The sequence below is a fragment of the Danio rerio genome, chromosome 6, assembly GCF_052040795.2.
Source record: "Danio rerio strain M-AB ecotype USA chromosome 6, GRCz13ab, whole genome shotgun sequence".
Classification (NCBI taxonomy): domain Eukaryota; kingdom Metazoa; phylum Chordata; class Actinopteri; order Cypriniformes; family Danionidae; genus Danio; species Danio rerio.
The window spans coordinates 9,059,008-9,176,612 of NC_141026.1; the positions used below are offsets into that span (position 1 = coordinate 9,059,008).

Genomic DNA, 117,605 nt, shown 5'->3' on the forward strand with positions numbered 1-117,605 from the left:
GCATGAATTAGCATGTTACTAGCATGATTCTAGCATGAATTAGCATGATTCTAGCATAAATTAGCATGTAACTAGCATGATTCTAGCATGAATTAGCATGTGACTAGCATGATTCTAGCATGAATTAGCATGTAACTAGCATGAATTAGCATGTTAGCATGATGGATAGATAGATAGAGGTAGATAGATAGATAGATAGATAGATAGATAGATAGATAGATAGATAGATAGATAGATAGATAGATAGATAGATAGATAGATAGATAGATAGATATTTAGTGATAGATAGATAGATAGATAGATAGATAGATAGATAGATAGATAGATAGATAGATAGATAGATAGATAGATAGATAGATAGATAGATAGATAGATATTTAGTGATAGATAGATAGATAGATAGATAGATAGATAGATAGATAGATAGATAGATAGATAGATATTTAGTGATAGATAGATAGATAGATAGATAGATAGATAGATAGATAGATAGATAGATAGATAGATAGATAGATAGATAGATAGATTAGATAGATAGATAGATAGAGGATGATAGATAGATAGATAGATAGATAGATAGATAGATAGATAGATAGATAGATAGATAGATAGATAGAGATAGATAGATAGATAGATAGATAGATAGATAGATAGATAGATAGATAGAGGTAGATAGATAGATAGATGGTGTAAGAGCATGAGTCAAACAAGCCAACCCCCGCCTCTCTACGATGTTCTGATGCTGAGATATAGCTGCTGTTATATCGTTGCTAGGTTAGTCTGTTTTGTTGCTATGGAGTTGATTGACAGCTTAGACTGATGATGTATCAAAGCTTCTTGCCAGTATGAACAGTTAAAAACAACCCCCATGTCTCTATCACACTGCAGCATGACAATATCAGTCTGAACCTCTTTAATGGCAGTCTATGGGACAGTTGCTAGGGTGCAGTATCTGGTTGTTAGGGTGTGGCTAGAAAGTTAAAAGGCCATCAGTGATTGGCTGCTGGCTAGACTGAGTTAAATGAGCTCAGCCATTAGTCTGTAGGACAGTTTGATGCAGAGTTATGAGCTCACAAAGTTTGATCCCATGTAAAGTCAATGAGAGTCTTTTGCAATGGAAGTCTATGGGACGGTTTCTAGGGTCCAAAAGTGGTTGCTAGGGCGTGGCCTGAAAGTTTAAAGGTGATCAGTCATTGGCAGTTTGATAGTCTGAGTTAAATGAGCCCAGTTAGAAGTCTGTGTGACATTCTGATGCGGAGTTATGAAGTCCCAAAGTTTGATCCAATGTTACGTCTATGGGATTTTTCCGACGGTCCCGGGACGTTTTTCGGGAAACCGAAAGTCGGATCAGTCGGAAAGGATATAGCAACTCGAGTCAGAATAGTTCGGAGGTCTGACCCGAGTTTGATGGTCATAGCTTGAAAGGTCTAGGTGGAGATAGAGTTTAATTTTTAGTCTCAGAAGAAGAATAATAATATAAATAACTAGACAGTAAAGTTCGTCGAGACAAACTTTGAGGCTGGCTTGACAAAGCCTGTTGGTAATAGTTTGTTTAGTTTAAAAACAGTTTGAAAAAGTATAAGTAGCATGTTATTAGCATGATTCTAGCATGCATTAGCATGTTTCTAGCATGGATTAGCATGGATTAGCATGTTATTAGCATGAGTGTAGTACAAATTAGCATTTTATTAGCATGATTCTAGTATAAATTAGCATGTTTGAAAAAGTTTTTTTAAAGTTTGAAAAAGTATAAGTAGCATGTTATTAGCATGATTCTAGCATGCATTAGCATGTTTCTAGCATGGATTAGCATGGATTAGCATGTTATTAGCATGAGTGTAGTACAAATTAGCATTTTATTAGCATGATTTTAGTATAAATTAGCATGTTTGAAAAAGTTTTTTCAAAGTTTGAAAAAGTATAAGTAGCATGTTATTAGCATGATTCTAGCATGCATTAGCATGATTCTAGCATGGATTAGCATGTTATTAGCATGAGTGTAGTATAAATTAGCATTTTATTAGCATGATTCTAGTATAAATTAGCATGTTATTAGCATGCTTCTAGCATGAATTAGCATGTTACTAGCATGATTCTAGAATAAATTAGCATGTCACTAGCATGATTCTAGTATGAATTAGCATACTGCTAGCATGATTCTAGTATGAATTAGCAGGTTATTAGCATGATTTTAGCATGATTCTAGTATGAATTAGCATGTTACTAGAATGATTCTAGCATGAATTAGCATGTTACTCGCATGATTCTAGCATGAATTAGCATGTTATTAGCATGATTATAGTATGAATTAGCATGTTACTAGCATGATTCTAGCGTGAATTAGCATGTTATTAGCATGATTCTGGCATGCATTAGCATGTTACTAGCATGATTCTAGTATGGATTAGCATGTTATTAGCATGATTCTAGTATGAATTAGCATGTTACTAGCATGATTCTAGTATGAATTAGCATGTCACATAGCATGCTTAGGTGGTTGCTAGGGTATTCTGAGTGGTTGCTAAGTCGTTGCTAGGCAGTTGCTAGGGTGTCCTGAGTGGTTGCTAGGTGGTTGCTAAGATGTTGCTAGGCGGTTGCTAGGCTGTTGCTAGGTGGTTGCTATGGTGTTCTGAGTGGTTGCTAGGTGGTTGCTAAGGCGTTGCTAGGCGGTTGCTAGGGTGTTCTGAGTGGTTGCTAAGATGTTGCTAGGTGGTTGCTAGGGTGTTCTGAGTGGTTGCTAAGGTGTTGCTAGGCGGTTGCTAGGGTGTTCTAAGTGGTTGCTAGGTTGTTGCTAAGGTGTTGCTAGGTGGTTGCTAGGGTGTTCTGAGTGGTTGCTAGGTGGTTGCTAAAGTGTTGCTAGGTGGTTGCTAAGGAGTCCTAAGTGGTTGCTAAGCGGTTGCTAAGGTGTTGCTAGGTGGTTGCTAGGGTATTCTGAGTGGTTGCTAAGGCGTTGCTAGGCGGTTGCTAGGGTGTCCTGAGTGGTTGCTAGGTGGTTGCTAAGGTGTTGCTAGGTGGTTGCTAGGGTGTCCTGAGTGGTTGCTTGGTGGTTGCTAAGGCGTTGCTAGGCGGTTGCTAGGGTGTTCTGACTGGTTGCTAGGTGGTTGCTAAGGTGTTGCTAGGCGGTTGCTAAGGTGTCCCAAGTGGTTGCTTGGTGGTTGCTAAGGTGTTGCTAGGTGGTTGCTAAGGTATTCTGAGTGGTTGCTAAGGCGTTGCTAGGTGGTTGCTAGGGTGTCCTGAGTGGTCACTAGGCCCTTATTAAGGCATTACTAGGCCGTTGCTAGGTGGTTGCTAGGCGATTGCTAGGGTAATTTGGATGGTTGCTAGGCAGTTGCTAGGGTACCCTGGTTGGTTACTAGGCAAGCCTCACATACATGCCTGATAAAACATTTATACTTAGTAAGCATTTCTAGCAAGTTACAGTACTTGGCTAGTCAATATTAGCATGTAGCTAATCACTGCTAGCATGTGTAGCATTTAGGAAGTTCCGTTTGCTAGCATGAGTCAAACGAGCCAATCTCTAAGTCTCTACGATGTTCTGATGCTGAGATATAGCTGTTGATGAATGGTTGCTAGGGTACTCTGTTTTGTTGCTATGGGCGAGGTTACAGAGTGCACTTGATTGTGGTTTGCTGTCTAAGTCAAATGATCCAACCCCCATGTCTCTATGACACTGCTATGCAAAGATATGCATCTTGGCCTATTTTAATGGAAGTCTATGGAATCAATTTGGGGGCGTGGCTTGTGAGCTTCATTATCATATTGAGATGCTCATTGGTTGTCTGAGTCAGATGAGCCATCCCCCAAGTCAATAGGACACTGCTAAGCAAAGGTATGCATGTAGGCCAGTTATTAACATGAGTTAGTATGAATGAGTTGAATGAATGAGTTAGTATTATTAGTATGAATTAGCATGTTACTAGCATGATTCTTGTACAAATTAGCATGTCATTAGCATGTTTCCAGTATGAGTTAGCATGTCATTAGCATGATTAGCATATGAGTAGCATGTTGCTAGCATGATTGGCATGTCATTAGCATGTTAGAATTATAAGCATTTGAAAGCACAGCTAATTACAGTCTATAGGACAGTTGCTAGGGTGCAGTATGTGGTAGTTAGGGGTGTGGCTAGAAAGTTAAAAGGCCATCAGTGATTGGCTGCTGGCAAGACTGAGTTAAATGAGCTTAGCCATTAGTCTGTATGACAGTCTGATGCAGAGTTATGAGCTCACAAAGTTTGATCCCATGTTAAGTCAATGAGAGTCTTTTGAATGGAAGTCTACGGGACAGTTGCTAGGGTGCAGTATGTGGTAGTTAGGGGTGTGGCTAGAAAGTTAAAAGCTCATCAGTTATTGGCAGTTTGGTAGTCTGAGTTAAATGAGCTCAGCCATTAGTCTGTATGACAGTCTGATGCAGAGTTATGAGCTCACAAAGTTTGATCCCATGTAAAGTCAATGAGAGTCTTTTGTAATGGAAGTCTACGGGACAGTTGCTAGGGTGCAGTATGTGGTAGTTAGGGGTGTGGCTAGAAAGTTAAAAGCTCACCAGTTATTGGCAGTTTGGTAGTCGTAGTTAAATGAGCTCAGCCATTAGTCTGTAGGACAGTCTGATCCAGAGTTATGAGCTCACAAAGTTTGATCCCATGTTAAGTCAATGAGAGTCTTTTGAATGGAAGTCTATGGGACAGTTTCTAGGGTCCAAAAGTGGTTGCTAGGGCGTGGCTAGAAAGTTTAAAGGTGATCAGTCATTGGCAGTTTGATAGTCTGAGTTAAATGAGCCCAGTTAGAGTTCTGTGCGACAGTCTGACGCAGAGTTACGAGGTCACAAAGTTTGGTCCAATGTTAAGTCTATGGGATTTTTCCGACAGTCCCGGGACGTTTTTCGGAAAACCGAAAGTTGGATCAGTCTGAGGAGATATGGCATACCGAGTCAGACCAGTTTGGAGGTCTGGTGTGAGTTTGGTGGTAATAGCTTGAAAGTTCAAGGAGTAGATAGAGTTTGAATTTTAGTCTCAGAAGAAGAATAATAATAAAATTAATAATAATAAGTTTAAATAGTAGAACAGTAGTCTGGCTTTGACAAGCCAGCCTAATAATAATAACTAGATTCTTAAAGTTTGAGAACAAACTTTGAGGCTGGCTTGTGAAAGCCTGACGGTAATAGTTTATTTAAACAGTTTTAAAAAGTATGAAAAGATAGATAGATAGATAGATAGATAGATAGATAGATAGATAGATAGATAGATAGATAGATAGATAGATAGATGTTGTTAGCATGATTCTAGCATGAATTAGCATAATGTTAGCATGATTCTAGCATGAATTAGCATGTTGTTAGCATGATTCTAGCATGAATTAGCATGTTGTTAGCATGATTCTAGCATGATTTAGCATGTTATTAGCATGATTCTAGGATGATTTAGCATGTTGTTAGCACGATTCTAGCATGAATTAGCATGTTACTAGCATGATTCTAGCATGAATTAGCATGTTGTTAACATAATTCTAGCATGAATTAGCATGTTACTAGCATGATTCTAGTATGAATTAGCATGTTACTAGCACGATTCTAGCATGAATTAGCATGTTACTAGCATGATTCTAGCATGAGTTAGCATGTACCTAGCATGATTTTAACATGAATTAGCATGTTACTAGCATGATTTTAGCTTGTTGTTAGCATGATTCTAGCATGAATTAGCATGTTGTTAGCATGATTCTAACAAGAATTGGCATGTTACTAGCATGATTCTAGCATGAATTAGCATGTTCTTAGCATGATTCTAGCATGAATTAGCATTTGACTAGCATGATTCTAGCATGAATTAGCATGTTGTTAGCATGATTCTAGCATGAATTAGCATGTTGTTAGCATGATTCTAGCATGATTTAGCATGTTATTAGCATGATTCTAGCATGATTTAGCATGTTGTTAGCACGATTCTAGCATGAATTAGCATGTTACTAGCATGATTCTAGCATGAATTAGCATGTTGTTAACATAATTCTAGCATGAATTAGCATGTTACTAGCATGATTCTAGTATGAATTAGCATGTTACTAGCACGATTCTAGCATGAATTAGCATGTTACTAGCATGATTCTAACATGAGTTAGCATGTACCTAGCATGATTTTAACATGAATTAGCATGTTACTAGCATGATTTTAGCATGTTGTTAGCATGATTCTAGCATGAATTAGCATGTTGTTAGCATGATTCTAACAAGAATTGGCATGTTACTAGCATGATTCTAGCATGAATTAGCATGTTCTTAGCATGATTCTAGCATGAATTAGCATTTGACTAGCATGATTCTAGCATGAATTAGCATGTTGTTAGCATGATTCTAGCATGAATTAGCATGTTGTTAGCATGATTCTAGCATGAATTAGCATGTTGTTAGCATGATTCTAGCATGAATTAGCATGTTACTAGCATGATTCTAGCATGAATTAGCATGTTGTTAGCATGCTTCTAGCATGAATTAGCATGTTACTAGCATGATTCTAGCATGAATTAGCATGTTGTTAGCATGATTCTAACAAGAATTAGCATGTTACTAGCATGATTCTAGCATGAATTAGCATGTTGTTAGCATGATTCTAGCATGAATTAGCATTTGACTAGCATGATTCTAGCATGAATTAGCATGTGACTAGCATGATTCTAGCATGAATTAGCATGTAACTAGCATGATTCTAGCATGAATTAGCATGTCCTTAGCATGATGGATGGATAGATAGATAGATAGATAGATAGATAGATAGATAGATAGATAGATAGATAGATAGATAGATAGATAGATAGATAGATAGATAGATAGATAGATAGATGGTGTATGAGCATGAGTCAAACAAGCCAACCCCCGCTTCTCTACGATGTTCTGATGCTGAGATATAGCTGCTGTTATATCGTTGCTAGGTTAGTCTGTTTTGTTGCTATGGAGTTGATTGACAGCTTAGACTGATGATGTATCAAAGCTTCTTGCCAGTATGAACAGTTAAAAACAACCCCCATGTCTCTATCACACTGCAGCATGACAATATCAGTCTGAACCTCTTTAATGGCAGTCTATGGGACAGTTGCTAGGGAGCAGTATCTGGTTGTTAGGGTGTGGCTAGAAAGTTAAAAGGCCATCAGTGATTGGCTGCTGGCTTGACTGAGTTAAATGAGCTCAGCCATTAGTCTGTAGGACAGTTTGATGCAGAGTTATGAGCTCACAAAGTTTGATCCCATGTTAAGTCAATGAGAGTCTTTTGCAATGGAAGTCTATGGGACGGTTTCTAGGGTCCAAAAGTGGTTGCTAGGGCGTGGCCAGAAAGTTTAAAGGTGATCAGTCATTGGCAGTTTGATAGTCTGAGTTAAATGAGCCCAGTTAGAAGTCTGTGTGACATTCTGATGCGGAGTTATGAGGTCACAAAGTTTGATCCAATGTTACGTCTATGGGATTTTTCCGACGGTCCCGGGACGTTTTTCGGGAAACCGAAAGTCGGATCAGTCGGAAAGGATATAGCAACTCGAGTCAGAATAGTTCGGAGGTCTGACCCAAGTTTGATGGTCATAGCTTGAATGGCCTAGGAGGAGATAGAGTTTAATTTTTAGTCTCAGAAGAAGAATAATATAGAAAAATAATAATAAGTTTAATAGGATAACAGTAGTCTGGCTTGCTACACAAGCCAGCCTAATAATAATAAGTTTAATAGGATAACAGTAGTCTGGCTTGCTACACAAGCCAGCCTAATAATAATAAGTTTAATAGGATAACAGTAGTCTGGCTTGCTACACAAGCCAGCCTAATAAAACGAACTTAATGGCAGCCATAGGATGACATCATGTCCCTGTCTTATCAGCGATTCAACACCGCTATCAGCTCTTGCACGTAATGTTAAATCATTAGAGGTGCTTGTTTAAACACTGCAGGCCAAAGTGCGGCACAAATGATGGACGTTTGGAGGGAATTGATATTTTTTATTCAGGAAGGACGCATTAAATTGATGTTATAATACTAGTATATTACAAATGATTCTCGTTTTAAATCAATGCTGTGTTTTTAAATATATGGATTATAAATGAATCACCGTGCCCACAAAAATATTCCTTCAACTACATTAATAATAATAATAATATTAATAAATGTTTCTTGTGTTGAAAATCAATTAAAAATAATAATAATGTGTCACTGAAGCCATGCATTTAAGATTGTATTTAAAATTGTACAAATATTTGATAGTTTTACAGTTTTGACTGTATTATGATCAAATAAATCCAGCCTTAATGAACTTAACACATTTAAAGTTAAACTAAAGGCATTTAAAAATGACTTCAACTCTTACTGACCACAAAACTTTGAAGATTACAGTGTGGAAGAAAAATCTTTTTTTACTGCTCTTAAATGCTTATTAAATATCATATACACATTTTTTTGGACTTAAAAGTGGACGATAACTGCACATCCTAGACTTAGAAGTCATAGTCTTGAGGATATTACTGGAATGTGCAAAACCAACTCTAGTGTTATCAAAACTCTAGTAAGAGAAAAACCTTTATTTAATCTAAATTAGAATTTAGTTTTTTGAAAGATTATGGGTGAAAATTATATTTTATAATTAGTTGGAAGGGAAAGTCATACTAGCAGTATATGTGGTCAAGGCAATGGAGATATTTTCAACAGGAAAATTGTCATTATTTGTGCAGTACGATCAAGACATTTCCATAAGGAAAATTGAGGTCATTTGTGCAAAGTGTTCAAGACATTTTCAGAGTGAAAATGGAGATTAGTCGAGGGCAGTCATTAAGTAATTCTCGGAAGGAAAATTGAGATCAGGCGACATGATGGCTCAGTGGTTAGCACTGTCACCTCACAGCAAGAAGGTTGCTGGTTTGAGTCCCGGCTGGGTCAGTTGGCATTTCTGTGTTGAGTTTGCATGTTCTCACCGTGTTGGCATGGGTTTCCTCCGGGTGATTTGGGGAATTAGATGAACTAAATTGGCCGTAGTGTATGAGTGTGCAAGTGAGAGTGTATAGGTGTTTCCCAGTACTGGGTTGCAGCTGGAAGGGCATCCACTGCTTAAAACATATGGTGGATAAGTTCATTCCGCTGTGGCTACCTCTGATGAACAATGGGACTAAGTCGAAGCAAAATGAATGAATGAAATTGAGATCAATAGTGAAGACAGCACAGTTTATTTGCAGGAGGGAATTTAAAATGGTGTGGGTATTAAAAAGGAAAGGGCTCCACCTGAATGATCGGATCTGTTGAAGACCTCCAGCAGATCATATGTTGCCGGAAACAAATCCACAGAGAAAACAAATAGACAAAAAATTGCTTTGCTACTTATTCTAACTACTTTAATTTAAAGTCGGCTGAAACAGCACAATTTTTTAGTTTTTTTGTGAGACAGCTGAAGTGTTTTATGTCTAATCAACTTTGAATTGTAAAAAAAATAAAAATTAAGTTAACTTGATCGATTTGCGTTGGGGTGACATGAAGTGATTGTGTGGAACTTAACATTTTCAACATTTTATTATAGGGAAGTTCTAATCCTAGAGCAAGCTCACTAATTAAAATACATTGATGTTTTATCAAATAAAAAAACAAATATATGGGTAAAAATGCTTGCAAGATAAAGAGAAATTAATTAAGTCTAGTGATTTATCGCAAACGACAGAAAGGAGGTTGTATGAGACGTGTGTAAGCAGACAGTGAATTGTTGGATGAAGAAGGAAAGAAGGATTATGCAGAAAAAACTGGCATGTAGAAATGAGTGACTAATTAGGAAATGTGATAAGTCTTTGGAGCGACACGGTGGCTCAGTGGGTAGCACTGTCGCCTCACAGCAAGAAGGTTGCTGGTTTGAGTCCCGACTGAGTCTGTTGGTATTTCTGTGTGGAGTTTGCATGTTCTTCCCATGTGGGGTGGGTTTCCTCCGGGTGCTCCGGTTTCCCCCACAGTCGAAAGACATGTGCTATAGGTGAACTGTATAAACTAAATTGGCCGTAGTGTATGTGTGTTTCCCAGGGTGTTTTCCAGTACTGGGTTGCAGCTGGAAGGGCGTTTACTGTGTAAAATATATGCTGGATAAGTTGACGGTTCATTCTGCTGTGGCGACCCCTGACGAATAAAGTTACTAAGCCGAAAGAAAATGAATGAATGATAAGTCTTGGTAGAATGAATGAAACAAACGAGCAAATGTGGTAAACAGCTTGGCTACGAAGCTCTCCCCTTATGGGTGTTTTTAAAACTCAGTGAAAGAAAATCATCAATCTAGCCTGTGTTTCTGACTGGAAAGTTACAACAACCTTAACAGGCTACAAACAGACACAGAAACTTGCAGTGGCATTTTGGGAAACTTGGGAAGCTATTGTTTTGCATTTGCATTTGACTGCAGTGAAACAGCTGATTTTATCTCGTGACTGGCCGACACCATGACTCTGGTTTAAACTGTACAAGGACAAAGAAATTTGTAAGTTCTGTCCGTGCAAAAGAATAACCTCTTTCTTAGATTGATTTTAATTGTAAATAAGTAACACAAATTCAAAGATTAATCTGATGTAAGCAGGTAACCCCAGACAGATATAAAACCATTGCTGAAATTTTTAAGCCATGGCCAAAATTAAGTAAATGGATAAGTGAGAAATGTGAAATAACTAACTCTGAAGAAAGACAGGTAGCATCTTGAGTGTCTTAATTCACCATAAAGATGGAGGCCTTAGTGTAGAAGATGTGATGTATTACAATATTTAGTTAATTTCCTTGTCTTGAGTGGAACAAAAAGGTAAGCGGGAGAAAGCCCTCCATTACTCTGCAGTGACCTGTGTTTCTGCATAACTGTCTGACCTTCTCTTATAAGAGAATAAAATCATCTTTAAATATAATTTTATTTGTTTGTCTCAATCTTGAAATTGCCAAATCAACAGTAAAGTGTTAAAAAATTGGCAAACCAGTAAAAACTTGCCTCTACTAAGATCTCTCGGTTGATCAGCACACAGTTCTCATCAGGAAAGGTGTCGCAGAGGTGTTCAAAGACAGCCATACTCTCCCTGAAATCACATTTTAAGCACTTAATTCTACAATTTGGGGTGCAAATTAAATATGAGCAGAAAACATTGCAGTACTGGTTTAACAAACACATGTGGTGTGGATCAGAAAGCATTACCTGCTGATCACAGCCCAGGTTTTCTTCAGCCGGTAGACAGCATTTGACTGAAGAGCAGACAGGATGGCTCTTAGAGAGGAGAAGTTTCTGAGCTGATGGCACTCCTGTAATGTTGTAAATAAAATAACAAATCAGTGTAAAATAATCATAATAAAAAGACTTGGGCTTATGATTTTTTTGCATGCACAAACATTCGGATACATGCACAATCGAATGATTCATCTTTGTCCTTACATTTGTTCTCCAAAATTTATAAGTGATTACATTTCTGCATCTTTAAACTAAAGGTTGGTGGTACACACATGTCGCCATCTGTTTTTGTTGTTCCGTCTCCAGCGTTTCTGTTCAGACTGTTAATCAACGTCAGGTTCAGTGCTGACACTTTGTGGACAAAAAGACTGAAATGATATGTGCAAGCTGAGTGTGCGATTAGATTTTTCTAGATTTTTTTTTTCAACTATTGCTGTTCATCTTCAATTTAATGCTACATCCCAATTTGTATACTATCCATCCTAAATAGTATATGAAAATAGAATTACTATACTATATCTTAAACAGTAGTATGTACTAGCAATACCTCTACTGTCACTATTATACTATGGAAAGAGTAGGCCAATGGTTCCTGGATGGTCTACTATTTCTGATAGAAATTCAGACGGTAGACCCGCCCATAGTCTAACCGCTAATATTATCCACTAGCTCAGGGGTCACCAAACTTGTTACAGGAGGGCCGGTGTCCTGCAGATTTTGGCTTCAACCCTAATCAAACACACCTGAACAAGCTAATCAAGGTCTTACTAGGTATACTTAAAACATCCAGGCAGGTGTGTTGTAGTTGGAGCTAAACCCTACAGGGACACCGGCCCTTCAGGACTGAGATTGGTGACCCCTGCACTAGCTTAACACAGTTTACCAGTATTATGGTAGTTCTGTGATATTCTGGCTCCAAAATACTGGCAGTGCCACTGTAGTTAAATGGTAGTATCATCATTAACCGTTCTACAATAGTTAATGTTGCATGTGGAAAAGTCCCTAAAATGCTCACACATTTGAGCCGGCTCATAAACAATACAACACAATTTTTGATGTGTATATACAACTTATTATATGTATATACGACAATATATATTATAAACTTTATTTTATTTTCATTTTATCAGTCTGTGGAGCCTTTTAAAGCATGGTTTAAACTTAATGTGTTCGCTTGAGTGCACACGGCGAATGTGACGTCATTGTGGTGTTTGCGGAAGTTCGCTTTTGGCGTGCACGACATGATTTCGGCTGGCAAAGTGCACATAATTTTTTGAGACCCGAGCGAACATTTCACTGCCGTTTTTTATTTGATTTGAATATGAATCGCTTTGAAGAGATTCTGTCTGAACTGGTAGGCCTTTATGATTCGTCCATGCGTGATCATAGGGATAACCAGATGGCCAATAAATATTGGCTTGTAACTGCAACAGTGGGAAAGGGGGAAGCGTTTGTTAAAAAGTTTGGAAAAACCTGAGGGATAAGTTTGTTAAAAACAAAAAGAGAGGCCATGGCAGAAGGGGAGGCCCAGATAGTTTTTATAAACAATTAAATAATATGTTTTTCCACCATTTATAGGTTTTATACTGATGTATACATTACAATTTTGAATTTAAAACTATTTAATAGTTACAAAACTAAAAGTAACAAATTATTTCTTTATTTGAACCTATCAGTTTACAATATACTGATGGCCTGTTTTTCTATTCTATATTGGTGATAATGGTCAGGAATGTTGGACCATTATTGCCTTTTTAGCATATAAGGAAGACACAAACTAGCCAGACAGTAATGTGTCAATTGTGGAGTGGGCTTAATAAAAAAACGTCAGTATTTTGTAGTAAGTATACCTTTTTTGCTTTTATTATTTCCATAATTAAAATATATATTTGTACAGCAACCCATGTTCTGTTGTCATTAATATTTTATTAAACTATAATAGAACTGTTCGAGACATGAACAAAAGCAAGTGATGCATTAAGTTTGATTTTAAAAAAAAAATCTTGAATGGTTATTTAAATCTTTATAATCATTAAAATTATTTATAAAAATACTTAAGTTTAAAAATCGTCAATAATATTAATGATATGACGAAGTTCCGTAAACTTCCTACTTCTGTGTTTATCCGTCTGATTTTGCGGTCAGTTTCCTTTGAGCGCCCCCTGTTATTTTAAAGAATATCACAACGGTGAACGAGTCAAGTACAACAGCCTTGTCTATTTCGTGAGGTGCACATGCAGTCATCGGAGGTCCGCGACACGGTGCCAGGTGAAAGTATAAATCAGGCTACAGGCAGCAAAACTGTGTAAAATTTTAAAAAGATCAATAATAAGGGAATCATGAATTAAATTGAAGTATTATTCCATAAAATATAGTATTTCTGACAGCTGACTTCATATTACAAATGTGAATTATTAATTAATACAGTACAGCGATACAACTTGGTAGCTTGATACTTCCGCTGGGATAGTATCGCGACATGAATTTATGTTATCGTATTAGCCCTATTGCCCACAATAGACTGTGTGTTAAATGAGAATTTGATTAGAACTACAAATGCGGGTAAAACGTTTTAAACTACAAATATGGCAGATGCATAAGACCAAACATCAAGTAGTGAGGCTTTGGTAAAAATGTTTGCATGACTGATAATTAATATCTAATTCATATTTTCTGTATTATATTTTTAATGTGCTTGGACATTAACCACTAAATGCACAATTATCTAAAGACCTGAGGAAATATCTCTGCATGAAAGACTCGTGAACGGCAGATTAACCTGCTACTGCTTCTTCGATAAGGTAGGAAATTAAATATGAAAGAAATGTGGAAAATCAATATGATTTACAGGGCATGTAAGCAACGTAACGGTTTGTTCATAAGAAAGTAGTGTATGCCAAAGCTTGCATACTCATCTGTTACTCAATCTTTCTTCACAAAAGTGTGCAGGGCGTAGTACAAGTAGGCGAATTGGGACGCAACATTAAAGTGCATTGCACATATTAATATATAGTACTGGTAACAAAGTTTATGTCACAAGTTCATGTATGCTACTCTAGTACATGCTTAAAAACTGATTATGTGCTTAATTATGTGTTCACAAAACAATATTCGCCTATATTGATTCATCTTCATACACACCTGAGCCACAGAGATCCACTTCTCGATAATCTTTGCTCTGTATGTAGGGCTGCTGCGATGGCATGGCGGGGATCCAGGAGGGGAGGTGGCAGGAGGACACAACAGCGAGGTGATAACGCAGTTAGTGACCACATTAAACTGAGCAATGGTGGCACGGACTGTGGACACTAGATTCTGGTTTTCCTTCTTGTCCCTTTGAGACCAAATGCAGCCAAGGCAGTGAAATGGGACCACTTTGCTGAAAAGTTCCTGAGGAAGAAATAAAAACAGACAAATGAATGCAGGCATTTAATTAAAACTAGCTTGATTGTGTAAATCTTGACACCTACTGCGTCTAATATTGTAAGCTGCTCGGCAATGTCCTGTGCAGGGAAGTCCAGTACATCACCAATTTCTTGTACTTCCTGTCCGTCCAAGTTGTCTTCAGTTGCAGGATTCTCAACAGCAGAGGCACTGACTTCTGCTGATGTACATATTTGCTTGTCTGTTGATTCATAAGGAGTATTTAGAGCTGTTTGTGTGTGTAAAAGCTGAACAAGACATATTTATTGCTTGGTGTTTGTGACTCTGGACCACATAACCTTGTGCTGCATAAACATATTATAAATATATTATATGGGTCAAAATTATTGTTTTTTTTTTCAGCTAAAAATCATTAGAATATTAAGATCATGCTCCATAAAGATAATTTGTAAATTTATTAAGATCATGCTCCATAAAGATATTTTGTAAATTTACTACAGTCTCATTTATTTTTAGATTAGTAATGTGCATTAGGCACGTAATTTAGGCAATTTTAAAGGTGATTTTCTCAGTGTTTAGATTGAACATATTTTGAAATAGTTGTATCTTTACAAAATATTGTCCCATCCTAAAAAAAATATATGTCAATGGAAAGTTTTTATTCAGATTTAAAGGAACACTCCACTTTTTTTCTGCAGTTACATCATGTTCTAAGATGAAAAATGGAAAGCTATTTTCTAGGCCAATATAGCTTGGAACTTCTTTCATTCTGGCATAATAATCAAGGAATTTTGCTGCTGCCTCATGACTGCAGCAGTATCGATATTATTACGCAGCACCTGAAAATAGTCCCCAGCTAAGTAACATTCATTAATTTTTCTTCCACCTAAGTCTCTTATTTATCGCAGGTCACAACAGCGGAATGAACGACCAACTATTCCAGCTTATGTTTAAAGTGAACGCCCTTCCAGCCGCAACCCAGTACTAGGAAACACACATGCACTCATACACTACGGCCAATTTTGTTTACCCAATTCCCTTATACCGCATGTCTTTGGACTGTGGGGGAAACCAGTGCACCCGGAGTAAACCCACATGAACATAGGACTCGAACCAGCAACCTTCTTGCTGTGAGGCGACAGTGCTAACCACTAAGTCACCATGCCACCCAGCTAGGTAACAGCGCTGTGTAGTGATAATTGGATTTATCATAAACACTAACATTGATATTTTGGTATTAATATTAATATTGATATTTTAGCCTCACACGAGGGCACCAATTAATGTAGCGATATTTCAATTTATCACAAAATTTTGGTATTGATATTTATTTAGATATTTTAGCCTCTCGAAGGGCACCAAATAATGAAGAAATAACAGATAAATAACTCCTATTAAGTGAGGCACCAGACACTTTGACTGTCAAAATACATTGGATTTATCACAGCTGCATAATATCATTGTTGAGTATTTCTTTAAAGCAGACGTGCCCAAACTCAGTCCTGGAGGGCCGGTGTCCTGCATATTTTAGTTCCAACCCCAATTAAGCACACCTGAACCAGCTAATTAAGCTTTTTCTAGGTAATGCTACAACCAAAAAGTTTGAGCTAAACTATGCAGGACACCGGCCCTCCAGGACTGAGTTTGGACTACCCTGCTTTAAGGAGACGTACTGTATAAATCCAATTTTTTTTTTTAATGTACACTTATGACTGGTTTTAAGGTCTAGGATCACACTTGGTAAGACTTGCCTTCAGTCTGAAACTTTCTAAGAAGAGCATCGGCTTGGTTAACCAGACGTCTGCAACAGAGGCGATGACGCAGATGAACGCAGAGCAGCCGAAGAGCCTGGTGATCCGGAGAGTCCCGAAGGTCCTCGTGAAACTCGTCTAACCAGAGTCTGATCAGACGAGGTAGAGAGCTGCACACACACACACACACACACACACACACACATTGTTAGCGCTTCATTGTTCTGTCCTAATTAAACAAGCTCTTGGAATTAAGATGAATAACAGCTCTTGGAATTATTATGAATCAATTAGGTTGAGTTAGCAGATACAAAACTATATTAGTAGAAGATGAGGATTGGATTGTGCATCAATTTACATACTATAATATGGCTTTCTAAAATGCTTAATATTAATCGGCCAGTTGCAGCAACCCAGCACTGGTTGGGAAAGCATTTATCCATTAATATTATCATTGAAGGTTTTTCTTAAAGCATTGCTAACCATTAACCAAACCATCCAGCTGTAAGGTGATTTACCCACTATGTACTTTGATTTGACGTTAGATTGACCTGATTTTCATTATTTCTGCTAGAAAATTCTTCGATTTTAAAAATAAGGTAACAAATTATATAAAATCAATGAACAGGTCTGTCTAAAAGGTTTATCTGTCATTGTTAAAAACCCGTTTCCTATGGAGAAAATATACATCTAGATTTTACTTTCAGTAAAACTAATAAGTTTTAGTCAATGACCCTCAATGGACAAACATGTATAATGCTAATATACCGGCATTTCTGATTTTACATAATAGACATTAATGGAGCCAGTGATAGCCTGTGCCTCAGTTAACAATAATACTAACTGCAAATTGAATTCAGTCTAGCAAATTACTGATTAAGTGTTTGTCTTGTTGCTAGAATGATTGTTTTGTAATGGATTATAAAACATTCATTCATTTTCCTTTGGCTTAGTCTCTATTTAATAGGTCGCCACAGCGGAATGAACCGAAAACTATTTCAGCATATGTTTTACGCAGCGAATGCCCTTCCAGCCACAACCCAATACTAGGAAACACCCATACTCTGTCACATTCACACACACACTTACACGACTGACAATTTAGTTCTTTGAATTCACCTATAGGGCACATCTTTCTTAAGCACCGGAGCACCCGAAGGAAACCCACATTAACATGGGGAAAACATGCAAACTCCACACAGAAATGCCAACGGACCCAACGTGACTCGAATTAGCAACCTTCTTGCTTTGAGGCGACAGTTCTAACCACTGATCCACCGTGCCGGCCCTTATTTTATACAAAGTGCATAATCTTCTAACAAATTACAACTCTTAAAATATGTTGGTTTCTAAAGTCGTATATAGACAAAACCCAAATTATAATTTACAAATAACAACCCAGTGGTTTGGTTTGTCCACATTTAGCTTAAACTTGGATTAAAACAACCCAAACTGATGAATAACGTGAAATAAAAAAGTAACTTATTGACTTGTCTAGCCTCAAAACTACTTTCTAAGAACAATTTTATTTGTGAAATCTTCGTGTTTATTTAATCTTTATACTTATCGAGCTTTTATAATGCAGATTGTGACAAAGCAGCTTAACATAGAAGTTCTAGTAAATTGAAACTATGTCAGTCCAGTTTTCAGAGTTGAAGTTCAGTTTAGTTCAGTTCAGTGTGGTTTAATTTTCACTGCTGAAAGTCCAAATACTGAAGAGCAAATCCATTGATGCGTAATGAGCTTAATGAGCTAGCTTATGCAATGTTTCAACTCAGGACGCACTGTATCTCAGTCTTGATCAATTATTAATTTGCTTTGATAGATACAGTTGAAGACTAAGCCATCCTTTTAAATTTAAAAACTTTTTCAAATATTTCCCCAGTGCTAGAAAAATAATAATTGTAATAGTAATAGTTTTAATACCTAATGTCTAATCGCTTTATTTGCCATTATGACAATACATAATATTCAACTAGTTATTTTGCAAGACACTAATATTCAGCTTAAAGTGCATTTTATAGGCTTAACTAGGTTAATTAGGCAAGTTATTTGAAAATAGTAGTTTGTTCTGTAGGGAATAAAATACTTAAGGGGGCTAATAAAATCGACCTTCGCATTTTTTACATTTATGTATTCATTTATTTTTGTTCCAGGCAAATTAAAAGAATATAAGGATGTAAAAATGATATTATAAAAAGCTGTTCTTGCTCTGATATACATCAATTGCAAAATATGTAAAAAAATAAGGGCTAATCTTTGGGTCTTCAGCTATCAGTGATGGAAATAACAGCGCTATAAAAAAAAGTCATTCCCCACGGCGATACTTTCTTCAGTAATGTGTAATCAATTGAATGGTGATGGTATGCAGGTGATGACGTGAGCTTTGCTATCAATGGTGGAGACGAAGCCATGACGTCAAAGCAAATAAAACTTAATTTTTCTCCAGCGGAAACCCTTATTACTCAGAATATATAGTTGAGGACATGCTGCCGTTGTCTCTCACAATGTCCCACAACAACAATAAAATAGTGTAGATTAGTGTACAATGTTTTATTTTTATTTTATAGTCATTTGACAATTTTTTTTAAAGTAACGCAGCAGTTACTTTCACTGGTAATTAGTTACTTTTATAATCATGTTACTATTAGATCTGTAAATAATTACTTTCTTAAAGAAATGTGCCCAACACTGTCAGCTGTACATTATCCTTTACACATCTAAGCACAGAATATCATGACTGACCAATCAGAATTAAGCATTTCAGACTGTGATTAAACTCACCTCTTGACACAGACACTGTTGTTCAGATTGGTGACCATGTCCTCTCTATAGAGAAATAAATAAGTCAAAGGTTTATTTTTAAAGCATTTCTACAGATGAAGCTTCAGGATATTGAACATGACAACAATTTCTGTTCATGTTTGTGACACAGTGTGTCAAAAAGTGTTCTGTCAAGGCCTATTAAGTTTATTTATGCTTCAACAGAACACAAAAACGCTCTCAAACAAAGCGCTTCTGACGTCTCTGACTATTCAAGTGAAACCTGTTCTGCGGTTCACGGTGTTCTCCGCATTTCACTGCGTCACTGCATGCATTGTGTGACTGTCATACTGCCACAGCCATTAAAAGGTTTTCTAGGTTACATCAACACTAAATTTAGAAATTTGGGCTTTCCCATTCATTTGATTGTTTTTGTCATTGTCAGTGAGCCTGACTTCTCCAGAAAATGTCCTATTAAAATACATGAGGGATGTTTCTGAACTGAAGTCTGCTAATAGCGTGAGAAAGGCTTCTTCAAAGGAAACTGATAGGCATCCAAGGCACCATAATGTCATAATTATAGTGTTTATCTTTCAGTGTTAATGTAATTGAAAGTTAAAAAACATTAACACACTTTGCAGACACCCGAAGTTGACTTATTTTTTATATTTTGAGATTCGCATTCACAATACATAAAGTAACAAAGTAATTAAATATAAAAATTCACTCTATTTGGACATAGGTATACTATATTGTCAAACGTTTTGGGACACATCTCAAATTCATTGAATTCAGGGGTGTCAAGCACTTCCATGGAAACAGGTGTATAAAATTAATGACCCAGACATGCAGACTGCTACCTGAGCTATATGTTCATTTGTAAAATTTCCTCACTACTAATTGTAGCATGGTCAACTGTTAGAGAAATTATAACAAAGTAGAAGCAACTGGGAACAACAGCAACTCAAAAATGAAGTGGTAAACCAAGTAAAATCATAGAGAAGGGTCAGCGAATGTGTAGAAGCTGACAATATGTTGCAGAGTCAATGGCTACAGACCTCTAAACTTCACATGGCCTTCAGATCAGCACAAGAACAGCGTGTAGAGAGTTTCATGGAAAGATTTTTCATTAGGGATCGATCTTCTGGAGATCAGTATCAGCCGATAATCACATTTCATGACTCGATTGGTGCTCGCTCATCTGGCCGATCTCATGACCAAATCGCGAGAGTTTGTTTACGAGTTTACAAGGAGAGAAAGTAGCATTTTAACTCCTTTTGCATCAAATATGCACTCCAAACTTTTTCTTGATTGAGACACGTAAAATAATTTTTCCATCATTTGCAATGTTTCCTAATTTCATCGTTAGTCATTTTTCTTAAAAATTTTTTAAATCTGTTTAATCTATTTTTGTCTGTAAAGCTGCCTCTGACATGTCCACAGTAAATGGTTATAAAGGATGTGTTCAAGGGGTTACATGCATCATCCTTCATTTATTCTCTTAGGTAAGGTAAGGATCTCCACTTAAGTAACATACTTAGAGAGAAAAATGTGCTTTATGCAATGGCAAAGTTATAGCTTGAAGCATCAGAATCGGTACTCGGTATTGGCCGATCAACATGACCATGAATCAATACTCCGCATCTCCTGCAAAAATCCTAATCGGAGCATCCCTAGTTTTTATGGCCAAACAACTGCATCCAAGCCTTACATAACTGAGTGAATGCAAAGTGTCGGATGTAGTGAAAGCATTCTGCTTTACAAGTTTAACGTTTGATGGAGGGGAATTATGTTGTGGGGTTGTTTTTCAGAGGTTGGTCTTGGTCCCTTAGTTCCAGTGAAAGGAACACTTAATGATTCAGCATACCAAGACGTTCTGGACAATGTCATGCTCCCAACTTTGTGGGAGTTTGGGGATGACCGTTTTCTGGTCCAGCATTACTGATTTATAAAGACATGGATGAATGAAGTTTGTGTGGAGAAACTTGACTGGCCTGCACAGAGCCCTGACCTTAACCTGACAGAAGATCTTTAGGATGAAATAGGCCTTACAAATGTGTTTCTAGAAGAATGGTGAAAATTTCCATAAAGAGCTGAAACAGTAATAGCTGCAAAGGATGAGTCAACTCCGTATCATACTCCACAGATACGGACTGGGATGTCATTAAAATATTTGTGCATGTAAAGACAGATATCCCAAAACTTTTGTCAATATAGTGTATTAATAAAATATTTATGTGTGTGATGCAATGCTGGATTTTTAGCATTAACCCCTAAAGAATTCATTCTAATGTGCTGATTTGGGTCTCATAAAATATGTTTTTTTTATTAATGCTGCTTTCAGGACTCTCTATTTAAAAGAAGTTTCATAAGAAGAGCGTTTATTTGAAATCGAACTGTTGTGCAACACTGAAAGTCTTTGTCCCTTTTGATTAATATTATTAATTAATCCGAATGGACAAAGATCATCTCAGTTTTGACATTCACAGTGTTATTAATTTGTAATAAAGTCCAGGCTAAACAAAAGCATTAATTTCTTTCAAAAATAATTGAACTGACCCTCTGAGGCAGCAATTAAGCTCTCTAATTGAGCATTTAGCCTCACCTTTGAAAAAGGAGCTCAATGAGAGCATTTGTGCAGGTAAAGGCTCTGTAAGTAGAGAGGAAGATATGCATGTAGTCTGGGTCAGGGCACTCCGGGTTCACTAATTCTGTGACAAGGCGATCCAGAGTGGCTGCTTTCAGCCTGCGGACCTTCAGTGTGCGGTACTGCATGAAGCCAAAGGCGGCATCGCTCTCAGTAGCGTCAGGTGGAGGTTGGATAGGCTCTCGGTGAAGGGTGACCCCATAAATTGCCCCGTCTTCCACCTCCTCTCCCCACTCCTGCACCGGGTCCTGAACAAACAGATCAGAGGATAAACATTAGGGTTGCATGATATTAGTTAAATCTGATACTGAAATGTTTTGTTTTTCAGCAAGATATACTGGGATAAGGATACAATTTCACCAGATGGCTTGAATGGTTCTATTTATTTTATTTATTTTTTTTTTTTTTACATTTTCTGAGAAGTCTACCAGTGTTTAGGTAGAGAAATTTAATAGCCACACTGCAAAAAATGCTTTTCTTTCTTGTCTAGTTTCTAGTCCAAATATCTTAAAATGATTAAATCAAGAAAGATTTTCTAAACAAGTCAAAAATATAGTTTTATTTTAAAACGATTAAGTCAAAATTAATTTAGTTTTTCCTTAAAACAAGCAGAATCATCTGTTGCTGGGGTAAGTAAAATAATCTTGTTTTTGAAATTTAGATATCTGGACAAGAAGATATGAAGTATGAAGCAAGAGAATATTTTTTGCAGTGCAAATGTAAAATAACAGTATATTCTTCAACGTATTAATTAATAAATGCAATTAATTTGTTACATCTCCAAATGTTATAATTTCTTGTGACTGTTTGAATGCTTATTCTGAACCACACAAATATTTAATAAGAGCACTGATGTTAAATTTTACAAACAGCACTATCAGAAATTAGGGCTTGCCAATTTGGCCAAAAATCTAAATGCCTGTCACCGCTATAAAACCCACCAATCACAAAGCCTGCGATACACGACATCGCAACATGTAGTTACACATTTTGAGAGGTGCGCGGGTATACAATCGCGCAAAGGCTGTGCCGGACCAAACGCGAGCGCTTAAACACAGAAGCAGGGTCACGTGATTCCACACACAGTAGGGAAAGTAAATGAAAAAAATTGACCAGGAAAACTTGAACCATTATTGATTATTAATTTTGATTTTTTATTACTTTTCGATCAATCGCCCAGCCCCTTTAAAAAACGTTTAATTTTGCAGTCCTGGTAGTATGGCAACATCATGAGACTTTAGAAAAACAAAAAAGCAACATCATGACAAACAACTTCAGGCTCACATTGAAGTCAACAGCATTTTCTAGAGTCAATAGCAAATCTTCAACTACATGAACTTCCAAAAGAGCAATGACCTAACATTACACACATCCAGGATGAAACATACAAAATGTGGAGTTCTTACAATAACGAAGACAATTTACATGTCAGGAGGAGTGAATACAGTAAAAGAAATGTTGGTTTCTACCAAAAACAAAGTCTTATATAGACAAAACCCAACTGTTGGGTTAAAACTAGCTTAAAAATAATTCAAAAAATGGACCCTGTGGTTTGGTTTGTCCACATTTTACTTAAATTTGGGTTAAAACAACCCAAACTGAAGAATAATGTAAAATAAAAAGTAATCATGAGTATCTGAATCATGTTATAAGAGAACTCACAAACATCTTACAGCATTAACAATAACACCATTGTTCAGTGAAGCATACACACACAAGAAGGCCTGCTGTTTTACAAATATCTTTACAGTATTATTAACAAAAACATCATTGTTCAGTGATGCACACATAAAGTGATCCACCATTTTCATTTTAAGGAAGGAAGATGAATTATTATTATTATTATTATTATTATTATTATTATTATATGGTGGAAGCAAATATTACACCAATAATAGTACTTTCGTTATAAAAATCCTCCTTGGTGGTTAAATGAAACTGAATTTATTTGAATAGCAAATACGATATACCAGAATGCATAACAGCTGTGGGCGAATAGAAAAACAAGGAATGGGTTTAAACAAAGACGAACTGTGTGAAACACTGGAGTAAATTAATTCCAGTGTTTTCCAATGCAAAACAGGGTTGTTGTTGGACTGGTCGCTGACTGATTCAGAAGTGACCAGATGACCTCATAAGAACCGGCTTGAGAACATATTAGCATAATGGCATCAACTGTCACTGATTCTTACACGGGATGTCCCAAGATTTACATGCCATTGGTTAAAAACAAAAACAGACACACACATTTCCTTTTTTCTAGAATGTTCCAAATGTAAGTTTGTTAGGTTGATTTTGTTTTAATAAAATTCCTAATTGATGTTGTTGGGTATAAATTCACATGTCATTAAACATGCTCAATACATCATGTGAGACAAAATAAATAAAAAAATGTAATGATGTCATTTTATTTGTTAAAATTATGTTTATAACATTCATAAAGTCGCAATAAACACTTATTTTTTATAAGTCTTATTCTGTTCCATCAGAGAAACCTAAACGAAAAAATGCTGCCGGGTTTTCACAAAATGTTTTTTTTTAGCATCGATTGTAATCAGGAATGTTTCTTTAGCAGCAAATCACCATATCAGAATGACTTCTGAAGGATTATATATCCCTGCATAATCAAGGAAGCAATTTCTGTGTTGACAAAAGAGGAACAAATTATATTTTGAAATACACTCACCGGCCATTTTATTAAGTACAGCTTACTAGTACCGTGCTGGACGCCCTTTTGCCTTCAGAACTGCCTTAATCCGTCGTAGCATAAATTCAAAAAAGTACTGGAAATACTCCTTAGAGATTTTGGTCCATATTGACATGATAGCATCACACAGTTGCTCGATTGGATTGAGCTCTGGTGACTGTGGAGGCCATTTGAGTACAGTGAACTTGTCATGTTAAAGAAACAAGTCTGAGATGATTCAAGCTTTATGACATGGCGCGTTATCCTGCTGGAAGTAGCCGTCAGAAGATGGTTACATTGTGGTCATAAAGGGATGGACATGGTCAGCAACAATACCCAGGTGGGCTGTGGCATTTACACAATGCTCAATTGGTACTAATGGGCCCAAAGTGTGCCAAGAAAATATTGTCCACACCATTACACCACCGCCAGCCGCCTGAACCATTGATACAAGGCAGGATGGATCTATGCTTTCATGTTGTTGATGGCAAATTCTGACCGTACCATCCGAAAATCGCAGCAGAAATCGAGACTCATCAGACCAGGCAACATTTCTCCAATTTTTTATTGTCCAATTTTGGTGAGCCTGTGTGAATTGTGCCTCAGTTTCCTGTTCTTAGCTGACAGGAGCGACACCCGGTGTGGTCTTCTGCTGCTGTAGCCCATCAGCCTGAAGGTTGGACGTGTTGTACGTTCAGAGATGCTCTTCTGCATACCTATACGTACAAGTGGTTATTTGAGTTACTGTTGCCTTTCTATGAGCTCCAACCAGTCTGGCCATTGTCCTTTGAGCTCTGGCATCAACAAGACATTTGTGCCCACAGAACTGCCGGACACTGGATATTTTTCTTTTCTGGACCATTCTCTGTAAACCCTAGAGATGGTTGTGCGTGAAAACCCCATTAGATCAGCAGTTTCTGAAATACTCAGGCCAGCCCGTCTTGCACCAACAACCATGCCACGTTAAAAGTCACTTAAATCAGCTTTCTTCCCCATTCAGATGCTCAGTTTGAACTGCAGCAGATCGTCTTGACCATGTCTACATGCCTAAATGCATTGAGTTGCTGCCATGTGATGGGCTGATTAGAAATTTGCGTTAACGAGCAGGTGTAGCTAATAAAGTAGCCAGTGAGTGTATATTAAACTGTTTTTCAGCACTGGTGTAGAATAATAATTATGAGTCTTAAAAATATGACAACCATGATTTGTTAAATGTATTAAATTAAGACATTAAAGACTTTTTTTATTTTAAAGTTAAAATCATCAGTAAAAAAATGTTGTTAAATGCAATGCATTGGTGTTATGTAATAAGTGTAAGCTCATATCTTAAATTATCCCAGTCAAGAATCACTGTTCTGCTCCAATAGCTAGTTTAATATTAAATAACATGCATAACATGCAAACTACATATTTTGCTTCCAAGTAAACCAAGGACAGTTTTAACATGTCAGCTACAGTGAAAAGTCACAAGTGCTTCCCAGAAACTCCAGTCAAGCAGAACAGAGAGCTTTCCAGACCAAAGCCCCGGGTCTCCTTTAAAACAATGGAAATGGACACAGGGAATGACGGGGGAAGGAACGCTGAAACTATCACATGGACATCGCCAGAACACGAAAAACTTCTTCATTGTACAGGTGGCTCTGTCTGAGAACAAACACAAATCTCTATTGTCAGACTCGCGGGGGGACTGAAGAGACGCGCGCCACACCTTCCCATGAGCGCGCATTGCATCCACCCCTCCGGCAAACTGAGGACAAACGCTTTTCACGTGTAATTAAAAACCCATACATCTTTTGTGAATAACAGTACAGACATGAAATAACTGGAAAAACTGCTTTTTCTTAGTGAAGAGACGTGCCGTTTGGTTTAGACTACCTGGAGCGCTGCACGTCGCACAACAAACCGCCCCCAGATAGCAGGCAGTAATCGGCCCGAGCTCTTTCCAAATGTGATTAGACATTCCACATAACTATAGACCCGTACACATAAACATTATAAAACTACTACAACTAATTATATATACTATACTATATATAATAATAATAATATATATACTAATTATTAATAGTCTGAATGTCTGTGGTAATACAGCCTGATTATGAAAGTGTCTTACCATCGTCAGCTCCCATTTCCCCATGTTTGCGGCTCTGTATCCTTCAGTGGTATGATCGAGAAATGTAAGCGTCTCGACTTTCCATTAACACAGCAAAAAATAAACAAGGTTTAGAGAAAATATTCCTTAGTCAGCTCGTGTTAAACCTGACTGTGATGTCAACAGTGAATGGATAACCCCGCGAAGTGCGCTTTATTCAAGAGCTCCAGTTAAGCTTTTCATAATGTGCTACCTTTGTTTTCACCAAAGATAATAACACTGGAAACTTAGTGAAATCCGTCATACGAGAAAATTATTATCTTTATGATTATGTCTGTGTTTTAACAGTCCTAAGAGCATCCAGCGTACCTGTCAAGCGCTTTAAACTAACGTGGGCGGGTCACAATTACGTCTACTGTGACGTACAGCGAGCGCTCATTAATATTTATTACCTACTTGAAGTTCGGCGAATCAAATAGGGAAGGCTTGAATAATGAATATTAACTATGCCGAGTGTTGAGACGCCTCTGCAAGACTTCCATGTACATTTGCAATGTCTAATTAATATTATAAAATGAGAATTGTCATTTTGTAAGATTGCTTAAAGTGTGAATTCATCCAACACGGAGAATTAAAAAACATTTATATAAAGTTATATTAGCAACATTTTAATTTTTATTAATTCACAGCCTAATATGCAAATAGTTTTATTTAAACATGCACAGTCACACTCCAGAACTAAAGGTGTGTGTGTGTGAAATCAAAACTGACGTTCACTTTGTTAGCGCATATTGTTATTTCAGGTGAACAATTAATCCACTGAAGTTTTGGTAATCTTCAATCAAAGTTTGTAGTGTCAGTTTGACGGCTTCAACCCCAATATTCTAACCACTCCCCTCTCACCATTAGTTTGCCATCAGAGAATATGATCCCCCATATGATTTTTCTACACTTACTTGCTAAAAACATCTTCAAAACTGGTTTATTTAGCTATAATACTTTAATAAAGTTTTGTTTTTTAAGACAGATTGATTTAGAAGTTGCTCAGACTTTTATTTCAGTATGTTGATGTACTGCCAGCTGAAATTGAATATTGAGTAGGGAACAGATCCATTGGTAAATGGTTGGAAATGGTTAAGAATATTGTGACTGACGCCATCAGTTTGACGTCAACAGAAGAACTGCCACTTTAAACGCAGGAACAATTAGTCAAACTTTAATTGAAGATTACCAAAACTTTAACTAAAAAAATTACCAATTTTTTTTTTCACCTGCATGGATTAACTATTTAGAGCTAGCAAAATAAACATTGTAAATTTTAATTTCACAAAGACTTTAAACTCTTACGGGGGAATAAATGGGAAAAGCACCTGGTCAGATACCAATGCACTTTATTATCAGTTTTAAAACAAGTGGAATAATCTGAATGTTAACAAAGGTGTACTAGAGGCCATGGTGCTCCACCATTCACACAGGGCTTCAGTGTCAACGCTTGACAGAGGGCATGTCTGAAGTTGAGGCTGTCGTGATCATCATAGCAGCATCATCCAATGAAATTAGTCAGCAATGGGGCACTGTCTGAGCTGGTGTATTTGCATACAGCAATCTGATTGGCTGACGCTTCCATCGTCGCTTGAAAAGTTGAAAAAGTCCCAACTTCTGCAGCGAGCAACGCCACTGAATCAGCGCCAACGGATCCACAATGCAGTTCGACAACGCCTGACATCACCCATTTAAAGTGAATGGGAAGCATTGAAGCTGACGCCCCGTGTAAATGGGTCATTATAGATAGGGTGAGGAGCTCGGTCATCCAGGAGGAGATTGAAGTAGAGCTGCGGCTCCTCCACATTGAGAGAAGTCAGCTGAGGTGGCTCGGGCATCTGTTTCAGATGCCTCCTGGACGCCTACCTAGGGAGGTGTTCAAGGCATGTCCCACCAGGAGGAGGCCTTGAAAAGACTCAGGACACGCTGGAGGGACTACGTCTCTGGGCTGGCCTGGGAAAGCCTCAAGATCACCCCGAAAGAGCTGGAGGAAGTGTCTGGGAAGAGGGAAGACTGGGATTCTCTCCTAAGACTGCTGCCCCCGTGATCAGGCCCCAGAAGAAAATATATGAATGAATAAATGAATGAATGAATGAATGAAGGAATGAATGACAAAGGTGTGTTCTCGACTTGAGTTAGTAAATTGTTTTACAACTTTTTTTTTGAGCAATTTTAAATGTTATCTTTTATTTATAATCATACTTTCTCATTGTTTATGCCAAGGTTTAAATTAAACCTTGAATACTAATGTAGTGATGAACCACCAGCAAACACAACTGCTCATTATCCTGGAAAAATACAAATGACTCAGACATCACAATGCAGATGAATAATGGTGAAAACTGAAGGAGATGTCCATTTCCGAACCCCATACGCACAAACTCTAAATAAGACAACAAGCAGTTTGTTGTTTGTGTATAATGAGTTCATTAATGTGTTTCTCTCCTCTCTGACGCAGATCTGTGAATGTACAAACCCACTCTCACAGAGACACAATAGAGAGAAACTCTTATTCACAAGACCACAATGGTTATGGTGAAAATAGTTATGCATATAAAAAAAATCAGACCTTGCTCTGAGAGGGTAGGCATGATGTTTTTGTGTGCATTTCTCCACTTATTTATTTATAGGACTTTCTACAAATTACAAATATCAAATATTTGGAAAGGGCCCTCTCATACACTCGGCGCAATAAGGTGCAAGTTGTGTTTGTCCCGATTTGTTGCTATTTTCAGACAAACACAACCTTAATTTTCCCCGCTTTCCACCACGTTGTTTAAATAGCAAATCCACTTGCGCCACTGTGTGGACTCGGTTTAGAAAAGAGGTGGGTAAGGCGCATTGTTGGCACGTTGCTGTTTTGAGGAACCAAAATACACTGTGCACCAGCTGAAAGCAGGTCTAAAGTCCAGCACAGAGCGCGTTAGTTGTGCACCTCGCTTAAACATTGCTTAAAACACACAGGATGTACAGCAATACGCAAATATCTTTACAAATGACAAAGAATTAAAGGATTAAAATATTACAAAAAATATTACTTTCTACATAAATGTAAAAACCACTGCCTCCATGCCTTCTTCATCTCAGGGGGCTTTTTTTTAGTTTATTCATGACAGTTTGCTTTTGTATAATGTTATTATTATTAGCAGTATTATTTATAATATGCAGATTTATATTTGTTTTATTTAAAAAAAAAAAATTGTCAGGATTTAGACCATATGGGGCATAGCATGTGTGTTTGGATATAACTCAGGTTTTTGACCACACTTCGTAATTATTGTTCATTTATTTGCTTTCTGGAAATGAGAACTGATTTATAAATATTGTTAAAACAATTTTTTGTGCTTAACTAACAAAATTCCTTATGTAGGTTATTGGATGTCTGTGCCTACAACACCATTTCCTTATCCACGAAAGAAAAAGAAAGTGAAAGTAAAGGCCAAATGGAGGAGGCTCATTCTTTATCCTCACGCTGCAGATGTGTTTAACTGTTTTCTGCTTGTAAAGCGTTCAGTTTTTCCACTTACAGAGTCCACATCTGACTTTTAAAGGGAATGGGAGATAAGACTCTGACTGGTTTATTCTCAAAACACCACTATAACTCATTAGGAGAATAAGCACAACTCTGTTAGACCATGTGCTGCAGCGCAGAGCATATTTTTCCATCCTTAAAATAGCAAAAGTAGACTTGGATACCCCTCTAGTGCTTTTGCACCCTGCACTTTAGACTTTGCGCCATATTGTTAAAATAGAGCCTTACATATAAGAAAGCATATTAAATGCTTTAAATAACTTTTGTTGAACATTTAAAAAAATAAATATTTAAAAATAAAAATAAAGTATAAAATAAATTCAAAAGTTCTTTGAAACATTGCATTCAATGTGCTTTCTTATCTTTGGTCATTTCATTGTTGTTGCACTGAAGAACTGGGTGGTAAAACAAAACAACCATTGAATTATTCATATAAATATTTTCACCATGACAAATAAATGTTAAGTGAATAAATATGTATGAGTGTCTGCATCAAAGTGATCATATATACAGAGAAAGCATATTAAATGCAATATCTATTTAAATATCTTTTGTAAAAAAAAGTCAAAATATGGGTAAAACACAATGCTTGACCATTAATCGGTGTAACAGATATATAAGTGTAAAATAAAGTCATAAAATAAAGTAAAAATAAAAATAATAAAAATAACAATAAAGTAAAGTAAAATGTGTGTGGCACGTGTGTTGTCAAACGGATAAAGATATTTTCTTAATTTGCTGGCTTTTTTGTAATTGCACATGATTTCTTAAATTGCAGCATGTTAAGCTCTCTCGCCACCGTACTTATTTTTTATACAGCACATTTAAAAACAACCAACGTGAACACAGTTATTTAGTCTAAATTAATTAGATCGGATAAATATCTTTTATTTTAATATCATTACAAAAATAAATAATTTTAAAAACAGAGCTAATAAAAATGGCATTTTTCCAAAGAAATGTTTTATCACAATTAATATCGTTATTGCAATAATCGTCAACAATGTTGCATATTGTTCCCTCAGTATCATGCAGCCTTAATCTGTTTACAGCAGCAGCATAAATTCTATGTGCATCCCTCATTTCTAAGCACGAACTCAGTGTTTCCAAACCCTGTTCTTGAAGGCACACCAATAACACACATTTTAACCTCTTCCTATTCAAACACACCTGAATCAAATCATCAGAACATAAGAAGAGACTCCAAAATCTCAATTGAAAGGGTCGCATAAGGAAGACATCCAAAATATGTACTGTTGGTGTGCCTCCAGAAACAGGGTTGGGAAACAATGCACTAAATGTATAAATGTGAATGTACTGTAAACATGAGTGCATTATGATGCGCTCTGACCTCAGTGTGTTCCTGCAGATCCAGCAGATGGAAGCTTCTAAGCCAAACGCCGGGCTCCTCGTCCACCTGAATCTCCACATGATCCGTCTGGCACAGCAGCTGCCGCATTCGCCCCAGTCGCGCCCGCAGACCCTTCTCTCCTCCAGACACCAGCAGACAAGATCGCATCCTCCTCCAGCCCAAACACACGATGACTTTATCAAGAGCAGAGCACACACACATACACACGCAAACATCAGGTGTACAGTATCACAGCAACATGCAATCTACTTCTTTAGTGCAAAAAAGTGAGAAAAAAAAGGTTGTTACATTCCAGCAATGCTAAAATACTTTACATGGTTGACATTGCTTTGCAATATTACTGTTTAGGTAGTAACTTGTGTTTAATTTATGAAGAGCAGCACACACACACACACACACACACGTCAGGCTAGGGCTGCACAATAAACCACTTCAGCATTAATATCACAATGCGATCATTCGCAATAGTCACATCGCAGGATATATGCAATGTTGATTCTGTATTAGAATACATAATTTGCATGTTTTTGATACCTGTGATTGTATAATGACTTTAAAACTATTCAGGTATAAGAAATAGTACCATTTGTGACCTTAAAAGCATATATTTATTTTATTTTTATAATTTATTTTATTGAATTATTTTTAATTTGATCATTCAGTTACTGTACTTGAATACTGTTAGACTTTATTTCAATTGTACCTATTTCTTGATTGTATTTATAGATTGTTATGCATGAAAATGCTCACAACACATCGCCACCTTAGAATTATAAGGTTCTGTCGGACATTTTTGTCAAAATTGAGTAACAACAACAACTTAATTACATCATGGGATGCTTTTTTATAAGTTGTTTACATTTGAAGACTTTTTATTTAAAAAAACAAATGTTACACACACATACTGTTTGCTATGGAATGCAAAAACTTTGAAGCTCAATATCTCAAAAACATTCAGAATGTAGATAGAACTTTATAATTCCAAGGTGGCGACATGCAAATGGAGAAATGCACTGCAAATAGCACAGACCACGAAGAAAATGTGTTGGGGGACCACTTAAAAGTTTATAGATTGTTTATGGAGATGCAAATAGTAAACATCAATAAATCAATCATTGGCAAAACACGTGCATGAAAATACAACACGTGCAAATATAAAAATGCACTGTAAATAGCACAGATCACAATGAAGTTAAATATTTTGAGAGGCGTGAGTCAGCGTTGGCGTCAGTACAATATTGTGCAGCCATAATTCAAAGCAAAAGTGATCCAAAGTAAGGTAAAAACATTCAAATTATTAAATAGCTGTATTATTTAAAATAACTGTTTACAATTTCAATATTTTCAAATGTCTTTTATTCCTGTTATTTTAATTTTGTTTTTCCATTATTACTCCAGTCACATGACCCTTAAGAGATTATTCCAATATGCCGATTTGCTGTACAAGAAATGTTAATTATTATTACTAATATTTATTTACAGTCGTTGTTTTCAGGATTATTTGATGAATATGAATATCCAAAGGTTAGTAAATATAATGCTTTTGTAACATAACACATTTAAGTCTATAAATCATAAAATATTTTTTGTGAAGGAAATATGAAAATTATTACTTTTATTTAGCAAGGACACTTTAAATAGATCAGCAGTGATCATAAAGGCATATTAATCCAGTATAAGGATTTGTATTTTGTCTTACTCTTTTCAATTTTTAGTCCTAAAAGTTTTGATTCTTATAGTACAACAATGGCAATTAATGTTGAACTATTTGTATATATTTGTTACATGATTGTTCTAATATATTGAATTAAATTATAATGCATTTTAATGTTATATAAAATGAATTATCTTTTAAAGATTTCATTAACTTCATTTATACAATAAAGAAAAGAAAAATGTCACTTACTGTGTAACCTGCTGCTTATCCAGAATCTGTTGGTTGTAGATCAGCTCCTTTAAAAAATGTTTGTAATCTGCAGAATTAGCCAGAAGAGAAGACACCATGACCGTCCAGAAAGACCCCTTATGATCTGTCAGTCTCTTTCGTGGCTATAAAGCGAGGAGCTCATCTAAACTGAAGTAACCCTGTGTTTCTCATCCTTCCATCTCTGGCTCTCTCCAAGCTGACTAATAACACAATAATCTGATTGTCTGCACAGGCTAATGGGGCTGTCAGTTCGGTTTATTCCGCCTACTGCCTCCTTTCCTTTCACACAATCTCTCATTTTACTGACAGGCTTTTGTTGTGCGTATTAATTAGCAGTAATAGTACAGTTCTGTAGAAAATATTAAGTAATTTAACTGTCGAAAGTGCAGAATGTGAAACAAATGTCAACGATCACGACAAGTATTGAAAGAAGTAGATGGGTGGTATCACAACACAATATGTATGATGTTTAGATTCAATTAAAACTTTTTTAACACTCAGTTATACATTTAATAACCTTCTAAATACTATAAATAATCAAATATTAATCTAGAAAACCTGCATCACATTAAACAAGATTCATTTGTACGTTACCTGAAGGTCTCACCGATGTAAACAAAGAAACAGGCCTCCGTTTTCCGTTTTACAAGCCGCGCCGCCATCTTCTTTTTGTAAACTCATTACACGCAAAACTCTTCGTTAAATATTTCGCGTTAAAACGAAAACTTTGACGGTCAGAAGAAAGAAATCACACCATCGTGTGTTTACCTGAAGCTCGAGCAAACTGACAGTGCGCAAAGGTGTGAGGTGTTGTTTTGAAAGAAAAAAATGTCATAGTTGCTCATAAGCTGACAGACTACATTGCAGAACTACTGAGTCACAACCATAGCCCACAACAACCATGATAATATTTAATGTACACTTTCATACATGAGTATTATGATTTAATATATTTGTATATAGGAAATTAATTTTGATTCTTTAGGATGGATAAGTAGTTTGTATCTATCTTGACCTACTTTTTATGATGCTTTACGTGAAATATGGGAGTCATTTCCGTTGTGAAAAGATAGGGAAGTGCTTTTAAAAACTGGTTATCATTATTATCCTCAAAGTTCATCTAGCAAATATTTAAAATATTTAGGCCCAACAATATACACCAAAATACATCACAGCACAAAAATTACTGTCTTTCCCATGACATTTCCCATAGACTGTAAAAAAAAACGTCTTTCTACAGCAATATTGCAGACATATTGAATATTACTTTACTGTAGAGCAGTGTTTCTCAGCCACATTCCTGGAGGCCCACCAACACTGCATGTTTTGGATGTCTCCTTAGTATTTCACACCCTGTATAAGTCTTGCAGTCACTGCTAATGAGCTGATGATCTGAATCAGATGCGTTTAAGGAGACTTGTAAAATGTGCAGAGCTGGTTGTCCTCTAGGAACATGGTTGAGAAACACTGCTGTAGGGAATACAAACGCAAAAATTATTCAAAGGAACAAAATAAAAAGGCGACACGGTGGCTTAGTGGGTAGCACTGTTGCCTCACAGCAAGAGAAGGTCGCTGGTTTCAGTCCCGGCTGGGTCAGTTGGCATTTCTATATGGAGTTTGTATGTTCTCCCCATGTTGGTGTGAATTTCCTCCAGTTTCCCTCACAGTCCAAAGACGAATGAATTGGATGAGATGAATTGAATAAACTAAATTGGCTGTAGTTTACGTGTGTACGTGAGAGTGTATGGATGTTTCCCAGTACTGGGTTGCAGCAGAAAAACATCAGCTGGGTAAAACATATGCTGGATAAGTTAGCGGTTCATTCCTCTGTGGTGACCCCAGATTAATAAAGCAACTAGGCCAAAAAGAAAATGAATGTATGAATGAAGGAACAAAACTTTTTGGTACTTCAGAAATAAATAAAATAAAGTAATAATTTGTTTACAGACTTTCATATACAATTTAGGAAGTAAAGGAAGGTCTTTTTCATTTTGTTACAAAGCAGTTTTGTTGTATTAGTTATAAATAAACATGATTAATACACACAATTTGTACATAATGCCCCTCTAATAGTCCTCTTAGCCATGCTAGAACAGTTGATCTAACAATAACATGTTTCTTTAATGAAGTCATGGGCAACACCAGTGTGTTGTATAATATAATTAAAAGCTTTGTTTAAATCCATTGGAGGCTCATGCGCAAGTATATATGCTCGAGACATATGCAGAATATCTGAACATCACCAATGACTGCATCAAAGTTTCATAATTTACACCGTTTATGTAAGTCAAAATATAAGCCTGTTTTCTCAGCTATGGCTGTGAATAAAGATACATTAATACTGTTAAGGGCGACAGTGAGTAGCACAATTGCCTCACAGCAAGAAGGTCATTGGTTCGAGCCTCGGCTGGGTCAGTTGGCATTCCTGTGTGGAGTTTGCATCTTCTCCCCGTGTTCGTGTGGGTTTCCTTTGGGTGCTCCGGTTTCCCCCACAAGTCTAAAGACATGTGGAACAGGTGAATTGGGTAAGCTAAAATGTCCATTTGTGTGTGATTGAGTGTGTATGGGTGTTTCCCAGAGATGGGTTGCAGCTGGAAGGGCATCCGCTGCGTAAAACAGATGCTGGAAAAGTTGGCGGTTCATTCCACTGTGGCAACCCCTGATTATTAAAGGGACTAAGCCGAAAATGAATGAAAGAATACTGTTAATTAGCTTAAAGCAATGGTCTCAAACTCAACTCCTGAAGAGCCGCACTCTGCATAGTTTATCTCCTACCACCTCCAACTCACAACAATAGTTTCTAGTAGTCTTGAACACATTGATTAGTTGGATGAGCTGTGTTTGATTAAGGTTGGACAAAAACTGTGCAGTGCTGCGACCGTCCAGGAATCAAGTTTGAGACCTATAACCTATAATGACAAAGCATTGCATGCACAGAAAGCTATCTTAGATTATAAGTTTATTATCTGTAAGCACATGCCTCGGTCAATGGTAGTGAGGCCTGAAGGATTGCTCTCACACCCTGATGCACAGCTCAGATCAGCTCCAGCGCCTCCACCAGACTCTTATATAACAAAGTCAGGAAGGACAAAAAATAGGACAAGCACACCTGTACATGGAAATGCCATTCTGCTTAATATCTAGAAGCAGTATTAAAGGGACAGTTCACACAAAAATGTCAATTCTGTCATTTACTCACTTGTTCCAAACTCGTTTGATTTCATTTCTTCTGTTGAATACAAAAGAAGATACTTTGAAGAATGCTGGAAACGTGTAACCATTGACTTCAATTGCATTTGTTTTTAAAGTCAATGGTTACAGGTTTTTAGATCTATTCTTTAGTGTTCAGCAGAAGAAAAAAACTCAAATTTTTTTTTTAACCACTTGAGGGTCAGTAAATTTGTATTTTTGGGTAAGCTATCTCTTTATAAGAATCCCATTCATACTACAGTAGTAATATAGTCTGTGATTGAGCTTGGTTATGAATTAGTTCTCATAAAGCATGTGTTTATATGAGAAAGAAAAAAATGTTATGGCAATAAAGGATGAATTCCCTGAATATTTCTGTTATGAAAACACATGGCAGAGATTTGGGGCTGTTTACATGACAATTTTACTAAACATTAAACCTTTTATGCTGTTTGACAGTTCATTTACACATCACAGTGCCATGAAAACACAAATTTTTGAAAGCAGTTAAAATTATATTGGAATCATCTAGTTTTAACTTAAAAATGTACTGACATTGTGTGTGTAGCAAATTATGTGTGTAGGTATGCAGGTTCTTTACAAACTTGACTAAAAAGCAGCACTGTCCTTGTGCAAGTGCATTTTTTCTAACTGGCCTGACATGAAAATTACAGGGTGTTTAGGCATGTATGCAAACCATTTCAAAGTCACACTATGTTGTTATGTAAATATAATGTACAATAGAGAATTTATAAATTTGATGGTCCAGGATCAACATTAGTGAATTTGTATATTGGTGGTCCAGGATCAACATTAGTGTATTTATATATTGATGGTCCAGGATCAACATTAGTGAATTTATATATTGATCAACATATAAATTCACATAAATTCATTGATGGTCCAGGAGCAACATGTGTGAATTTATATGTTGATGGTCCAGGATCAACATGTGTGAATTTATATATTGATGGTCCAGGATCAATATTAGTGAATTTATAAATTGATGGTCCAGGATCAACATTAGTGAATTTATATATTGATGGTCCAGGATCAACATTAGTGAATTTATATATTGATGGTCCAGGATCAACATTAGTGAATTTATATATTGATGGTCCAGGATCAACATTAGTGAATTTATATATTGATGGTCCAGGATCAACATTAGTGAATTTATATATTGATGGTCCAGGATCAACATTAGTGAATTTATATATTGATGGTCCAGGATCAACATTAGTGAATTTATATATTGATGGTCCAGGATCAACATTAGTGAATTTATAAATTGATGGTCCAGGATCAACATTAGTGAATTTATATATTGAGGGTCCAGGATCAACATTAGTGAATTTATATATTGATGGTCCAGGATCAACAGTAGTGAATTTATATATTGAGGGTCCAGGATCAACATTAGTGAATTTATATATTGATGGTCCAGGATCAACATTACTGAATGTATAAATTGATGGTCCAGGATCAACATGTGTGAATTTATAAATTGATGGTCCAAGATCAGCATTAGTGAATTTATATATTGATGGTCCAGGATCAACATTAGTGAATTTATATATTGATGGTCCAGGATCAACATTAGTGAATTTATATATTGATGGTCCAGGATCAACATTAGTGAATTTATATATTGATGGTCCAGGATCAACATTAGTGAATTTATATATTGATGGTCCAGGATCAACATTAGTGAATTTATATATTGATGGTCCAGGATCAACATTAGTGAATTTATATATTGATGGTCCAGGATCAACAGTAGTGAATTTATATTTTGATGGTCCAGGATCAACAGTAGTGAATTTATATTTTGATGGTCCAGGATCAACATGTGTGAATTTATATATTGATGGTCCAGGATCAACATGTGTGAATTTATATATTGATGGTCCAGGATCAACATTAGTGAATTTATATATTGATGGTCCAGGATCAACATGTGTGAATTTATATATTGATGGTCCAGGATCAACATTAGTGAATTTATAAATTGATGGTCCAGGATCAACATTAGTGAATTTATATATTGATGGTCCAGGATCAACATTAGTGAATTTATATATTGATGGTCCAGGATCAACATTAATGAATTTGTATATTGATCGTCCAGGATCAACATTAGTGAATTTATATATTGGTGGTCCAGGATCAACATTAGTGAATTTATAAATTGATGGTCCAGGATCAACATTAGTGAATTTATATATTGGTGGTCCAGGATCAACATTAGTGAATTTATATATTGGTGGTCCAGGATCAACATTAGTGAATTTATATATTGATGGTCCAGGATCAACATTAGTGAATTTATATATTGATGGTCCAGGATCAACATTAGTGAATTTATATATTGGTGGTCCAGGATCAACATTAGTGAATTTATATATTGATGGTCCAGGATCAACATTAGTGAATTTATATTTTGATGGTCCAGGATCAACATTAGTGAATTAAAAAATGTAATGGTCCAGAATTTATATGCAAACAAGAAACACTGCATTAATTTGTATTTTTTTTGTATTAATTTGTCCAACCATGTCTTTAAAATATGGCAATTCATGTCACGGCAGTATTTTTAATGGAGTTTTGCGCTAGCTTGCTGCTAATGACAGCGCCTGCTTTTAAAGTTTTTCATCTCTTTTTTCACTTTAACAACCAAATGGATGCTTAAGTCTATTTAACTGATCCTATTTAAATTACATTACAACATCAACACTGTATGAGGAACCTTATAATATTGAAGGTAGTCACCGGAAGTTCATCATTGGGTGCAAAACCCTAGCTGTGCATAGAACCCATTGTTCAGCATTAATTTAATCTCCGGTGTCACATGGTCCTTTAGTAATTATTCAAATAAGCTAATTTAAACCTTATTAAACATTTCTTATTATCATCACCATTGAATAAAACTTGCAGCTGGAAGGGCATCCAGTATTTAAAACATATGCTAGATAAGTGGTTCATTCCACTGTGGCGACCACTGATGAATAAAGGGACTAAGCCAAAAGAAAATTAATGAATGTTGTATACGTGACAGATATTGTATGCTTGAGAACTTGTATGTCATATATGAAATTTGCATTTACTGCCATGTATGTAAAGTTCTATATGGGTAATACTTTACATTTTTGTTTTTGACATTATGACTGACAGTGTACACGTGCACATATTTCAGATTCTGTGCTGTGACGGTATCTCTGCCTCATCTTCATCACAGGTGTCATGTGAGAAGAAAATCTTCAACAGGTGTCACATTAGACTGACGAGTCGTCTGACATGCAAATAATCATGTGCACAAAATAACTGTCTCTTGAAATCAAACTACATCATGTTCAATCTCTTTATTTTTCTTAAGCATGAATGTCCAGAATTCTAGAATGATTATGTTTTAAAGTGGATCAGATGCTGACGAACCCTCATCATGGGGCTGGATCAGATCAGAGTTTACCCTTCCTCTTTTTGATGCGAGTCTTCCTCTTGGTATTTGCGTCAATGATTGCCTGCGACTGATGCTTCAGGCTGAATCGGGTGATGATATCGCCCTCATCATCGCCGCTGTCCTCCTCATCTGTTGACAGAAAACACATGCAGGTGTGTGATACCTTTTTTCTAATAAATATGTCAGTTCTGGTATATTATGGGGCAGTTGTGGTTAGGGAATTAGACTTGTAATTAGACAGGTTGCAGGTTCAATTCCTCGTCAAGGAAAATAGGGGGAGTGAATAAAGCACACTCTTACCACATTTGATACCTAGCTGAGGTGCCCTTGAGCGAGACACCTTACCCCTAATTGTTCCACGGGCGCTGGAAGCAAAAAATACCCACTACTCACTTCACTTCCCTCCAATATAGATCCACAGTATATACATACTGTACACTCATATTATATTATTCATTCATTCATTCATTTTCTTTTCGGCTTAGTCCCTTTATTAATCAGGGGTCACCACAGCAGAATGAACCGTCAACTTATCCAGCACATGTTTAACGCAGCGGATGCCCTTCCAGCTGCAACCCATCTCTGGGAAACATCCATACACACTCATACACTATGGACATTTAGCCTACCCAATTCACCTGTACCGCATGTCTTTGGACTGTGGGGAAAACCAGAGCACCCGGAGGAAACCCACATGAACATGGGGAGAACATGCAAACTCCACACAGAAACGCCAACTGAGCCAGCCAAGGTTCGAACCAGCGACCTTCTTGCTGTGAGGTGACAGCACTACCTACTGCTCCACTGTGTCGCCATATTATATTATATTATATTATATTATATTATATTATATTATATTATATTATATTATATTATATTATATTATATTATATTATTTTACATTATATTATATTATTTTATATTATATTATTTTATATTATATTATATTATATTATTTTACATTATATTATATTATATTATTTTATATTATTTTATATTATTTTATATTATATTATATTATATTATATTATATTATTTTATATTATTTTATATTATATTATATTATATTATATTATATTATATTATATTATATTATATTATATTATATTATATTATTTTATTTTATATTATATTATTTTATATTATATTATTTTATATTATATTATATTATATTATTTTATGTTATGTTATGTTATTTTATATTATATTATATTATATTGTTTTATGTTATGTTATGTTATGTTATGTTATGTTATGTTATGTTATGTTATGTTATGTTATATTATATTATATTATATTATATTATATTATATTAAATTATATTAGATTATTTTATATTATATTATGTTATATTATATTATCTAATATTATATTATATTATATTATATTATATTATATTATTTTATGTTATGTTATGTTATGTTATGTTATGTTATGTTATGTTATGTTATATTATATTATATTTTATTATATTATATTATATTATATTATATAGAATTCAGAAGGTCATGATTCCCACCTGATAAATAATTACTTTATATAAATTTATTTTACATTCTAAGGAGATACAAAACACAATCGTTTCAGCAAAATGGCTTCCTGAGTGTGTGGCACAATCTTCTCGCTTCACTCTATTATTCCAGTCAATCACTTTACATCATTAGTTAGACGACTATTCAATAGTTAAAAACAATCTCATTTTTGTTTCAATGTAGCTAACAACACTAGAATTATTTCCTTCACCTGTAAAAACATTATCTCCATTGTACAGGAAAAAGCCATTTCATTTATCATCATTAATACATTTCATGTATTCATCAACTGATACAATGAAATTCCGACAATCCAAAACATTAAAAATACATTTTTATATCATTATTTGTTTCATTATTCACTCAAAATCCATGATTCACAATGCTTTAAATCAGTGGTCACCAAACTTGTTCCTGGAGGGCTGGTGTCCTGCAGATTTTCGCTCCAACCCTAATCAAACACACCTGAACAAGCTAATCAAGGTCTTACTAGGTATACTTGAAACACCCAGGCAGGTGTGTTGAGGCAAGTTGGAGTTAAACCCTGCAGGGACACCGGCCCTCCAGGACCTAGATTGGTGACCCCTGCTTTAAATAAACGATAATACATTAAAGAAATGTAACCCTTTTGGTGTTACTGATTTTAATTTATCAATCCAGAACACTGCTCTTTGTAATCATTTTTATTTAGATTATTATATATAGAGTTGAAGTCAGAATTATTAGCCCCCCTTTTCTTTTTTTAAATATTTCCCAAATGATGTTTAACAGAGCAAGGACATTTTCACAGTATGTCTGATAATATTTTTTTCTTCTGGAGAAAGTCTTATTTGTTTTTAATTCAGCTAGAATTAAATCAGTTTTAAATTTTTTGAACACTGTTTTAAAGACAAAATTATTATAGCTATATAATATGATGTATAGCTATTTTTTTTCGATAGTCTACAGAACAAACCATCATTATGCAATAACTTGCCTAATTACCCTGCCTAGTTAACCTAATTAACCTAGTTAAGCCTTTAAATGTCACTTTAAGCTGTATAGAAGTGTCTTTAAAATATCTAGTCAAGTATTATTTAGTCATCATGGCAAAGATAAAATAAATCAGTTATTAGAAATTAGCTATTAAAACCATAATGCTTCGAAAGCTGTTGAACAAATAAGGGACTCATGAATAACCATAACAAAGCAAAAAAAAAAAAAAACAGTCATAGATCATCCACAAATCAAGGGTTCACAAAGTTTTGCATGGGTTAATTAATAAATTTAGGTTGTTTTTTTTACTATATGCAGATATATTTTATGTAAAATGAATGGTACTAAATAAAAAATAGCATGCATTTATATAAAAAGATTTTCACATTTTCACAGATATTGTCAGAGGTTGATAAACTTTCAATTGCCACATACAGTTGAAGTCAGAATTATTAGCCCCCTTCGATTTTTTTTCTTCTTTTTTAAATATTTCCCAAATGATGTTTAACAGAGCAAGGCAATTTTCACAGTATGTCTGATAATATTTTTTTTCTTCTGGAGAAAGTCTTATTTGTTTTATTTCGGCTAGAATAAAAGCAGCTTTTAATTTTAGGGACAAAATTATTAGCCCCTTTAAGCTATATATTTTTTTCGATAGTCTACAGAACAAACCATCGTTATCCAATAACTTGCCTAATTACCCTAACCTGCCTAGTTAACCTAATTAACCTAGTTAAGCCTTTAAATGTCACTTTAAGCTGTATAGAAGTGTCTTGAATAATATCTAGTAAAATATTATTTACTGTCATGATGGTAAAGATAAAACAAATCCATTATTATAAATGAGTTATCAAAACTATTATGTTTAGAAATGTGTTGAAAAAATCTGCTCTCTGTTAAACAGAAATTGGGGAAAAAATAAACAAGCGGTCTAATAATTCAAGGGGGCTAATAATTCTGACTTCAACTGTATATATGGGCTTTATATGGCAAGTATACAGTATGTATCCCCATTCAAAATACATTTGACACTTCATGCCTCCAAAAATAATTAATATCAATTAAAAAACTAGATTTGGAAGAAATCATTGAGATAAAATAATATGTGATCATGTGATAAAAATATGATATTATGAGTCAAAGTTATGTCTAAGCACTGCAATAAATATAAGCTTTCTGCCTTTGTAATCATTTTCAGCATTTAATTAGTTTTTATTATTTAGATTCTGATATTTTCAGCTTAGCTCATGCTGTACTTTTAATCTGAATTTTATAACTTAGTATTTCAAAATTTGTACTTTTTAAATCATAACTATGACTTTGTATTAGGCATCTCATGTTATGTAACAGATATGTGATTTCATGTGGAAGGAGTGTCTCACCGTCAAAAGGATCCTGTTTGTGGGCCTCATGCAGCTGAATGCGAGTGTTGTACTGGGGTATTTTTCTCGCTATAGTGGCATGGAACTGCAGGGAAGCAGAAAAAATATGAGCAAGGGCTATTTTACAGCTTTAAATAAAACCAAACAAAGATAGCACATGTTCTTAAATTAAACAAAACTCTTCATAAGGCCAAAATATAAAAACACTAATGGCGTCCCTAACCTCTTCCTCCTCCATCTCCTTCATGATGGTTGCCAGATCATTGCCCTGCAGTTCCTCTTTCAGCAGCATGAGTTTCTCCTCAGCCTCAGACATCAGCTCCAGTATGTGCTCGTCTGAGTCTGGAGACAGCTGGGGTTCCGGACCCTTCATCTGCCAGAGACACAGAAAAATATTTATATTACAGGGTTTACAAATACACTCGCCGGCCACTTTATTAGGTACACCTTACTAGTACCGGGTTGGACCCGCTTTTGCCTTCAGAACTGCCTTAATCCTTTGTGACATAGGTTCTACAAGGTATTGCAAATATTCATCAGAAATGTTGGTCCATATTGACATGATAGCATCATGCAGTTGCTGCAGATTTGTCGGCTGTAGAACTATGATGCGAATCTCCAGTTCCCCCACATCCCAAAGGTGCTCTGTTGGATTGAGATCTGGTGACTGTGGAGACCATTTGAGTACAGTGAACTCATAGTCATGTTCAAGAAACCAGTCTGAGAGGATTCACGCTTTATGACATGGCATGTAATCCTGCTGGAGGTAGCTATCAGAAGATGGGTACACAGTGGTCATGAAGTGATGGACATGGTTAGCAACATACTCAGGTAGGCTGTGGCGTTTACACGATGCTCAGTTTGTACTAATGGGCCCAAAGTGTGCCAAGAAAATATCCCTCACACCATTACACTACCACCACCAGCCTAAACTACTGATACAAGGCAGGATGGATCCATGCTCTCATGTTGTTGACACCAAATTCTGAGCCTACCATCTGAATGTCGCAGCAGAAATAGAGACTCATCAGATCAGGCAGCGTTTTTATAATCTTCTATTCTTCAATTTTGGTGAGCGAATTATAGCCTCAGTTTCCTGTTCTTATCTGACCAGTGACACCCAGTGTGGTCTTCTGCTGCAGTAGTCCATCAGCCTCAAGGTTTGACGTGTCATGCATTTAGAGATGCTCTTCTGCATACCTCAGTTGTAACAAGTGGTTATTTGAGTTACTGTTGCCTATCAGCTCGAACCAGTCTGGCCATTCTCCTCTGACCTCTGGCATCAACAAGGCATTTGCGCCCACAGAACTGCCGCTCACTGGATATTTTCTCTTTTTCAGACCATTCTCTGTAAACCCTAGAGATGGTTGTGCAAGAAACTCCAAGTAGATCAGCAGTTTCTGAAATACTCAGACCAGCCCGTCTAGCACCAACAACCATGCCATGTTCAAAGTCACTTAAATCACCTTTCTTCCCCATTCTGATGCTCAGTTTGATCTACCGAAGGTTGTCTTGACCATGTCTACATGCCTAAATGCATTGAGCTGCTGCCATGTGTTTGTCTGTTTAGAAAGTTGCATTAACGAGCAGGTGGGCAGATGTACCTAAAAAAGTGGCTGATGAGTATAGATTAGTCAACACAACAGAGGGTTTTTACATATATGTCTTAAATGTACTACAAAAAATGCTTATTTTAAGGGTCAGGGAGAGGGAGAAAAAGGTCAAATAAATTACAAACAATTGAAAGTTTTATTGGTGCAATAAACCTTTAAGGGAAAGTACATTTTCAGATATTAAAATTGACAAAACCCTTTGGTCATTTGTTTTTTTTTCTTGTTGAACACATAAGAAGATATCTTCCTGTGCATTCTGCATAAGAAAAACACCCAAATAGTTTTAACCAAATGAAAGGTGAGTAAATAATGACAGAACTTTCTTTTTTGGGTGATCTATCGCTTTATCATTTTGAAAAGATTTCAGGCAAGAAAACCCATGACCTCTTGAAGCTTCAGGAAGGCTGAAGTTCCTAGAAGCCTATTTGTAGAAAACATGTCTATTATTAGCCAGGGTTATAAAGGGGCATGTTTTGTGGAGCATGTTTGATGTGTTTGGCTGGACTGATTAGTACCGATGGGATGTGCTGTAGTTTGTCGCTGAGCTGCTGCACTCCTGCTCTGACAGTGTTTAGTATGTGTGTGAGTCTGTCCAGATGATCTTTAGCTGCATCACGACGCTGCTGCTCCTGCTGTAGACGAAGCTCACACTCCTGCAGCATCTGCTCCGCGCTGAACAACGAAACAAGAGAATTACAAAGCTCACCAATGAGAATAATTGTATTATATAATGCCTTTCAGAAAATGTCACCACTAAGGTTGCATGTCTACTGAAGCGTTCTTGCACAGCTGAAAACACAAGGTAAGGGTTGCACCAGCTGTGAGTTCATAAGTCCATGCTTGAGGTTTCTTAAAGGTACAGTTCACCCAAAAAAATTCTTATTTTACTATTTACTTTCCCTTAATGGTTATAAACATTCACATGTTCCTTTATTTTAACACAATCAAAGATATTTTGAAGAAAGCTGAAAATCTTTAACCATTGACTTCCATAGTAGAAAAAACAAATCGTATGGAAGTCAATGGTTACAGGTTTTCAGCATTCTTCAAAATATCTTCATTTGTTCAACAGAAGAAAGAAACTTATTGAAACTCATTGAAAAGTATTGAAACAAGTTACAAATGATGACATAACTTTCATTTTGGTGTGAACTATCCTTTTAAGTATGTTAGCCAAATGTAATGGTGTAACGTAAAAATATATAGTAGTGCATTAGTTTTAATTTAGTGTTCCTTTAAATTCTATCTAGGCTGCACTGTAACCTGCACACAGCTCATTAAAACCCCCCAAAAATACACTTGCTTTGGTGGACACATGGCCTAAGGTCCCGCTTCCACCTTGCATGGGTTTTCCCGATTTTTGACCCCACATGACTAGCAGAGACACAATTTTATTTTACTTGCTATAAACAGGCGTTCAAATATGTTATTGTGACTCGCTTTTGGATTTAAATGAGACCATCACCTCTTATGCCATTACATTTTACATGACTTTTGTGCTACTGAATAAACAAACCCACACTACACAGCTTCTGTGAAAGCAGAGAGCAAGCGGATGAAAAGAGCAAAGATGACAAGTAAAATTTATATCGTAATTTGTGTTTTAAGATACACTGCAAAAACAAACTAATCAAATTTGTTTTTAACTACTTGCACAAACCATTTCAGATCATGTTTACAATTCTGTGTTCTCTAGTAAACAGAATAACGAAAATGCATATTAATACCAGGTATGCAGGTGTAAACGGTAGTGATGGTAACACTGATGCTACTCGAATTTTTCCACGTTAAAAGTAGTTTTTGTTCTAACCGCCCATAATGGCTATGAGTGAAGCTTTTATTTTAGAAACGGCTTCTATTTCTGCGTCATGGCTAAACAACAGCACAAACTACTATGACAGTTATCATCTAAGGTGCTGTGTGATAATGTATGTGAATGTATGTGAATGTGAGAGTATATGGATGTTTCCCAGTACAAGGTTGCAGCTGGAAGGGCATCCGCTGTGTCAAACATATGCTGGTAACATGGATCCCAAGGTTTCCATATCCTGGATCAGGCCGTATCCTGAGCAGCTGCTGTGGTGGTCATGGAGGAGTGGAGAGCGTGAGACTGATTCCTGTGACGCTCCAGAGACAGACAAGTCTTCGCTGAGGCCAGCTTCCAGCCTCCGCCGCTGAAACTGCAGCTCTGCACAAGACGTTTGGCCAGCGGAAAAATGGAAATGGCCGTGCCCAATTGAGTCTGGTTTCTCTCGAGTTTTTTTTTCTTCACTTTTGCCAATTGGTGAAGTTTTTTTTTTCTTTGCCGCTGTCGCCACTAGCTTGCATGGTTCGGGATCTGTAGAGCTACGCATCGAGGGATTTGCTCTTCAGTGTTTGGACTCTCAGTAGTGATTATTAAACCACACTGAACTAAGCTGGACTGAACTTAAACTCTGAAAATTGAACTGACACTGTTTCAATTTACTATGATCTTTTATGTGAAGCTGCTTTAACACAATCTACATTGTAAAAGCGCTTATATTCATAAGGTGAATTGAATTTAATTGAATATGTTGGCGGTTCATTCCACTGTGGCGACCCCTGATAAATAAAGGGACTAAGCTGAAGGAAAATGAATGAATAATGGTTATTAATGTTACTAACGGTACAATGTCTTATGCATGAATGCTTTTAAAATTCTCATTCAGTCACAGGCCGCAAAAACACATGCAAATGATAAATTACAATACAAATCCTGCGATTTGTCTATTGCAAATGATCACATTGTGATATCGATGCTGAAAAGATATTGTAGTTTTCAGCTCTCACCTTGAGAGTTCCGTCTCTCGTGAGTATTTCATATCCTGAAGCTGAGTCTGTAGTGTGTTTCTCTCTTCTTTCAGTTCCTGCAGCATTCTCTCGTTTTCTGCTTTCATCTTCTCCAAATGACCATGAGTTTCTCCCTGAGAGACAAACCTGTCCACTATTTCCTATTATAAGAGACACCATGAATAAACAATCCTAACCTGAACATAAAGAAGTAGTCTATATGCACTGAAATATATATACACTGTCCTCACCTGTGAGTCTGTGACTCCAGTGGCTTCTTTGATGCGCTGGAAAGCTTCTTCAAACGTAGATGTGGTTTCTGCTTCTTCTCCTACTATGATGGCGCTGCGCTGGGCCTCGCTGCTCAGCTCATCGGGGTGCATGGTGGCCCATTGAGGCTGGATAAGAGACATGCAGAAGAAGAAAAGAGATATACTAAACAAAACCATACTAAAACACTTTGGCACTGTCACCTCACAGCATGAAGCTTGCTGGTCCGAACCCCGGCTGGACCAATTGCCACTTGTGTATGGAGTTTGCATGTTCTCCCTGTTCATGTGGGTTTACTCTGGGTGTTCCGGTTTCCCCCACAGTCCAAAGGCATGCGCTATAGGTGAATTTGGTAAACAAAATCGGCTGTAGTGTATGACTGTGTGAATGTGAAAGTGTATGTGTGTTTCCCAGTACTGAGTTGTGGCTGGAAGGGCATCCTCTGCGTAAAAACAATGCTGGAATAGTTGGTGGTTCATATGGCAACCTCTGATAAATCAGACTGAATGAATGAATGAATGAATAATTGATGGTATGAATGATCTAAGAAATTTTAAGTGGAAACATACAGAAAGATACACACAATAAAAGTTGTTTCTAATACTTAATATTTGTTAAGTTTTAGAATGATTCATTTTTAAACTGTTTTTCCGGTCTACTGATTTGAAACGGAGTAACTGAACGTTAATTTTGGAGCTTATTAGCCATGAAGAAAGCGCGTGTTTTTACTGTATGAAATTTGTGGAAACTGATGTGTTCTTTCAGGATTCTTTAATAAACTGAAATCAATGATCAATATTTAATGAAAATTTGAATATTTTGTGGTAAAATTTTAAATATCTTTCTGCCTTTGTCAACTTCATGTGGCTTAGTAAACTTAATTATTAATTTGTTTTTCTTAATTATCCCTCACATTTGAAAATAATGTCTAAACCAAAATGTTCATTCAATCATTTTCCTTCGGCTTAGTCTCTTTTTTAGAGGTTGCCACAGCGGAATGAACCACCAACTATTCCAGCATATGTTGTAAGCAGCGGATGCCCTTCCAGCCGCAACCCAGTATTGGAAAACACCCATACACACTCATTCACACACACTCATACACTACAGCCAATTTAGTTTATTCAATTCACCTATAGCGTAGGTCTTTGGATTGTGGGGGCAAGCGGATCACCTGCAGGAACACGCAAACATGGGGACAACATGCAAACTCCAAACAGAAATTCCAACTGGCCCAGTGGGGACTTGAACCTGCGACCTTCTTGCTGTGAGTGCTAAAATATTAGGCAGTAAAATTAAATAATCCAAAATGTTACTTGAACATTATAGAATGACATCTGAAGAATGGAGTAACTACTTCTCATATTCAGCTTTGCCATAACAAGAATAAATTATTTTAAATTACTATATATATATATATATATATATATATATATATATATATATATATATATATATATATATATATATATATTATACAGTTATTTTTAATATATATTTTGAATTAAATAAATATTGAGAATAACAGACATTTAAAAATGTAAACATTCCAAACCTTTGATTAGTAGTGTATCTACTTTTAACTAAATTAATTGCCTATTTTAACCAACACTGTTGTGTTTTGAGTTTTAATTGCAGCAGGTGTGTTGTGAATGATTCTTACTCTTCTCTTCATTCTCTCTGCCTGATTCATTCTCTCCACCGTCTGCTTTTTGTAGCGGGAGAGGATTTTCTCTCTCTCTTTGCGCTCTCTGTACACCTGCTCCTCCTGAAGCTGCAGCTCAGCCTAGAGACACACAAACATTACTCTAAGCATTTACATTGCCACACTTAAAAATGTGCTTACTTCATTATCTCATTACATTTTTTAATAATTCATTAAACATGTCTTTACCTTGGCAGCATCCTTAGACAGATGAGCGTCACTGTTCATGACCTGCAGGTCTTTAAACACTTGTGTCTGTCTGTGAATCTCTGTCTCCATCCTGTCTAGCTGTGGCTGAAATGTAAGACTCTCTTCCTGAAGAAACAAATCATAAATGATGCTCATTTACAATATCATACACTACCATCCAATCATTCTAATATGCAGATTTGGTATTATTATCAATGATGAAAACTACCTAATAGTTTAACAGGGCTCAACAATAAGGGGCCAGTGTGCAAGACGCTCGGGACAGTATACAGAATGGTTACTGGCCCGATAGGGGCCAGTGCTGCTTTGTCACTAAAGTTTAATTTGGCTGCGATTGTTTGTCAATTGCGAGCTTTCATGCCCAAACGTTTGTTTCAGAACTTGTTTGCCCATTAAGCGCGATTTGTGCGGCTAATATGATTATTATGTTGATGGATCAAGCAAGAACAAGAAGTGAAATGCATTTTAAATTAAGATTGACAAATAAATGAATAATAAAAATACTGACAGTATTATAGACTGATGTAATGAGCCGGCTTATAAAATTAGGAATTTTGGTGGATTTTAAACAAATAAAAAACATAAAATTGTCAACTAAATAGTTAAACTAAACCACACATTAAACAATTCACTTTAATTAATCTAATCAGTATTGTATTTAAATTAAATCATTTTTAAATTGTCAGTTGTATTTAAAGAAAAGTTATGCTGAATAACTAAATGGCTAACTTCTTTTTTTGGAGGGGCCAGAGAAAATGTTGGCAGGGCAAGTAAAAATCTGAACCACTTGCCCGATCGGGCCAGTAGAAAAAAATCCCTAGCGATGAACCCTGTTTAATATACACTGAACCATTGTTTTCAAGATTCTATTATGTGGCAGTCAAAATGTGCAGTTTTATTATACACAGCTCTTTGGATTTACTGTGTGTATGTGAATTTGCTGTGATACCTGCAGATGTTCCTTCAGTTTCAGGTATCCTCGCATTATGTGCTCCGCTTCATGGCATTTCAGCTGCGTTTTCTCCAAACGGTTCTCAAGAATACGCAATTTCTTTACAAAAAAAAAAAAAAAAAACACACAAGTTCATTCTTCTTTATTTTGCTTGCATAGAGTTTAAACAGTCCACGTAGGTCAAATCATGACACAAAAGAGCCAAAGATACATTTAGGAGGATTAAGATGAGAATCTAAAAGGCAGAGACCCACTTCTGATTCACCAGTGTTTATCCGATATGCCCATAAAAAAAAAGTTCTACCTTTTCCTCGTCCTCCTGTTTCTGGGTGTCAGGCAGAGGGCTTTTGTTGTGTGGCTTCATGCTCTGGTACTGCAGCTTCAGGTCCTCTAAACGCTGCCTCTGTTTCTGAGTGGCGTGTTTCATAGCATTCAACTTCTTCATTTTATCACGCACCTGCTTCTCCAGCACTGTCCGAGCTGCCTGCATGACAAAAAATGTCTGTCAACTGCAATTTAAATCCATGTGATTCAGTAATCACAAACAGTTTGCTTAGTTAGAACCAGAAATGACTGAAACAGAAAAAAGTTTAATTTTATAATGAGTAACTGAAATAAAGATACTGTTAAAAAAGCATCCGCAAGTCAATGTTATATATAAATTTGTCATAGTTGTGTATTACATTTACATACTTATTTCATGAAAAATGTTTAACTTCACTTTTAATTCAATTCAAGTTAATACAATATTGACCATTCCAGATTTAAAAGGGGTGTGTTATTAGATTACAATTAAAATTTTTTGAGAGTTTGGCTATCGTGGACTATATTTATACAGAGTTAACCTACAGGTATATAATCTACTTTACAAAAAGATGATGTTCAGGGTCTGACACAATCTGTGAACCTTTTTTGGCAATTTATTTAAAAATCTAAATGATTTTGGGAGTGTCGTAACTGAAAACGACATAAAAAATTATATATTTTTAATTTAAAGAATGTAAATATTTACATTTTTCTTTACATTTAAAGAACATTTTTCTTTAAAATGTAAATCCAGTTAGATCTACTATTTTTTAGTAAACAAAACAAGTTTCTCATAAAATATATCTACCAAAAAACTAAAAATATTACTTTACACCCTGTATTTCAAATAAATCATATAAACATTTGCATATTAGTTTACGATATACCTTAAATTAATATATGTTCATTCATTCATCTATTTTCTTTTCGGCTTAGTGCCTTTATTAATCTTAGGTCGCCACAGCGGAATGAACCGCCAACTTATCCAGCATATGTTTTACACAGCAGATGCACTTCCAGCTGTAACCCATCTCTGGGAAACATCCACACACACTCATTCACACTACGGACAATTTAGCCTACCCAATTCTGCATTTCCTTGGACTGTGGGGGAAACCGGAGCACCCAGAGGACACCCACGCGAATGCAGGGAGAACATGCAAACTCCACACAGAAATGCCAACTGCCCAGCTAAGGCTTGATTAAGCAACCTTCTTGCTGTGAGACGACAGTGCTATTATATATATATATATATATATATATATATATATATATATATATATATATATATATATATATATATGGCTGATTCCAGCGTTATGGACGTGACATTTGCAGTAAAAAAATGAAACGTATATTCTCAGAGAAGGTATATGTTAACAGTATATTGAAATATATGTTTATATTTTTCTTACCCCTTAACCATGGAGTTCAGGCATCAAAAAATATCAGTCTATGCAGGTGTTTTATATTTAAAATGACGGCAAAATGAATGCGTTACGGACGTGACAAAAAAAAGACATGAGTTTTGTGAGTTGACATACTTTGTGAAAATTCTGTGAATGAAAATGCAGAAGCCAAAAAAATATATAACAGTCAAAAGGATAAGGGTTGGCTCTGCATGGGACATATATAATTAATTTTATTTAGTTTTTCATTTTTGCATTAATGAGGAAAAACTATCGTTACGGACGTGACTTGTCTTCGTTACGGACGTGACTGCTCTGAAATTCACAGTTGACACATTATGAAAATCAGATAAATGCTTTCAAAACTTGACCAAAGACCTATTTGTGGATATCTGTTGGGTGTGTAAACCAATAAACTTTAACCTCTGAGACATCTGAATGGTAAGGTTGCACAATTAATCAAACTTAAATAGATATCACCTTGTTATATTTAATTCGTATTATGGCATGTGTGTTGTTAAAGGTTAACGCACGTTCGAATGTTCAAAACTCAATTCGGTAACAATGTTGCATGCTAACATGTTGCTTTTATACTCTGAATAATATAGAATTTATAATAAACATAATCAGCTATAATGGGCCTATGTTTAGCAGGCTCCTAAAGTTAGTGTTTCAGACAAACTTGAATTAAATCATTGCCCGACTGTTGCGCAAGACCTTGTCTACGTGGAGAATATTATATTTGACAAAGTTTATTTTAGTTTATTCTAGTTAACGTGTTAGTTGATGGAATAAATAATTTAATTTCTCCACTCGCGCTTGCTTTCTTTTTCTCGTCGGCAGTCACTTCAGGACAGGTTGCAAAAAGTTCATACGCACCAGGGTGAGAGAGAAAACTTTATAACTTAAGAAAGGTTTTGTGTAGGCTATGTTAAACAAGCAGAAAAATAGTCATTGGTTGTAGGCATGTACGATGGATGACTATAATGTTTATATTTTTAGGCTATAGTTCATAACCGATTGTGTAAAATATTGAATTAAATATTTACAGCTGCAGGTCCTATCGATTTTCTAACAAATTTATTACTCTTATAATGTAGTTAAAGCTTAGATCAATATCAAGATTTTATTCTTATTCTTATTAAAATAATTTTAATAAGCACTCAAGCGCATTTGCCGGGTGCTGGAAATCTTTGAAAATGTTTCAATTTTAATGTAGGCTATAGCCAATTTTCAAGCTTTGAAAGTGCTTAGATTTTGGATAAAGGGCTTGGAAAATGAATTGTGTCGCTTTGATAATTTATCTTTATAAATAGTTATTTAATTAATGAAATAAAAAACATATTTATGCTCTGCATGAAACGAAAACTCCGCTGTGGCCTGACCCGCGGCGTGCGCATTTTGAGCAGTGGGAAAAGACCAAATGCATGGAGGTTATTGATTATGCGCCTTGCACGCCTCGCGTTTTGTCATTGCGCGCTTTGTGCGCTCCAGAAGAAAAGCATGTTACCTCAGTGGCGTCTTTCATTCTTCAATCAAACGAAAGCAGAGGCGGGGTTTCCTTGGAGGTGACAGCAGTGTCAAGATGACTACGGCGAACTTTTTGATGACGGAGAGACTTGTGGTCGTTGTTTTAAGTCATCCAAAGTTGTATGACTTTACAAATCTTGAATTTCATAATGTTATTTAAAAATTTAAATTATGAAAACATTGACAGCAACACTCGCGCACAATAGACCAGCTGATTCAGTTGTTATCTATAGTGACATTCAAAAGAGCACCGTGCTCCTTTTCTTCTTGTCAACATAAAATGCATTGCGGAGCGCCTCACGTCTCTGGAATGAAGAAGCGCGTTCGTTGTGATCGGCTTTTATGAGCAACACATATTTGTTAACTCGCATGACAGTAACACGTGCAAACACACGTGCTTACATATGTTTTTTGCCAAAAAAGGAAAATGAAAGAAGGATATTCTGGCCACAGTTTGACACAGGAGTTGACGAACCAGCGCTGATCCTGGTCGTCTGTGCTGCCTGGAGCCGCGTCATAAACTCAACTAGGCATATTTCATGATTTAGTGCAGACTACAATCAACAAACCACCCTTTTTTCCATTTGGAAAAAACAGCTATTAATAGTTATTATATACATTTTAAATAGCCTAATCTACAAATCAAACAAAGACAAATATTTTATAACTTCGCACCAAACTGATGCTTTCATTTTACAGCTTATAAAACATGTATGCAAATTAATGCAGTATCACATGTAAATAACAAAATTGTTATATGCTTAGCCTATACTTTACAAAATGTATAGGTTCAAAGCCTTATGGTTCATTGTCATTATCTTTCACTATAGGCAGCGCGTGCGCACATGAACCGCAAGTAAGACGGAGGAAATAGGTTAAGTCATTATGGCAATATGTAAAATGTTGTTTTCTTATTAAACATTTATTTCTGAAATGTTACTAAAGTGGTTTATAGTTAAATGAAATGTTCAGTTCTTGATATAACATATGGATGTTATGTAATGTAAGTCAGTAATTGTAATGCAGCATCATAATGAACAAATATGCGCTAGTCATTGGCTTATATTAATAAGGAGTTCAAAAATGGTCACGTCCGTAACGCAAAATCGTGGTTGTTTAGAGCAAAGACCTGAGATGAATTGGCGATCATAATTAGTATGGACATATTTTGGCTTTGTATACAAAGTTTCATTTTATTTGTTATAATATTTATTCCACAGTATAAACTTTTTCATTAAATCGTTACGGACGTGACACGTGACCGAAGCTGCGTGATGTCTTAAATATGTAGCTCATAAATCAAAAGGGCAGTAATGTTATGAAAAAGTAAGGGTAATTATTTATACTACAGACTCCAATCCTTCTGCAGAATGATTACTGTTAACATAAAACATGGAAAAGGGGAGTCTTTAATCCCTTATTCTAAAGCACGAAATGTGGTTGGATTATAATGAAATTTACCATTGGCACAATCCTCATATTTCATGGATAAACAAACCAATTTCATTAAAAATTTAACAAGAGCACATCATTACAATTAAATATAGACCTTAATGAGCAAATTTAAATAGGTTTTGTTATTTTGGTCAAAAGTTTATTTTTTCATGATAAGGTTGACATTTTCATGGAATTGCTCATATATATATATATATATATATATATATATATATATATATATATATATATATATATATATATATATATATATATATATATATATATATATATATATACATATACAGTATATATATATATATATATATATATATATATATATATATATATATATATATATATATATATATATATACATATACAGTATATATATATATATATATATATATATATATATATATATATATATATATATATATATATATATATATATATATATATATATATATATATATATACAGTTGAAGTCAGAATTATTAGCCCGCCTTTGATTTTTTTTTCTTTTTTAAATTTTTCCTAAATATGCTTATCAGAGCAAGGAAATTTTCACAGCATGTCTGATAATATTTATTATTTAATAGAAAGCCTTATTTGTTTTATTTCGGCAAGAATAAAAGCACTTATGATTTTTTTAAAAACCCATTTTAAGGTCAAAATTATTAGTCCCTTTAAGTTTTTTTTTTTCAGCTGTCTACAGAACAGTAGACAGTTGTATATATATTATATATAATATGGTGGGCCTACTAGTGATGTGTTTATAATAAATTTTCAATCACGTGATCTGATCATAACAATAATACCTTCACAGGCATGTTCCTGAATGGTGCTTTCTCCACACCATGGCCTTGAAAAACATCCTTGATAACTTGTTCATCGCTCTGGACAACATAAAAAAAAACTGTCAAACCATGCTCAACCTATACTTTAAATTATATATATTTTTAAGATTCATAATGTCTGACCTCAGCCAGTTTCTTGTGCAGGTTTTTGTTTTCTTGTCTCAGCTGCAGGATGCTCTCTCTGTTCTTCTTAATGGCAGACTGAGAGCTTTCGAAATACGCGCTTCTGTCTCCCTCTAGTGGACAGAATAGCAATTCATTAGCAATAACAATTTAAAAAGCTAGTGTAATGCCATTTAATATTTAAATAACATTACAGTTTAACGTTTTTTTTTATTTTTGACTATAACGTTGGTTTGAAATTGATATGCTTGCTTTAAACAGCAAACTAACGTTATCGTTACAGCAGCCAGTTTGCTTTTCATTAACTTTACATATTCTCGAATAATTCTTGTTACATATTCTCGAATAATTTAATGTAATAACGTTATAACAATGAATTATTCGAGAATAAAGTAAAAGGTAATAATTAAATAATAATAAGACGGCAGAAAGTCAATTGTACGTTAACGTTACCTCCTGAATATTTACAAGGTTTTAAGTAAACAGTTTTAGCAGAACTTACCAAGAAGTTGGATTTTTCTTTGGAGCTCCGAAATTTTATCATGAATAGGGACCTTAAGGCCACCAGAGACCGACGTGCCGGGCATTATATATGAATATGTTGAGGTTTAAAGTTGAATTTTCGTCTCCTCTGCAGCCGAGCCACAACCGTATCCTGTGCGTCTTTAACTGGTTGCCAAGCAACTCAACCAAGTTGACTCATGAATATTCAGTTACGTACCATTGCGGAAAGCAATACCACGTGCTTGGCCAGGTTAATATTTATTTCACATCATTGAATTATTTACACTTAATATAACGGCTTTGCTTCAGCCTTGATGTAATAACACTTCAGAAACATCAAAAACATATCAAATACATAAAAAAGTTGTCATTACTGTGAGCAAATACCACAGTATCAAACAGAAACACTGTCAGCAGGAGAATAAAATAATTCAGTAACATTAATACAGTCAGATAGTCTTTTCTACATTATATACATATTATAATATTATAACACCAAATACACAAAAAAGTAATTAGCAAGAACAAAATGAACAAAGGTTTAACACTTGGCTAATGACGTAGCATGAGGGTGCCTGGGCTATAAAAACAGTGCAAGTCAGCTCTCACTCATATTTTTTTTTTTGTCCAGAATGCCTACAATTCTGTTTGTTTGCTCCACTATTCAGCTCCTCATATACTCAATTCGTTTCACCCCCAAACCCCTAAATTTTAGCCGTCTTGGGAGCTACACGAGTGACTCCAGGAGATTGATTTGACTTCTTGAGGGTGGCCATCAGTCTTTCTGGCATGAAGTATGGTCTGTCCACTGTGCCATCGTTGCGTTCAAGATCCTCCACTGTTGAAAAAGTTTGGGTTAAGACAACCAATAGCATAATATATAATAACAGAAGCTGCACATTCAATAAATCCCTGAGATGTCAACATAGAGAGAGTTCAGTTTATTAAAGCGCTGGGAGATCACATTAACAACATGCAAAGATTGAGAAAAGTGAAGCACAGAGGTAGAAAAAGAGGCAATAGAGCGGCAAACAGCGACAAATATCAGGCATTGAAAAGTTGCAATCTGTTGATACAATAGCCCATCACAGCAGACCAAAAGATATGGGCAACAGCTTTTTCTTTCTTTGCTCTGTTTTTAAGTTGCCATATTTTCCATATCACGTTAGGCATAAATTTAACACAGCAATTTTTACAAAATGGCATTGGTCTTGGCTGGTATCACTGTAAACAGATGTGGGGGGTTTTCTGTTGTTGTTGCTGCTGTAAACATAGCAATACTGCAAACTTTTTTTTTTTTTTGCATTCTTCAATATGCTTAAGACATTGATAATTAACGATAATTAGGCACAAGTCGAGCACCTACATTACACTTCTACAAGTCCTTAGTTTGAAAACGTTCCACAAAAATCACACAAACACAGTCACATTCTACAAGTGCTATGTAGGCATATCTAATAGGGTTTTAGGTCCACGTAACCAACTGTCGTCCATTTAATAAGCTTCTACTTTAAAGTCTGTGTGAACCGGAGGTTGCTGAGACTTTTATTTCAGTATGGTGACGTACTTTCAACTGAAACTGAATATTGAGTAGGGGGCAGGGCTTTTGATTGCGCATCCTTCCCTAGTTCCCTCATAGATAACAAATGTTAGAGGAGCGTGGTTAAGAATATCGCTATGCAGTTGCCGAGTTGACGTCAACAGAAGAACCTCTACTCCAAACATGGGTTGTTGCTAGATCAGATACAGTTGCGGCCGTAAGTAACCAAAAATATGTATTGTATTTTATTAATGCCTACCGCCTCCACAACTCTAAACCCAACCATCACAGTAACGTAAAAACAGTTGTTGTCCCGAGTATTCTTTATGCTATCTATTAAATTACCCAATAAATTGTATTTTTTAACGCCTACCCCCACCCTAACCCTAAACCCAACCGTCACGGTACTGTAAAAATAATAATTATTGTTATACAGTGTCATAAAAAATGCTGCTATTTTGATGTGCATAATCGCACTTCCGGCCAGCCGCATATCCGATCTAGACTTTACCCCAAACATGAAAGCAAACGGTCAGACTTTGATTTAAAATTACTAAAACAAAAACTTTTTTGTTTAGTGGATTAACTTCCAACAATTTAATTTAATTATTTACCTCAAGAATAACAATGCGAGCTAGCAAAATAAACAGTAAATTTGATTTCATGCGAACTTAAATTAAAATAGCGTTTTTTTATAAGTTCGTATCAGTAGCCCTACTCACACAGTGATACTGGTAAATATCCGGACAATTTCCAGAACGACTTTACGAATTTATTCAAATATGTGCTGTTCACACAGGTAAGGACATTAACCTGAATTTCTTAGGTAAGGACTGATCCGGGAAAGGACCATTCACACATCCACACCAAAATACCGGTAAATTCTGGCATCATTAACTAAAAACGAGTTATAATCAGCCGCGCTTGTATTAAACATAAAGGAGGTCCATCTTTTTCTTGATGGTTTCACTTTTAGAAGAGGGTAGCCAGAGGTACATATGGGTGCAATTTATCTTTGAAATGAATGCTTCAGGGTGGTATGAAGCCGTGGAAGGCTTCTGTTTTTTTTTTTTTTTTGCGCTACCAGCTGACCACATACCTTCATGTGGACGGCTTTTCTGATGTTACCAGTTTGCATGTTGGCTCACCGCGTACAAGGTGGAGCGGAGTTAACCGCGACAACGAGGTCAGAGTCTGGTGAACAATACTTTTAAAAAAAAGCAGGTAAAACAAGAATAAAATAAACAAGTAAATTCCAGGGTGAGAAGGTGGTAAGCTGTGAAAACATGGTAAAAATCAGGCGACCGTGAGGTTTTTTTTCCTGGATTGCTTTTGAAAACGCTGTAGGTTGGGTTTAGGAAAGGGGGTGGGCGGGTCAATCAGGGCTTTTGAAAACACTATCGGTTGGGTTTAGGGAAGGAAAAAAAATTACCTACTGGGATGAATTTTGCACTCTCCAGATACTTATACAGGGGTACATATCCACAATGAGCCTGGGCTGTCAGTTTGTCATCAAATCTTGACCAATCAAATGCTCTCTAGCAAAGGACATGTTCTGCCCCCTTTAAGATGCTTCTCATTTGCTTTTCATTTGATGTGCTCAACCACTCTCACTAGCCGATCTGTGAAAAAAAAGGCTATTGGCTGCTTTTTAAAAAGGGGAGGAGCTACCTACCGTCTTCATGTTTCAGTTGAAATTATGTCAAACGCTGAACAAAAATAAACATTTCAAAGCACTTCACAAGACCTTTCTGTACAAGCCTGCTTCTCTCTTACTTAGTATCAAGCCGTCCATTTTGACAAGTGATTATTACAGTTCTCAAAGCTGATTGATTGAGTAAACATTATGACTCAAATGAAGGAGGTTCTTTTCAGTATCTACTAATGGCTTCCCAAAGCCACCAAAGTGCACCATTTCCCAAATCAGTAGGCATCTTTGAAACATTGTATGAGCATTCTTACGCAGCTACTCCTGAGGGGTGAGCAGAGTATCGCTCTCCTGAGGTCCGTTTTCTTGAGGCTTGGGTTCCTCTGGTTCTGGTGCTTGCAGGTTCTCAGCCTGTGGTGGTTCTGCTTGAGCGCCTGGCTCCTCTTTGTCTTCTGCGTCAACCTCTTGTGGTCCATTTTGCTGTGGCGTTGCTTGTGTTGGTTCATGTTCTTGAGCAGTCACCTGCTCTTCAGGTTTCTCCTCAGCGACTGCAGAAGCTTCTGGAGCTTGTGTTTGTGTTTCTTGAGGAGCTTCTTCAATGTGCGTCTCTTGATTGAGTGGTGTCTCTTCTTCTTGATCCTGTTTCAGAACAGTCTGTTGCTTGAGCTGCACCTCTCCATTCTCCTGGAGAGGGATTTCTTCTTCGGCTTGCACCTGTATGACAGGCACCTCCGCATGGTCTGTTTCTTCTATGCTTTTTTCGATAGATAAAATCTGGTGCAGCTCAGGAGACATGAAAAAGGGTTTGTCGGAAGAGCCGTCATTTCTCTCCAGGTCTTCGCCTTGAGTTTGCGTTTGTATGGGATGTTTTTTTAAGTGTTAGTGTTTTAGAGCGCACGTTGCAGAAAAAAGCACAAGGACGCATGATTGGACACAATCATGTAGCAGGTAGAAAAAAAAGAGAGGGAGAGAGAGAGAAAGAGAGGAAATGGTTAGACATAAAGCAAGCCAAGTGCCCCAAAAGCATTTGTGATTTGCAGGTACGTCAACAGTGGGTGCTGGAAGTCAAAATGCCATCATTTTCTCCATACAGAAATATGCCTTCAAAACAAACCATGAGCTCTGAAGCTGAGAAACAACATGTGATAATGTAGTATAAATGTGATTTCTGATAATATAGCATAAATGTATGTTTTGTGTTGTTTATTTACAAAAGTTTAATGGTCAAATTGGAATATATGAATTAATCAACCCATGATCCTTAAGAAAGCTCAATGCTGTTTAAGTCTCTTTAAGGCAAGTCATTTCACTCAGCGACCATCTTTGAAACGCCATTTGGGCCAGTATGCTCGAGCATTCAGTTTGAATGGGGAAACATCATATTCTTCAAAATTGCTTGCCAAGCTTACAATTAAATTTTATAATAGGAATTACCAATAAAATAAAACAACAACTGTCTATTTAGTTTCATTTCTAAACAATTGAATTACGCAAAATCTGCAGAAACTCACGTCTGGTCCAAGCCTCTCCCGGAGGATCGTCAGTTTATAGCAAACGATGATTAGCTTCTGTACTAGAAGCCGGGGCTTGATTCGCTATGCTGACTGTTACACTTTTCCCTATTCAAAACTATGCAAGTGACATGTCTTGTGTACTCAACAGTCTTTGGTTTTAACCAGTTAATATACTAAACTTTGTGTTCTTATATCCCTCTTATACTGTTGATGCATGAATAAACCTCAACTAGACTATATAGCACAACTCCTGTATCTTAACTGCAAGAAGCTTTGTGCTTTGTTTCTTTTGATATGAAACTTTTTATATGCTTTATATGATCTGTTTGTGTTGTCTTAATTATTCAATGTATGTTTAGATATATCTGTCATGATAACAAGCAATGAAACTAAGTGTGTAAATGAAAATATTTTCACAATGAATTGGAGTACATTAAATTAAAGGTGTGCATTTATGTAAAAGCTACCTTATTAGTTTTTTACATTGGAATTTGCATACTTTTATATTGTAAGAGTTGGTTATTATATCTAAAAATAAATAATAACTGTATCCAGTAGTTCAGTCTCTATTAATAGTAATAATAATAATTCCTTACATTTATACAATGCTTTTCTCGACTCTCAAAGTGCTTTACACATTGGAGGGAATCTCCTTATCCACCACCAGTGTTCAGTGTCGAACTCGATAACACAACAGCAGCCATATTGCCCAGACCGCACACCACACACCAGCTGATTGGTGGAGAGGAAACAGAGTGATGAAGCCAATTATGATATATGGATGGTTAGGAGGCCATGATGGACAGAGCCCAGCGGGCAAATTTGGTCAGGATACCAGGGTTAAACCACTACTCTTTTAAGAAGGACATCCTGGAATTTTTAACGACTGCAGAGAGTAAGGACCTCGGTTTAACGTCTTATCCGAAAGATTTCGCTCACTGAGTAGTAGAGAGTCCCTTTCACTATACTGGGGCGTTAGGACCCACATAGACTGCAGGTTGAGTGCCCCCTGCTGGCCTCATCAACACCACTTTCGGCAGCAACTTAGCTTCCCAATGTGGTCTCCCATAAAGGTACTGACCAGGCGCAGCCCTGCTTTGCTTCAGTGGGCGACTATGTGAGAGCTGCAGAGAGCTAGCTGCCAGAGATTAAATAGTATTTAATAGTTATTAATAGTTTAATAGTTATTAATAGTCGCCTTTGTTATGTACTCCTATATAGTTTACAGCTTTAGCCAAAAAATATTTGTTTTATCCAAAAGAAAATTGTAAACATGAAATTTATTTAAAGACATGGAGCTACAATTTATTTCAGTAAACCATTGTTTAATAATGAAATTGTCAATGAAACAAGCTTTTAATGTTTAGTTTTGCCCTCGTTTGGCTTACAAACGTTTGTGAATGAATTCTAACATATAATTTTAAATCACTTGCAACTTTTGTAAAGCTGAATATGACCGAAAGTTAATGAAAATAAAAACACAGTTACATTTTTGGTGCACTTAATTTAGTTTTAAATTAAAGTTTGTAAATCTGGAATTAAATGTTGTGATTCACCTCAGAGCTGACCGGTTTGGTTTAAGCTTTGAAACTTTACTGAATGACATGTAAAGTAAATGTAGAGAAAATGAAGGAGGAATCTAGCAGATGGTCACTGTTCCCATTATAGGAAAGAACAACCGTTAAAAGACAAGAAAGATGGCAGTTTGAGAGCTGAAAATGTGTTTAGCTGTTGATAACGATAAAATTCAGTATCAAGAAAACTCATCAATAAAAACAGCTGCTATTCATCAGAAACCATTGCTCTGTTAAGCAACCAATACATTGAAAACTTGTTAAATGTGTTCATTATGTATTATCTTGTGAAATAATTAAAGCTGCTTTGCACTTACAGAAGCAGAGGAAGAGTGTGTCCACGCACATGGCATATACGCTAAAAAAGCCATGAGCGATCAGATAGGCTCCAAACACCACAGTCTGCAAATGAAGGGGATGTAATTATAACAGAAATGGGACTTGTCATATTGCAAATGAAGTATCTAGAATGTATTACTCACCAATATAGGCACCCAGTAGTAATTAAGAGCTGGCGTAACGTCCTGCGCTATCTTAATCTTGCCCGTGAAAAAGAAGAAGGAACAAATTCCTGCGAATAAGAGGAAGAAATTGCTAGTGTATGCATTGCTAGTTGTAGATTACAGAACCGGAATGTTAATGTCAGGTCTATCCAAATAACATCTGGATTCAAACAACATCTGTGACCAAATCACTCACCCACAATACCAACGATTAGGAGTTTGCCCAAAAATAAGAGGAAGTCAGTCACTTTGTCGAGAACTGCCACACTAGAAAACAAACAAGCAAAGAGATTTCACTTTACACTATTTATTTACAGTCACACAAGACACTGACTAATGATTTAACACTCACACTTGTGCTTACCCACATTAAAAAAAACAATATAGTTGGATAGTAAATAGTCGGTTAAAATAATAAGGTAATTTATACTAAATACTGGGCGGCACGGTGGCTCAGTGATTAGCACTGTCGCCTCACAGCAAGAAGGTCACTGGTTCGAGTCTGAGTTGATTTCTGCATGGAGTTTGCCTATTCTCCCATTGATGGTGTGGGTTTCCTCCAGGTGCTCCGGTTTACCCCACAGTCCAAACACAAGCGGTATAGGTGATTCGGGTAAGCCAGGGGTGTCAAACTCAGTTGCTGGAGGGCCGAAGCCCTGCACAGTTTAGTTCCAACCCTGCTCCAACACACTTACCTGTAAGTTTCAAACAAGCCTGAAGGACTCAATTAGTTGGATCAGGTGTGTTTAATTAGGGTTGGAACTAAACTGTGCAGAGCTGCGGCCCTTTTGGAACTGAGTTTGACACCTGTAGGGTAAACAAAATTAGCCATAGTGAATGCCGGTGTGTGTGAATGAGTGTGTATTGGTGTTTCCCAGTACTGCATTGTGGCTGGAAGGGCATCTGCTATGTAAAACATATGCTGGAATAGTTGGCGGTTCATTCCACTGTGGCGACCCCTATGAAATAAGGGACTGAGCCGAAGGAAAATGAATGAACGATCCTAAATACTACAATACTTTTGAATGATACTATGGTAAGGTGTTTTATACTATACATATATTACAGTATTTAGAATTTTTGTTAATGAATGCTTCACCATACAGTAGTTTTAACTATAGTGAACTGATAAACTTCTTAAATACTACTGCATACTTTAGTTTTTACAACAGTAAACTGTGGTGTATCGTAGTATAATAAACCCTATAGTTGTAGGAAACTACTGTATTGGGTAATATGTTTTTATTACAGTTGTTGTGTTACCATGGAAACTATAAAATTACCCAACATATTAATTCAAGTACTCTATCATGTATCAAAAACACTGCAGTATTTTTTTATGTGGGTGGGTTGTCTTGGATAAACAGCTCCAGATCAAAAAACATAAATAAAACATTAATCTTAGCGTTCACCCTGTCAACTGTATTGGGCAACATTGTTACAATAATAAATAAGAAAAGGTTGTTAAAGAATTGTTTTCTTTTATTGCTTCATCTTGTGACATCATGACATGTTTTTGCTTCGATTATTGATTATGGTTTGTGCTACATTCATATTTCACTCAAACTGCATCAGAGTGTGTTTGACAGCAGAATGAGTGCCATATTTTCCCATCACTTTTTGATGATTTTTGAGGTACCTATAATCAAGTCAATCTTATCAAATGTGAACGTACCCTTAAATTTAATTCACACTCACCGGACTATGTTCCTCATTAGGAGGAAAAATGCATCCCTGGCAGATGTGCAGAAATTTTTGCCGTAAATTGCCACCTGAAAAGACCAGTAAGTTACTTGACTGTAAATAATTTCAGTATAGAATAGCAACACAGGTTCATTGGAAATATGTGGCTCAGCCTACAGTTGTGCAAAATGTATTTTATTGCAGATTTCAGATGACAAATCCACTAAAGGGTGAATTGCAAATTGCAAATCTGAAATACGTTAAATAGGGGATGCTTTGTTGTACATTTCAGAAACACATCCTTCTTGTACACAGTCATGAATAGGTGGTGCTTGTCGTACAGATAATTTAGTGAACCACTGACCTAATCCCTTTCTTAAACCCAACCTATAGTGTTTTTAAAAGCGACAGTAAGAGAAAAGTTCACTGCGACTATGTAGTTTTACTTTGATTTTACATTGCTTTGATCTGTTTGGTGGAACTATGCTTCACTGGATTCAACCCCGAGCACTCACAACACCTTACAAGGTGAGCTACTGAGCAAACTGACCACAACTAAAAAGTTGTCCATATGGAGATAGAGAGGTGAGGTAAACATATTCAAATAAAATCATAGACACTGTTAAGTTGTTTTGAGTTATTTATTCAGTGTTGTGCAAAGAACTACATGTAAATAATCCTTTATTTGTCGATATTATGTCCCTTTATATATCATTAATGTGAAAAGGAACAAAAGATGTTGGCGAAACACTGCTCGGTAGTGTTCATTTTACCTATAAACTGCAGTTAAACATATGTTGAAGTATGTTTTTGTGGTTTCACAAAAAAATTGTAGGCTAAAGCACGTATTTCAAATAAACCTGTGTTAATGAAATATTGTTATCAAGCACTATAACATGCACTACTGATGCTCCCTAGCCAGAAACAAAGCCCAGGAGTTCAAACATTATCAAGATGGGAATAAAAATGTACCATGATGTAGGCGTTCCTGTTTATAAACTTGATGAATTTCTCCAGACACCAGAAGCAGCACTTCAGGCAGCTCAGCAGGAATTTAGCAAATTTATTCTGGGCACCTGAGAGAAGCAAATGACACAATCAAGACTCAGATTCATATAAAAGACAATGGGTCTGTTCTCTAATCACATCCCACACATATTTCTTGAGACTTTTTTTGGCCGGTGGAAAAGTGGGACAGAATCAAGCTGTCTGAGCACATTATTTCTATAGATTTTAATAATAACTTTACTTATAGTATCTAATATATAGTTTAAAATGGTGACTTTCATGTAAAACACATAAAAAATAGCTATTTTCTATACATTAAAATGATGAAATGGCCATTGACTGCCAAGCACCAAAACACAGTTTCTTTAAGTTTTATGAAACTAATGTATTTGATGGGTTGCGGCTAAAAGGGCATCAGTAGCGTAAAAACGTGCCGGATAAGTTGGCGGTTCATTCTGCTGTGGTGACCCCGGATTAAAAAACAAAAAGCCGAAAAGAAAATGAAATGAATAAATGAATAAATGACACTACAGTAGATTTAAGACTTTTTAAGACAAAAACAATGTTTGAGGACCCTTTAACCCTCTACCGCATGGTGTTGCCATCAGGCTACATGATATTTATGTTAATTTCCCTGCCACTGTTTCTTTAAAACCAATATTCAAATTTTTTGTTGGAAAGAGGAGACCTTAGAGTAGCCAATGATGTACTTTAGTTAAGTCACATGACGTGTTTTTCTGTAGCGCGATTCTTGGTGTATATGTGAGTAATTGCTGAATGCAAAATGTAAACGTTAATAAAAACAAAGGATCAAATGATGTCAGATCCACAAATAAAATCTGAAACATCACCTTCTGTAAGTTATGATCACATATTCACAACTCAATTATTTTTATCAAATTAGATCTTGTAAAACGATCAAATGTGTGTGTTACCAAATGGCAATACTGCAAGTGGAATAGTGGAAGGTGCAATATTGCAATGGGTTAGCTAGCTAGCTAGCAAGGTCAGCTGTGAACTTTTAAGTTGTAACAATAACAACATGAAAGCTAGTAGAATAATGTTCAGTAGTTGTGTGTTAATGGCATTTGCATTATGGATAAAATCTAGTTTTAATGGCAATACTACTTTTGATTAGATATGAATACAGGGAACAGTGTATTAGCGAACACCATGTTCTATGGTTACTGGTTCTTCCTGCAGATGAAAGTGAGTATGAGATGGGTTTTAGGTACCATGAGAAGGATGCAGACTGGACATTGGATAAGAGCAGTGATGGAGACAGTTCACGTAAGTTAGCTCAGAGGCAGATAAGACAGGCGTAGTATAGTATATAGTACAATATATAAACATTGTCAGCTAGTAGCTACATTATTCTGATGCATCTGGATATACCAGACTTGTTATTTATTTGTTATAATATTTACTGGAGAAAATATTTATATTTACTGTATGTTGTGTACATGATATTACAATATTAGAATTGTTTTCAATGATGTTCAGCAAAAAAATGGAATAAATGAAAGTTGCTGGAATATAAATTGTTGGAAAGTATGTATAAGGTGTCATTTATAAGTTCTGTGTTAAAGCTTATAATGCTGCAACACCAATTAAATCATTTCAAACAACAAAATTATTAATCATAAGGAAAATTCTAAAAATTCTAAAAAGTTAGATCCACTGTTGGACATTGTTGCCATATGGCAACATATCATACACTGTAAATTCTAACATGTTCAGTTTACTTAAAAAAAGTTTGGAAACCGATTGCCTTATTTTTGCAATATAAACTTACAAGGAAATCTTAAGTTAAGTTTAATTATTGCCTTGAAGTAAGAAAACTAAAACTTATAAAGTAAACTAACTGTTAAAAATTAAGTAAGTTTAATAGAAAATTCTAGTTAACATACTTGTCATTATTTAGTAATCTTACTTAGGGTTTTATAGTAAGATTACTTTAATAACTCTATTTAACTAATACTGTTCTACCATGTTCAGTTAACATCTTGAATGCTAGTAGTCTCAACATTGTTTTAATCCACCATTTTAAGTAATGTCAACTAAAGAAACTACGTGCAATCGGTTTCCACATTTTCTTCAATTAAACTGAACATAAAATATGTAGTTCAACCTACAAGTAATGACATTATACAGGTCTTAAATGTAAACATTTTATTTGACAAAATTAGCAGAATTTCACAATACACTTGTGATATTTTAGTATCACAATACACTTGTACACAATACAGTTTTGTAAAAACCTGTTGTAAAGTGCTGTAATATACTGTAAACAGCAATACAGACAAAAAATATAATAAACATGTTCAACCCTAAAACACAAGTTTTCGAAAAGGTTTGAAAATCTATCAAAAAAACTTTAAATACTTGACACTTGGAAAAAAGATACTTGAATTAGTGTAATTAAACATGCCATTGCACCAGCACCTTAAACATGGCAGCATAGACACTCACAGAGGAACAGATATTAAGCTTTAAAGCTAATTTGTTAGACTGTGTAGTTTAGATTTTCCTACAGAAAATATCACATTAGTGTGGTCAAAAGTATTGAGTTTGGTATCAATCAATACTGAAATATTAAAAATATCCATTTTCCACCAGCATTTGAGTGCTACTGAGCTCGTTCTTAAACACCATTGATTGGCCACTGTGTTCACATGCTCAACAGAAATGACTGTGATTGGCTGTGACTGTCATAGGTTTACCATTTTTCACTGAGTCCAAACAAAGTTACACAGACACTGAAGTGTTTCAAAGCCATGTCGATAGCTGATTTGTTTAGAAGCTAACATATAAGCTATCTGGTGATGAATCGACTGATCGACAGTGCTTTGAAGTTATCCAGTGTCTTTGTATCTTTGCACCTGGTGAACAGTGGTGAAGTGTGGTAAAAATAATGACCTTCAAAGCCAATCAGTCATATCTACTGAGCATGTGAACACAATGGCCAATCAGTTCTTGCAATGTTAGTGGGAAATGGATGGACTTTTTTTTTTTTTTTCAGTACCGATTGGTACCAAACTCAATACTTTTGACAACCCTATAAATCACAATACACTTTTTTGGTAAAAAAAAAGAAAAAGTGTTTTAAACACCAAAATGCTGCAGTCCTAAATGTAACACTGCAAACAGCAACATGTTAAAAAGCAACACTTTGTAATTAAACATGCCATTATACCTGAACCTTTAAACATAAAGCACAGCAGTATATAGGCGCTCGCCGAATAAAACACATTACGCTTCCCTCCCAGCAAAAGCAACACACGTTGAACAAATTCAAATGCATTGCTCAAAGTCTTTGGGTAGTCCGAATTCAGTGTGTAAATCAAAGCAAAAAAAGAGACATACTGCATGTGCAAAGTCCATAACCACTTTTCCTTCCAGTATAAAGGCCCACATTGCATCCATAATGAGGTTCTTTAGACATCTTCACACACGACAGTCAGCAGGCCAACATCTTCTTCACTGAAGTCCGACTCTACAATTACATCCTATGAATAGAGAAAGAAAAATAAGTAAAGTTTGATATTCTAAATGGCACTAATAAAGCCTGTAGTGGTACTGCTTCTACTAGGCTTGTCATGATAGTGGAATTTATTACCAATCCATATAGTAATTTTAAAAACATCCATTTCCTGCTAACATTTGAGCATAGTTGAGTGTCATTTCTGTTAAGCATGTGAACAGAATGGCAAAACAGTGCTGTTTAAAAATGTGCTCAAAAGTGCTTAAAATGTTAGCAGGAAATTTGCTGCTTAAAATTGCAGCAGAGATTGGTACTAAATTCCAGTATCTTGAACATGATACTATTCTAAAGGAACAATAAATTTTTTTAATTAAAGAAACACTGTAATGTAATAAAAAAAACTGCAGTAAAAGTATTTTTAAAACATTTTCAAGAAATTAAATGCAAATGTGTGAGAGACCAATTAGTGCTACATAATCAATATAAATATTTTGTAGGGAAAACTTAATAAATTGGGAACCGATTCATGAATGCATTTGGTTTTGCTAGATTAAAGCAGTGAGTCAAGTTTGCATTATTTAGCACACTTTTTAAAAATGTATTAATAACTATTTTTTAATAAGAAAATTGATGTTTTAGTATGGCTTTTAGAACAAGGGTGCAGCCATCTACAATCCCACAGCAGGTGACTTCACAGGGTCGGTTATAATACGGAGCATCTTTGACTTTGTGGCTTTTAACACTATCTTTTTACATCTTAATCCAGCAGGTTCTTTCAACTGAAATTATATTCCTCTCAACATATTACATAGGTATTACACTTATTAAGATTTTTTTTCAAGCTAATCTTCCTCCTTTTCAAAACAAAAGTGTTTAAAAATTAAAGAAATGCATTCATTACTTCACTGGCCTATGAAGCTAACTGACCCTGTGACGGCACAAGCTGCTGTATTTGCAACATAGCAATGCTCTTGCTCCAAAGGCCATAATATAACATCCCTCTTACTTTCAAATACTTACATTAAATGCATTTGTTTTATTTTTATAAAATTGAAAATTTTATTAATAAGTGAAGTAAACTGGAATGACTGCTTCATTTCCAGTCTAAGAAAGCAGAAACAATAATACTACTTACAAAACACATCCTGAAAATTTCTTTAGACTCATCCCTCTAAAGGACTGAAAGACCCCGGAGAACTGCTGCCAGATGACCTTGAAAAAGTAAAGACAGGTAGACATGCATTATAGCCCAATGAAAACATCAAATGCAATTTATTGCAATCAAATGCAAATTATGATTCAAAGATGATGTCACAAAAATACCTTTGAATTAACATGTTGAAAATTTCTTCTAGTTTTCTTCTGCAATTTTCTCCTCTTTTTTTTTTTTATTTCAATCAAACGAGCAGTGTGTGTCCAATGCAGCGTAGAACTTGGATCTCACATTTCTTCCTGATATTCGATTGAATTCTGCAAAGATCCAATCAAAACATTATTAGTCATTAATAACATTCAAAAACACAAATTCACAAAATCACACAAAGTTTTGAAAAGAAAACAAACCTTCTGCAGCACTTGCATCAGCTGGTGTTTCCTCTATGACTTCCTTCTGGATGTCACTGTTGTGCACAAAAACGTAAAGTGTTATTGACATGGCTAAGCGAAATTCTAAAACAAAAAACAGAAATCAGAAACACATGCAATGATACAATGCAATGCCATTTAACAACAGATGTTACACTTTAACATGACATAGTTAAATGTTCTTGAATAATAAAAGCTGCCAAATACTCCCGGCGCCTGTCATCAAAAGCATGAGCTATACTTGTCACCAAACAGTAATAAACACAACCATCGATTAAATATAATCATGGCATTGTTGCTGGTGTGCCTTACTTTTATGCGCATTAAAAGTGGAATAAATATTTGTCTCAATTGATGTCTTTAAAAGGACACTGAACTTTCTGACTAGGGTTGCACGGTTTACCGGTACTATGGTAGTATCGTGATACTATGGCTCCAAGATACTGGCGGTGCCACTGTAGTTTGTAAACGGTAGTATTGTCATTAACAGTCTGCCTACAATACATAATGCTGCATGTGAAAAAGTCACTAAAATACTTACACGATTCAGCAACAATAGATCATTGTATTTTAATAGTCTATGGAGCCTTCTAAGGTTGTAAAACTGTAGAATTTGCGCCTTTTATAGTAGCCTATTGCATATTTTGTGATGGTTCATTTTGAATCGGAATTCGTTTATTTCTGTTCCTGTCAATATGATATAATAGCTACAACAACCTTGACAATCTATTAAAAAGAATGACTCATAAAGTGAAATTTTGAATTACTTTGGATTCTTATCCGATAATAAGTGTGAAAAAAGTATGATAGATGAAAAACCCAAAATAGCAACAGGAAACAATTTTTGACCACTTCATATAGCCTAGGTTTGTTGGAAAAATGCTCTTTTCTTTATGTATCTTTATTTTAATGTATTTTTTTTGCTGGAATGAATACATTTTAGGTGAAGAGATGTGCAAATACTTTTTTCAACAATAAGGGAATTATTTAAATTCAAGTAGGCCTATAATAACATATACAATATATTATTTCTGACAGTTTTCTTTATTTCATGGATTTAAGTTATGAATTACAGTATTGCAATACTACTTGGTATCACCATACTTCAGCTGGTATAGTATTGTAACATAAATTAATGGTATCACAACACAACAACCCTATTTCTAACTAGTCCTCAGATGATTATTCAAATGGACAAAATATTCGGACTATTCTTGATCATGCAGTTCTTTGCTGAGAATTTTGTTAAATGTACTTTTAATGCATTAAACGATTTAAAATTACCCTGACACTCAGTATGGAGACAAGGTAACGTTAATAGAACAATTCATGAATATGTTCTATGGCTTGTGCGGTATTGTTCAAAAAGTTTTCTTTGATGTGTAAGTGCAAAACTTACATTTCCACTGCATATCAGCTCACAAACTGGTAGTCTGAAATAAAAAAATAAATAAAGGGTATAATGATATTACAAACCAAATATGCCACTCACAATACTCTAATGGTGTGCTACATTTTAAACAACCTTGTAATTGTTCAAATTTATTTGCCCTAAATTGTTAAAAATTAGTGAAACCTCCTTTAAAAATGCAAACTAACAGGTTTGGCAAAGCCTGTTTCTTTACAGAAAGTTTGCTTATAACAAAGGCTTGTTGATGCCTTTGTGTGATATTGAGCAAACAAAGGGATGTTTCTGTGCTTGGTTGTACGAGTTATACCACTTCATCATTAACGTTATCCATCACACATATTCAGTCGCGTCTGGTCAGATTTATTTGTCATTACAGCAATACAAAACACTCAATCACGTAACGGCAACACTGGAATAAACCTTCAAAACGGCATAAAGAAAAGACAAATAGCATATAAAACAAATAAATGAGTTAATTAAATATCTCTCGCATTTTCATAAGTTTAACTTTAAGTTTCATAGGGATTGTTAGCATAAGCACACTTTAGCATCATGTGTAAATATGTATCTGCCTCATACAGTGACACGAATCGTAATCCCATCGAAATCCTAAATTACCTACGACACTCACGGGTCCATTTTGAGCTGAAACTGCTTTATAATGTTCTAAAAGCCTCGGCGGGTTAAAACTGCTGCTGCCCCGGCGATCATGAAGAAAAAAACGACTGGTCTGGTCATGAGCCGCTCGCTGACGCCGGACCGAATCACAGCTGATCTCCTCACCTGCTTCCTGCAGGTGATCTCATAAAAGTAAATCTTAAAAAAAAAAAAACACGCATATTTTCGTCACAACAAGCGCCACTAAAGTTCAGCGATAACTAACGTTACTGTATTTGTAATGCGGATAAATAGGTTTCGTTTTCTTTTTTAAAAATGTAGACCTACAGCTATGTGTTAACTTTACATCTAATTGAACGGATCATTGCGCGCGCTCTTGCTCTCTCAGTGCATCATTTAAAATGGCGCGGCCCGCTCTTTTAGAGCATAACGCCCACTTTACAAACTACTACTAACTTTACAAATTATTAATAGTTATTAAAAAGGACTAAGCAGCTAAAAATAGCTTATCTAGTAAAGTAGACAGTATTGCAAATAACGTGCAGTGGTCAAAACGTTTAGTCACAACATCATGGGCTATTAATTAGTTCAAAAAACAGCAAACAATTTCACAAAGTGCAGGAAATAAACAGATTACTGATACTATACAAATAAAATCAAAGTAGTAATTAAAACGAAAAGTTTACCTTGATTTACAGCAGTACATCTTCTCAATATGAAATCCTGTCCTTCAATGGCGGTGCTGGGTGGCGGTTGGTTGTGACTCGGGATGGGGGATGGGAAATCACCACCCAGTACGCATGCGTAACAGCATGGCTTAGCCCTTATAAGCAATTTTACTCAAATTACATTAGTTATGGGAACTTTATACCTTACTATGTCAGCAACACTAATGCATTTCTAGTAAACTCAACAATTAGCTTAAAATTAAGTAAACACACTAGAATTTTGATAGTAAGGAATACTATTCGCATTTACAGTGTATCAAGAATTTTTCCATTATTTTTTCCATTACTTTAAATTAAGCCAATTTAAGAAAAGAAAAACAGTCAAATATATAATTTTTTTATAGATGTATCATAATGCGTGCAGTAGAGGACTAAGATAAACAAAGGGAAAACAATAGATTAAAAGTATTGGTCTCACTTTATATTAAGTGTCCCTAACTACTATGTACTTACATCAAAAAATAAATACAACGTACTTACTGTGCTTATAATGTATTTGAGAACACTTGTGGTGCTTTTGAGTTGGGATAGAGGTTGGGTTATGGACAGGTTTGGTGGCATGGGTAGGTTTAAGGGTGGGTTAAGGTGTAAGGGATGGTCAACAGTGTATTTACAAATGTAATTACAAAAGTTAATTACAGATGTAATTACATACATGTATTTAATCAAGCATAAGTACACAGTAAACACATGTATTTACACAATAAGTACATTATAACAAACTATTAATTCCTAAGTACATATTAGTTAAGGCCACTTAATTTAAAGTGGGACCAAAGTATGAAACATTAATTTATAGGCAGAAAAGTCAAAGTTTTTAAAAAATTACTTAAAAAATGATCACATTGAAAAAAAATAATAATAATTTCCAAGCACAAATGTCTAAAAGATTATTAAATCAAGATACACACATGACATATTATTATTATATATTGTCTTATTAGCTAATGATCCTTCAAAAACAATCACAAAAAATGAAATAAAAATCTTTCATTGAGCTTTTATGATCCTGCTAAATACTATATAAACTTTCCTTTTTTAATCTTCAATACACCAAAACTTTGTACTAAGAAAAAAAGTGTATGTTTCCTATTAAAAACATGTTTTTCTAATACAAAACAAGTCTGTCTAGTCTTCATATACAGTCTCTGAAACCTAATTATAGAAAAAACACTAAAACACTGAGACCTTTAAGCTTCTGATCCAGATACTCCAGTACGACCCTGATGACTTGAACGATAGCAAGAATGAGGGAGCCAAACGCCAGAGTGCCAGTGTGATACCTGCAAAATAAGTGGCCAATATACATCATCAAATTCCACATATACGTTAAAATAAAAGCTGAAAACGTTTTTTTTAATTCACACACCTGAGGGCTCGTCCTAAAGAGTTGAAGATAGGGAAAGCAGGCATGTCGTCGGGCTTTTTGAACGCCCAGTAATAAGAGGCAAAGGCCCCCGCCAGTGTGACCTGACCCAGCGCTATCACAAAATTCACGCACCAGAAGAAGAGGAACAAATTGTAGAACTGGAAGACAATCAGCCACTTGTGGTATAACGTCTCTCCTCCATAAAACGCAAACAGACACTCGGCATCAGGACATTCAGTGGTGACGTTTGAGGTGTTGAAAGTCTGAGGAGGGAATCAAATCAATGCAACATTATCTAAAAAAATACTGCAAATGCATCCTGCGTATTGCTGCTCATTTACTTTTCATCAAACCTGACACAATGGACACTAGTCTGTATTTGTGGTAAGCAAAGCATGGTTGTGCTATGCATAGCAAACGCTGCCGGTGTGAAACCAAAACAAATGCATGCTACTTCTGCTCTATATACACACTGCTTCTGCACTAAATCAGGCGTAAGTGTGAGACTGTATCTTAAGAAGGTTTTCCTTTTCCTGTTTTGAACAGTGTTATTGTAACATCCCGGTGTCTGTTTCTGTGCGTTTCAGTTCTGCGTTTTTATTTTACTTCCTGCTCACCGTAGTTTACCCCTAATCTTGTTAGCCTGAGTTAATTGTCTCCACCCTCTTGTCAGCTTGTTTAGTTGATTGTTTCCTTGTGTATTTATACCCTGTCCTGTTAGCACTTCGGGGTCATTAGTTTTCGTCACTCCTATGATGTCTGCGTTTCTCTTTTGCTTTGCTTTGTTTTAGTTTGTTTAAATAAATGTTTTGTTTGGCTGCATCTGGATCCGGACCTTTAATTATTCCTTCCTTTACGCCAGACGTGACAGTTATGTTTATTAAAACACTTAAAAAAAGACATCCAAATACAACTGAAGGCAAACTACAGTATTATTAGTCCCTGTAAAAGTAATTTTTTAATAAAGCAAGGAAATTTACACAGTATTTTTTTTTCTTCTGAATAAAGTTTTTTTTTTTTAGTTTGGTTGGAATAAAAGCAGTGTTTTTTTTATTTTTTTTATTTATGTTTTACAATTTTTTAAATATTTTTTAAGGTTAAAATTATGAAGGAATTATTTTATTCTTTCCCTACAAAAGAAACCACTGTTGTTCAATGACTTATCTAATTAAACTTATCATCATGGTTAACCTAGTTAAGCTTTTAAATTGTGCTTTAAACTGAATACTAGTATCCTGCAGAATAACTAGTCAAATACATGCACTGCCTTCATGCAAAAACCAAACTTAAAAGATGGGATTTATTAAAATAAGAGTTATTAAAACTATTATGTTTAAAAATGTTGAAAAAATATTCCCTCTATTAAACAACACTTGGTTTTTTTATTATTATTAATAATTTTCGACTGTATTTAATTTGTCAGAGACATTTTATTTCATAACTTATTAAGAGATGTGAATTTTCAGCAGTCATAACTATGGTCTTTAGTGTCACATATTTTATCAGAAATCCTAATATCATATAGTGCTCAAAAACATTTCCTATTATCAATGGAGAAAATGTTTGTCCTGCTTAATTTTGTTTTTGTGAAAACCATGTTAATATTATTATTTTTAGAATGGTTTGATTAACAGAAATAGCTTAAAATGAATTACTTTTTATGGTATCCATTGATTATATATATTTTCTTTCCTCAAGTGGATGTCAATGATTACCACCAATAACTGTTGGCATCAGTTACCATTTTTCTCACTTTTGTCTTCATTCATTCATTCATTTTCCTTTGGCTTAGTCCATTAATTATCAGGGGTCGCCACAGCGTAATGAACCGACAACTATTCCAGCATATGTTTTATGCAGCGGATGCCCTTCCAGCTGCAACACAGTACTTGGAAAGCCACCATACTGCCTCACTTTTTCCTTAGTACATTTTTTTTTCTTTTGAGTTTAGAAAATCAGAAGTTAATCAGGTTTCAACTATATATATATATATATATATATATATATATATATATATATATATATATATATATATATATATATATATATATATATATATAGTTGAAGTCAGAATTATTAGCCCCCGTTTATTTTTTTCCCCAATTTCTATTAAACGGAGAAAATATTTTTTTCAACACATTTCTAAACATAATAGTTTTTAATAGCTCATCTCTAATAACTGATTTATTTTATCTTTGCCATGATGACAGTAAATAATATTTTACTAGATATTTTTAAGATACTTTTAAGTTTAAATTTTTACTTTTAAGTTTGTTCAGTTTGTTCAGAAGGAAATTCTACAAAATGCTTATTATTTGAAAATAAACATATATACATAGAGTTGAAGTCAGAATTATTAGCCCCCTTTGAATTTTTTTTCTTTTTTAAATATTTCCCAAATGATGTTTAACAGAGCAAGAAAATTTTCACAGTATGTCTGATAATATTTTTTCTGCTGGAGAAAGTCTTATTTGTTTTATTTTGGCTGTAATAAAAGCAGTTTTTAATTTTTTAATAAACATTTTAAGGTAAACAATTATTAGCCCTCTTAAGCTATATTTTTTCGATAGTCTACAGAACAAACCATCATTATACAATAACTTGCCTAATTACCCTAACCTGCCTAGTTAACCTAGTTAGTTCCTTTAAATGTCACTTTAAGCTGTATAGAAGTGTCTTAAAAATATCTAGTAAAATATTATTTACTGTCATCATGGCAAAGATAAAATAAATCAGTTATTAGAGATGAGTTATTAAAACTATTATGTTTAGAAATGTGTTGAAAAAAAAATCTTCTCTCCGTTAAACAGAAATTGGGGGAAAATAAATAAACGGGGGCTAATAATTCTGACTTCAACTATATATATATATATATATAAACATAAATTTATCATTTTAAAATCATATTCTGAAATGCTTCATTTATGTTAGGAGCGACAAACATTCAACCAACACAATAGTAATAAAGCATAATAAAGTACTAACCGCAGGATTACAGGTGGCCCTGGAATATGAACAATTGCTTGTATTGAAAACCTTGTATATTGGCTCATTGGAGGTGGACAAAAACCTGCATCGAAGTCAAGGAGATTACATCTGCATGGAAACAATGTTACCTTACATTACCAAGATTACTAACAATATAGCATTTTTGTAGTAAGTAATCAAATAAATCCATTATGCCTGTGTCTATTTGTGTAATGTGTATTATGTGTAATGGCATCATTTCTGGCATCATTGTGACTTTTGTAGGATACACAGCGGTGATGGCCCAGTATGCGATGACCAATGACATCAGGGCGTAGGTCAGCAGTGGGTAGAACAGCGATGACATCACATGACCGATGGCCCTGAAAAATAGATGGGATCATTAGGGCTTCCTGTCTAACACTCCTCCTAGTTAACCTAATTATTATTTCATGACTTTAAGCCTCTGTTAATCCATCACACCCGAGGAAAACGCTGCTAAAGTACTAATGCTATTAGAGAGTATCTAAAGAAAGCAGTGATATGGAACATGAGACCAAACAATGTCAGCAACACATCTGAAAACATGGTTTGTTCTACTGTTAAAAAGATTTCTGGAGGTTTTATCAAGATATTTTAAGACCTTTCTGTGAATTAAATTTCAGACTTATACAGGTCTTGTATGTTTCGGTTGGGCCAGCAAAAAAGATTCTTACTTGTCTCATTAAAAAATATATATTATTTTGTTATTTCTTAGCTACATATTTTAAATAACTTCAGACCAAGCAAGTTGTATGCAAGCACCTTTTTCAACATAATGTTTCTTTCTTAATTGACAAGTTTTAAAAACTATAATAAAGTAAATTCATGCACAACAGTCTGTCCAGGTCAGAGTCCCCACCAGGTAGCTATAAATACTTGGAGAACTTTGAAACAAATGTTATTGTAAGGAAAATAATTACTTTATATTGATAAATAGAGTTAAAAATGTAACTTTCGTTAAAATGTCTATTGAGACAAAAGATATGGTGATAGATTACAGGAAGGCTTCTCCAACCAGAACATAACTAATATTAAAGGCTTGGACATTGAAATTGTTGACACGCATAAATATATAGGGGTTGTTATTGATAATATGTTGACATTTCAACCTAACACCCAGGCTGTATATAAAAAGTCCAACAAAGACTGAGGAAACTTAGATCATTTCAGGTCTGTACCTCGATGATGACGCTGTTTTATAAACAATTTATCGAATCTGTTTTATCTTTTTGCATTGTAGCTTGGTACGGCAATCTGAGTGTGTCAAGCAAGAACAGGTTGAGCAGCCTGGTGAAGGTGGCAGGCAAGATCATTGGTTTTAATCAGACTGGTCTAATGGTAATCTACCATAATTATGTTCTAATGAGAGCTCAGGGTATCCTATGCACCACGGATCACCCACTGTACTCTGTATTTCAGCTGTTGCCATCAGGACGTCGTTTTAGGGTTCCTATTTGCAGGACAAATAGAACCAGAAATTCTTTTATAATGGTGGCCATTAGGTCATTAATTGAGTCCAGGGGGGAGGGGGATGTTTCTATATACTGATGTATGGATGTTGTGTTGTAATATATATATACATATTTTTTTAATGTGTACATGGAACTTCGCCTGTGTTATGGTATCTTGTTGCAATTTTAGTTTCCCTAACGGGATAATAAAGCTGAGTCTAAGTCTGAGTCTGAGATGTCTTGTTGATGATTGTATGGGTGTTAGCCCGTCTGGGTAACTTACATGGACAAAAATTAAGACCTATTTAAAATTAAGGGGATTTAATTACAAGATGCAAGTCTCTGATGTCCCTAGAGTGTGTATGTAAAGTGTCAACTCAAAATAAAACACAAATACTGTTTTATAACTCTTTAAAACTGCCCAGTTTGGGCATTGATCCTAATTGTGCCTTTTCGGCGTCTGTTGCATTAAATTCAAATAAGATTTTGCTCTTTTAAAAAGAGGGCGGAGCTACAAATGCCTGTATATCAGCATAGTGGCAGATTCAAAAACTAAACTAACGTCTTATGCTAATGAGTGAGAGATTGTCAATAATGGGTGGGGCTTTCCCCCCTCTGATGACATGTACAAAGGGTAAATGTCAATCAAAGTGTTTCTGCAAAAGAAGTATGATTACAAACAATAAAATTAATACATTTTTACCATTAGAAGCTGGTTATATTCACACACTGTTGCTACACAACTGTGTTTAACGCATTTATAAAAGTGATTTTTACATAATAGGTCCCCTTTAAGAGCTTTAACACTGGTTGCGTCCAAAATCGCCTATTACTCAGGGGGTTCTGCATTTGTATTTAAATGTACTATTCAGCCATTAGAAAAGTACGTTCTATACAGTATGAATGTGCGCAGTATGACTGGAACTCGAATGTAATACATCTGCCATTTTGTCATGATCACGTGACCTAGCCTCGTCAATTTTGTTGCTTCACTCCCATTTATGAGATGAAGTTTATTTATAAACTAATTTCAAGAGGATCACATGCTTATTATGATGGAACACAGCTGGTCATGCATTAGCCAATTCATGATTCACCAATCAGATTCCTAAGCCACTATTAATACCCTCAGTTCTACATCACTGCCATCTTCGCTTTAAAGAATCCCCCCTTCCGCCCCTACTCCACCTCCTTTACTAGATGGGTGGCTCAGTGGTTAGCACTGTTGCCTCACAGCAAAAACGTCACTGGTTCTAGTCCTTACCAAACCAGCCGACGTTTCTGTGCAGAGTTAACACATTCTCCTCGTGCTCATGTGGGTTTCTCCCAGTTCCCCTGGTTTCCTCCCACCGTCCAAAACATGCAACTTAAGTTAATTGACTAATCTAAATCAGCCCCATAGACGTGCTCCTAGTAAGTAGTTATCTCTTAAGAGCAATAACTATCTATTCATTAGCTACTAAAGAGGGGGAGTTTTGAGATCTACTTGAGCTCAAACTCTTCTCGCGCCCTGCAACGGGAGGGAGCCCTGGGCTCGAGGATCTTTTGAGCTCAGGGCTCTCTCCCGGGACAGCATGTCAAACACACTTTATAATCAATCATCAGATAAGTGTGAACTCTTGAATTCTCTCGTATGGTATCATGGGATAGTGTAACGTGCATCGGATGCACACTTCTGAATCTCGCCAGAAGCAGTAAGTAGTCTTGGTATTTCTCGCATACTGTTTTTCGAATTCTATGAATTCGGACCTACTACTTGGCTCGCATTCGGACATACTACTTGGCTCGCATACTGTTTTAGCATACTATATAGTATGGAAGTATGCAATTTCGGATGCAGATTAATGTTCCAGTAAATGTATGACATTTTAAGGCCTAATTTTCAAAACACACTTAAGACATTCAATAGATTCAAAGACATAATTGACACCCTGTGTAAGAAGGTAAATGTAGACTGACTTGCTGGCCTCTTTGATGAGAGCAATAGCGATGAGGAGCCTCTTCCTGAGGAAGATTAGGAGGAGGAGGATCACCGCTTCCACAATACACAGGATTATCACTGTGTGGAGATAAATGTGATGAAAAATAAACATGACAAAAAGAAACCAGATACACATTATGGCTCATTTAAATGTCATGACTACATTAAAATGACATAAATTAATACTTCAGGAAAACTTTTAATCTAAAGGGATAGGTCACCCAAAAATGAAAGTTCTGTCATTTTTTCCTCATCCTCTAATTCTTTCTTCTGTTGAAGATAAGAAGAGAATTTGAAGAATGTTGAAATCAGCAGTCATTGACTTCCATATTATTTTTTGTTCCTGAAATGAATGTCACTGGCTACTTTTTTCCCTGACATATTTTTTTGTGTTTAACAGAAGGTTTCAGAATACTCAAGTGTGAGTATTGGTGAGAAAATTTTCACTTTTGTGTGAACTTTCCCTTAAACCTTTTAATAGGTCAAAGAATAGACATCTTATTTTTGATATTCACATCAAATTAAATTCACAAAAATTATTTTATATATAGGAAACAGTAGTTAGAACTAAAGTGTTTCAAAAAGAAAAGAAAATATGGATGAAACTGTAAGGACTTTGGTCCCTGTTATTCCTCCCAGACTCCATTTCCCACAGCCATCTGCCACAATCACACACCTGTCTCCAATCAGTCAGACTATTTAAGCTGCACTCAAACACACAAGGTGAAGTATTGCTTAGCTGTGTCCTTGTTTTCATTGTCTTGTCTTGCATTGCATGTGTTTTTACCCTTGAACTATTTCCTTGTTTTTGATTAATTGACGTCTGCCCTGACCCTAAAAAAGACTCTTTATCCTTTCCCTGAATTTAGTTGTTTGCTGATGTTCAAAAGAGCTTGTCTTATTCAAGCTTGTGCTAAATAAAGCAGCCCTTGAATCTTACCTCAGCCTATAATACAGAAATATCGTTCCATTATTGAAAATTGTTATAATATTTTGAAATAATGATTAAATTAAGGTAAAGACGACAATTAAAAACATACCAACCCCAAACAGTATTTTTTATCTTTGTAAATATTTGTAAATATTGGCATAGGGAATTTATTAATTTCTTAATACTCACTGAAGGCAAGCCAGGTCTGCTGAATCTGTAAATACACAGAGAAGTCCGTCTGCAGACCCAGATCCTTGATAGTGACATCAGAACCAGCCTGTCCTTTCAGGCTTGCGTACTGCATGTAGCAATGGAAAATACCTGGAAAAAAAGACCAAGGAGAAGAGAAAATACAGGAGTGAAAATCGAATGGAAATCATTATTAAATGTTCTGACGCATTAAAATACACTCACTGTTCACCTCATTACACCTGTTTAATTCAAAATATTTGATCACATGGCTGTTATTCAATGCATTTTACCATGTAGATGTAGTCGAGACAACCAGAACAAAGAAGAAATCTTGTTTAAAAGGCTATACAAACACCATAAACAATCATTATTCTCCAGGTTAGTGGAGAGTCTTTGCACCAGGCGAAGGTGTTCCAGTTTCTTGTTTTTTTTCCATGTATCAGGGAAAAATGAGATTAAGTTTCAGTCATGACTGAAAGGACAAGATCTCAGATACAAGCAGCTGAAATGATTTTCCTTTGCAGGGTTGAAGCGCGCACCCCCTCAGAGATCAGATGAGAAGCCTTGTCACCCAGAAGGAGGCCCTGGGGAAGACCCAACTAGGACTATGTCTCACGGCTTAAAACGGTGTGGTCGGAGCAGTCCGACTTGGTCGGAGCCAGCTCCGATTGGGCAGGTCAACTCCAAGTGGGACTTGAGCTCCTATTGGGCTGTCCGAACCTCCTGTCTCCTACATGACTAGGAGTGCAAACTATTGTGTTTTACCAACATCTACACCTATCACAACCCTAAACTTAACCTCACAGTAACTTGTTGTGTTTTAGTAATGTCTACATCTACCACAACCCTAAACCCAACCTCACAGGAACCTTTTGTGTATTATTAATGTCTAAACCAACCACAACCTAAAACCCAACCTACTTGAGGCATAACTCCCTACCACTTGGAGCGCTCCGTGCTGCAGCGATACCAACTTGACCTCACGATCCCCCCGGATGAGCTGGAAGTCTGCGACTCCCCCATCACGGATGTGCAGCCATCAAATCAGCAGCTCGTATGCTTTTTTGTCAATATGGACAAACACTCCATTTAGTCTTCTCCTCGGTGTCAGTATAGGGTGCATAATTACGAGAGTGTGCGTCCCATTAGGTCACGTTGCAGACGTATATAACCTTGGATGCACCTGTGCTTTGTTTCAAATAGAGGAAGATGCACACTGGCATCTGGGGTACACATCAGTGCACAGTGCTCTATACTGACAATAAGTAGAATAAACTGTTGAATAAATAATATATAAATAATGTGCACAAAAGAATTCTTGTAGCTTCATAACATTCCAGTTGAACGACTGAAGACATTTGGTCTGTTTTGAGGATGTCTTTTGGTATTTTTCTGGACTTATATCTCAGGAACGTTGTTGTCAATGATGGAGCTCTCGATTTCAACTCAAATATTTTTGTGTCCTAAAGACAAACAAAGCTCTTGGGGTTTCAAAACAATATGTAGTTGAAACTTAAATACATAAATAAATAAATAAACATAAATAAAATAACTAAAATAACTAAAATTTTTGGTAAAGCTAATAATTAAAGACATTTCAGAATCAAAAGGTAGCCCAAACCAGTACTAGTACCTAATACAGTGGCCAGTGATTGTATATGTTTATTTTCTCAATTATTTCATTTAGTCAGTGTATTACTATAAATGCATATTGGTTAAGCACAACACAAGTAAACAAAGTGTTTGGTTACCAGACTAAACATTCTAGGAAACCTAATTCGATACTCGCATACAAGATCCAATACCGTACCGTATCCGATAACAATGATGACCATGATGATCATAACCCAGACCATGACTCCAGCCAGAAAACGCAGGAGGAGAATAAATATCAGACTGATCAGCATAGCGATCACCAAACCACTGGAAAAAAGACCACATAGAGAATCAATCAATGCCAGTGTGAATCATGCAGAACTCACTGGAGCTCAATAACACTAAATCTGACTGCCATAACTCAATACTGAATGTTATGTAGGAAGCTGCAGAGGGGAAATAAAATAAATCAAAAGTATTTTACACTTACAGAAGGATCCAGTGCCAGGACTGTGTGTAGTCCTCAAAGATCCTCATGGCTACTGCCCGAGCCTCAACTACTACATTGGATTTCCTGCAAAAAATTCAATATTAATGTTTGTGTTATTATAAAAATAACAATGAATGTTCAATGTTGTATTAGTTACCGTTAGTTAATTGCATTTACTAGCATGAACAAACAATGAACAATACATTTATTGTACTGTATTTATTCATCTTTGTTAACATTAGTAAATAAAGTTGTTCATTATTAGTTCATTTTAATTCACGATGCGGTAATAAATATAAATTTATTTATAATAACACATAGTAAATGTTACACTATGAATAATAAATGCTGTACATGTGTAATGGTTGTAAACTTTAGAGTATTTACGGTAATAGGGCAGGCTAGGCGAAATACGGTAAATTCCGGTCATATGCTGCTTTTATGGATGGAGCAGCAGTTGTGAGGAGGAAAGGTGGCATGCACGCCAGACAGACAACGCTGATCAGACAATAGCTGCGTCCCAAATCGCATACTTATGCACTATTCTACGCCATTTTGTAGGATAAATAGTGTAAGTAGTGTGTTCACACTGAAAACTCTAAAAATAATAAGTGCACTTTAATTACCCGGATGATGCACTCAATCAGCCGCTAAAACGAAGTGCGAAATGATGGACACTTCACGTACTCAAAGACCGCAGGTTTGCTTACGTAGCGGAAGGGGCGGAGCTATCGGGCGCACATGTTGGATAACTTTATTTATTTTGGATTGTGAAAGCAACTCTCCTACGAGAGTGATTATAGCGCCTCCCAATGGTGAATGCGGTTATACTCACGGCAGGTATTATTTGATAATTCGGCAGTTGATTTGGCAACCGTCAAACGTCATTAGGGAAACGGTTTGAATTTCTGCTTAGTAAAAAAACATTAGTGTGCCCTTTGGGACGACACTACTTACATATACTATCCTGTTCAATGTATAAGTGCAAAGTGCATGAGTGCATAGTGTATAGTGTGCCATTTGGGACGCAGCTATTGTGGACGATCTATGGAAGGTTGGGCAGCGTCAATGGTTTTTTTAAGCATGTGCATTCAGGGATACCTGCAGCAGGTGCTGCTGGGTGTTGCTAATGCTGAGTAACAGCTATAGTAGCTGTGCCCAGCAGTTGAACTATGCCACTGTTTTGAATTACTATATAAAGACTATGGAGTATTGTATATTTGCACTGTATCTAAGACTGGGGTATGCCTCAAATTAGCTTGAAAATATTGCAAGTCAGCACCTGACATAATTGTGAATATTCTGCTCACCTGCAAGTGTTTTTTGTTGTTGTTGTTAATCATTTGAGATCCCTTTTTTGTGTAATAAATAAAGGTTATTTAAGTAAAAGTCATTTTTTCTTTATTTTCTTTCTAATGAACTAGGGGTAACACATGTATTGCTTATTATTAGTTCATGTTAGTAAATACCAAGGAAGTCACTTTAATTCGTGACACCACCACTGCCACCACCTACCCATCGACCCATCCCCCCTCCCCTGCTCTTCACTTTTGTCCGCGAAACCTTCAGAATGTTGTCATAGGGCCTGTAGGCCAGCGGCGCGTCTAATAATGAAACCTTATTGTGAAGTGTCACCAATATTACACAGTTGTAAATTATATTGAGTAACACTATAATGCTGTATTATAATATTATCTAAACATAACAACAGCATAGCTTTTCAAACTTACTTCTATAGTCTTTTGCCCAATTATTTTTTTCCTCAGCAATATTATATTACATTCAAACAAACAACAACAAAAAAAAGATTCTACGAGTATCATGCATCTACATAGTTAATCTGCAGAGTTGCACAATAATGTCTACATTTAGCAAAGCAGATAAGTCTATGTCTTTAATACACTAGTATTACTCACTTTGCTGCATTAAGGAGGTCTGTTGCATTTATAACTTCTCCTTGATCGACAGTGAATTGAGTTTCGTTCCCAATCACAACCACACCGCCTTTCATTGTCTCTAGAGCAGGCAAGCATCTCCGTGTGACTGAAACACAGGGCAATCATCATTTTAAAGCAATTTAGGGATGCATCAGACGTTAAAGACAACATACCTTAAATTAGAGTAGTTCAACTGTATATGCAGCGAGGAAAATAAGTATTGAACATGTCACCATTTTTCTCAGAAAACATATTTCTAAAGGTGCTGTTGACTTGAAACTTTCGTACGTTGGTAACCACCAAATAAATCCATACAGTATATGTCAAGAAAACAAATCTAATTAGTTTACAAATTAAGTTATGCATAATAAAATGACATGACGCAGGGAAAAACTATTGAACACATGAAGAAAGGGAGGTGCAGAAAGGTAGTGAAAGCCCAGACAGCAGCTGAAATCACTCAGTAGTTATTCAGCAACCCTCTGCCCTTCCTCATTATAAATGAATATTAGCTCCTTCAGTCCAACATCTACATTATCAGGATGATAAAGATGTAACCAGGGTGGACATTTCAGCAAGACAATGATCCAAAACACAGCCAAGGAAACTCTCAAATGCTTTCAGAGAAAGAAAATCAAGCTGTAGAATGGCTCAGCCAATCACCTGACTTGAATCCAATATAAAATACAAGTTAAAGATCAGATTTGATAGACGAGACTCGCAGAACCATCAAGATTTTTACACTCTGATGAAAAAACTCACATCTGGGCAATGCATGTGACTTCATTCTCCATATGAGAGGCGTCTATAAGCTGCCATCACCAAAAAGGCCTTTTATATAAAGTATTAAATGCGTTTCAGTAGTTCAGTAATTTCTTCTTGTGTCATTTCATTGTTATTACACAACTCATTTTTCAGCTTTTTTTATTGTTTTGTTTTATTTTGATGTTTGTTTTGTTTGGGTTTTTACCAAAATCTGGTTCAATTCCATGTCAACAGGTCCTTTAAGCCTAGTTCAGACTGCGTGATTTTAGCCCCGATTTTGGCTCGCCGACAGGTTTTGAGAAATCGCCGACAAATGCCTGAAATCACAGGCAAGTCTGTGATCGTGCACGTGAGTGACAATCACACAGTATGAACAATCAAAGACGCGATCTGAGAGAATCGCAGATGAGTCGCCGATGCCTGCGAGATATTTGGCGTGCTAAATATCTGAAGCTGTCGGCGATTCAAATCATGCCGTGTAAATTGAGTTTTGACTGAAAATAACATCAGCGATCGCCTACAGCCAAAGAGAGAGCAGCATTCACTTGCGTGTGCGTGTGTATACCTGCTGCAGGCCAGCGGGAGGCTGGGGGAAAAGTTAAAAGCGCTCTTTTTCGGTTTATTTGGACCCACAAAATTGAGGAAAAACTAGTGGAGGTTTGAAAGGACTCAGGAGCAACCGTGTCTGTTTGACGTTTCATACAGAAAGAAATTAGTTCATTATCAACGTTGAGGAAAAATGGCTAATTCCCTTTAAACCCAGGTGAGCAAATATGTACATTTTCAACCCCATTAAAGGCTTCTTTCTCGTTATGTAGTTGATAACAAAAGATATACTACATGCTTTTGGCTGTGAGACGTAGTTTGGACGAAGTTGTCGGCGATTCTTCCTATAGTAAAGTCATGCAATGTGAAAGTCCCTGTTGCCGATCCATCTTACAGTGTAAACAAAGCAGCGACGTAACGCTTACACAGATAGTCATGCAGTGTGAAAACATCTGTGACACGACTGCTTTGAAAATCATGCAGTCTGAACTCGGCATTAGACATATTATTCCCAAGGAAAAAAAAATGATGTGCTGTATTTCTTGATTGAACATGATTTGAAAGACTTACAGTTCTTGCTAGGAAAGAGGATTGAAGGGCACAAGCCCTCGCTCAGGATTTGAGGAGCATTCTAAAAAAAGAAAAGGACATTGTTACTCTTTGATCATCTTTATTAGAACATTTTTAATAATAAATAGTTTAATTCTGAACACATTAAAAAAACCTACTTCATCATATTTCAATTTGCAAACATGCAAGGTTTATTAATTATAAAGTGGATCATAACCATGTTGAATCCTATACTTCAGTGATTAACAATTTTTTTTTGCTTGATGCCCCCTTTCCCCCCGAAAAATATTGTAAGGCCCCACTCACTCCACAGTGCATGATATTATCCCTCATATAAGTTCGCAGTAGGTTTGACAACAAAAGGTTGTTTTCAAACAAACAATTTGTTTATTACTATATCTAGGTATGTTTATGCACAAATAATAACCTAATGTAAAATATAAAAGCAAAACATCAGTAGGCCATTTGTATTGGGTGCACCTTGTAGTACTGAAGATGAGTGGTCTGCACATGTCTTATTATTTTGGATGGCCTCATGCATTCGTTAGCAAGAACTTTGGAGGAGACAATGGACTCTGGCTGGGCCAGGCACTCTTTGCTTCGATAAAATGGAATCAAACCATAGTTCAAGTAACTATCTGGTGTTTCCTGCATTTAGTATTTCCAGTATTGCTAGTGATGACCAGCGACGAGATGATCCCAAGGTTTCCATATCCGGGACCAGGCCGTATCCTGAGCAGCAGCTGCGCTGGTCATGGAGGAGTGGAGAGCATGAGACTGATTCCAGTGACGCTCCAGGGACAGACGAGTCTTCGCTGAGGCCAGCTTCCAGCCTCCACCGCTGAGACTGCAGCTCTGCACAAGACTTTTGGCCAGCGGAAAAATTCAAATGGTCATGCCGAACTAAGTCTGGTTTCTCTCAAGGTTTTTTTTCTTCACTCGCCTCGGTGAAGTCTTTTTGTCACCTCTAGCTTGCATGGTTTGGGATCGGTAGAGCTACCCATCGATGGATTTGCTCTTCAGTGTTTGGACTCTCAGTAATGATTTTAAACCACACTGAATTGAGCTAAACTGAACTGAACTTAAACACTAAAAACTGAACTACTCTGTTCCAATTACTATGACCATTTATGTGAAGCTGCTTTGACACAATCTACATTGTAAAAGCGCTATACAAATAAAGCTGAATTGAATTGAATTGATGTTCACCTGGGTACAGTATGCTTGGGACATTACTATTAGCTGCTGAAGGTAAATCAGTGAGACTCTTTCTTTTTTTTTTTTTGGAAATCTGTCGATTTTTTTGGTCAGCCAGGAGATAAATTTAACTAAGGCAAGATGATCGTTCTCCTAATTGTCCGCTGCAATTTTTTTTTTTTAAATATGACGTGACGCCCTTACAGAGCTTGCTGAGGCCCCCTTGAGGCCCCCCTGTTGGAAACCGCTGCTTTATTTGGTGAATTGTCATTTATGTTCATAACAATGCCTGCAATAATAAAAAGCTACAGGTCTGATTGAAAAAACTAAGCATTTAAATATCATTGTATGTTTTATAGAGGTGGCATGGTGGATCAGTGATTAGGACTGTCAACCGAAGAAAACTGATCGAATGAATGTATGTTTCATATAAATGTTTTTATAATGTTTTTTTATATTTCCCAGTGATGGGTTACAGCTGGAAGGCCATCCGTTGCATAAAACATATGCTGGATAACTTGGTGGTTCATTCCGCTGTGGCGACCCCAGATTAATAAAGGGATTAAGCCGAAAAGCAAATGAATAAATGTTTTTTATATTAATGCACTGTGTTTATTATTTATGAACTATGTCATACAATAATTTGAACCAAAATCTCTGATGTTTTAAATATTATACTCACAAAATACACATACAGTACAAAACGTCATATTTAGTCTAAATATCAGTAAACCTTATCCTTACAAAACAATGCTACAGCCAAAAGTCATCGTATTTACCCTCATACCATAATTTATACAGGAAATGTTTGCTCATGTCTCACCTTGGTCATGTCTACTCCCTCCTTGCAGAACTGGGTGTAGTAGGTTTTGTCGCTTTGGCTTTTTAAAGCATTCACTAACGTCATGAATTTATCCGGACATTTCTCCACACAGATCTGTCAAAAGAACATAAACACATATACTTCACTGCCAACGTGTGACTACACAGTCACAGGCCACTTTATTTTAGTTTTAGATATACTATAGATTTTCTAACAACTGGGCTGCACCGGTGTACCTGATAAAGTGTGTAGATACACATGATATTGCAAAAAGAGGCTTAAATGAGTGTCAAACCTGAGTGGTGGGACACTGAAACTCGAGCAGGACCAGAGGACTTGCACACTTCATGATGTTGAAGTAGAACAGCAGAGGCTTTTTCCTGATTATTCAGACAGAACAAAATAAAGATTCATCTCTGAGATTTAGTCTGAGTAGGAAAACATTTCATAATTCCACCACAGAATTGCATTAAACGTCTATTGTCAATGGAAAACATGTCAGGGGAAGCTTTACTCACTCAAGTGGGGTGCCGGCCTGCCCACAAAACTGACCGGTGCTGTCCGTCGGGTAAATCACTTTCCGAGGGTCCCCTTGAGACCATGCTATAACAGAAGATAAAGCCCATTCAGTATCACATGACCAATAACTTGCCCTTAAAAAATGGACAGGTTAGTACTTTTAGCCAGGAAGGCACCATCAAAGAAATGTGAAAGGTACCAGGCTGAAACTTACCCAAAATCCCAACTGCAAAGTATCCCAGCAAGGCCAAGATGAACAGGATACAACAGAGAATGTCTGTGCAGCCCCTGTTCATCAAGAATAGCAGACGGGTTTAGTGCTACAGCAGGTCTATGAGGTTACATAAGTCTTGTTACATAAATCGTTGTGCTTAGATGTGTCTCAAACAGAGTAATTATCGCTAACTAGAACACTAACCTAAAAAAACCACTGATCCCTAATGATTGGGCCGTAATAAGCGTTCTCCAACAAATTCTCTAACTTTCACTGACAACAAATCTGAATTTCCACAACATCTATAATGAGTGGATGAACAGGTAGCTGTTGTGCTTGTATATTAATACTCTAATATAAAAAAATGTTAAAATAATAACATAATATGAAAATGTTTTATAGCTTATTATTTTTTGATCTGCAACCATGACACATTTGGTGGGATTATGATGGAGGACAAAACCTGTAAAAACAATAAACAAAATATTACGCAATATAAATAAATGAACAAATCCATACGTTCCTGCATAAATAATTACGCAAATAAATAAATAAACAAATCCATAAATTCCTGCATAAATGAATACACAAATAAATGAACAAATCCATAAATTCTTGCATAAATAAAAACACAAATAAATAAACAAATCCATAAATTCTTGCATAAATAAATAAATAAGCAAATAAATAAATCCATAAATTCCTGCATAAATAAATACACAAATAAATAAATAAACAAATCCATAAATTCCTGCATAAATAAATACACAAATAAATAAACAAATCCATAAATTCTTGCATGAATAAATAAATAAATACGCAAATAAATAAATAAATCCATAAATTCCTGCATAAATACACAAATAAATAAATAAACAAATCCATAAATTCCTGCATAATTAAATACACAAATAAATAAATAAACAAATCCATAAATTCCTGCATAATTAAATACACAAATAAATAAATAAACAAATTAATAAATTCCTGCATAAATAAATATACAAATAAATAAAAAAAATCCATAAATTCTTGCATAAATAAATAAATAAATAAGCAAATAAATAAATATATGAATCCACAAATTCAACATCAGCTCATTCTGAAACGTAGCCCTATATACATTTCTGGAGACTGTGCATTATGTAGCCAGAGGTTTGTCAAGAAATGCAGACGAGTTTAGTGCTACAGCAGGTCTATGAGGTTGAGGTTAGGGTTAGGGTCTAACCCCAAGTCTTGTTACATAAAACGTTGACTTTAGATTTAGACAAGATAATCATCGATAACTACAACACTAACAACTAATAAGCGGAAAAAAACAGGCCGCTGTTGTGCTTATATATTAATAATATAATATCAAATATGTTAAAATTATAACATAATATTATTTTTCACTCCGCGACCGCAAAACATTTAGCAGGACTTTGATCTCATATGGAGGACCAAACCTTTAAAAACATTAAATAAATCCACAAATTCCAGCAATCATAAATAAAACAATAAAAAAGAAATACACAAATAAATAAATAAAACAATAAATTTAAAAGAAACTTTGCTGTCCTAAAGAGCTTTCTTATTGTGTGTAATTTCATATGAAATTATTACTCCAATCATATTTGCTTTTATTACTTTTACCATTAATAATAATAATAATAATAATTATTATTATTATTATTATTATTATTATTATTAGAGTAATTTCTAAAGAATCATGTGACTCTGAAGACTGAAGTAATGAAGGTGAATCATCTTTAAAATCACTGGAATAAATGATTAAACTAAATATAAACTAATTTTGAACAGTTACTTTATGGTGCAATAACATTTTACAGTTTGTACTGTATTTTTGATGAAAAATTCTGCCTTGGAGAGCAGGAGAAGCTTATTTTAAAACCTACTAACCTCAAATGTTTGACCAGTAGTGTGTGTGTCTATATATGTATATATATCCACAAATTCATTCCCATGAATAAATATGAAAGTTGCTCAACATGCTAATGAGAGGGTATCCATCAATCCTCAAAAGGTGTTCCAAAAAATCGAACGTGATCATTTTAAAACGATACGGCATAAAGACCACCTTTATTTAACAATATATCTGCCTGCACTATTAATTATTCATATATTTATTATTTTACATATATTATATACAGTGCTTAGCTTATACACCCCATTTTGAAAATGAATATTTTTATCCATTTCTCAGTCAATAAAGGTAATGTATTTTGGTGCATTTAAAGAAAACAGATTTATTAAACAGATATGTTTATGAAAGTAATATTTTAGTCACCGAACATATTTAGAAGTTGAAAGAAAATACGATAAAATTCAAGCAAAATATTGCAAAAATAAATTACAACCTACAAAATGTAAACTAAATTTTTCTTTTTTTTCTTTGTTCTTCTTGATTTGTTTTCTATTTTTTAAATTTGTATTTAATATTTTTCTATAACATATAAATTTAAGTGTACAAGATTTTGAACTGTTATCATAAGTTATTTTGTTAGATAAGCTCTAGATTTGGCTTTAGTACTGACTAATCTAATGTATATGCACAACTATAATATTGTATAGCTTCCTATTAAAAATATCAATTTAAAAGAGAGATTTGCGAGGAGTGTACTTATATATGCTGAGCACTGAATCTATTTCTTTATATGTATTTATTTATTTGCATACTTGTTATTTATTTATTTAATGTTATTGCAGGTTCCGTCCTCCATAATCCTATAAGTTTTAGCTTGAATTTAATTTTTGCATAACTTTAAGAAAACCAATATTCACAGCTTTACTACAAATTTACTACAACTTTAAATTAAGCTTTTCTGAACGAATATTGGTGACGCAGAGGCACAGTAGATAGTGTTGTCGCCTCACAGCAAGAAGGTAGCTGGTTCGAGCCTCGGCTGGGACAGTTGGAGTTTCTGTGAGGAGTTTGCATGTTCTTCTTGTGTTCGCGTGGGTTTCCTCCAGGTGCTCCGGTTTCCCCCAGTCCAAAGACATGCGGTACAGGTGAATTGGGAAGGTTAAATTGTCTGTAGTGTATGAGTGTAAATGAGTGTGTATGGATGTTTCCCAGAGATGGGTTGCAGCTGGAAGGGCATCCGCTGCATAAAACATATGCTGGATAAATTGGTGGTTCATTCCGCTGTGGCGACCCCTGATTAATAAAGTGACTAAGCCAAAAAGAAAAGGAATGAATGAATGAAGATCAGTGGAGTCACCAGTGGGTCGCACATCTGTGTTTGCACTCGGTAAACATCAGTGAAGTGTAGTAAACTGATGACCTTTACGGCCAATCACAGTCATTTCTGTTGAGCACTGATGAACACCATTGCAAATCAGTTCCGTTTGAAAACTAACGCGCTCAACAGTACTTAAATGTTTGCGGGAAATTGATTTCTTTTTTTATTGCAGTACTGAAATTTAGTATCATGACAATTCTAATATATTGAAATAATCAGTTTGTTAATTTGAGTTTGATAAATGGCATCTAAAACGAATGAACAAATGAATGAATGAACGAATATTATCCTTTCATGTCAGCCTCAGTTAACAGAAGAATGCGGTAACTGCTTTTGATTTAAGTGACTAAGGTGAAAGGAATAAAATCAAGCTGAAAAAACGAAGATCATTTAATAAAACCTACTGAAGTATACATTTTAAAAAATACATAAATAAATATATGCTATCTAATGCTACTAAAGTAACACTGGTAATGGTTTGTAAACATTAGATTACATATAAAGGTACTAAGCAATGTATTCATCATTCAGAATGTGTCTTACCTGTTATAAATCGGGCCTTTAAATGTGGGATCAAATTTCCTTGGCTCGCCTGTGGAGACAATAAAATGACTCATTATTCCCAAAAGAAATAGCATTTGGATGATGGCCAACATCACAATATCGGCAATTACATATGAAGGTACTAAGCAATGTATTCATCTGAGCTGAAAACCCAATGCATAATTTATAAGGTTTGGATTAAGCTGGTTCATATTTCTGATATCTTAATGAACACACTGAGACATCAGAGTTTTGAATAAACAGACTTTGACTGGAGGGACACGCTTAACTAAATTAAGTTAAATATTAATTTGTTTTCTGACTTTCTAATGCATTGGAATAACATAAGGTTGAGTAAATGAAGGCAAAATGTTTATGGTGGGGTAAACAGACTCTTAATGAAGATTGCTTTCTGCTGTGATGAGAAGGTTTGTGCTATCTTGCAAAATCAAGTAGTGGTTTTGATAGGGCATGAGTTCTTTTCCTCCTACAAATACTGACAAAGATTATTTTATTCTTTATGAGTGTGCAATGAAAATGTCTACCTATATAACCACCTAGCGATGCTTAGACATTTATTTTGAGGAAAAAGGGCAACAACTGGTGGTAAATTTTGAAAAGAAAGGTGACAACTGGTGGTGTGTGTAGAATGAGTGTCCTGTTGAGGAATGTGTAAGTTCATTATTGTTTGGAGCTGCTGGAGAATGAGTTTATTTGTAAAACAATGGTTGTGTATGTAAAACACACAAATGAAGTTATAATTGTGAGAGGTTTTCAGGAGAATGAGTGACATATTATGACATTAATGTGCCATCACACGCCAAGGTATGTTAACGCTTAGACAAAATTGAATCTATGGAGAGAGAACTCTGGTGTGAAAACAGGTGTTTGCATTGTAGGGGACAGGGCCCAGAATAGGATGAACACCTAAAGATATACTAAACCCCTCAGTAAAAAGAAAACATCCTAAAATGGTCAGAGTTACAACGAGAGAGGTGGGGAGAGAAAATCAGTATAAATATTTTGAAGAACTACGCCCAATTTAAATTGTCCTGGAGTGAGACTAGGGATGGGTCTGCTTATAGACGTCTCTGCTTTTTTGGAAAATATTCCAATAAAGTATACTCTTCTGATATTCATAACCCCCAGTCTGAGTTTGATTCATCAAGAGAAAAACCGAAAACCACTACAATACCTCATCACTTCCTGGTAAAGTCTAGAAGCTGTGGATATCAGTATAACATAAGTTTTGTGATGCTGTACAACACTAATTACTATATTTATATTACTATTATTTTATATTATTTTATATTTATTATTTTAGATTTCGTAAAGAGGAGAATATTAGATCAAATAAAATACAAATATTGGGTAATTTAATAAATAATATAAATAATTATCATTAACATCCGGTCACAGCTGTATCCCTTCTAGCAACAACTCTGTTAGTAAGTGTAAAAGAACGCATCCTTTTTAGCTTAATGCTATGACTAAATTGAAAATTACCTGTTTTATTAATCTTGTGAGGTTAAAATTGCCATATTTACATCTACAGTATCACATCACTCTCACATCCTTCACTCAAACATTAGCAAGAAAGTAAAATTATCACGCATATTTAGATCAGCCGGACTGAATATTTGACATGTTTGTGATGGATTCAGTCATCTGTGCAATGCCTCACTTTCACGAAACTCGGCCAAGTGCGAATTTGGCAACGCTACCATGTCTATTTCGAGAAGCAGGTTGGGCCCCGGGATGTGCATCCTGTAAAGGCGAAAGTAAATGATATGAAACTCCTTATATGCCTCTTTATGCCACAAACCCTTATATATTGAGTAAAGATCCAATTCCATTAAGATATTTAGTAAGTTTCCATCTGAAAATAAATCAAAATGTCATATTTAATTACTTATATGCATAGCTGAGCTTAATCTAAGCAACATTTAGGGCATCTTTTTCAATATTTAGATTATTTTAACCCGCAGAATCCTGATTAATAATTGTATCTAGGCCAGATATTATCCTACATCCTTTCCTTACAAATATCACAACGTCAGTGTTTAATAGTGCAGCCCTAATACCTAATAAGCTCCAAATAATTAAACACATACACACAGAGAATACTCATTGTTGACGTTCTGTTTTTAGTCGTTTTGATGAGATACATTTTTGCCTCTGCCCTAAAGCCCCCCTGAGGCTACACTACATTAGTAACCAATAGGCATCGTCTCATAATAACTTTCTGTTTTACGTGTGTGTGCACAGTATTGACAGTTTATAGTGCCATCCATTTAAAAAGCCATCAGTGAACTAGATGCACTCAACAAACAGCTCCCTGATGACCGTAGTATTCAAAACAGTCACACTGTGCAGTATATCAATCAAACCATTCATATCGTGCTTTAAGAGCCTGTATATCAAAGTTCAATTCAATTCAAGCCTATTTATGATAACACTTTTTACAATAGTTATCAATCCAAGCAGCTTTACAGAATGCACACGTCTATATATTACAATCGAAATTATAAAGTTAAGGTGTGGAGAGCACTATAGAGCAGTCAAACATACATATAGTTAACCTACAGCAATAGAATATATTCATATAACACATTCTCAATGAAGTGATCTGATCAACTGAATAATTACGAACAATTATAAGCGAACAAAGTTAAACGGCTGTATTTAAACAGTAGATAACCAGCAATAACAGAGTTAGTCATAAAATTAAAAAATATATATATTTATATGTACTTTTTTTGTCTACAAAACTATGGCTAAAGCTGAAAGTAAGCTTTTTGAGCTATGAAATACATCACTGCTAAAAAAAATAAACATCAAACCTTGGTTTCCATAATAGGCACCCTTCGCCATCAGATTGCCTTCTATTCTTTGTCTCAATGTTTACCGTCAGACAGTCTCAAATACCACTTCCGTCCCCCTTGAAACAGGAAACTAGTCATATTTTGTTCCTCCGAAATACGTCTTGACTGCTTTTCTCAAAAAAAAAAATGCACTTCCTTAAAAGAAAAATGCCCTCACCATTTATTTACGCTCAAGTAATACACTTTTTTTCTTCTGTCGAACTCAAAGGAAGATATTGTGAACAATGTAGAAAAAAGCAGCCATTGACATCCATAGCAGGAACAAAAATGACTATGGAAGTGAATGAGTGTTTTATCAAGCATTCTTACTTATATCTTGGAACAAATAGAGAATGAGTAAATCATGACAAAATGCTCCTCTTTGGGTAAACAATTCCTTTAAATTTGCAGTATATATTTACTACACTCTGTTGTTATCTGTTGTAGTTTTAATGTTATTTTATTGCTAATCTTAAACATGCAGTATGTAGTATTGACAGTGGTTGAGGTAGTGGTGTTAGTGAGGCCAGCAGGGGGCGCTCAACCTGTGGTCTATTTGAGACCTAATGCCCCAGTATAGTGAAGGGGACTCTATACTGTCAGTGGGATGAGACGATAAACCGAGGTCTTGACTCTCTGTGGTCACTAAAAATCTAATGGCACTTCTCATAAAGAGTAGGGGTGTAACCCCAAATTCTCTCCTTCGGCCCTTACGATTATGGCCTTCTAATCATCCCCCTCCACTAAACTGGCTTTTTCACCATCTCTTCATTCCACCAATAGATGGTGTGTGGCGAGCATACTGTGTCACATCTGTCAGTGACCACCTGGGGCGCTGTAGTGCATCAGGACTCAAAAGGCACTACAGCGTCCCGGAAAGACTACAATTCCATACATACCACGCGCATACACCGGAACACATATACTGATCTGCCATTCACAGCTGTCTTCATTTCTGTTGATTATCTGGACTATATATTCCATCATTCGATCGTTGTTTGTGATCGCGTCGTTTGTCTACCTTGTCTTTCTTGTCGTTCTTGTCCCCAGTTCTAGTAAGTCTTGCATACCGAGTTTCTTGATCTTGTTCTTGAATTTTTGCTAAAGTCTAGTTCGTGTCTTAGTTTCTTGTTTTGTTTGTTTGTTTGTTACTTCGCACTTTGATATTTTTGGATTTTTGTTCACTGTTTTTGCACTTTAATATATTAAAAATCTGCACTTGGATCCGCAACCCTTTGTTCCCGTTTTTGTTTTGATCACGCTAAACGTGACATACTGGCACTGTTGTCCTGTGGCTGCGGTCGCATCATCCAAGTGGATGCTGCACACTGGTGGTGGTGTGGAGAGACCCCCAAATGATTGTGAAGTGCTTTGGGTGCATGACCATACATGATAAATGCGCTATATAAATACACATTACTTACTAGGTATCGTGGTCGAAATTCACAATATTGGAGACATTTTTTTTCCTGGCCGCTCCAACAAAGAATCAAAGCAAAAGCAGGTTGCCAGATTGACGGGACCAACTTGAGCGAGCATGTCTGATAATTGAGCCTTACAATGTAAGCTGCTCAGCTAATGTTTACATTTGTAATATATTTTTATTGTTTGCGTATTAAAAACCAACTGATAAGGATTTTTGGATGCTAATACTGTCCTGCAGAAGTTGGATTTTGGGACAGGCCAAATATATGGAGGCAGACTTTTGGACTGAAATGAGGTACTGTCAAGGTACCCAGGTGTGTCAAAATATAATTGGGTGAACTGACATTGGGCGGAGTAATACTGAACAAAACAAAGACACGAAACGCACATTTTCAAAGGAGAATATCTGACTTGATAATTGTTTTTAGATAAAAAAGTGTTGTATGCAGAACTGTTGTAAACAATGTATGTTTTGAATTTAAACAAACAAATTAAATTTAATAATGTTCAATTTAATTAGTTTGTTTAAATTAAGCCCAAATAAATTGTTTACAACCACTTAACGTAAAAAATTAAGTAAATCCAAGGAATCATCTTTGAATATTTTTTTCAGTGTATGTTCACCTAGCATGTTTCTTCAATATCTGCAAAACTATTTAGAATTTTTTTTTATTTCTACAGCTTTTACTTGAACCACTTTTACCGAATTTTATTAATAAAGTTATTAAAAAAGTTATCTGGAATGGCAAAGAAAGCCTTCTTGCAGACTTCTAAAGTTCATCGAGATCATTTGCATTCAACTTCAATGCCTCCTCCTTCATCTTACTCCAGACATGCTCAATAATGTTCATGTCTGGGGACTGGGCTGACCAATCCTAGAGCACCTTGACCTTCTTTGCTTTCAAGAACTTTGAAGTATGATAAGGAGCGCTATCCTGCTGAAGAATTTGCCCTCTCCTGTGGTTTGTAATGTAATGGGCAGCACAAATGTCTTGATATTTCAGGCTGTTGATGTTGCCATTCACTCTGCAGATCTCTTGCATGCCCTTATACTGAATGTAGCCCCAAATCATGATTTTTCCTTTAACAACTTGGCTGATTTCTGTTAAAATCTTGGGTCCATGCTGGTTCCAATAGGTCTTCTTATCACTTTTCCGAATTTTCATTGTCAATCTTAGCCAATCATAATGGGGTTTTTTAGGGTCAATTTTGAATTTCCACAACCAGCCACAGGGATCAGGGAGATGCTGGCTTGACCTCTCCTAGATCCATATTATGGTACTTTTATGCTTTAGAACAGTGGTCCCCAAACACCGGGTGGCAAACTGGTCCATGGATCAATTAGTACTAATTAATCAATTTAGCTTAAGAAATCATTAATTATTTCTGTTTTACTTATTATCCGAGTCTGAACGACCTTTTATTTTGAAAAATCTTTTATTTTATTTTACCGTTTTCTCTCTCGTACATCTCGGTCACTTGAGCAACTAAATTTAACCCACAACCTATCAAAACGAGCAGGAAACAGACATCTTTGTGAAGTTTCTTTGTGCAGGGAAAAAAAGGCCCAGTGAAGGACCAATTAAGTGTCAAGGAACCCATTTGTCAACAAATCAGGTGAATCCCCCATGTCTGTGCAAGAAGAAGATCAACTGCTGGAGATCACAAATGACTGTGGCCTTTTAGGGGCCATTTACGTTTATCACGTCATTTCTGCGTGCAAGTTAGTTAATTCCAATGGTTATTTCCAAATGATGCGCTTGCTCCTTCGAGACACACCCAGTTGAATGAACGTGACAAGAACTGAGCGATCAGCTTCATACTTTGTATGGAATATACACATTAAAGTAGACTAATTATGTCAGACAAACACAGAACACCCAAATACTGCTGTGCTGTTTAATTTTTGTCCATAAATAAAATAAAACTTGTATCAGTTAGGGGTGAAGGGTACACCGGTGTCATAGTCATCACCAGTGTGAAATTGCGCCAGGACTAGGATTTTCTAATACCATCAATATCGTAATAAATCAATTATATTCCTTGAACGGCTGCATTTACATCAATAATAGCTCATTCTAAATAATAAGCCATAATAAGGCTACCTGCTGATGGTAGTGGCTGACAGTGACTTTGATTCACTGGAGTGGTGGCGTCTCCAATGTTCCCACTTCCCACGCATTAGCCGTCTGGCAAAAAATACTTATGCATCCCAACCACAAGCTCATCCTCCACATGTCTAGTTTAGAGGACGAGAAAGTTAGTTTTTGTGAAAAGTACACATTATTACACTGTTCTTGTGTTATTACACTGCTAATTTTTGTTTCGTTGTACACTGTTAAGTAAGATCTTTAGGTTTTTTGCTAAATAAATATGTCGAGAATGCATAATACTCTCCCATGTCTCTTTTTGATAAGGATACCTACCATTTACTTATTATATTATAAAAATAGTAACTTTATTCACATACTAAAGGGACAGGGCAGGCTAGTCCTCCCAAAATGTACCAAAAAAAAATTATTCCCTGATATTATACCGTCACCGTTCAAAAGATTAAAAATACAGTGATATTAATTTTAGGTCATATCGCCCACCCCCAATCAGAGTTACAGCAATGTTTTGTCAGCTTGTCATCCTCTGAGAAAAAGATTGATGGTCGCCTAGCAATCTACGTAAACCCCCTTGCCCCCAGCATGCGGTAAATCTGTCAATCGTTGACTATTCCGCAGAGATAAAAAGGTTGGGACCACTGCTTTAAAAGAGTCACCTTTAAATATAAATGCATTTTCTTCAATTTAATCAAACGGAATCCACGCTCTGGGATATTTTCCAGGCTTGCCTATTATTGAAGTTGATGTAAGTTGTTAATTTTAGTGGCATTTTGACAATTGGTGTTGACATGAACTTCAAGCACAAGAAAGTCCAGGAGCCTCATGTACGAAGACTTGCGTGGAAATCATACTAAAACATAGAAAAAAACTCAGATGTATGAAACCCTAAATACGCCGAATCTCACGCATATTCTGTTTGTACATCTGAATGAACGTGAAACTGAGCGCAACATGCACAAGCACAAATCCCCTCCCTGCCTCCATCCCCGTATGAATATGCTAATGACTCTACTTTGGCAAAAACCAACGAAAAAGCAATGGCAAAAGCAAGCAAAAAGAGAAACTTTGAACAGCATGTGAATTGTGCTGCTTTCGGAGGTAGACCGGAGAGAAAAACTGTTTTATTTGCAAGTTTGTCCTCTGGAATTAATAACCAAAGAAAAAATAGAGTGGGGAGAGTTTTATTTTTTTTTTTTGTAGTGGGGAGAGTTTAGCTGATGCGGTTAACACAGTTGGGTCTGAACATCGCACTGAGTGGATTAAAAAAGAAATAGTGCGATCTATAGGTGTAAAATTTTATAGTGTCTTTCACAGCCTAAGTGGCGCAGCTCGTTAAACCCATGGCAACATGTGTTGACTAGTTCAAGCATGAACTCGGTTCGAATCCAGTGGCTGATGAACTTACTCTTTATTTTCCCCGCTACATACCAAATTTTGCCTATACTCTTTATCATGAGAAAGACAAGTAGGAATCATTAATAAGTCTGCGCATCATATTTTATTTGCACATTTCAAGAGTTCACACTTAGCTGATGATTTACAAAAGCTTGTTTGGTATGTTGTCCCGGGAGAGAGCCCCGAGCTCAAGGGCTCCTCGAGCCCGGGGCTTCCTCCCGTTGGCAGAGCAAGAGGGGAGCCTGAGCTCGGTGGATCTCAGAACTCCCCTGTCGCTGTAGCTAAGGGAACGCAAGGGATTAGACAAGCTTGATTGTTATGCATGTTGAATGTCTTTGGATGGTGGGAGGAAACCGGAGAACCTGGGGAAAACCCACGCGGACACAGGGAGGACATACAAATTCCTCACAGAAACACCCACCGGTCCTGTGGAACCAAAAACTGTGGCTATTTATAGTAGCTTAGGGCTCATATGATTGGAAGATAGTGACTAGCAAATGCGAGACTGGCCGTGATAAATCATAAGCACGTGATCCTCTCGAAATTAGTTTATGAGTAAACTTCACTTATTGAATGGAAATGTTTCTGATTCACGTATGCCAGTTCATCCTCAGATGGTGCCTTTATAGAAATGTGCGTGCAGTAGATTGCTCCGATATAATTGGGAAAACCAGCAACCGCTGCGAATTGCGCTTTAATGTTTGGATGGTCAAATGTATGGTACGGAAACCTTATGCGGACGAACACGACTCATACAGCTGAGAAGACACTTTGTAGAGAGCAATTTAACACAACTGCCTCTAGGAGTCGCCAATGGAAATAAAACAGACACGCACAAAAAAAAAGTGCGTACGCCAGCCATAAAGCTGGCGTGGAGCTGTGCACATTCCCACGTTTAGTTCATCGTTAGTAAATCCAAACGTGAGCGATTCTGATCGTGAAACCTGGCGTACGCAAAGTATTTGTGTGTACACAGCATTGATACATGAGGCCCCATGTTACAACATATATGGCTTATTAATACAGATGCCATGAACAGAACACCACTTTCCATCAAAGAAACCCTTCCAAGTTGGATCAGTGGCAGCTGTGCATTTAAAAGCAGTGATCATCAACAGCTTCAGGGTATCTGGGGGGAAATTACAATTCAAGCGATCACAAGCGCCAAAAAAAGGGAGCTTTTCCATAAATGCAATCTGCAGTGCACAGCTGTTGTTTATAAAGGCATGTTTTTTTTTCTGCGTTATCAATTTGCTCAGTCTCTTCCACAGATTGTGCGTTACATACAAGCTTGATCTGATCAGACATATGGCTGGCAGACAACCTACAGCTTGATTCTAATCAAACACTTTGGCCCCTGTTTCCAACTGACCTTCTCCTCCCGCAAAGTCACGTGACCTCCAGACACAATAAGGGCCACAGATATTTGAGATGCCTTTATAAGGGCATCGCGATGTTGTGAGATTGCTAGGCAACTGGAGAGAAATCTATCATTGTCATTCAAGAACGAGCCTTATAAAAGTTACAGTCAAGCAGGCACTTCCCACAGTCTTAGTCAGAGATTGAATTTAAGGATCTCTGGTGTTTGTATGGTTAAAAGATCATAACTAGAAAAAGATGACAATTGGAGAAGTCATTGGAGTGTGTGAGTATGTCACAGACACATTCAGACTGTTTTTTAGTCAACATACACTAATGTAAGTAGTAATTCATATTTTGATAAGAATACTTAAGACGTCTGGGTAACAATAGGACAGAAAATTTATAGTTTTACTGAACACAAGTTCTTTTTACTAATGCTATGTATTCGAGTCTGGCCTTGGTGATCATCATTCTCTTTCTGTCCACTGTCTGATCCTGATCTCGTCTCTACTACTGTGTGTGCCAGTAATATTGAGGTAAAAGTCATATTTATATGTATATATTACAGGACAAATGTAAAGTACAACAAGGTAAAGGCAAGAAATTAAAATTTACACACTACCTGTATACACACTAGTATACACACTACCTGAACAAAGTCTTGTCGCCTATTCAAGTTTTAGGAACAACAAATAATAACTTGACTTCTAGTTGATCATTTGGTATCAGAAGTGGCTTATATGAAAGGCAAAGGCCTCTAGATTACGTTTATTTTACCAAAATAAAATATGATCGTGCCTTGATTTTTAATTATTTAATTAGGACAGTAACGTCTGACTTTGCTTAGACAAAAGTCTAGAATATAAAGTCATGGTGCAGTGGAGAAAGATTTAATATTGTGTATGACTCCCATGAGCTTGGAGGACTGCATCCATACATCTCTGCAATGACTCAAGTCACTTAATAATAAAGTCATCTGGAATCGCAAAGAAAGCGTTCCTGCAGGACTCCCAGAGTTCATCAAGATTCTTTGGATTCATTTTCAATGCCTCCTCCTTCATCTTACCTTAGACATGCTCAATAATGTTCATGTCTGGTGACTGGGCTGGCCAATCCTGGAGCACCCTGACCTTATTTGCTCTCAGGATCTTTGATGTGGAGACTGAAGTATAAGAAGGAGTGCTATCCTGCTGAAGAATTTGTAATGTAATGTAATGGGCAGCAGAAATGTCTTTCTCTGCAGATCTCTTGCAAGTCCCAATACTGAATGTAACCCCAAACCATGACTTTTTCTTCACCAAACTTGACTGACTTCTATGAGAATTTTGGGTCTATGGGAGACCCAATAGGTCTCTTGCAGTATTTTGGGATGCAGTTCAACAGATGATTCAGAAAAATCTATCTTCTGCCACTTTTCTAAATGATCAACTAGAAGTCAAGTTATTATTTGTTTCTCTTACAACTGGCCACAAGTTTTTAAAACTGATTGACGACAAGACTTTTGTCAGGTAGTGTATATTTATCAATATATAGTTCAATTTCACAAAAATTCTGAGAAATTTTTTAAATTTCATTTTATATTTTTTTGTTTCATAATAGTTTTTCAGGCAATTAAACTAAAATTCCACAATTACAATTGTACAATTAAAACTGAAAACATTTAAATATGAACTATTTTAAAAGATTTGGAACAAAGATAAACATTAGTAAAAAGTAATTTTTACATAAATTAAAAGGCTCCTATTTTTCTCATTTTTACACGCTGGTATGGTGTCTTATACATTTGCAAAGTTTCAGCTCATAATTCCAATCAGATCATGTGTTATACCCTGCATAAAATGTAAATTTTAAGAAGAAATTTTAGCTGTTTTGTGCCTGTGCCTTTAAATGCAAATGAGCTGGTCTCCCCGCCCACTCGAAGCAGGTTATCACCACCTGCTGTTCGGGCATGCTGCTTCAGAAGGATACCCAGCCAGCGTCAGACGTGGGGTTAATGGCAAAATAACAAACAGCAACCCAGTCACAATACCACAGTAAGAATAAACCTGGAAGTTTGATGTTGAGTACATGATGTAGTTATTGTGGGGTTTATAAAGCCTTACTGCAACAATGAATGAGCCACACACAATTGCCATTAAATAGTTTGTCTTGCGCACACCACTGACACAGCACACACATACACTTTTAACATTTACTTGCAGGCAAATGTGACAATGCCCACCATACAAGTAAATATATGCAGCTGTATAGAGATCTGTTATGTATGTTACTTTAAAATATGTCTGATTAAATGTATCTTTTTTTTGAGCAAGAAAAACAGAATGACGATCATACACATCATATACATTATTTACAGATTTAAATGCTCATTAATTCTGACAATAAATCTTTCAAAGATCATGATGACAAAAAGTCATCTGAGTGTGTGAGAAAACTTCACCATGACCCAGACTCGAGAAATTCACGTCATAGCTTGTTCTAAAATGAGGAACTTGAAAACCCATCAGCTGAAGCTCAAGAATGAGATGAGTTCTAGACAGTCTCAGGAACTTGCAAAGAGGCTTTAGGTTAGTCTGAATGTATTTAATACATGTTTCGTCAGGCTTAAATCTTCTGACTGACTCTTGCTGAAGATGTAGCAATCAATACTGAAATCTTTTCACTATGGAGTTATGACTGTTTAGTAGAAAATTAAGGGTGTGTTCACACTTGTTTGCAACCGAACATCCAAAACTATGCTGTGTGCAGGCCAGGGCTAAACGCTCTCTCTATGTGATATTTATATCAGGTGAAAACTTGTGAAGAAGTAAAATGTGTCAGATCAGTGATTCTCACACTAAACAGACAAACAAACAAACAAACAAGCAAATATCTGCTGCAAGGTGTATATATATATATATATATTAGAGGTGTGAACCTATACTGGTCTCACGGTTCGGTTCGGTTACGATTATCATGCCTTCGATTCAGTTCAATTCGATATCTCGGTGCATCACGGTGCATTGACGATGCTTTCCATATACAGTGTTATATTTAAGGGGGGAGGCTATAACAAGCTGTCTGTATAAACACACAGACACACAGCTCCACACTGTCTCTCATTCAAACACACACAAACATAGACAGCACAAAACAAACAAACAAACAAACAAACAAACACACACACACAACCACAAACACTTAAGCCCTTGCAACAGGGAGAGCTCGCGCTGAGCGGAGCAGAAAAACGACAAAACCAAAAAAAAGAAGCACTTTTCCGACGGTCCCTTACTGAGAGCTCCTCTCAGTGCGAGCTCTCCCGGCTAAACACATATTGCGAGGGCTTAAACAGAGCAGTGCTCGTAATGTCGAGCGAAAAAAAAAGAAAGACAGCTGTGAAACATAACCAGCTTTGTCTTTTTGTAGGAAACGCACTTCAGATCTTTTTAGGGTAAGAGGTTTTTGAGTTATTGCCGTCTATAACTGAATGTGTGTCAGGAAAATCGAAAACAAAACCAACTGAAGCGCGCTCATTTCTGGCGCCCCCCTGGATGTACAGCGGCCTTAGCATATGCCTATGGTGCCTATGCCACGGGTCGGGCCTGAGTTGGCTGAGTGTTGTAAATACTCGCGCTCACCTCCCTCGCGACAGAGCGCATAGGAGATAAATGACGTCAATACATAAAAACCGGCTATGATTATGATGTTTTTGGTATTTTACTTAGACCTTGAACGTCTTGGGACTATTGCTGTCTCTGAAAGACGAAAGAGTAGGAGATCTAATTTTGTGCTCTGGAGATGAATGAAGGGGGATCTTATGGGTTTTGAATGTCGCAAGGGTGAGTATTTAATAACATCATTTTCATTTTAGTGGGAACTAACCATTAGGACAGGAATCATCATGGGCTGGTGGTAATTAACAAGTACTTCAGAAGTTAGGATGAAAATTAGGCCACTAGTAATTTTGCTCACTTCAAATGACTTTAGAAATTTCTCAGTTTCAGTGCTCTGTGTGGCCTTGGTCATCTTGTCTCTCACCTGTGTCATCCTGATCTCCACTATTGAGTTTTCCAGTAATATTACATTTGTGAAATTGTGCACTATAGTAATTGATATTTTTGTCTAAATGTGAAACTAGACATTTATTTCACTGAATTGGCGACTGTCAAAGGTCAGGAAAAGGGTTTGAATTTCCTTCTTACTAGGAAAAACATTAGTGCTCCATTTGGGACGACACTACATACATAGACTATAATTTTAAGTGTGTAAGTGCATAGTACATAGTGTATAGTGTGCTAATTGAGACGCAGCTATAAACTATTTTAAAATAAATAATATTAGGGTCAAAGATGAAAGATGTATTGAGTAAAATATATAGGCTTATTAAGGTAGCATTCAGAAAAAACAAAACACCAGCGAAGAAATGAGACACAGAGGAACATAGACACCTACTGCCAGCTAGTGTTTCGAAAGTGTTATTGCAGAGCAACACAAACAGCGCCCAGAAGTATAAATCCACGGCTAGACGAATTGTATGCGCCGTGGGTCATGCCGATCACTCGACACAGAAGTATAAACCAGGCTTTAGGCACTTGGCCTGCAGCCTAGAGCCAACAAACGCCTCCATCCAGTGCCGATATACACCCATGTCGCACTGCTAATGTGATATTGCTCATATATATGATTTTTTTTCTGAACACACACACACACACACATTTTTAAGAACTCTGTTATAGTTTCATTTAAGTTTATTACGTTATTATTGAGGGAGTCACACCATTTAAAACCTCAGTTTCCCTGTAATGCAAACATTTAAGGAATAGTTCACGCAACACTGAAACATTTCACAACATTTACTCCCTCTTTACTTTTCACAAACATGTTTGAGTTTCTTTCTTCTGTTGAACGCAAAATAAGATGTTCTGAAAAATCTTGAAAACTGGCGGTAACCATTAACTTCCAAGGAATTTGCTCTCTGCACTATGGATGTCAGCAGTTTCCAACATTCTTCAGAGTATCTTCTTTTGTGTTCAACAGAAGAAGAAAAAAAAACATCAATCAGGTTTGTAAACACTTAAGGCTGAGTAAATAGTAAGAAAATTGTTCATTTCCATAACTTTATTAGGCTTTTACTATATTTATAATGACTATAATGTTGTAAAGCATTGTGAAATTAAGTAATGGGTTAGCTTAATATTCTCATTAGGACGCAAAAGCAAAACATAAGAGGGTGGCAGTAATTACTGACCTGAGAGTAATTACGCCAATGTGTGTGTGTTACGCCAACACACGCCTGTTGTTTTCTTGCTTACATTCATCATACCGTATCCTCACACACACTTATCTATTTCATTCATTCACGTATCTATGATTTCTGTCGACCACCAGTGTGCAAGTCTGCATTACTACGAGTCTTCATGAAAATCCCAGAGAGACCCACGCCCCACGCATTAGTCATTGTTTCCATCAGAAGACCATCCCTACCACTTTCAGAAGGAGGAACCCTGAAATGAAAACGTCTTACCATATTTAGATTCTGGGTTTTTCTCTTCTGGCTCCATTGCAAAGATATGATGCGCACTTGTGGCAGTCAATTAAATCTCTGAGGGAATCGTATTGCCGTCGCTTAGTCTTGTGAGGAACTGGCCATCAGTAATTCCGCTGCTCTACAGTGGAAGTGTATGGCAGGAACGTAACAGTACAGACATGACGATGTGTTTCGTTTTTTTCGAGCGTGTCAGGGTTGAATCCGCCAATCAGAAGAGCGGAAAAAATGATAGGCAGTCGCGTCAGCCAATCAAAACACACAAACGCGACTGAAAACTGATGATGCACATGAAGAAATCAGAAATTCTGTTGCAAAACTCTGCGTTTAATTTTGCAAAACAAAGATGACACACAAAGATTGCCTATGTTCGTATAACAATCAAATGTTTGATGTTATTTTGGTTAAAATATTTTGTATAATGAATTTATGATGAGCTTAGAATGGAAGTTTCTATCAAAACTAGACTGTTTGACGTGAGAAAAGCAGCACATTCATTGAGTTCGATGGAAATGCCAGGTCGGTTCCTAGAAATCCTAATTAAATGAACGTTTTATTAACACTTGCCAAATGTGACACTCTCTGATTGTCATCATGAATAATGCAATAAACAGAATCATGTTTCACACCTGGTGACAAAGTTGTGCATTTTCTTTGTGAGCCAGTTCCTTTACTAAAGCTTTTAAAATTCACCTCATTTAATTGACAACAAATAATAATACTAATTAAAAACAATGGTGATAATAACAACAACAATAATAATAATAATAATAATAATAATAATAATAATAACTAGAATTGTACATTTCCTAAAGGAAATGTGAATGGGGTTTGCGTGGCAAATCGATGGGGTACAATGTATTTGTTTTGGTAGCTAGGGTATTCTGAATGGTTGCTAGGGTGTTCTGAGTGGTTGCTAAGGTGTCCTAAGTGGTTGCTAGGTGGTTGCTAAGGTGTTGCTAGGCGGTTGCTAGGGTGTTCTGAGTGGTTGCTAAGGTGTTGCTAGGCGGTTGCTAAGGTGTCCTAAGTGGTTGCTAGGTGATTGCTAAGGTGTTGCTAGGTGGTTGCTAGGGTATTCTATGTGGTTGCTAGGCGGTTGCTAGGGTGTCCTGAGTGGTTGCTAGGTGGTTGCTAAGGTGTTGCTAGGTGGTTGCTAGGGTGTCCTGAGTGGTTGCTAGGTGGTTGCTAAGGTGTTGCTAGGTGGTTGCTAGGGTGTCCTGAGTGGTTGCTAGGTGGTTGCTAAGGTGTTGCTAGGTGGTTGCTAGGGTGTTCTGAGTGGTTGCTAGGCGGTTGCTAGGCGGTTCTTAGGGTGTTCTGAGTGGTTGCTAGGTGGTTGCTAAGGTGTTGCTAGGTGGTTGCTAGGGTGTTCTGAGTGGTTGCTAGGCGGTTGCTAGGCGGTTGCTAGGGTGTTCTTAGTGGTTGCTAGGTGGTTGCTAAGGTGTTGCTAGGCGGTTGCTAAGGTGTCCTAAGTGATTGCTAGGTGGTTGCTAAGGTGTTGCTAGGTGGTTGCTAGGGTATTCTATGTGGTTGCTAGGCGGTTGCTAGGGTGTCCTGAGTGGTTGCTAGGTGGTTGCTAAGGTGTTGCTAGGTGGTTGCTAGGGTGTTCTGAGTGGTTGCTAGGTGGTTGCTAGGCGGTTGCTAGGGTGTTCTGAGTGGTTGCTAGGTGGTTGCTAAGGTGTTGCTAGGCGGTTGCTAGGGTGTCCTGAGTGGTTGCTAGGCGGTTGCTAAGGTGTTGCTAGGCGGTTGCTAGGGTATTCTGAGTAATTGCTAAGGCGTTGCTAGGCGGTTGCTAGGGTGTCCTGAGTGGTCGCTAGGCCCTTACTAAGACGTTACTAGGCGGTTGCTAGGTGGTTGCTAGGCGGTTGCTAGGGTAATTTGGGTGGTTGCTAGGCAGTTGCTAGGGTACCCTGGGTGGTTACTAGGCAAGCCTCACATACTTTTCTGATGAAATATTTATACTTAGTAAGCATTTCTAGCAAGTTACAGTACATGGCTAGTCAATATTAGCATGTAGCTAGTCACTGCTAGCATGTGTAGCATATAGGAAGTTCCGTTTGCTAGCATGAGTCAAACGAGCCAATCCCCAAGTCTCTACGATGTTCTGATGCTGAGATATAGCTGTTGATGAATGGTTGCTAGGGTACTCTGTTTTGTTGCTATGGGTGAGGTTACAGAGTGAGCTTGAATGTGGTTGGCTGTCTAAGTCAAAAGAACCAACCCCCATCTCTCTATGACAGTGCTATGCAAAGATATGCATCTAGGCCTATTTTAATGGAAGTCTATGGAATCAGTTTGGGGGCGTGGCTTGTGAGCTTCATTATCATATTGAGATGCTCATTGGTTGTCTTAGTCAGATGAGCCATCCCCAAGTCAATAGGACATTGCTAAGCAAAGATATGCATGTAGGCCAGCTATAATGGCAGTCTATGGGATCAATTTGGGGGCGTGGCTTGTGAGCTTCATTATCATATTGAGATGCTCATTTGTTGTCTTAGTCAGATGAGCCAACCCCCAAGTCAATAGGACACTGCTAAGCAAAGATATGCATGTAGACCAGTTACAATGGCAGTCTATGGGACCAGTTTGGGGGCGTGGCTTGTGAGCTTCATTATCATATTGAAAAGCTCATTGGTTGTCTGAGTAAGATGAGCCAACCCCCAAGCCAATAGGACACTGCTAAGCAAAGATATGCGTGTAGGGCAGTTATAATAGAAGTCTATGGGACCCATTTGGGGGCGTGGCTTGTGAGCTTCATTATCATATAGTGATGCTGATTGGTTGCCTGAGTCAAATGAGCCCACCCCCATGTCTCTATGACACTCCTATGTAATGTTATAGATGTGTGACCTTTATAATGGAAGTCAATGGGATCTGCAATGGGACATCCCACCCCATGTTAAGTCAATGGGGCAGTTAGAGGGGTCTTTAAATGGTCTGGGGGGGCGTGGCTTGTGAGCTTCAAAATCATAATGAGATGCTGATTGGTTGCCTGAGTCAAATAAGCCCACCCCCAAGTCAGTATGACACTGCTATGTACTGTGATTGACATATGACATTTATAATGGGAGTCAATGTAATGAATGGAAGTCAATGGCCAATGTAAAGTCAATGGGGACCACTTTGGGACGTCCTAGCACCCCAGGGGAACAGCCTATACCCCCTTTCGGGGTATGTTCTCACTTAGGCTGCAACCCCCTACAGATGTTGTGAATCCCATATTTCTATGAAATTCACAATGGACGCAGTGATTGGTTAAAGTTCGGCTCCATGTAAAGTCAATGGAGACTTTGGGACGTCCTAGCTCCCCAGGGGTACAACATTTACCGCCTTTCGGGGTGTGGTTTGAAGCCTCCTATAACCCTCTCGAGATGTCGCGAATCCTATGTCTCTACAAATTTCGCTGTTGGCGCTACGGCGATTTCCGGGAATAGTATCTTACGAGTGTCTAGAAAATGAATGGGAGTCAATGGGGCCCATGTAAGTCAATGGGGACCACTTTGGGACGTCCTAGAGCCCCAGGGGTACAACTTATACCCCCTTGCGGGGTATGTTCTCACTTAGGCTGCAACCCCCTACAGCTGTTGCGAATCCCATATTTCTACGAAATTCACACTCGGCGCTGTGATTCTTCAAAGTTCGGCTCAATGTTAAGTCTATGGGATTTTTGGGGGGGGGTTTTTGGCCCCTGCGGGGCCAAAAAACCCCCCACCCCTTATAAAAGTCATAGCACACCATTCCCGATAAGACCGCACGATTTGAGCCCACTTTCAAGGGTCTGGGACGAAAGCTGCGGGACTAGTTACGCGCCGAAAAATAGGACGGAAGAAGGAAGAAGAAGAAGAAGAAGAAGGAAGAAGAATAATAAACCAGGCACAATAGTAAGAATGGACTTTGCCTATGGCAAACCCCATTAATAATAATAATAAGAAGAAGAAGAAGAAGAAGAAGAAGAAGAAGAAGAAGAAGAGGAGATAAGTGAAAGAAGAAATAAGTTTAAGTAATAGACTAATGATGTGTGTGGTAATGGGGTGGGAAAATAATAAGCTTGGCTTAATCCCACTCCATTTTTGACTATGTTGAAATGTATTATTATTATTTATTTATTTATTTTTTTTTTTTGCATGATATTTCTGTTCGAAATAAATTAAATCAAATAAAAATAATAACACTACGGGTCAAAAGTTTGGTGTCTGTAAGATTTAAAATGTTTTAAAATAAGCTTATTCTGCTCACCAAGGCTGCATTTATTTAATCAAAAATACAGTAGAAATTGTAAAAATCATTTTTTTTTTCAAAAGTAGCTTATAATTTAATTTAATAATTTATTCCAGCAATTTTAAAGATTAATTTTTAGCTTCATTAATCCAGTCTTCAGTCACATGATCCTTCAGTAATCACTCTAATATTTATAATAATAACACTAATATAAAAATAATAAGAAAAATAATTATTATTATTAATGCTAATAGTAATAAAAGCAATAATGACTGGAGTGTTAATTTAATTTGAAACTACATACAGTAAGAAAGCAGTTATATATATTTTTTTTACATTTAATAAATGCTGCCTTGATGAAAATAATTTTCTTAAGAAGCATGAAAAATAACTGAAAATAGTATATATAAAATGAATGTTCACAAGATCCTAAATTTTTATTTATTGTATTGATTTAAAAAATATCGCCCCCTAACTTGGTAAAGAAGAACATGAGCTGTTAAAAATTTCCCCAAACTAAAGCAACATTTTGCATTTTTACTGCCCTGCGTTTTACTTCATTTTTTCATCAATATATTTTTATTATTTTCACATCAATAACTTACAGAATCTTTTCAGTATACATGTAAACATTCTTTTTTAACCTCCCTCCACTCTTTTCCCACCCTTACATGACAGAACACTTAAATGGACATTATTGTGAGACACCGAGCTGATGTGTAAAATAAGAGGAAATAAACAAGTAAACAAACAATGATGACAAATAAAAGATTAAATCAATGTAGAGTCATAATTTTCCATCAGCATTTTCAGTCAATGTAACATCCAAGTTATTCATGTATTCAAAAAACTTTTACCTCAAGTCTTTTCAAACATTGATGAGGTTTTTTTTTTTAATTAAACTTTTTTTTTTTCAACAGGAACAGGGCAAAAGTTCTATAAGCCATACAATATGACTTGGTGGTTCTACTAATTTCCATTGTATTGCAATGCATTTCACAGCCATTTTAATTAAATGTACATTTTTCCTTTGATCGAGTCCCCCGGTAACACAAAGCTTGGCTCAGGTGAAAGGTTAACATTAGCAATTTTGCTAATAATTTGTGCTATATTTCTCCAATAGGTTATACATTTAGAACATGTCCAAAACATATGAAATAACGTACCAACCTCGATTTACTAATCAATAATTATATTATATATATATTATATGTTACTTATTTATCTATACTATAAACATTACCCCCTGATTATTGTGCAGACTATATAAAAAACTAGTAATAAAAATACAGAATATCAAAAGTAATTGTTTTGAATACACATTGTAAAATATAGATGAACATGGGCATTTATCTTAATGTTATTTATTTATTTTTATATTTCTTTCTCTCCTTTTGGTCTCTGGTGGACTTATCATTATTATGTCAAAGAAAACTAGTCCTTATTAAAGAGCGGTTTTACATCAAAGTATTCTATCAATTAAGTAGTTTTAAAGTTAACTAGCTAATATATTGTATCGTTTATTTATTTTTGCTATTAAATTAGTCTACAATTAACAATAACAATAAAAATAGTAGCTCAAACAAAAACATGTATTTAAATCCATAAAATAAAATGTATTGTTTTAATGCAAAAATTGGATAACGGCTATATGAGAATACTATAATATAATAAAAAAAAACAATAATAAATAATAATAATAATAATAATAATAGGGCGACACGGTGTTGCTGGTTGCTAGAAGGTCGCTGGTTCGAGTCCCGGCTGGGTCAGTTGGCATTTTTGTGTGGAGTTTGCATGTTCCCCGTGTCCATGTGGGTTTCCTCCAGATGCTCCAGTTTCCTCCATAGTCCAAAGACTATAGGTATAGATATATTCACGCTATAGATGAATTGAATAAGCTAAATTGTCCATAGTGTATGTGTGTAAAACAGTGTGTGTGGGTGTTTCCCAATGTTGGGTTGCGGATGAAAGGGCATCCGCTGTGTAAAACAAATGCTGGGTAAGTTTGCAGTTCATTCCGCTGTGGCGACGCCTGATGAATAAAGGGACTAAGCCAAAAATAAAAAAATGAATAAATAATATTAATAATAATACTGTAGTAACTTCATAATATATGCATGAGTCCTGCTGGTTTGTTGAAGATACATTAGCCACCATGTGATAGACATTTATAATCATGCACATTACAAGGCATGAATATTAATTAATAACAGAAATAATACCAAGTACAGCAATCCAGGAGTCATTTTGGTTGAACAAGTGCAAGGCACTTTAAAAATTCCACTCCTCGCACACGCCTCCTCTCATCATCCAATAAGAGGATACGGTTTCCGTAAACGCCTTCGAGGTTTCACAAGGTTACAGACGTAAAGTTCAGCCATTTTGAA

At 36.1% G+C, this 117,605-nt stretch overlaps 3 protein-coding genes and 2 long non-coding RNA genes across 59 annotated transcripts in view; 1 reads left to right on the forward strand and 4 right to left on the reverse strand.

The window, feature by feature from the left end:
* Positions 1-34,175, reverse strand: part of rgl3a (ral guanine nucleotide dissociation stimulator-like 3a) — a 120,975-nt gene extending 86,800 nt beyond the window's left edge. For 16 of the 50 annotated variants that reach the window (XR_015493178.1, XR_015493183.1, XR_015493184.1 and 13 more), the window contains exons 1-8: positions 26,530-26,860; positions 21,689-21,978; positions 19,105-19,149; positions 16,321-16,490; positions 14,656-14,810; positions 14,327-14,575; positions 11,156-11,259; positions 10,955-11,039 (exon numbers count right to left, since the gene is read on the reverse strand). Coding sequence is in view for 39 of the 50 variants with exons in the window: in XM_087256546.1 (XP_087112672.1) it covers positions 10,955-11,039; positions 11,156-11,259; positions 14,327-14,575; positions 14,656-14,810; positions 16,321-16,490; positions 19,105-19,149; positions 21,689-21,978; positions 26,530-26,553 (1,122 nt within the window). In the remaining 11 variants the exon portion in view is untranslated. Of the gene's footprint in view, positions 1-10,954; positions 11,040-11,155; positions 11,260-14,326; positions 14,576-14,655; positions 14,811-16,320; positions 16,491-19,104; positions 19,150-21,688; positions 21,979-26,529; positions 26,861-31,433; positions 31,628-33,360 lie in introns of those variants that run through there. The other 34 variants (XR_015493177.1, XR_015493186.1, XM_087256527.1 and 31 more) reach the window with 11 other exon arrangements.
* Positions 34,176-39,917: 5,742 nt separating this feature from the next.
* odad3 (outer dynein arm docking complex subunit 3) lies at positions 39,918-57,825 on the reverse strand. Of its 2 annotated transcripts, NM_001077369.3 has the most exons (13): positions 57,645-57,825; positions 57,143-57,255; positions 56,981-57,058; positions 51,785-51,964; positions 51,478-51,579; positions 50,508-50,633; positions 50,277-50,399; positions 48,595-48,741; positions 48,344-48,504; positions 46,048-46,204; positions 44,143-44,292; positions 43,920-44,004; positions 39,918-40,159 (listed from the first exon to the last, which is right to left on the reverse strand). In NM_001077369.3, exons 1-13 carry the CDS (start codon positions 57,727-57,729, stop codon positions 40,029-40,031), a joined length of 1,638 nt encoding a protein of 545 aa, NP_001070837.3. In that variant the 5' UTR covers positions 57,730-57,825; the 3' UTR covers positions 39,918-40,028. The 2 variants fall into 2 exon arrangements, with proteins under 2 accessions (NP_001070837.3, XP_087111762.1); XM_087255636.1 differs by lacking the exons at positions 56,981-57,058; positions 57,143-57,255; positions 57,645-57,825 and adding an exon at positions 52,164-52,897 and having other exon boundaries at positions 51,785-52,103.
* A 63-nt stretch (positions 57,826-57,888) lies between these two features.
* Positions 57,889-111,136, reverse strand: slc44a2 (solute carrier family 44 member 2 (CTL2 blood group)). 4 transcript variants are annotated; one of them, NM_001446837.1, is made up of 22 exons: positions 110,980-111,136; positions 96,320-96,368; positions 92,532-92,605; positions 92,317-92,401; positions 92,094-92,178; positions 91,799-91,912; positions 89,779-89,839; positions 87,877-88,003; positions 85,961-86,044; positions 85,685-85,797; positions 83,872-84,003; positions 82,730-82,829; positions 79,568-79,660; positions 79,296-79,380; positions 76,311-76,573; positions 76,130-76,224; positions 67,081-67,184; positions 66,124-66,197; positions 64,622-64,692; positions 64,405-64,493; positions 64,240-64,324; positions 57,889-58,484 (listed from the first exon to the last, which is right to left on the reverse strand). In NM_001446837.1, exons 1-22 carry the CDS (start codon positions 111,014-111,016, stop codon positions 58,351-58,353), a joined length of 2,154 nt encoding a protein of 717 aa, NP_001433766.1. In that variant the 5' UTR covers positions 111,017-111,136; the 3' UTR covers positions 57,889-58,350. The 4 variants fall into 4 exon arrangements, with proteins under 4 accessions (NP_001433766.1, NP_001433764.1, NP_001433767.1 ...); NM_001446835.1 differs by having other exon boundaries at positions 57,889-61,676; NM_001446838.1 differs by lacking the exon at positions 110,980-111,136 and adding an exon at positions 99,163-99,216.
* Positions 69,274-74,948, reverse strand: LOC137490182 (uncharacterized). 2 transcript variants are annotated; one of them, XR_015493192.1, is made up of 7 exons: positions 74,900-74,948; positions 74,227-74,411; positions 73,584-73,617; positions 72,164-72,219; positions 71,924-72,070; positions 71,736-71,812; positions 69,274-70,625 (listed from the first exon to the last, which is right to left on the reverse strand). It is a non-coding gene; the product is annotated as an uncharacterized LOC137490182 (long non-coding RNA). The 2 variants fall into 2 exon arrangements; XR_015944642.1 differs by lacking the exons at positions 74,227-74,411; positions 74,900-74,948 and having other exon boundaries at positions 73,584-73,716.
* An 848-nt stretch (positions 111,137-111,984) lies between the features above and the next one.
* LOC147843360 (uncharacterized) lies at positions 111,985-114,923 on the forward strand. The gene is made up of 4 exons (XR_015493213.1): positions 111,985-112,038; positions 112,125-112,502; positions 112,535-113,203; positions 113,496-114,923. It is a non-coding gene; the product is annotated as an uncharacterized LOC147843360 (long non-coding RNA).
* Positions 114,924-117,605: the final 2,682 nt, after the last annotated feature.

What these genes read in the sequence shown, in the direction of transcription:
- odad3 (NM_001077369.3), bottom strand. Translation starts at nt 57,729, where the DNA reads ATGCCCGGCACGTCGGTCTCTGGTGGCCTTAAGGTCCCTATTCATGAT. An exon ending in AACAGGAGGACGAGGAAAAG is followed by an intron (nt 51,580 to 51,784) that starts GTAGAACTTTTT and finishes TTTTTTGTAAAG; the next exon opens with AAATTGCGTATTCTTGAGAA. An exon ending in CAGAGAGAATGAAGAGAAGA is followed by an intron (nt 48,742 to 50,276) that starts GTAAGAATCATT and finishes TCTCTTATCCAG; the next exon opens with CCTCAATGGGCCACCATGCA.
- slc44a2 (NM_001446835.1), bottom strand. Translation starts at nt 111,016, where the DNA reads ATGGAGCCAGAAGAGAAAAACCCAGAATCTAAATATG. An exon ending in CTTTGCAGTTGGGATTTTGG is followed by an intron (nt 92,402 to 92,531) that starts GTAAGTTTCAGC and finishes CTTCTGTTATAG; the next exon opens with CATGGTCTCAAGGGGACCCT. An exon ending in ACTACTGGGTGCCTATATTG is followed by an intron (nt 64,325 to 64,404) that starts GTGAGTAATACA and finishes CTTCATTTGCAG; the next exon opens with ACTGTGGTGTTTGGAGCCTA.